Consider the following 144,179-nt stretch of genomic DNA (forward strand, 5'->3'; position numbering starts at 1 on the left):
TAATGATTGCCTTTACTTTGTTGGGATTGTAAACAAAAACTTGTCACTTTTTTTTTTTTTTTTTTTTGTAAGTTCTGAGCAATCAGATTTGACAGCAAAATTTTTTGTCTCTTTATCCGAATAAACTCGAGGACTCACATATCTAGTTTATTGGTCGCTCCTCCCGGGAGAAGAGAGTGGTTCCGCCGAAACAGAGATGTTCACTAAGGAAACATCCTTGCCATCCTTTCCAAAGTAATCCTTACTTTGTCTAACTGCCTAATTCACTTAAGCTGCTACACTGTTTTTGCAACTCATTGCAGATTCCATCACCTGCTCCTGGCAAACAGCAATAGAAATGTTTAGGTTAGGAAATTAGCAAGAGAGGGTTCAGGGGACTGGAGAACATAATCAAGCAAGGATCCTGTACCTGACCCTTAAGCAAGAGTTGGATTAGTGAGAGTTCAGGACTGATTTGGCCAACTGGGCCATTGGGAGGACACTTGAGACCAAAGAGAAAGGTTGGTATTTGTATTAGGAAGCTTCCTTGACCTTGCCAGATCTGAACAAATTCAGCAAATGGTGAAGGAGGCCCATTATACCTTGCAAGATTTCGGCTCTAAGAGACCAAACAAAAACTGGAGAGAGGGAATTACAACAGGACATAAATAGAAAGTTTATAGAGAGAAATTAGTGACAAGGATCCTCTGTTAATGTCCATTAAGGCAAACACAGCAAAAACTAGGTTAAAACGATCCAACTCTCTTACCGAGGTTAGGCCTTTAAAACCCTGAGTCACTTCAGTTCCAAGGCCTCAAGAGAAATCACAGGGATATTTCCATGTGTCTATTGAATTGTAGTTGGGGTTAGTACTTACTTTTTCCTCATTCTGTAAACTATCCTGTAATGAAATTAGAAAATGAAAGCCCAAATGGGACTCTCCTAATCCACTTAGATTTTCTGGCCTTTAAGCATGTACTAAAGACATTTTTTCCCCCCTTTTAAGTCCAAGTTCTACAGTCAAAAATATAGTTGGCAGTACCTAGTAAGACACAGGTAAAATTTATAAATATCCCTATTCCATGTGAGAAATGTCTCAGTAATTTAAAAAAATACAAAACAATTGAGAACAACTAAAAAGTAAGTTGAAGAGCATCTTTTAGGAAACTTTAAAAAAATAATTTCTCAGTTACTATTATCTCACTCAAAAGTACATATTAATGACACAGTACCATCTCAAACCCTATAGCTTGATAAGATTAAGTGGGAAATTAGGAGGAAGATGACATTTAGAATATTCCCTGTGGTGAAGTTTGACTTCTGAAATCACTGTAACCTCTGTTTAAGAAGGAATATGATCTTCCTCCCAATTCCCTCTTTGTTAAATTTTGAATGGAAATGTTTTCCTCTTCCTTTAGCTCTTATGTGATAATTTCTGTTCTTCTATTTGGGGAAGGGGACAGAGATAGTCCTTCTGGATTGGTTTCAGTTTTATTATCATTTCAGTACTTCAGAAGCTCTCTTGTGAGAAAGTTGGACACCTATTATATGTATGAATTTGCAACATGAGATGAACTTTTTGACTGCTGTGGTGGAAAAACAACAGAATGACTTAGTAATTAGATGTCCAAAGACCTTTTTTTCCCTTTAGAGAAATATCCCATTTATTAAATGCCAGATGATATAGATGAATTTATATGTCCTTTCTTAAGATAACATGAAATAAAAATGTTCTAAAATAAGCTGAATGATCTTTATAGGTAAAGTAACATCTAATTAATCTCATGTTTTATCCTGAAAGCAAATAGTGGTGAAGCATTGAAATTTTACTTTCTTTTGACGATAGTTTAAAAACTTTTATGATTTTGTCAGTGTGTGTACTTTCTTCACAGATATGGAGAGCATCCCTTCTCCTCCTTATGAGTTTCTGTGGCTGAAATTTTCATTCATTACATGGTAGGAATATTTCTCTTCACTCAAAGTTAAGTTAGTAGGTCCTTGGAAAACAGATGCACAGAATTATATCCAGACTTGAAATCTTTTCAATTTAGTAAACCTTATTGGAATTTGTATTCTCCTCCTCTAATCACTTCTATGTCAATGCAAAGAGGAATTCTTTAGTGGAGTCCTACAATCTTCAGATAAATAAAAGTTGTTCCATGGAGAGAAAAGGGCTTATTTATTCAGGAATAATTTAGAGCTGGTCCAAACGGCTCATTTTATAGGTAATGAAACTAATGTCAGCAATGATTCACTTAAGGTCACCCAGATAGTAAATACCAGATGAAGCTGAGGTCCAAACCCAAGTCCTCTGATTTCAAATTTTCCTCTTTTTCTAAGGTAGAAAGCCAGCTAATGCAGTGGGTAGAACACTGATCCTAGAATAAGGAGGAAAAATTTTACCTTAGACACCATTTGTGTGACCTTGAGCAAATCACTCAACTTATTTGCCTCAGTTTCTTCAACTGAAAATGGAAATAATAATAGCACCTACTTCTCAAGATTGTTTTAAAGATCGAATGAGATAACATTTGTAAACTGCCTTAGCACAAGTGAAGACATTCCCTTGTGATGACATTGGTCCTCTTAAAAAATGAAGGACATATAACAATAAGAAGTTATATACAAAATGCTATATTAATGTTAGCTATTATTATTTACTATTATAGCACAGTATTGCTTTTCAAGTTAATAACATTGCTTCAAATGCAATTCTTGGTTACACATTGGAAAAATACTAAATAAAAGTAAATACTTGCTAAGCATCTAGTCCTTTCTACAACAAGAAATTACTAATCCTTCCACCAGCAATTTGTCTCCACCCCACTATTCCCAGATTCAGGACTGAATATCTTTGACTTAGATTATTATATAACAATAACTACAGAAACAACTCCATAGTTCCACTTTTTTTTTTTTTTTTTTTTACATTTATATGGATATTCCTTCTATTGGTGCAGATCTCAAACTCATCATGTCCATGTAATTTTTGCCCACTTCGTTGTCATTCCTGGCTTGAGAAACATCAATAATTCCAATTGCCTCTAAGATAAAATTCTTCTACTTGGCATTTAAAACCCTCTACAAGGTTGGCGTCAACCAATTTTTCCAAATTGATTTTCCTTTCTTTCCTCTGTTCTGCTATACATTCCAAATAGGCAGGCTATTTGCTGTGTCCTGTGAGCATGGTTCTCCTTTTGTAACCCAGGCTTTTTCATTCTTTGCTTTTTTCTTTTGTCCCTTGAAACACTGGCTTCTTTTCAGATCTCAATCTCATGTACAGATTTCTGTCTGAAGGGTAGTGGTCAGTTCTATTCCCCTTACCTGTAAATTATATTAAATTTACTTAATATTTACATCTTCACGACTATATTTTTTTCCACAATGGAATATAAGGTTTTTGGAGCAGGGCTCCTTTTGTTTTTGTTCCCTTCCCCCCAGCCTAGCAGTAAGGATAAAGGTAGGGACTAGACCTGTAATTTCATTGGCATAAATAACTCCCATGTGGCAGAATTCCTTCAGCCAATGTAGACTGGCAATTTCTCTAAAAGTTTTAATCTGAGAGAGATATTTTGATAGGTTAAGTTCACTACCCAGAGCCAGATAGGCATATGTGTTGGTGGCAGGACTTGAACTCAGGTCTTTCTGGCTCCAAAGCTGGCTCTTTATCCACTGTGCCACATTGTCTCTCAGATACTATATATTTAATAAATGTTTGTTGGATTGAATTCTATAAATCTTTTGTAGATGATCTACCCAAATTTCTGGAAGGCTTTTCCTATGATTTTGCTTATTACATAGATTCTATCATCACTCCAGGGTTGTTGATATGTGCATAATCAGCCCACATCCTTTTCTGGTCATATATATTTAAAGGAGAAGATCTCCAGGGCTACATACTAGGAAGTATCTTCTGACTACTTGTGGTCTCTTTTTTTAATCAATTAATTATTTTTAAAGGTCATATAGGTATATCCATTTTTTTTACATATTGCCATATGATTCACATTGAGAGAAAAATCTGAAGAAAAGGGAAAAAACATGAGAAAAAATAAAGGGAAAAAAGGTGAAAACAGTATGCTTTGATCTGCATTCAATATGAATGCTCTCTCTGGATTGGGAATAGCATTTTCTAACCAGAATTTATTGTAATTGTCACTGAATTGTTGAGAAAAGGTAAGACTTTTATAGTTGATCATCACACAATCTTATCATTGCTGTATACAATGTTTTCCTGGTTCTGCTCACTTCACTCAGCATCAGTTCATGTAAGTCTAGGCTTTTCTGAAATCAAGTTCTCGTCATTTCTTATAGAACATTACTTTCATATAACATAATTTATTCAGCCGTTCCCCAATTGATGGGCATCTACTCATTTTCAAATTCTTTGCCACCATAAATAAAGCTGCTACAAACATTTTCGTATGTGAATCCTTTTTCCTTTTTTATGATCTCTTTGGGATACAGCCCCAGTCCAACTTGTGCCCTTTACATGGATGCTTCACTACCATTGTACTTTGTATATACTTTCAAGGAACCTTAAGGAGAGCAAAATCCTGGTTTGTGTGGGGAGGGGACATTTTTGAAATATTAGAAACCCCAACACCCTCAATGTTACCCTTAGTACTCTGAAGGGAGTTGTAGTACTCTGACACTCTACTTGTAATTGGAAGTGGATTTTAGAAGGTCAGTCAGGAGAAATGCTATTTATATATCTATCCCAATTATACCTTTTGTGCATCATGATTTTTTAGATCATTTTTACTTTGAATTCTAATAGCTTTCACTCACTTAACATTTGTTATCTCATTCTACCCCCTTCCCCAAATCTTGTGAGGTAGATAGTACAGGTATCATTACTCCTTTTTACAGACAATACCAGTGAACGTTTATGTAGCATTTACATTATTTCTGTGTTTTCCAACCTATAACCTCTGTGAGGTTATTACATAAATATTACATAAGGGCTATTTCTTTCCCATTTTACAGATGAAGAAACTGAAGCACAAAGAAGGTTAAGGATTTTTTGCATTGTCACACAGCTAACAAGTGATGGAAAGAGGGATTCAATTTCAGGCCTTCAGAATTCAAAACCAGGACCTTTCCACTATATTGAATCTGCCTTAGTGAGAAGTGGAACAAAATAACTTTCATACTGAGTAAAATCCATGGTTCATTTTTTAAAAAATACCAAAGGTCTTTATATGTTAAAATCTTTATAAACTTAACATATTTATACCTTATCTCTATAGCTGTCAGTTGTAGAAAACTTGTTAACTTGCATTAATGGAGGAGATTTCCACATACTGGAATTCCCTATATTAAAAATAACAGATCTAATTTTTAGTCCTGTTTTGTTCAAATCAAAACAGCTCAGTACATTTTTATTAAGAACTTACTATGGAACAGGTAGCATGCTAAACACTGGGAAAAGGCCAGGTAAGTTTCAGAACTCTCTATTGGTTCCCCTTTGCCACTAGGATACAAATAAAAGCAGAATAATGGTCCTAGCTCTCTAGGAACTTGAGTTGAAAAAGGTTAGGGAAAGGAAGAGCTGAAGATAGCCATTGAAATATTAGTATATAGAAAGTCTGGGAAGATCAGGAGTGTAATCTAAAAAGAAATGCACACATGATTGACTTGGACCTCCTCCTTAAAATGGAGGTTCTGATATGAACCAACCAGAGGGAGAGGACATAGGAATGGAGGCAGTCAGTCACTCAGTTAGTCAACAAGCATTTAAGTACATACTTACTATGTGCAGGGCACTGTGCTAAGTGTTGGAATATAAATACAAGCAGAAAGGAAGAAAGTCCTGTTCTCCAGGAACTTTCCTTCTAATAATAGAGATGACACCTAAAAGGAACATATATATTTCATTACCCAGAGTAGCTTTGTATCCTGCAAACCTGAAATGTTGACAATGTTATTTCTTTTCCCAAATTATTTATAAAAATGTTATATTATGTAAGACTAGTAATCAAATTTTAAGAAAACTCACTGTTTAAATTCCTCTATCTCAAAAGATATCTCTTCATTTTCCCCTTTGTCTTTAATTCCTTTTCCTATTGGTGAAAAAAATCATTCTAACTCTTGGTGAGTGTTTTTTAAAATGACCTTTCACTTGAAATCTTGTAGAAAACATCTTGAAAAGTCATATATATTTAGTTGTTTAGTCATCCTACCACTGACTAGATTTTCTCAGGTTTTCTAGCAGACAAAGGAATGAGATTAACTAGGCTTTAATCCTCAGAGTTACCTCCTGAATCTTTCTTATTCCTGAAAGTTATGCTGGCTATCTGCCAGTTTTCTGCCATGATGACTATATATAATATTAGGTTACTCATTTTGACTAATAGTTCCATAACTTAATTTTCAAATTCCTTCAAACCTATCTGATAGATGACACCTCTGGGCCATAGTGTATTATCTACATTTGATTGGTCTGCTATACTAGATCTAGAGTATTCTGGATTTTTATCACCTGCTTTGAAAGATGATTTAAGAATGTATATTTGTTAGATGTGAATTTGGACAATAGGACTCTATTATTCTGCTTCGAGGCTTTGCAATAATGGTCCCTAGATTTGTGATTAACATTAGTTACTTATCCTAACTTAGAATTTACCATCTTTTTAACCTTGTCCTGTGTGAATTCAAAATTGTGAAGGAGGTCTCAGCATTGCCAGATTAAGCTATATTACAAAGCTTGAATGGAACAAAATTCTTTTTAAAAAAGATACAAAATATTTTGTTTTGTTTTGCTTTTTATAAGCAAAAACCCCTCTAAGGTTGAAATTGCCTCAATTATACTGATCCACTGTAGGTCATGTTAAGAGGTTTCCTTATTTGCTATTTTTAAAGCCTCTTTTGGTCATAAAATACTCCTCCAGAACCACTCACACCGTTGCCTTCACCACCTGTCAATTGGAGTCTATCTTTGGTTGTGAATTGGCTCAGGAACCTTTTTCAGTATTTCAGATTACTTGTGTGGAGGCTGAAAGTAGTCAGTTCACCACATTTGTGATTTGAGTAACATCAGAATATATGTTTGGCAGAGTGAAAGTTAGTTTTCAGCTGAATTGCAGTAATGTTAATAGCAGGAGCATAATGTGGCTATCAGCATGACACCATGCAGTATATATCTTCTGTTCTCTCTCCAAACTCTCCAACTCTGCTTATGGTCCTTAAATTGACACTTTCTTTTGTTCTATTTACAAAAGATATTCATATGGGTGTGAGGAGATGTATTGCGTGTGTGTAGACACACACTTATGTGAAATTTTGAAAAGAACCTCATACATTTTTGAATTACCCAGAGGTGAAAAAATATACTTTACCCAGTTAGGAAAAACACATTAGTTTTTCTTTTTGCTTGCATAAGTGAAAAAAAATTGGCTATCTTTGCAAACTTTAAACTTGGCAGCTTTGTAGTCTGTATACAGGGAAGAAAAGCAAGCCAATTTTAAAGAAAATTGGTTAAGAATCTTCAGAGTTACAGACATTTAAAATCACATGGTCAAACATGTATGCTAGAACATTTTCTGCTTGATTTTTCAGGCCTCATCACTCAGAGATGCCAGAATTAAAAGACTCCACCCTATGAAGGTTATATTGGAAGGGGAAAAAGTATCGTGATTAAGGACTAAGGTCAGTTACAGTTAATACCATTCCTTCCATGATATGATAGTTTAAAATAGTCAATATTTTAACAGGTTAATGAAGTATTTTTAGGAATATGAAATATTCCTTAAAATATTTTTTACTGCTGCTTTTTGTCTTTACATCATAATAATTTCCTACCCCATTAGATTAAATTTACCCAAGAGAAAGGAAAACCATTAAAGATACTATAGTACAGTTCAGAGAGACCTCCCTTGTAGTCAGGAAGATCTGAGTTCAAGATTCTGAGTCTTGCATGATCTCTAAGGACTCTCTAAAACTATAATTTGTAGAGAAGGCATAATTCTGCATTGAGAAAAAAGCTCCTTCAAACAAAAATTTCCTATACTAATGAAATCCTAGATTAAAGAAGAAAACCCTTAGGAAAAAAGATCAGATGCAGAGATGATATGCTAGTATATTCAACATTGTTTTATTAGTACCCTACCTTTCCTTGATAAGGTAGGAGAGATCCTTTCTTACTGATTCTCTAAGACTTTTACAGATTTTTTTTTCCATTCCTCAGAATAGTTTGATGGCTTAATGGAGAAGGAAGTAAAGGGGAAAGACTTGAAGCAAGCTGGTTATTGCAATAGTCTAGATGTAAGGAGATGAGATCCTATATTAGAGTAGTGTCAATGTCCGTGAAAAAGAGGGCATATTCCAGAGATGTTGCAAAGGTGAAATAATCTGTATTGTCAGGTTTCAACAGACTGGATATGGGTACAGAGAGGAATACCCCAAGTATGAGAATAGGAGTGGAGGAAGAGAGACAAATTTTGAGCTATGTACTGAACTCCTTGAAGAAGGAAGAGGAGAGAGACTTGGAAGTCTATGGAAAACAGCTACCAAGCCACCAAGACTTTGTTTGAGTGGTGGATATGAATTTCATGACCCTTAAAGTAAGAGAGGTCAGTGAGTGATGGAGGAAGGGGGAAAACCTGGAAGAAGCAATGGGAAACAAAAAATATTCCCATCTCTTTACTTTGATCAGTGAGGGGAAGGGAATGAGGGAAGATGTAGCATAGCCAGTAGTAGAAAGAGTGACCAGGCAGGCTATGTTATCAGTGGGGATATAGATCTCAGTTATAGCTAGAAGACTGAAGGAATGGAAAAGAAAAAGACATATGATGAAGAGAAGAGATTTATGATATCCAATTGACAATTCTATGAGCAATAGATTTAACGTGCCTATTCTCCCAAAGCTCTTCCAATGAGACTGTCCATCTTTTACCATTTTTTGCTAATTTAATAGTTATGAGGTAATGTCTCAGGGTAGTTGCATTTTTAGTCTTAGTTCATGTTATTCCTCTTACCATATTCTTTGGTCGTGATTTTATGGAGGTCTAAGCTTCTCAAATTATTTCTTAATATATTTTCCAGGTCATTTATTTTGGATGGTAGATATCCTATGTTGTCTACTTTTTTTTTCAATATTTTAGCTTTAATATTTCTTCATATCTTTTTTAAGCTATTGAGTTTGTTTTGCTCCATTATTAATTTTCAGGGTTTCTAATTCATGGTTATGATTTTCCTGTATCTCTTCTAAGCCATTTATTTTCCCTCAATTCTCCTTACCCCATACCAAAATATCCTGTTTTACTCATCCTTTCTTTTGTTATCTCTTGTTTAATTTATTCCAGCTACTGTTAGAATCCTTGTGGTTAAACCAATTACTCCTTAGCTTCTAACTTGTATTTATTGGGAACTCATCTTTTTTTCCTAAGTGTTCTCCTTGGACTTTTCTTAATCCATAGTATTTCTTCATTACATTTTCTTCTCTATACTCATATCTCCAGCCTCAGTTCTTGATTTGGTACTTTATATGGAAGGCAGGATTTATCTCCCCTCACAGTCTCAAATAGAGTAAGCTGGCCCTGTTTAATTCTGTCTCTGACTTCTGTGAATCCTGTCTTTGGCTTCCACCTTCTCTGGAGTGTCTGTGTTTAGAAGACCAGCAGGCTTTAAGTAGTATTGGAGTAACATTGGTAGGAGAACTATTGGCTTCGGGCTTTGTAGAGCATCTCTGAGACTGTATTGTCAGGGTTCAGGCCTATTTACTTAACTCACACTGACTTTCTTGGCAGGGCCCCTTTTCAAGCAGTCCGTGGCTGGATCTTGGAGTTCACTTTTGTTTTTCTTCTAATTTCTTGATCATTATTTGATCTGGTACTTAAAAAATCTTTACTGGAGTATATGTGTGAGAGTTGGGCTCTTCTATAGCTTTTACATTGCCATCTCAACTGGAAGTGATCCCTCAGCATACATACCTTGCTGAAAAATGTAATATCACCCCTAGAAACTCCCTTCTCCCTTCCTCACCCCTTGACTCTATCCCCCACCATTTTCTCTTCTGTATAGAGTTCTCTTGAAGAGATGGCCAATCCCTCTGCATGTACCTTTAATTCCATCCCCTTTCTTCTTCTTCTAAAGATTAGGTTCACTATTGTTCTTTTTTTTTTTTTTTTTTCTATCTCCTGGTTTCTTCCCTGTTGCTTTCAAATATACCCAGTCCTTCTATCCTTACAAACACCCTTGCTAGGTCCTACCACTTCTGCTAACTTTATCTTACATCTTACCTCCCTTTTTCCAGCAAATGCCTTGAAATAAGTGACATTGAGACAGAGAGGTTGAGGCAGAGAGATTCACAAGAGATAGAGAGGTAGAGGAAGGAAGAGAGACAGAAAGGCATGCAGAGGATTGATAGAGGAGAAAGACAGAGGGAGACAGAGATACACAGAGAGACAGATACACAGAAATATATAGAAGAAGGAAATAGGATACAACAGATCTCTGATGTATTCTGTCACCATTTTTGCATACTTCTGTGTGGACTTATTATTTTTCCTAACCTTTTCTTCTTTTTGTTTGTTGTTTTGTTTGCAAGGCTATTAGGGTTAAGTGACATGCCTAGGGTCACACAGCTAGTAAGCATCTGAGACTGGATTTGAGCTCAGGTCCTCCTGACCCCAAGGCTGCTGCTCTATCCACTGTGCCACCTCGCTGCCCCTTCTGCTTCTTCTTACTACTTAGGTAGCTTGTAGCATATGCTATAATGACAACATTACTTTTGTTTCTTCTGCGTGGATATTTACCCAAAGAGTTTCCCCTATGATATTCTGCTCTAGTTCCAGCATTTCTTTAAATGTACATATCTTTTCATGTACTGTTTGACTCTGCCTTTCATTTTTTCTGTCCTGTTCCTTTGAATGAATTATACCTTTCCAAAGCCATATTTCAATCATCTACATAATATAGTGGATAGAGTGTGGACCTGTAGGAAGATCTAAGTGCAATTCTGACCTTGTACAACCTTGGGCAAGCCACTTAAAAAACACACCATAATTTGCCTCAGTTTTCATATCTGTAAAATGGGAATAATGATGGCACCAACCTTCTTGCATTGTTGTGAGGATCAAATGAGATAATAATTATAAAGTGTCTTAAATATAGTAAAAGCTGTATATGTTAGCCAAAAAAAGTCTCAGTGATACTTATAAGGTCAGATTGGCCTCTTTGCATTCATATTTCTAATTAGAGTCCAATTCATCTTATTTGTGATTCATACTCTGTGTACTACTGTGTGTCTAAGTATCTTAAGCCCGGGTTTTATTATTATTTCCTTTCTTGTATTTTGTATCCATTAAATTTGACAGTGTATGAATGATTCAGGACAGAATGTCATAACTGTTTCTTCACTTTAATTCTGTTCCCTATCTCTAAACTCTTCTCCTTCCCTAGTCCCTAAATCCCAAGTTATAAGGATGTGTAGTGCATATAGAAGGTGGGAAGTAGGAGAAAATATATTGGTTCCTTTGTTACTCATGTCAAACTCTGCATTTAGACATCTGGAAGATGAGGGTTCCTATGTAATATAGGAATCCATCATTGTTTTTAATTTCTGTACACATTTCAAATATAATTGGTGACACTTGATTTACTTAGTATTATAGTACTATATCCTATTTCTAATTTCCCAAGGGCAAGAAGAATCTCTTAGTTAAAAAAATGCATCTCCTATAATATCTAGCAGAGTATTCTGCAAACAGTAAGCTCTTAATATTTTTTAATTGCTTGATAGCTTTTTCTTTAGTTTCTCCTCCTCTCCCCTTCCTGCTTGGTTCTTCTCCTCTCCTCTTCTATTCTTCCCCTCCCCCCCCCACTAACTCCCTTCCTCTCCTTTTTTTCCTTCTTTTATTTTTATTAATAGAGTTTCCAAAAGAGTCACTTCCCATCAATTCAAACTAGATCCCATTGCCTTAAAGTATAAACATTTTAGTCTTTCATTTAAAACCTGCCACAATCTGGCTTCATTTATTCATTTGATTACCATTTATTATTAACTATTATAATAGTTTATTATTGACTAACATCTGTTGTGGACAGATTAGTCTGCTAAGTACTGAGAGAGATTCAGAGAAACACAATCCCTACTCTACAGGGCCTATAATCTAGAACAGGGCTAATATATAAACAGAAACAACAATAATAAAAATAACAGTTACAATAATAATTTGGAAGTTTGGAGATGGTTGAGGAATTGAGGAAGAGAATGTAGTGATATGTGAGATGCAGTTTACATTAAATACATTAAATTAAATTACTTGTTTATCCTGTGTGACTGATTCTGTTCCACCTAAAATGAAGGGGAGGTAGGACTAAATAAAGTATTTTAACAGAAACCAATTTAATATTAACAAAACACAATGCCATCCTCTTAATGCAGCTTTAGAAAAATTATCCTTTCCTTGCCAAAAGTGTGGAAAAGGATTGGCATTCTCAGACCACATAATAAACTGGTTAATAAACCAACAGAAATACTTTAGGAACTAGCAGACATCGCTTTACTGAGCAATAATAAAGGCCGATAACAGGTAGACATCACTGAATTTGTTGAATGTAACAAAAAATGGATTAGCTCCAGATGGAGCCTTCCAAATAGCCAGGATCCAAGAATGAAATCAAAAGACCCTCTGTGGGTGACATCTGCATGAACTCCACCAAAAATATGTAGACAATGAAGAGCCAAACCAATGACTGAGTCATGTGGATTTGTTTGTGGAAATGAAAGGGTTTATGTTGGCAATTCATAACCAGGTCATTGCCATCAGAAATTATATAAGGATCATCTGTAAGGAGACCAGATTGTGCAAGGAGTCATTGTAGAAACTGCCACACATTGCTGCAGACTGCAAAAACTTAACACTTACTGTATATCTAAGAAGATATGACCTGGTGAGTTATATATTTACATCAAAAGCTTGCTATCTTGATTTAGACTTACAGACAGCAAAACTTTTTATTACGCATGGAGACCATAAAATATCTTAGAGAATTTAACCGATAAACTACTGAAACTGGATTGTAATCACTGAATGAATGGTACTCACAATAGTTCAGAAAACACTTGAACCCATAAAAAATTAGGAACAGTACTTTTAAAAATAGATGTTGATGTGTTAAATACTCACAATCCCTATGCTACATGGAATAAAATGTTTTCAATTTAGAGACCCAGCAGAGGAAAGAACCATTCAGTGGAAATAGGATGGGGGACATATCATTCCCATTATCCTGTCTGCTACTACCACAGGAGATAATGTTTGCAATAATATGTGCAATATTTAGCACAACAAGTTGTTGCTTAATAAATGCTTTTGTTCTCCCTTCCTTTTCCCCTTCCTAATAGAGTTGTATCAAAAATGTTTTCAATGAATCTAAAAAAAATAAAGTTATATCCTAATACTCTTATTCACTTGCAAAAAGCAGTCATTTTATTCTTTTGCACAACAGTCTGTAGAATATTTACAGAATAATTATATAGAATAATATTAGGATAACAACTTGTCCTTGAAACAATTCTATATAAATTTTATTAAAATAAAATGAAAATGAGATGGCAGTGATATGATGGATAATAATAGATAGAACTTTCATAGTGTTTTAATATTTATAAAAACACTATATATTCTCATTTGATCATGTAACATTACAATTTCTTGTATAATATAAATACAACAGAGAGGGACTGTCTCATGCTTTATGACAGATATATAAAATCAAGGGTCAACGGGATGGAAGTAGATTGGTAAAAGACTATGATTGGAGGAGCAAGGATGGTCAGCAAATCTTGGAAGAAATCATCTTCACACTAGAAACACTTAGTTTAGCTGAGCTTTTCACCTTTCCTCCTAATTAGTTTGAAGTATCTGGATCACAGTCACCTTCATACTAAAACAATTTATTGGATGGAGACTGCCAATGATCATGGGTTTTATGAGAAAAGCCAAACTCTCACTCAAGTACATTGGGTTAGTTTCCCATTGGTGAGGTTCCAGAAAAGACTATATTGGTTAATGCAAGAAGTCCTTAATAAACAAGATAAGGAATGCAAGCATGGGTTTTTGAAAGCTTCCAAAAAATGAAATATCATGAGTGTGAGGCAAGAAGATAAAGTATGCCTAGTATTCAGGTTTTTTGATGTATCACAGTGCAAAATTAGATAAATAGATAAAAGTTATTACTGAAGGAAGACTATAGCTTCAAAGAAGAGGTAATATTCTAGATGGACAGATTTGTAAGAATTCAAAAGATGGAAAAAAGGAAAGGAAGAAATTCAAGGCATAAAGAATACATGAGCCACATTTATGAACTACATAGAGAATGGAATAAAATTTATAGGAATACACATCATTCTCTGATTAATGCTCAAAGAATATGAGAAGGCAGTTTATAGATGAAGTTAAAGCTATCTATAGTTATATGAAAAATTGCTTTAAATCACTATTGATTAGAAAAATACAAATTAAACCAACTCTGAGGTATTACCTCACATCTATCAGATAAACTTAGATCTTCTCAATAATGCAATGATCCAAGACAATTCCAAGGGACTCTTGATGGAAAATGCTCATCACATCTAGAGAAACACTATGGAGTCTGAATACAGATCAAAACACACTACTTTTACTTTTCTGTTTTTTAAAAAATTTCTCATGCTTTTCCCTTTTTATTCTAATTCTTTTTTTACAACATGACTAATGTGAAAATATGTTTAATATACTTTACATGTATAATCTATATTAGATTGTTTGCTGTCTGAGGGAGGGGAGAAGAAAGGAAGGGGAGGAGAAAAATTTGGAGTTAAAAATCTAAAAATGAATGTTGAAAATGATTTTTTACATGTAATTGGAAAAAAATAAGATACTATTAAATAAAAAAAAGTTGCTTTAAGGATGCAAAAAATTTGGAAAAAAGAATACATAAGTCCAAGCATTGAAATGAGAGAGCATAAAGCAATTTCAAGAGATAGTATAGTCTACATTATTTAAAGCTTAGAGAATATGGAATGGGGATGTAAAAGATATTGCATAAGTGGAGTTGATATATTTAAATTTATAGTTATTATGTAGTTATTATAAATGATATAAATAATTTGATAAATGATTGTATATGAGAGATTAGGGAAAGGAAAGAATTAAGAGAAGTCCAATGTTATGGACACAGAAGAGGGTAAATAATAGCGCCACAAGCAGAAATCATAAAATGTTAGGAAGAGCAAGTTTAAGAAGGGAAGATAAAAAGTATGCTTTTATAAATTGAGATTGAGGTGTTGATGGTATTCCTGTAGGGATCTATTGATGCACATGTGGGGTTTAGATAAAAGATCAGGGCTAGAAATATGGGTTAGGTCTCATTTACATAGAAATAGTACTTGAAATTATAGAAATAAAGATTACCAAAGAAGAAAGTCTAGAGAAGAAAAGAGGGCCAAAGACAGATCATTGGAGGATATCCATATTAAAGTGGTGAGAAGAGGCTGCAAACCAGGGGAGCCTAGTATCTAGGAAAGAAGAAATTGTTATTGAGAGATCAGCAGCAAGATTTATTTAATTATTTATTTTAGATTATTTTCAAAATATATGCATAGTTTTCAATATTTACCCTTGCAAAACCTTGTATTCCAATTTTCTCCCTCCCTTCCCCCACCTCTCCCTTAAACAGCAAGTATTCCAACATATGTTAAACATGTGCAATTCTTCTATTCATATTTCTACATTTGCCATACTGCACAAGAAAAATCAGATGAAAAAGGAAAGAAAATGAGAAAGAAAACCAAAAGCAAGCAAACAACAATGATAAAGGTGAAAATACTATGTTGTGATCCACGTTCAGTTCCCACAATCGTCTCTCTGAATCAGAGAGCTAGACTATCCTTTGTTCTTCTAATTTGTCTATGGTATCACTCTTTATGTCTAAATCATGACCCCATTTCAACCTTATCTTGGTATAAAGTGTTAGATGTTGGTGAATGCCTAGTTTTTGTCATATTATTTTGCAATTTTCCCAGCAATTTTTGTCAAATAGTGAGAGTTCTTATCCCAGAATCTGGGGTATTTGGATTCATTAAACGCTAGATTACTATAGTCAATGATTATTGTGTCTTGTGAACCTAATCTATTTCTCTAATCAACTACTCTATTTCTTAGCCAATACCAAATAGTTTTGATGATTGCTGCTTTATAGTATAGTTTTAGATCTGGTACAGTTAGACCACCTTCATTTGCATTTTTTCATTAATTCCCTTGAAATTCTTGACATTTTGTTCTTCCAGATGAACTTTGTTATTATTTTTTCTAGCTCTGTAAAGTAATTTCTTGGCAGTTTGAGTGATATGGCACTGAATAAATAGATTAATTTAGGTAGAATGCCATTTTTATTATTTTAGCTCAGCAGATCCATGAGCACTTGCTATTCTTCCAATTGTTTAGATCTGACTTTATTTATATGGAAAGTGTTTTGTCATTTTGTTCATATAGTTCCTGACTTTGTCTTGGCAGATATACTCCAAAATATTTTATATTATCTACAGTTATTTTTAAATGAGATTTCTCTTTGTATTTCTAGCAGCAAGATTTTTTTAATTGTTTTGTTTTTTTAAAAACTTTTTTTATTTTCAAAACATATGCCTAGATGATTTTCAGCATTCATCCTTGCAAAAACTCATGTTCCAATTTTTTTTCTCCCTTCCTTCCCCCCACCCCCTCCTCTAGATGGCAAGTAATCCAATATATGTTAAACACATATTTCCACAATGATCATAGCAGCAAGATTTTTTTAAAAGACTGGTAGCTCTCATTCAGAAATTGGATTTCAACTTACATCAAACATCCTTGGAAAGAGAGAGTTTCCAGCGGTTGGTGGGAGCATCCAACAACATAAGAACAGGGTTGATCACAGGTACTTATAAGAACTAATATTAAATTTGGCAAATGTATTCTTTACCAGAATAAATTATGAAAAACAGAAATGGGAAAACAGAAAAACAGGTAAAGCTGGAACAGGTTACATTCCTGCCTATTCATCCCCCTCTTGACTGGCTTGTTTCTCTCTGTGCTTTTGCAATAGGAGTGAATATCTGTGATAAAAAGCAGTCATACAGGCTTCCTAACTTGCCTATTTAGATGGAAGTCATTCCTCATGATCTTCTAGAAGTAAACTACAGACATACCGTAGCTACTGTCCTGATCATGTAGCTGCCATGGGATGACTGCTACCTCTTCTTTTCTTTCCTATTTTTCTTTGAGAGTCTCTCTTCCATCTCATATCATCCCCTATCTTGTCTGAGGGTTGATTTCCCCTTTAGTGAACTATAAATCCTAGAGGTTTTTGTGTTCAGCTGGCTGATTGCCTGAAGTTGTTACACAATGAATATTAAAGACAACCAAAATTTATGTACATATGTACACACATATATTTAAAAACAAAACTGTTTTGAGTACAAAAGGGAGATTAAAGAAAGGGTGGGATGACTGCTTGGGATGGTTAGTATAGTGATAATGAATATTAGTAAGAAGACTGAACTATTCCTCTGATTATTTTTCTATTCTTTTTTCTTCTTAGGAAAATGGTCTTTTGACTGGGAAGGATAAAACAAAAATTATTAGCAAAGAAGAAACTCATAATAAATGGGAAGAAAATCATCTAACTATCCTCAATGTGTCCAAGTCATTAGTTTTCAATAAACTATGCATTAAGAGTACTGGAAAATTGGCAGATGTGATTGCTGAACCATTATCACTAATCTTTGAAAGCTCTTAGAGAATGGGAGGGGTATTACAGGACAGGAAGAAGGAACACTTGACTTGATTTTCATAAAAAAGGGAGAAGAATTAAATCTTCATAACAGTGAGCTTGATTTCTAACCCTGGAAAAATTCAAGAGCACATTATTAAAGGGAATGGTTTGTTAGTACATAAAAAGGAAAGCAGTGATCACTAAAAGTCAACATAGTCTTAATAACTCCTCCTCTTTCTCCTTCTCTTTTCTCTCTTCTTCTTTTTCTTCCTCCTCCCTTTTCTTCTTCTATTTCTTCTTGTTAGATTGAAAAATATTATAGAAATAACATGCTTAGATTTCAGCAAAAGACTTTCTGACTTTCTGTTAGCTAGCTGTGAGACGAAATGGAGGAAATGGCCTATGTGATAATGCAGTCAGGTAGCTTTTGAATTAGTTGAACAGCTGGACCCAAAGGGTATTCTTTAATTGGTCCACAGAAACTTGGAGGAAATTTCTAGTAGATTCATCTTGGCATCTATCTTTGGCCTTATGCCATTCAACATATTTAAACTTTATTTAGCTGAAGGTATGTGATATATTCTTCAAAGTTGCAGATAATATGAAACTTAAAGAAGTAGGTGACATGATGGATGACAGAATCAGGATTCCAAAAATATCACCAATACTAGAATTATTCCTTGCATTGAGTGAAATGAAACTTAATAGGGATAAATATAAAGTTATTGTTTTTTGTATTTGGTTTTTGTAAAAACCAATTCCATAAGTACAGGGTGGAGAGGATGTAGCTTGTTGTGAGCAGTTAATTAACAGATCTGGTGGGAGTTAGTAAACTCTACGATCAAAATGAGTCAAAAATATGACATGGTAACCAAAAAAGCTAATATCCTAGAAGAGACAGGGTCCGGGAGGAAGGATGTCACACTTTACAATATCCTTCACAGGTCAGACCACATCTGAAAGATTGTATTTAGTTTAGTACAAATAGAGGTAAGATGGAATACATCTTGATAAGGATGACAGTTCTGGGGTTCAGGCTTAAACCTGGCAGATAATATCATATAGGTTTGGTTGGAGGATTTAGAAATGTTTAAAATGGAGAAAAAATTTAGGAATATGATACTAGTGTTCAAAACTTTACAATACTGATACATGGATTAGTCTTGCTCTGTTTAGTGCAGAAAGCAAAACTAGGAACAATGTACTTAAGTTGCTTGGAGGGTTAATGTAAGGGAAAACTGCCTCAAATGAGAATTGTCCAACTAATTGAATGTGGTATTTCGGAAGCAAGTGGGTTCTTTCTCATCAAAGCTATTCACGTGGAAGCTGGATGACTATTTGTTGGAGATGTAGAAAGAATTCTTGGACAACTTGCAGTGCTTCTATTGTCATCTGTTGCCTAGACTATGACAAATTTCCTCCAAATTAATTTCTTAGGCTTCAGTCTCTGTTCTTTAATTCATCTTTGAAAAACTGCAGTTAGGTGGTGCAGTGGATAGAGTTCTGGACTAGAAGTCAGGAAGAATGGAATTTAAATCCTGCCTCAGCTTTGTGGCATTGGACAACTTTAAATCAGCCACCAGCCTCAGTTTCCTCATCTGTAAAATAGGAACATGTAGATCACTTTTCATATAAAGCACTACAGAAATGCTAGTTTTTGTGGTTCATTGTTTAAAATTTGATGGTGTTGAATGAATGTAAATAGCAATTGTTTTCTGTTCTGGCCAGAAACAGAGAATTTGGTTGATATCTTTGTGATGATAGGTTGAACCTCAACTCTTATTTTGCCTTTAGTCAATGAATAGTCATGGCTTTAGACAAACAGAAATCTGAGAAAGGCCTTAATTTAGAAAGACCAAAATCACCTACTGCATCCTGGACCATGGCCAGTCACCTTGACCTTTGTCTTGCCACTTTGATGTCTCTGGAAGAGTAATGATTTTGTGCCACTCTGCCTCACTTATAACCAATTCATGAAGCCATTGGTCCTCTCTGAGAATGAAAAATGAAAATTATAGTGGCAGCTTTTATTATAATGGACTACCAAGATAATAAACCTAATACACAGATCTTCATATTTTCCACTTCAAAATTCTTTAGTGATTTCCCATTGTCTCTAGGATAAGATACAGAATACTTATCCTGGCATTTAAAGCTTTCATAATCTAACTTCCTCCTATTTTTAGAGTCATATTTGATATAATTCCCCTATATACTCACTGTTTCAGTCAAAGTAGCCTGCTAGTTACCTGCTCTCTGTTTGCATTATTCTTTCTCTGGTCTTGCCTTTTGCCCAAGTGATCTCCCATGTCTAGAATATGCTCCTTCCTTACCATCCTTCTACTTCTACTTCTATTCCTTCCTTACCTTTATCTTGTAGAATCCCTAGCTTTCTTTAAAACAAAGCTTAGTTGATTCCTCTTCCTATATAAGGATTTTCCCGAGTTACTCCCCTTCCTTCTCACTACCATTCATTAGTACCATTTGTACTTTCTCCTTTTTAAAGTTACTTTGTATCATTTTCTATATATCCTCTTTATTTGTTTTCAAATTGCATCTTTCAGTAGAAAATAAACTCCCTGAAAACAAGGACTATTTCATCTTTGTCTTTGCACTTCCAGTGATTGTCACAATGCTTTTTTGTTGAATTATTTAGGTTTGAGTTAGACTCTATGCTCTTTGAGCATCTTTGAGGTCCTTTTCAACTCTTAGATTTGGAGGATTCTATAAAAGTGTGGTGACAGTTTCAGGGCCATGAGAGAAGAAAATATAGAGGAAGAGGTGATCAACAAGGTCAAAAGTGAGAGAAATCAAAAAGAATAAGGATTGAAAAAAACCTTTGGATTTTGTGATTAGAAAGCTACTGGTGACTTTGGATAGAGCAATTTCAGTTGAGGATTGGTTCAGAAACCAGATTTCAAGAGACAGAGAGAGTAGATAGTAATGAAGTGGAGTTCAGACCACTTTTCTTTTGATATGGCAGCATTGGGTTAGATCTTGATATTCATTTATTTCAGTTCTGTGACTGCATCAGGAATTGCTGTGGGTCCTGCCATCCACTCTCTACTTGTTGGAAATCTTAATGTGGCCTCTTCCATTTAGCTTTTGCTAAAATTGGAATTTTTCCTTTTGCTGGTTCCTCCAGATGGAAATAATCTTACCCCTGATCAAATCTCTAAAAGGATTTGATTCAAGTTTTATATTTTAATGGTGCAGTTGTGGATAGAATATTGGACTTGGAGACCTGAGTTCAAATCTTGCCTTGTATACTTAATAGCTTTTTGATACTATGTAAATCAGCTAACCTATCTGTAGAATGGGCATATTAAGAAGACCTACCATACAGGATTGTTGTAAGGCTCAACTAGGGTAAATGTATGGAATCCTAATGAATGCAACTCTAAAGCAGTAAGTTAATGCTAGATATTATCATTATTGTTTTTACTGTTAATCAGTATGTTAGCTTTTTGTGTACTTTGTTACTAGGTTGTAAGGTCCTTCAGCTTTTGTCTTTTTTCACTATATTCCCAGTGCCTAACATTGTATCTTTTCTAAAGGAGGGTTTTTAAAATGATTATTTGTTAAATTTAGCTAAATTGAAATCATTGTATGTTCAGTTTAACTGGATATTCTGCCTTGTTTAGTTATCATATGTGTCACTCAGTACCATATCAAGTTTTTAAAGAATTAAGACACAATAAGATAAAACTAGACTCACCAAAAAAAATTTGCCTTTTGCTGATGATTCATGTCTGTTAGTGCCTGCAATAACACAGCTGTGGCTCAGGAGCAGAATAGGGAAGCTTGGCTAGGGCTGAGTGCTCCCGATCATGGGGGCAAGCCGAATGAAATGTATTGTCAGAGACTACTGAGCTCAGTAATTCCTGCCTTTGATCCTGTACTCTGCATTTATTTTCTTTGTTGACCTGTTTCTTTGGATCTAGTTCCTCATTTAGCTTTAGCCCCAGTGACTGAACTGTCTGTTATAGATGGCAGACAAGCCCTTCTCTCCTTCTCTTTTGCATATTGGTTGATCTCTGGCTTTTTGACCCAGAACACAAATATCTGTTTGGTCAGATATTTGCCTCTGTCCCTCTAGTATTGTTGAAGGATCTTTGGCTTTCTTCTTCACACCCTGAGTAGATTCCTATTTTGGAATCATGGTAAAGCCAGGTGGATCAGAACAATATAGAGGACACTTTAATTATTTGAATTTATTATAAATATAAGTTGCAATGTGAAATTCTATAGATGAGGGAAATGCATGTTTATCATAACTTAGAATTTTTAAAATTAAAGCTGCATAGCAATGTGTTTTATTGTTATTTTTTTCCTGAATCACAAAAACAAAGTTCAGGATATATAAATATATGTCCATATATGTTTCTGATTATTTTGATTTTAAAAATGTTTTAAATTAAAGCTGTATAGCAATGTGTTTTGTTGGGGTTTTTTTTTTGAATCACAAAAACAAAGTTCAGGAGAGAGAAATATATGTGCATATATATTTCTGGTTATTTTGATTCCTCATAAAATCAGAAGTTCCCTTTATCATAGATCATAGGATCATAGATTTAGAACCAGAAAGAGTTTTATACATCATGGACACCAACTCCCTTCTAAAACTGAGTCAGAGAGGTTAAATGACTTACTAGGAGCACACAACTACCAAGAGTCTGAGACAGAATTTAAACCCAAGTTCAAACTAGGACTTTCCTTTCCAGTTAGTCAATAAATATTTTTAAAGTGCCTACTATGTGACAGCCACTGTAATAAACTTTGAGGACCCTAAAATAGGGGAGAAAGATAATTCCTGCTTTCAAAGAGTTCATAGGCTAATAGGGAGACAACACACAAAGTATTAGCTACAAACAAATTATATGCAGAATAACTTTGAAATAGTCGTTAGAGGGAAGGCACTGGAATTAAGCAGTATTGGGAAAGATTTCATGTAGAAGGTGGAACTTGAAGGAATCTAGGAAAACCAGGTAGTGGAAATGAAGAGGGGGAACAGAGAACCATAGGCAGGCCAATGACAGTGGGGTGATAAATATGGGGTAGGGGAGAGGAGGGATTGAAAAGGTAGGAGGAGGGACAGGTTATAAAAGACTTTGAAGACAAACTAGGAATTTTATATTTAATCAAGAAGATGAGAGGAAGCCACTGCTTTAGGTGTGAGGGCACTAGGGCAGGGACAGAGTCAGAGGAGAGAACCAGAATATGTCAGAGAGAAGTCAGGAAAGTAAAACTGATCAGCCTTGGTGATAGAGTGGAGGTAAATCTGTAGCTACTGCACTACCTGGCTGCCTAACTCTTAATTCTTATTGAGGTCAATTTAGAAATTAGCTATTAATTAATTTCTGAAATGAGATTGCGACACTGATATTGTGGGAAACAATATAGGAAAACAATCTTCCATATAACATTGGATGCAGAGAATAACAGAATGATATAGTTCCTACCAGGTGCGCTGTCCTCTCACTATTCTGTTTGGAATATTTTATTTATATAGAAATATCAGTTTTATTTCTAGAACTGGTCAAGAATAAACAGTGAGAAGGGGAAAAAAGGAGATAAATCAATCAAAAGATGCAGACTGACATACACTGTTACATGAGTTTTGACTAAGTATGGTGGTAAATGCATGGAACTTAAATTTATAACCCTCTCATGGAATGTCAAGATATCTCCTGGGAAAGAATAATACTGGGCTATGAGCAAAAGAAGTTTGAGAACCATTGATCTACAAAATGAACTAAGAACCAGCAACTGGCTTCTTCCATTTATATGCAGCTATTGTCATTCCCTGGGTAAATGAGATCTTTTTAGGCTAGACAATATTCTGTCACTGCTTATGGAAACTCATCCTGTGGGAATGACCCAAGAAGTGGTTAGCAACTTGTGGTTACCATTGAAGGCTTTATTTTATTCCTGCTGTTGTTATGTTCAACATATTACTTTTTTTTAAAGCTTAGGTAGTTTGTAGGAGGATTACAATTCTATCAGGGAGAGGATAAATATAATAAAATGTATTTTAAAATATTAGATTTATTTAAATATTTTAACTCTGCACTTTATTTTCATATCCAATGTGACAGATCCTGTCCGCAATAATGTCATAAGATCATGACTAAAATTGCTCAGTAAGAGTAAAACCAATGCATTTTTTTCCCTGAGGCAATTGGGGTTAAGTGACTTACCCAGGGTCACACAGCTAAAATGAGTTAGATGTTTGAGGTCAGATTTGAACTCAGATCTTCCTGACTTTAGAGCTGGTGCTCTATCCACTGCACCAATTAGCTATCCCCAATGTTTTTTTTTTAATCCATGAAATATACAACTATCAAAATAAATCAAATTTCTGTGTCTTTATAGACAACATAAAGCTTTTACTTATTAACAGATTCATTCAACAGACATTTAGTATCTATTAAGTATAAGCACTATTCTAAGTGCTATGGGGAATAGAGAGGAAGAAAATTTTGTTCTTGCCTTCTAGACCATTATAGTTGAATAGGAAAACTAAATCATGTACAGAAATGCCTATAATGCAAAGACTTAGGAGAAGTATCAAATTTAATGAACAGTAGGAGACAAGTACATTGAATAAGCAGCTTCCTGTACAGAGTAATTCAGGTTTGTGGGGGAGGGAAGTGCTTGGAAAACTTTAAAGTGATGTAAGGATCTTGGCTGTTGCATCTATTTCAGGAGAATAATGAAAATTTCCTTGTTTCCTGAGATAGGCTCTTGTCACTTTTGATGGATGCCAATCATAGATTCATTCCATTTCTTTAAGGTATTTCCCTACTGAAATGATAGCAGCATTAGGCTCTATCTTTTATATTGTAGTACAAATGAGTGAGCCTTATGTGAGGGCAGATTTTGATAGGAAAAAGGAATTGACATAGCATTAGGTTATTGGGAGGCTAGAAAGGAATACAAAGGAGTTCTTGAGATTTTAGGAAATAATCTTTTCCCCAGTTTTATGGGGGTTTAGCTCTACAAAACACCATATAGCAGAACTATGACCAGTACCACCAAGACTAAAACTGTTAAAATTCAAAAGTGCAAACAGCAGCAGCAATATCAGTTCTGATAAAATTTTATACTATTGATTAATAGAACATAGCACTTTTATTCCTATTTATAGTTAAATGCAGCTGCTAAAAGAAAATTTTATTTTATTCTGATCTTCAGTAAAAAGGTGATTAATTTTAGTTAATGAGCTTTTTGAGTATTGTGGATCTGGTGATATAAAAAAAATTTTTCATAGAGATATATATATAGACACAATATATGTGTGTGTATATGTTTGCACACACATATCTATATATTTATAACCAATTATCTTAATCTTTTCTCTATGACCTTGGGGTAAATTAAAGCTAATAGGCCACAAGGAAAAAGAATCCCTGATTTGGTGGAGAGAACACATAATAACTGATAGGAGGTCTAGGTTCTATTCCTGATGACAGGTAGAACTAGATTACTTTGGGAAATTAATTTAAGCTAATTTTGTATATACAGCCAAGCAAATGGATTGCAGTTTGGTGGACTGATTCAAATGAAGCTCTGAAGGTTCTTTTTGGTTCTTTCATGCTTAGTTTGTATACAGTGATCATAGAAAGCCAGAGAAAATCGATAGCAATGAATTGAATTCTAACTCTGCGTCTGGTTTTGGTTAGAGGGAATTGCCCTTTATTGCTCCCTGTCTTAGTTTTTCTCTTTATAATAACACGTAAGTATTGATAAAGTACAGTTTCCAGTGATGAGTTAGAACTTGAAAAAGTTTACATCCCCACCAGAGTGGGATTGGGACTAAGAGGCAGGGCTGGAGAACCCACACAAAATGATTCATCCGTGGACTATGGGGCCCTGAATTCAGTGTTCTACCCAAATGTGGAGGCTGCAGGATGTCTGAAACCTCATTGTTTCTTGCCGACCACATAACAGTGAATAATAAAGGCAAAACTATACCATTATTGTTAGCCTAAAGAACACTTTGTTTTTCTTAGATGAAAACTCTTTATTAAAACCTCACAAACTTGTGTTATGTATTTTGTTTGGATACTAAACATTTTCCACAAGTTGATCTCAACACTTTGCTGTATTGCAAATAATCTTTAAGCCATTTATCTTATAGCTAGCAGCACATTTTTCCTAACATCTTTTTTTTTTTTTTTAAATCGATATCTTTTGTTTTTTTATTGTTGGCAAAGGTTTCTAATGAGAATTCTAGTTTCTTTTAGGTTATCATCCAAAGAAACTAAATGATTCACAAATCAAAATAAGAAGCCATATAGGACTTGTGTTAAGTATACCCACACACACTCATATATGTACATGTCTATCTATCTATCTATACATGTATATATGTGTGTATGTGTTTACATACACATATACATACATATATGAATGTTTGTATATGCATACTATATATGAATAAGTAAATAAATCATCTTTTTCAACAGAATACCAGGGACAGTTGGGATATCTATGAATTTGCAACTATGTAAGTATACCATCCCCTCTACTCCTACTCAAGGTGGTAAAATTATCCTTAGGCAACCATTTCTATTTCTTTTTTTTTTCAAAATTTCTATTTCTTTCAAGAATTATCTCTGAATTACACCTCTGAAGAGGCTAAGGGTTTCTCTAGTATAGTTACTCATAAATACTCAGCTAATGTGCTAATCTAATATTGTTAATCAGCTGATATGGTCTTAATATCAATTTATTAATTAATATCAAATCAGTTGAGGAAATGAATATTTACTGAGAAGGTATAGCAAGAATCAATGTACAAAATCCCTTCTCTCCCCCCCCCCCCAATTAAAGGTGTACTTACTTCTCTACAAACCCATTCAATCCCTGGGGAGAGAAGACTTGAAGTGGTTGCTGCAAGAAACTTCCTCTTCCAAAGCATGAGTGGGAGGAGGAGAAATATTTTCTAGTTCAGGGAATGCTTTTCTATCTTAATGGAATTATCACCAAATTTACTTTTGAATGTTTAAAGGATGAGCTTTTCTCTCACCCAAGGGGGCTGTCTTCTTTCTAGGCTAAGTTAAGCAGTTTAAATAGGGTCCTAACAGAGAAATTCTCTACTTGAGACTTTAGCTATTAGATATCTTAGTTTTTGGAATCTAAAAAAGAAGATAAGCATTTTTTCCTTTTTTTTTTCTTTAAGACTTCTATAGTATAATAGTTTTCCTGTTTGTTTTCTTAAAATCAGACCATTTTCTTTCAGATAATTTTTGCTCATACAAATGCATACAAACTTGTTGTAATGATATATCCAGTATGAGTATTACAGGCAATATGACTATAGATTTTATATATCTAAATTTTTGATGCCTAATTCATAAATGCTCTTTTCTTTCCTTCTTTTTTTTTTACTTTTCTTTTTTCTTCCTTCCTCCTTCTTCCCTTCCTTCCCTTTTATTCCTTCTTTCCTTTTTCTTTCTCCCTCCTTCCCTCCCTACCTCCTTCCCATCCCTTCCTTCCTTCCTTCCTTCCTTCCTTCCTTCCTTCCTTCCTTCCTTCCTTCCTTCCTTCCTTCCTTCCTTCCTTCCTTCCTTCCTTCTTTCCTTCCTTTTAAAAAGTAGTTCTGGATTGCTTGTCTTATTTGTGACATGATCTCTTTTTTGTAATCTTTGTGGCCCATAGGGATAAAATTTGCCTGCTGACTTAGAAACCCTGAATAATCAAACCTAAATGGGAATTCTTGGGAATTTTCCTTGGGAATTCTATACCTCTTTGAAAGTTTTGTGTGTGTGTGTGTGTGTGTGTGTGTGTGTGTGTGTGTCCTTTTAAATTAGCCTGCTTGTTCTAGAAAGAGGTGAATTAGAAACTCTTTTTAGATTGTTCTTGCAGTGGCAGAAATCTACTGAGAAAATTTTGGGTGTCATATAGAAGAAATTTGGACTTTCAAGGAATTTGCCTAAAATAAGAACCCTTTGAGAAATTTTGATATGTCTTATGTAAAAAGGGATATGTAGCAACTTTTTCTGACCTACAGTTGAATGGCTTTATATCTTCAGGGAATCATGGAATGACTTTACCTAAGACAATTTGGTTTCTCACTTAAGAATGAAGGGATGACTTTCAGTTGGTTCCACATCCTAAAACCCTGTAAGGAGAATTTAATGTGCTCTGGGAAGCCTTGCAGAGACTAGGCTTTCACTTTGAGGAAAAAGACTTGTCTATCTTTTTCTTATATTTGTGGTTTTAGGATAGAAAAGGCCTTTTGCAACTAGTAATAAAGTGATTTTATAAAATAATATGTTTGTTAAATTTTTTAGCATGTATTTGGAAGTATATAAATTTTCAGATTTGATTATGAATTGTCATAGAAACGTTTCCTAAAATTCTTTAGTACGAGGCATTGGAGAAGGTATTTTTTTAAAAATATGTTGAATCTACCTAAATCACCAGCCTATTCCAGGTATGGAGCTATATATTTTGCCACAGTTCTCTGGTAGTTCTACTAAGAACAAAAAATGTGGAAAAAGCAGAGGTATGGGATGGGGAAAAGAAATATAAGAGGATAAATTTCACTATTATTTTGTATAGCACTCTAGAATAATTAGTTTAGTTGATAAGGAATTGAAAAAAAGCAAATTAATTTAGATAGTATTGCCATTTTTAGAATTTTTGGCACAATCTACTCATGAACAAGTATTATTTCTCCACTTAACTAGATCCGTTTCTGCAAAGCTTGGCTTATAGTTGTATTTGTGTGGTTCCTCTTATATCTTATATACTTGTCTATTATTTTGAATGGATTTTTTCTTTCTATCTCTTCTCACTAGATTTTGTTAATAATGTATAAAAATTTGGATGATTTTTATTATAATGCTTTTACATTCTCCAACTTTGCTTGTTATTGTTTTAATTATTTTTCAAATGATTCTTTAGGATTCTCTAATCATCATGTCATTTGCAAAAATATGATAATTTTGTTTCCTTTTTTTCTTATACTTATTCCCTGAATTTCTTTTACTTATGTTATTATTAGAACTAGCATTTCTAATACAATGTTATTTAGCAGAAATGATAATGACTTTTCCCCTGACCCATGTGAAAGTTCTCTAGCCTTTCTCCAATAAATATAGTGGTGGTTTTTGGTATTAGATATTACTTACCATATTAAGGAAAGGTCCATTTATTTCTATGCTTTTTAGCCTTTTATTATGATCATTATTATTATTATTATTATTATTATTTTTGCTGAGGCAATTGGGGTTAAGTGATTTGTCCAGGGTCACATAACTAGGAAGTGTTAAGTATCTGAGGCTACATTTGAACTCAGGTCCTCCTGACTTCAGGGCTAATGCTCTATCCACTGTGCAACTAGCTGCAAAAAGGTATTGGCTCTTGGCCTTAAAAACAAAAGCTTTCCCAACATCTATTGATATAAATCATGTGGTTTTATTTTTGCTATTAATGTAGCTTATATGCTTATTAAACTGATTCTAAATTCCTTGTATGAATATAATCTATTATGTATATATAATATTTTAAATACCTTACTGTAGCCTCTTTGCGGCTTTTTTTTGATGCTGATATTCTTTGGGGTATCAGTTTAATTATTTTCTTTCTGTGCTTCATCTTTCCCTGGTTTAGTTTTCAAGATCTTATGTTTATCATATAAGGAGTTTGAAAAGATCCCTTATTTTCTTATTTTTGTAAGCAGTTGTCTATTTTCTATTTGTCTATTATTGTCTATTTCCCCTGCAATTAGATTAACTTTCTTTAAAGTATTAGATATTGTGCATTACAATGTAACATATTAATTATTCACATTGATTCATCATCTACAATGTCTTTAAGCATAACCACAAATATATTTGTATGTATGTATATTTAATGCATAAAAATGTACTTTTTTGGCACAGACATATGATTTTATTGATGTAGAGTATTTCTGGTGAAGAAATATTGAAATTTAATCTACCAATGAAGATCTATAACTTGTTTATAACTTAAAAAGTTATTTATAACTATAGATAGATAGGTTATAAATAACATACAATGTTATAGAGGCATTGAGAAATATGTCCAGTGTCACACAGCTAGTATGTATTAGAATTGAGACTTGAATACAGGTTTATCTGACTCTGAGACATACTCTCTATTATGCCATATTGTGTCTCATATGACTGACTTACTGAGTTGTCCTTCAGTATTTCATAATAATGATAACTGTAATCCTATCAGCTCATATTTATATAGTGCTTTAAGATTTGCAGAAGTATCTTAGATTATTTTATCTGATTTTCATAAAAATTGTGTAGAGGTAGGTACCTTTAGTTTTATTCTCTTAAAAAAGTGAAATTCAGAGAAGATAAGGCATTTTACCAGGGCTACACAGCTAGTAAGTGTCTGACTAGAATTTGATGTATAAAATGGGTGCTGAAAAGTATGTGAAATCCTTTCTATTTTCATTCACTAAGCACTTATATTAAAAAAATACAAATTGTTCCCTGAAATATGTTCCATAAAATACAATGTCAATTTTTGGTGGCAGAACTATAGTTCTTTAATAAAAGAGACCTTGTAAAATACTATACTCTAGCTTTTTCTATATGAATATAATATAGATGACATTTTGCAGTTTAGTGGGCTGTTTTACCAATTTTTAACCTTGACACAAATTAGGGAAAATCCCTCATCTTTTATCATTCATGAGCCATTTTCCTTTCCTTGGCACTCTGTTATCCTGCATACTGAAAAGAATATATTTTAACATGCTATGGTAAGCTTGAACTCAATTATTCTTAGGATACTTATTTGGTTTAAAAATCTGTTTTATATTAGTCTGGTAAAAAAAATTGCCTTTGTAGATTATATATGGGTGGGAAGTACTTTGGTTCATATAAGCATGAGGTGATTTAAGAAACTTCCACTTTTTATGATACTCATTAGTACTGGATTTGAATCAAAATGACTGATCACCTTATGAAAAAGGGTGTTCTTTACATTCACTGATAATATTTCCCCTGAGAAATATTAAGGGTAGTTGGGATTTCTGTGAATGTGCAATAGACTGACTATAACTTTTATTATTTGTTTCTAGCTTTACTAAATTACTGATGAGTTACAAGATTCAGACAGCTTCCTGACTCTCCTCCAAGTCACAGAGTGTCACATATCCGTTAGTCTCCTGTCTCATATTGCACCAAAAGTGCCTTGGAGGATGTACTTTCCAAGAACTGGAAAAGACTAAAATTCCATTTCTACCTGATGAATGTTTGCCCTTAAGCCAAACTATTCCCTGAACCCTGTGCTTTGCTTTATTCCATGAGATAATACATCTGTCTCATAGCAAGCCCTGATGTTGGAGTCCCCCAGGCCCACATCAGATTTGTCATATGAAGTAGATAGACTCTGAACATCTTGAGATCAGATTTTTTTGGATCCTTTCTTGTATCCCCCACATTTAGCACAATGCCTGGTACACAGTATATGTTCAATAAATGCTAGCTGACTGACAAAATCAATAAACATGCTTTATTGCTGCATCACCTGATTTGCCACTCTGATACCATTTTGTTTCTATATTATACTTCAGCCCTTCTCAGGATTCTCTTAAAGCTTCCACAGCTCAGGTTTGACTCTCAGTTGTACAAGACTATTGTATGATTGTGAGTATAAAACTGAGAGGAACATGCCCTATTTTATATAGCATCAGTTGCATTTTTCTGCTATAGCACAATATCTGATTTTGGACATGACAATTGTGGACTAATGTAGCTTAAAAATGGAGATAACACAGAGCAAAAAAACAAAAATCAACCAAAGGAAAATTGGCCTTATGAGGAAAGTTGGAAAGAACTGTGATATTTTAGGCATTATTATTATCTCATTTTACAGTTGAAGAGCTTGGGGTGGTCAGAAGTTGACTTTTTAGGGTCACATAGTTATTACATTTCTGAGTTTAGATTTGACTCACTTCTTCCTGATTCTAGGCCCATGCCTCTATTGGCAGTGCAATTTAGCTGTTTCTAACAGGTTGTCACCTTGGGGTTAGGTGTTATTTGTTTAATATGATATAGAATCATGACTAGAGAATAAGGGAAGGAAGAGCTAAAAGAATACAGTGATAAAATAGAATTGATAGTCTTAGATCTTGCTTCAAAGATTGCTTAGTAGGTGGGAAGGTAAAATCTTTTAAGGTTTCAAGGGAAAAACTTTTGATATCTTGTTTTGTCTATTTACTGGGGGCAGGTGTTTTAGTGTTAGTGGTTTTCTTCTCTTTGAGTTTCCCCTTAAATTTTTTCCCTTTGAAGTTGTATAGTTCTTTGTTGCAGGATTTTCTAAGATTTTTTGGAGGGGTGATCCACAGACTATTTGCAGGCCTATGTGGACATATGAAGAATAATTTATGTCTTGCCTAAATCAAAATGGTAATATATTCTGATCACTTTAGGCAAAATAGTTTTTTAAAATTATATCTTTGCAAGCACAGAATAGTTTCTCATAGTTCGTTGTGTTTTTTTAAATCGACTTCTTTGAGTTATAGATCAATGAATTTGGATTTATGTCTCAAAAAAAGGAACACATATTTTCCATTAGAATCACATTATAGAATTAGAGCTGGAAGGGGACTTGGGTTAGGATTATCTGATTGAACATAAACATAATGATTGATTCAATTGAATTTAACAAACATTTATTGAGTCTATTCAAAGTATTGAAAAAGACTTTGGAGATATAAAGAGACAAATGAAAAAACAGTCCCTATTCTCAAAGTGTTTAGAATCTATTAAGAAGAAACAATAAGTATTTGATTAAGTACTATATAAGAAAAATATATAGAGAGAACATATACTGACACATGGAAGTGAGGGAGAGGGATTATAGGCTTCACTGGGGAGGAGACATTGGAGAACTTTAATATAGACAAATTCTGAGTGTGGATAGTAAGGTGGGAATATAGGAATCTAGGTATGAAGAATGGAAAGAAATATAGTTCCTTATTTAGGGAATAGCTACTAGTTCAGTTTATTTGGAATATAGAGTTGTAAGGGAGGTAGCATGAAATTAGTCTAGAAGGTAGTTGGGGAGTCAAAATAGCAGAAGCTGGGGACTTTGAAATAGTGTACAATTAGCCTGTGAAGGAAATAAAAAATGCAGAAGCTGGGGACTTTGAAATAGTGTACAATTAGCCTGTGAAGGAAATAAAAAATGCAGGAGGACAAAAATAGAGGGATTAGGAATTCTATGTAATGGTTCATAATCATCGCCCAGAGTTCTTTTGCTGGGTGCAGTTAGTTCAATTCATTACTGCTCTATTGGAATTGATTTGGTTCATCTCATTGTTGAAGAGGGCCACATCCATCAGAAATGATCATCATATAGAACTGTTGTTGAAGTATATAATGATCTCCTGGTCCTGGTCATTTCACTCAGCATCAGTTCATGTAAGTCTCTTCAGGCCTTTCTGAAATCATCCTGCTGGTCATTTCTTACAGAATGTTAATACTCATATATCACAATTTATTCAGCCATTCTCCAATTGATGGGCATCCACTCAATTTTCAGTTTCTGGCCACTACAAAGAGGGCTGTCATAAACATTCCTGCACATATAGGGAATGTAAAGATTTCATCAAAAATTTAAAATTTTTTTTGCATATATCATTTATTGGTTACAATGCAATATAATTACATTAAATGAGGACCTTTGAAGAAAGAATAAAAATTATTTGAAAACCAAATGACTTAATTTTCAATAACTGATGAAAATAAATAAATTATAAGAACAAAAGAAAACTTAACAAAAAATGATAAGATAATATACTAAAACCTGTGAGATGAAGCTAAAGTAGTTCTTGTAGAAAATGCATATCTTTAAACTTTTTAATCAATGAATTGGGCACACAATTGGAAAAAAGATCCTAGCACAATAACAAATAATCCCCCAATTAAAAACAAAGCAGAAAATTTGAGTATCAAAGAAGAAATTAAGTTGAAAAAAATCACTAAGTTGATTAATAAAAATTATAGCTATACTTTAAATAAAAATAAACTAAACTAATTTGATTTCTAAAAGAAATTTTGTTTGCAATAAATTGTAGTAAAAATAAAAAAAATAATTGAAATTATCAGAAACTATTTTGCCCAATTATAGACTTAAAATATGATATATATTATAAAAAATATAAAATTCCCATATTAACAAAACAAGAAATAGAATACTTAAATAACTCAATAAAAACTGAACAAACTAGAATGAATTCCCACATAAGAAGATCTTTAGGACCATATGGACATACATTCTATTAAACATTCAAAGCATGATTATTTCTAATAATATAACCTTTTCAAAAATAGGAAATGATGGGGCCTTTGAAACTCTTTATATGACATGATTGGTTTTGATTCCAAAACCAGGGAGAAACAAAGCAAATAAGTAAACAAGTAGATCAATATTTCTAGTGAACATTGACCAAAAAAAGTTAAAATAGAGATGTCATATCTGAGACATATAAAGAATTAAATAAAAATTATAAGAATAGAGCTGTCTTCCAGTAGATCAATGATCAAAAGATATAAACAGAAATTTCTCAAAGGAAGAAAACCAAACTATCAACAATCATATGAAAAAAATCTCCAAATTTCTAATAATTAGAGAAAAGCCAATAAAAGCTTCTTCAAGATAATTCCTTACACTTATCAGATTGCAAAAGAAAATAAAAGAGGAAAATGGAAAATGTTTGAATCGCTGTGGTAAAACAAACCACTTATGCACTATTGGTGGGAATGTGAAATGGTCTAGATATTTTGGAAAGCAGTTTGAAATCATGCCTGAAATGTCACTAAAATGGCTATGTATTTTGATCTAACATATCATTATTTGGCCTATACCTCAAGGAAATGAGAGAGAGGGGAAGGGGAAGATGTACTTAAAATGTAGAATTCAACATATATTTTTGGATGTGGCCAATTTGGAAATTTGTTTTATGGGTCTATGTATCTACAGGAAAAGTTTTATTTTCATTTTAAAAAATTTAATAGGGTAAGAGGGGAAATAGGAGGGACAGATAATAAAATATATAAAAAGTATAAAAAAGAAATAGATTTTGTTAGAGTGAGGAAGAGAGAGATGAAATAATAAAAAACTGTTTAAAGAGGGGGACTTTTAAATTCAAAATTGTGGAGGTTTCACAGTTATAAGCAATACTGAAAAATCAGGTATGTGAATGATTAAGGAAGAGTGAGATTGTAGGCCATGGGATTGAGGAAGAAAATGAATTAGACAACCTAGAGATCTACACACATACATACACACACACACACACACACAGATACACACGTATATATGCTGATATGTGTATATATGTGTGCACAAATATATGTGTATATATACACATTCATATATATGTATATATATGTATACACACACGTGTGTGTGTGTGTGTGTCTGTCTGTCTCTCTCTTTTTTTCTCTCTCTCCAAGTACCAAATATGAGAGGAGATGAAGGGTTGGTTTGCAAAGAAAAACTGTGAGCTGGATTCTACGAACTTTGAGAAAGGAGAAATGACTTCAGGTCCATTGATCATGATGATACAAAGAGTTGGAGTTAACCTTAAAGGAGGAAAGATTGCTAGTGATGGTGTCAAAGGAAGTGTCTGAAGGAGGAAGCAGGGACCAAGAAATATGCCTTTTCTCTTCCCCTCCCAGCAATCTGTTAGAGTGAAAAATTGGATTTGTGATGCAATGTCTTCCAGAGGAAGCTAAGAAGGCAGGAAGACAGAAAAAAATGGCAGAGTTCAAACCAGATGTCTGGATTCCCAGGGACTTGAATGAAATAATAATAATAATAATATATGCCTGGTATCGTGCTAAGCACTTTACAGTTATTATCTCATTTGATCCTTATAACATATAATTCTGAAAGGTAGTTGATATTATATTATTATCCCCATTTTACAGATTAGAAAATTGAAGTTAAGTGACTTACCCAATACATGTCTGGGACTGGAATTTATTCTCTGAATCCAGGCTCAGCACTATCCATTGAACTATCTAGCTGTCTCTTATGTGGCACAATCTTAGTAATTATATCCAAGAGGGTGGGGGATGAAATACAAGCAGAATACATCTCACATTTGATGCACGCATCCCTCTTTATTCCAGATTTGGTCTCTGAGCCCTTAGCTTTTTTGGCATTCATTCTGATATGTGATGCTAGAGATGGATGACCTTTAGGCTTTTGCTGAAAGTCCTGGTTGTTTGAGTTGCAGGTGTGGTACCTGAGGTCTGTTAGGCAACTTTGTCTAAATTCACAAGAGAAGTCTGAATCCTGATCTTCAGGTAAGGTCCCACCTGGCCTCAGAAACCTGAGTTGAATGAGTTTGCCCTTAGAATGTTTGGTAATAGTAACACTGAATTAACATAATTGCATGGAATGGATCTATCAGAAGAGATCATGATTTCGATTCTGCTAGCTGTGTAACCAGGATTAAGTCACTTAAGTTCTCAGAACCTAAAATAGAAATAACAATCTCTATTGTACTTCCCAGGGGTGTTGTAAGGTTCAAAGGAAACACTGTAAGGTGGAGGGAAAAGAAGGTGGAATTTGGGTTGGAGTTATCTAGGTTCCAATTATGACTTTTCCACTTACTGTGCAACTTTAAACAAATTCATTAACCTCATTAGGTTGTCAGTTTACTTCCCTGAAAAAGAGGAGGTTTGAAAAGAGGCAGCAGCGTGGTGTTTTGGAGAGGGCTGGCCTTGGAATTAGGAAGACAAGTTGACATCCTGTCTTGGATATTAGCTTTGTAATCCTGTCCAAGTCACTTAACTTTTGTCAGCCTCACTTTCCTCATTTGTAAAATGGGGATATTAGTAATACTTGTCCCATAGCATTGTTGTAAAAATTCAATGAGATAATATATGAAAAGTACTTTGTAAACTTTAAAGGACTATGTAGATGCTTGCTATTATATAACTGCTAAGGTCTTTTCCAAATAGAAATCTCTTATCCTAGGACTAATCTAGTCTAAAATGATTTTGGAATCTTGGAGTATGAATACCACTTATTGTTTTGAGGTCAGGGCATGAAATTTCAGAATATAAAGGACTGGTAACAGAAACAATGAGGTTTTAAGGATCTCCCCTTCCTGATTTATAGTAATCATATTGTATTTTGTAAAGGATATGAAACCTTGAGTACCTTATAGTCTGAGGGCTCTATTCTAAGATTTGTAAAAAAAATGTGAATCTTGTAATGGTCTAAATACAGTAAAGAAATATGTCTATATGTATGGGGGGGATTTTTGGAGAGATATATGACTTGTGATTGCACGTGGATGGGAGAGGAATGGGAAAACTCTTGGAGGAGTGAGTGAAGTTGGGGAGAAAAGTAAGGTAACAGGGATAAGGATAAAATGAAAGGCTGAAAAAAAGAAATAGTAAAAATAAAATGGAAGGAAATTCACAAATAGTAATTGTAATTTTGAATGTAAATGGGATGTTTATAGCAGCTCTCTTTATGGTGGGAAAAAACTGGAAATTGCATAGAATCCCATCAACTGGGAAATGACTGAATAAGTTATGGTATATGGTTGTGATGGAATTATACTGTGCCATAAGAAATGATGAGCTCAATGATCTTAGAAAGGCATGGAAAGATTTGCATGAAATAATAAAGAGCAAACTGAACAGAATCAAGAGAACCTTGTATACAGTTATTAAGAATTTAAGAATGACTGAGTTACTAAGTCATTTTGACTATTATAAGTTATAGAGGGCCACAGACAGTGGGGGAACTCTGGGTGAGGTATAAAACTCTTCAGTCCAGAGAGAACTGGCTAAAATGTCTGGTTCAGCTCCCCATCTCCCCTAAGGGCTCTCTGCCTTCCTGAGAAGTCAAGGGGCGGTGACAACCTATGTTGTAATTGAAGCAGAATGACAACAGATGGAAGAGGGATACCAAGTGGCAAAGAGTCATCTACACACAGTAGCAAGTTGTTTATGTGGTCCTGCATGTGCAGTATATAGCTAACTCATGTGCAGTATTGCTTTGGTGATATAAGGGTATGAGAGTATGTAAGGGGAAGAGAACTTGGAATAAACGGACTCCAACTTTGACCATCCTTGGGGCTCTCACCTCATCACGCCTCTTCTAAGACCAATGATTTGGACTGGTCCAGAGAGCTAGTTTGGACACAATAAGTACACAAATTAAAAACAAAGGACATAGGAAGACATATGTCATCTACATCCAGAGAAAGAATAAATAAAGAAGTATTTCTAGAACAATTTCACATTTTTATATATCTATTACTGTTTAATAGTAGTTTTTCTGAGGGGGAATTTAAAAAATTACACAATCACTTTGTTGTCTAGTTGTACACAGTAGATTTGCAGTTTCATATTCATCTTTTTTGTTGTATTGTTATCAGAATGCTTATTTTGTTATACAACTTAATAATAAAAATAAATAATAAAAAAGAAATATTTATACTTCTTTATATTTTTTGAGGTAGAATTTCTTCAATCAACTTGAAAGAATTATTTCTGCCATATTCTTCAGACTCAGCTAGATGGTCCAGTAGATAGTGAACCTGAAGTTGGGAAGATCTGAAGTCAATCATACCCTCAAGCACTAGCTATAATGTTCCTGGGCAATTCACTTGAGTTTTGCTTCACTTTCCTCATCTATAAAATGAGGTTAATAATAACACCTTCCTCCTAGGATTCTCAGGAGGATCAAATGAGATAAAAATTGTAAAACACTTAACATATTTCTGGGTACATAGTAAATGCTGTATGTTTGCCATTCTTATTACTAGCTTTGTGACTCTGGGCAAATCACTTAATTTCTATCTACCTCAGTTTTTTCAATTGTGGAACAGGGGATAATAGTAGCACTTATCTCTCAGAGATGTGAGGATCTAATGAGGTGATATTTATATAGAGTTTAGAATAGTACTTTGTCATCATTAGTCATCATTATATAAATGCTTCCCCCCCACCTTTCTCTTTCTTTTAAAAATGAAGGCAGTTGGTGTTAATAACTTGTCCAAGGTCACACAACTGGCAAGTAGTAAGTGTCTGAGTTTGCATCTGAACTCAGATCCTTCTGACTACAGGATTGGTGCTTTATACGCTATCTAGCTATCTTTCTTTCCTTTCTTTAAAAATCAAGGACAAGCCTGAATTGACTCTGTAAGGACTCATCCTAGTCAGTCTAAGGAGATATCTTTGGGAGTTAAGAAGAGAACCAGTTATGGAGCTCTAGCTCCTGAGAAGACATCACTTTAGAATTTTTGCTTTGAATTTGAATCTCTTCTGAAGTTTGGCAGGAGATAGGGGCACTTCTTTCTCCTTATCTCCACCTCCACTTCTATTAGCCAGTGCATCTTACAACAGAGTAATACCCCACAGAGAGCAGACCTATTGAGTCCAGCTGTGGGAATCAAGTTAAGCTGGAGAGAGGGGTAGCCTCAAGGACCCCAGAGGAAAGATGTGACCAGAAGAGAGTCTACATCTCAGGAGAAAGGCAGAAGGCCTTCCCAAGAAAAGAGAAAACATCAGAAATCTATAGTGCTAGAAGTGTGACTTGCTGTGGCCCATGTGTTTCCCATATGGGTGCATTTCTCTTAATATATGGTACGTGTATGCCCACTCTTCCCACTGGCATGGATCTATTTGTGGGAGAGTGGGTACACATGTACAATATACTTACCAAGTTTATGGGGAGGATGATTTATGACTACTATTGTTACTAGCACCACTGCAACAAATAACTTTGCCTTGAGCTAACTTGTGCCGGTCCTCTGGCTGACTAATAAAAGTAAATACATTGGTTTGCGAACTATAATTCTAGGAGTGTGAACTCACAAAGTATATTGAAATTAAGGTAATCATTTTCCAGAGGACTCAACCTGTGAGTATTAATTGGAAGGAGGGAGAGCTCTAGAGTAGATACTACATTATTACATAAATGGGGAACATTCATAGTGGAAAAAGAAAGTGCTGGATCTGAAAGCAAAGGATCTGTGTTAGAATCCATCTCTATTACTTACTTCCTATGACCTTGGGCAAGGGTCTTTTTTCCCTCATGTATAAAATTAATAAATTGGACTATATAACCTTTTAGGTCCCTACCATTTTAAAATCTTTGATTGTGATTTCTTGGAAAATTAGTAAATACAATAAAAATACTAAACCAATTTACCAACTCAAAAATTTAGTTAATTTACTAAAAGAAAAAAATCTGTTATGCTTTTTTTTTCTCCTTCACTGACTTGATTAGTTGTTAGGCTGAATTCACTGTCTAGACACTGCCTAATAACTTAGCAAAATAATTGCTTTGATTGAAGGCCGTAGAACTCAGTATTCAAAGTTACAAAGCATTCTTGGTTACTTTACATGCAATCACTAAAAAAGAATCACTGAAAATGAGGTTAATTCAAGACAAATAATGGTGAAGCTACATAAAAAATAGGGAATCAAATAAAATGTGAATGCTTTGTTCTTTAACAGTGAAGATGAAAGATTAACCGTTCTTCAGGTCCTAGCCTAGTGATTTTTCTCCTCCAAATGACTTTGAAAAGGCCAAAGATTAAAACTGTGTTTTAAAGTCTGCTTCTGACATCATTCTACAAAAATGTCATTAAAGAAAATGAAAATGACCTTTTCCTATGCTGCAGCAGACTTTTGAACAGGGTGTTTTCTTTCTCTTTTACTCATTTCCTTAATAGTCACTTCACAAAAGACAAGATGAAATGAATTCAACAGAAATGTGTTTTGACAGGTAATATAGTAACTTCTGCTCTTTCTCCCTGCCAAAGGATGAATTTTGACTTCTTTATGCAAAGCATGGCAATCTGAACATATTTTTTTCATCCATAGGAGAGAAAGTGAAATTAGAATATGCCAAACTCACTCTATTAGTCCAAGGTGAATTAAATTTCTGGATCCCAGTGAAGTATCTAGGGTAAAAACAAACAAACAAAAACAAAAAAACAAAAAACCAAACTGTTGTAGTCAAGTAAAATCATATGAAAAAAACAGTTATTAAATACATGCAATGGGTAATATATTGTGATAAGCACTGAGGATACAAAGAAAGGCACAGTCTAATCAGGAAGATCACATGAAAGTAACTACATGCAAACAAGATACATGCAGGATAAACTGGGAATACTCTTGGGGAAGGCACTAAGATTAAGGAAGACTGGGAAAGAACTGAAGAAAATAGGACCTTAGCTAACACATGAAAAAAGCCAGGGGATCTAGGAGGCAAATGAAGAGGAAGAGGGAGGTCCAGGATGGGGAAGAGCCATCAGAGATTCCTTGGAGTTGAAAGATAGTTGAGTAGTCTTGTAGATTATTCAAGGTTGTAATATAATAGCTGGATCACAGATTTAGAGATAGAAAAGACTTTACAAGCCATTAAATCCAATCCCTTTAAAAAAGAAGATAATTTAAAGCCCAGAGGAGTTGAATGAGGTACTCCTCATACAAGTAGTAAGTTAATGATGGGATTTGAGTTCAAGTCTTCTCTACCCACTGTATCACCTAGCTGCCTAACTATCATGGAGCTCATACAGCAAAGTATTCCAGCTGTGAAGGACAATCGACAGATATTTATCAAGTGCTTTCTATTTGCTGATAACTGTGCTAAGTGTTGGGTTTGCAAAAGAGTTTAAAATATTTCCTTCCCACAAGCATTTTACAATCTGATGGGAGAAACAAAACACAAATATAAACAAAGCAAACTAGGATAAATAGTATATAATGGGAAATAATAGAGGGAATGCACTGGGATTAAGAGGGCTTGGAGAAAGCTTCTCATAGAATGTGAAATTTTAGTCAGAACATAAAGGAAGCCAAAGAGATCAAAAGTCAGAGCAGAAGAGGAAGACATTCCAGGCATGGGAGACAGCTAAAGAGAATGCCTGGAGCTGAATGTCTCATTCGAAGAACAACCAGGAAGGAAGCTACTGTTGGCATACCTCTGAGAATTCATTGTCACCTTCACTCAGTGAAGCATTGATGTAATTGCATATCTGAAAAAAAAAGATTTTGTTTTTTTTTTCTTAGAGCACATTACCAAAAACACAAAAATAAGGGCTTTTATCTTACCCATCCTGAACAGCAATAACTTGGTGGGACTTTGGTATGGATGATAAAATTAATAACTAAGGCATGGGTTTAGTGAGCATTCTATTTAAATGTCAATTGTCATCAGAATTGTTACTAAGTTCAGAACTTCTTTCATCATAGCTTTTTAAGTCTAGGTTATATAGATTAAAAATAAACAGCTTTTTTTTTTTTTTTTTTTTTTTTTTTTTTTTTTTTTAAAGGAGAAAAACTAGGGATTGGATACATTTCATGGATCCAAATTAGAGATCTATATATAGACAGTTCTTGTGGTCAACAAACTTGCAAGAGAACTTGTTCAGAATTCAAAGTTGGACTAATAAAAGACATCAGACTACAATGCTCACTTTGTTTGCCCTGTTTAGCTGAACCAGAATGTCTTCAAGTTTCATTTTTAATTTTTTAATAGTTAAAAAAATTTGTCAACATAAAAACAACAGTAAAAGTGAGGTGTTTGCTGACCTGCTAGGATTTGAGTCCATCTTAAAAACCGTGAATGAAGGTGGTATACAGATTTCATAATGCTGCCAATTTTGTATAGTTTATACAGTGCAAGACAGGAAAAAATGAAGTTACAGTGTCTGGGAATTTTCTCTTGATGTATGAAGTAGCTTAAATCCCTGCTACTCTGTTCCTCCTAGCACAAAGCATGTGAACAAATAAATAAAAGGTCTGATGTGTTTCTAAGTTTTTTTTTCTTATTCTCAATATCTAGTTTGATGTTAGCATATCTCTCTCTCTCTCTCTCTCTCTCTCTCTCTCTCTCTCTCTCTCTCTCTCTCTCTTTTTCTCTCTCTCTCTTTCTTGTCTCTTTCTGTCTCTGTTTTTTTCCTTATCACTTTCTCTCTCTTCTTCCTTTATTGCTTACCCTCACTTTCTCCATCTCTTCCCCTCTTACTGCTCTCTCTTTCTTGTCCCTCTCCTCTGTATATGTTACCTCCCTTTCTGTATAAATATATCTATACATATGTAATACCTATCACACACACATAACACATGTGTACGTATGTGTGGATGTATATGTATATATATATATATATTTATGTATTACTGTTGAAGGAAGGAATGTGTACTCTTGGCTCTCATTAAAATTTTTATTATATACATCCTGTTGACTATTCTGAACTTATGGCAGAAAAGGGAAATATCAGTGGATTAAGATAGTGCTATTAACATAGGTTTGAAACTTTAGCTTAGGTAATTATAAATCAGGTAAAGCAAAGAACACGTTAGTATTTATTATAATGTTGATAATATTTGTAAGTAGGCCTTTTAGCACAGTGCCTGGCACATAGTGCCAAGAAGTACTTATATTAACTCAGCACCTGCTCTGGTGGCAAATTGTCACCAGGGGTGGGGGGAAATGCTTGGGATAAATGGTCCTTTTTTAAGGACTGAAGGGGGAAAATTGGATTAAAGAAATACAAACTGCCAGAGGACCAACTTTTCAACACAAAATCCAAGTTGTATAGAAACCATGTGTCTGATATGTTTATTGTTATTAGTTTTTCGGCCCCACAGTCTTTAAGAGGCTTGACTGGCTCACTTATGTAATTCAGCAAGATAGATACAGCTGCTTTATGCATTTGTGCTCTATGGGACTGCTATACTTCATCTCTTACTTACCTCATCTTTGTGGGCAAGGGTCTGCTCTGGCATCTTACTTCATAGAGTTGCAGCTGGAGTTCTGTGGCTGTCTGGTACTCTTCTCCCTGCACATTAATATGCTTTAATTGTACCAGTGGTTTTCTCTTGAAAGTAATAGCAGGAATCATATTTTTGTCTAGGTGGAGTCATTCTGTCTTGTTATCCTAAAATTTAGTTTGAGAAGGGAAAAGAAAATTTTTCTCTTTTATGTACTTGAGCCAAAGACAATTCCCCTTCATAATTTGAAAGAGAGAGAAGGTAGATATGGAAAGCCTATTCAATTTCATTAATTATAGTATCTTTTAGCTCAAGACTAGCTGTGGAAATTTAAAGTTTTTTTTTTTTTTTTTTTTTTTTTTTAAATAACACACTAATGGCTAATTCTTTCTTAAAAATGGATAATTGTTCTTCACCAGAGTTCTGGCTAGGAGTGAAGATGATCACTTTGATCACTTTGAATCTATGTAGCCTCCAACAACTAGTTAAAAATGTGAAAGTCTGGCTAATTAGTCAAATTTCCTCCCAAATATGGGGGGCATCATAAAGACCAAATATTCAAATGACAAACTGACTTAAAAAAAAACACCTTTTCATCTGTTTTCCCCAGTTTCCCTTTAGACATAGACACTGTTATAATGACACAAGTTTGTGGAGGTATGAAGACTTTATTTAAGCCATAGTCATAATCTTCCAAATTGGAATAAAGATAGAATTCCAAAATCTTAATTTTGCCACATCAAAGACAATGAAATTATTATTTTGTTATGATTGGTAATGGTCTCTAATCATGTAGATTTAAATTGTTTCTCTAAGTTAGAATTATAGAAAAGATTCCTTTCTCCTTGGATTGCTACAAAACACACACAATTTCAACATAAAGAAGCCTCCATGTTTTGTACCTTTTCCCCATCTTCTCACTTCTAAATGCAATTCTTCTAGGGTAGTATTTTGCCAATGGCTGTATCCTCAAGCAGAGAAATTGGACTACCAAAATTGTGATGATTTTGGAACTGACTTGGGATATTAGACTGACAAAAATTTAAAAAGGAAAGAAGCATCTTGTACAATTTCTTACTTAAGTAATTCAATCAGTCACAGTGCTACCCTAAGGAATTTAAAGATTAATTCCTTAAGTGAGACAATGTAATCACTTTGCTCCCCAAAGATTTATAGTACAGTACAAATAGTGGGCAATCAATAAATGTGTGCTAAAATGAATGAATGTAATTCATTGCATAATTCAGACTAATCCCATTCTTTGTTAAGGAATTAGACAACACAGTTTTAACTGTGGTTGCTAATATGTTGCTAGTTGGCATAAACTGTATCAAAAGGGATTTAGGCTAGAAATAGGAACAATTTCTTGACTCTTAAGATTTTTAACATTTGAAAGATATTTTTTGGGTAGTTATGGAGTGTGGGGGAATGATCAGAAAAGGATAAATTAAGCTTTGCTCTAGGATGGGAGTAATTTAAAAGACCAGTGCAGATGATTACAGCCCTCTAAGAAAGCAGACTGGGAGGCAAAGGAGCTGTAGTGAAGAGGAGAGGATGAAAGGGTGGTGAGATTAGGTATATTTCATTTAAGACAGTGGTTGGAGTTCAATTCTAGCCAGTAGGTTAATTGGGTGAGAAAGACCTGAGCTCTGGCCCTGCCAAGGGATCAGTAGAAGATTTTGGCCCAATTTACTGCTTGTCTCAGTAACCACAGCTATAGTACACTTCAGGACTTACCTGAGATAGGGGCCAACACAAGCAAAGCAGAGATCAGTAGTTGGCAATAGAATGAACCCTTCTCATCTGCTCCCTGGATCTCATTTGGTCCAAGGCTAGTGAAGGGAGTCAGTGTCAAAGCTGGGGGCAGCTAGAGAGCTACATGGGGTCCTTCTTGTAAACTAAATCAAGGCTTTTTAAGACTTTCATTTTTTGAGAAGAAAATGAACCAGGATATTTCCAGGAGAGAAAAATGGCTTCCCTAAATTTAAGAATTTCTAGCTGTTTCTGGGCATGGTCTGCCCTATGGAAGGAGGTCCTTCAGACAAGGAAAGGTTTAGAGAAGGAATCAGCCAGTCAAGCATGGGGATCTTTCCTTCTTTCCTTTTTTCCCCTTTAAATGTGACCTCCCTGGAATCTAAAGCTTCTCCATCTAATACTAACTTCCTGGTTTCCTTTAAGTTCTAAACAAAATCTTATCATTAACATGGAGTTTTTCCCATTTTAATTTTAGTGCTTTCCTTCTATTAATTATTTCCTATTTGACCTGTATTTTACTTACTTTTTATGCTTGCATTTTATTTCTTTTAGAAACTTCTTTTGCCTCCTTTGTATTCTCAGCATTTAGCACAGTACCTAGCATATAATAAGAACTTAATATATACTTATTGATTGATGTCTGCCTCTTCAGACAGGAGTGGATTATAGAATTAAGTTGTTCCTAGAAAATGAGTGCCCGATTCCTTGTTCAGTTGCTTATCCTGAGTCCATAGGCCAGGGAGTGCTATTCAAAAAATGCTGGCATGTAGGGCAAGGCAAATATCAACACCTCAGTGGGAGAGCCCACTGGTCCCTGTTTTTTCCTTACTAGAATGAGGAGGTTGGATAAAATGGTTTCTAAAGGCTCTTCCAGCTCAGATAGTCTGTAAATCTATGAGAAGTGGTCTCCGAAGCACAGCCTTAATTTCAGATTGAACTGAATGAGTCTTTGATGAATAAGTCATTTTGTCTCTGTGGAGGCTGTTTCCTCCTCTATCAAAGGAAGGAGTTGGAGCAAATGATTCTTAAGGTACCTTCCAGCCTTAACATTACACATTAAGGACTTAGTCAAGGGAACAAGGTGGAGTAGATTGGTTTCAAGCTAGAAAATGAGATGATATTGTAGAACACTTTGCTATATAAAGTTTGGTGATGGTGGTTGTTCCTGTCATTCTTTTTTCAATAATTGCTCCAAAAATATTTGTTTGCTGTAAGCGTTACTACTTTATCCCATCTCTAAGGCTTCTTAGATGCCAAATATAAAGAAAAAAAAATACATTTAAAACATTTTTTAAAATTTTAAATTAAATTTTTAAAAAGATGAAAATTTTCTTAAAAGGACGAAAAACAAAGGATAAATCCATGAGCAAACAAATATTACTTCCAAAAATATATATAGCATCCTTTCTGGGGATTACACCCCAAAATGTGTATTTGTTGGCATCTTTAGAAGGGGGGCATTACTCCTTTCTCCTAGAGTCCAGGAAGGGGATAACCTTGAGGAGTTGTGGCTTTATATTCTCTAGCTCCTGATCTCTCACTGCCACCTCAGAAATTATTAGCTTTTAAGACAGGGATTTGAAAGAGTAAAAAGAGTTCACATGCAGCCAGAAACTTCTAGCTATGTGACCCTGAGCATGATCATATTAAAATACTACTGGTTTTTGTGGCACTGATACTAGTTCCAATGGGCTATGCTACCTATCCTGGCCCTGGTGAGATCTCTGATAAGACCCCAGGATCTCTAGAATCCAGATAGTCTTCTTTTGCTTACTTATCTAAGTAAGAAAAAAAAAAAAAAAGAAAAATCCAGAGTTACTTCATGTGAAAGGTGTTATAAGTATCAGGGTCACAGTTCCTTAATGTAGTAATATGACCAGCTTTTCCACTCCCATTCAGTAGTTCAGCTGTCCTGCCTTTCACAACCAGCAAAGAAAGGAATCAGAGATGGTCATGTAGTCTTATATATCTGTGCAAACTCAACACCTTCTGAATTATTGGTTCTTTGAGTTCCATAGTGAAGTAGAAGACTTTTCAGCATCATATAGTACCAATTTCTTGGTTACTCAGGTTTGGAAGTAGGCTCATTGAACTTTCCACATGTTGTTTTGGAACCAGGAAGATGTCTTTTCATGCTTCAAAGACTGGGCCTCATAAGCCAATCTATCCATGCTACAGATCTATAAAGCTTGGCCATTTAGTTACTCTTCCTTAGCAGCTTTGTGTTGTCTTAGCCTCTTGGGTATTTATCTTCTTTGATAGAGCACCTATAGGGGTGCATGTGCAAATGTCTCTATCTGATTTTTGTGCTTTTTGTGCTTTTTCCAGATGAAATAAATTCTGATTATATTTCTGAAGAGATTTCTTTTCTTGAGTTTTAAGAATATCTGGCAAAGCTTAGATGCAGATAACTTTATGATCTTTCAGAGCCTTATAACTATTTCTTCAAAAGATACTTTATTTCATTTATGTGGATTTTTCTCTCTCAAAATAATTTATTAGATATTAAAGTATATAGAAGCTTATTGTTTTTTAATTTTTGACCTCAATGTCTGACATGTTTGGCCTTGTTAGTGATTAGGACTATCTAAAGAGGCAGGGGAGGGGAAACAGGCCCCAAAGTTACTATGGGAAATCCACAAAACAGATAATTTGCCTTATATGATAACAGAATTAACTGCAGATACAGCTGCTTATCCCCTTTGATTTCAAACAATTTCAAGTCCAATATTCAGTTTTAGAATATAATAAAATCCATGGAATTTTAGAGCTGTGAAGAATAATCTATTCCAAATCTTTCATTTAAAAAAAGAAAATGAGTCTCAAGAAGTCTGTGATTTGCCTTGCATAATTATAGGAGCTAATTAGTGGCAGACTAGTAGGAACTTGAAAATGGGTCTTCAAATGGCCTGAATCACAACATCTAAGAATGCCTTAGTTAGTATTATTTAACAATGGCTCTGACCAAAATAATTCATCACTCTGGAGAATATAGATAGACATAGTGACTGACCAATCAGCTAGCTATAAATCTTCCTAAACTTGGCTGCTTGGATGATAGACATGCATTCTGGTTCTAGACCCAACCCTGAAGCCATATCATTTGAACAGGACCTGCGAGAACTTGTGTGACCCTGATAGAGATTTTGAGAATCAAGGGTCATGTTCAGATGATGACCATTTTAATAGGTCTTTTGAATATGATTGTACATATTCTTAAAACATATTTTTGTTCCATAGTTCCAAATAGCTATTATATCTTTATTTTAAAATATCTAATATTTATTTTATTTTTTATTATAACTTTTTATTTACAAGATATAGGTATGGGTATTTTTTCAGCATTGACAATTCCAAAACCTTTTGTTCCAACTTTTCCCCTTCTTCCCCCGACCCCTTCCCCCGGTGGCATCTGGATCAATACATGTTAAATATGTTGAAGTATAAGTTAAATACAATATATGTATACAAAATTATATTACATTGTTATATTAAAGATACACCCTAATCACTAAAAACTTTTTACTCCTTCCTTCCTCTCCAAACTCCATATATTCACAAAACTATAGGAATATGCAAAATAATCCCCACAAATCCTGATATAAATCCCTGTGCAGAAAACTTCAAAATAACTTACAAATTAAAAAAAAAACCCACAACTAAACAAAACTCAGTTGGCTACCCTATTCAAAGAAGAGTACCAAAGGAAAGACCAAACTTGATTCTGTTGAGTCCATATGTGGGATAGTCTCATTAACTTTAATGGTGAATTAAATGCATGAAAGGATTTCAGTATTGAAAAGTTAGCTCCACAGGCAGCTGTTTCTGACTCTAGCAATCAATTCACCTTCCCCGCCCCACTCATTGACAGTGAAAATGTTCTATAATCCCCTTCTCACCTCTACCCCAGAAGATTTCTCAAACTTTCCAAAACAAAGATATACAATTCACTTTTTGTGAAAAGGAGAAAAAAAAACACCTAAGTCATTCCTAGAGGAGATATGGCAAGGACCCACAGGGAGTAAAAAGTTCCCAAATCACAGTGACATTGGGAAAATTTATTATTTTGAAATGTTAAAATACATAGCATTTTGTGTTTTTTTTTTTTTTTTTTTTTTTTTTTAAAGAGATGGAAATTTGCTGAAAGGGGTATCATTGAGTGCCTGTATAGACAGAGCACTGAGATGGATGAAACTATAAATTAAGTCTGTGGATTTTTTGCAACTAATGATTCCGTCTTGAAGGTTTACTCTCGTCATGTTTCCCTTTGGTGAGAGTAATCTCTAATGCTCTTTTCTGTGTACATGCCCAACCAATATTGTCTGATGGGTCATGGAATAATTATTTCGAAATCCATCAAAAGAGAAATTGTCTTACAAAGAATAATAAACTTCTGAGTAGAGCTTTAAATGTGAGAAAAACATTTCCTGGTTTCTCTTTTGAACATCAGAAGTAGTTTTGCAAATGAGTTTTGAAACTTTTATTTGGTCTCTCCTAAGAATTTATCTGTTAAAAAAAGTAGCTGATAAGCTTCAAGACTTTTCAAAATACCATCCCTTTCTGGGAATGATAGGCCTGGGAAATGAGGAATATGGGGTGTTTTCCTATCTTGAAGAGCAAGTCACTAGCTTGCCTATAGTACTGGGAGTTTGCTCTATCAATTTAACCTGAAACCTGGCAGTTTTGATTAGGCAAGTAGCTTGTAGTGACATCTTATTAGTTATTCTGTTATATATCGCAGATTACACACAATTGTTCATGATCATATTAACCAATCAGGTGCAGCTTATTTTATAATCAGAAAGCTGATTTTAATAGTGTCATTTGGGGTTTTGATTTTAAACATCTCTTATTGTATGGCTTAGGGCTTAGTGAGCAAGCTGTCTTTACCATTCTCTTGTATTTTCCTATGATTGGTCTTAACAGAGTTCTTGGAATGAGACAAAGTAGCTGCAGGCCATGGTATAAATGTTTTCACTTAAGGACCATTGAATTGTATTAGCAACTTTCCACTATGCTATTATAATCCTATAAGTCATTTTCTTGATGCGTTATTGAAAGTGAATGATAATGTACCACAAGAAAATATTACTCATGCAGTTAAAGCTTTTTCATATTAGTTTTAGAAACAACCAGTCCACAGAGATTGGTGCTCCTAAGTCATTCACAAGCAGTGAAAGAAAATTAAACCCACCCCTCCCCCGCTCCTTTCTTATTGTCTGGGCCTATTATTCAAGTCTGGTGAAAGCATTAGTCATTTAACTAATCTTCAGTGTTGTTTTGCTAATTACTTAAGCTTCTGCAAGGTGCTAGGTTGGTGCAGTAGCAGGCTGTTTGTCTTTATTTACTTGCAGAACCAGCCTGCTCTGCAAATTAGCATGAGTCCACATGCCCAGGAAAAACAGAAATCAGGTGGTGAAAAGTTATGGGTCAGGCTTTGCTTCCCCATGAGAACTGTTAGTTCTTTATGGGAGAACTCAAGAGTATATTCAGGTTGGCACTGATTAAAAATACTAAGATGCAGGGGGTTGCACTGAACAGGTCCACCTGTAATGGAAAGATTGTTGCTTAGAGAAAATCCCTAGAGATGGGAAGGGATCAGTATCCATTACTAAGTGCCTATTGTAGTCCAGATTCTCTTCTAATTGCTGGGTAGACAAAGACAAAATAGAGCAATTTACCCTCAAAGAGTTCACAGTTTTATGAGGTAAACATCGTGCGAACTGTGTACAAGCAAGGTATATACAGAAGTATTTCTGGGTTCATTTCTCTGTCTGTCCTAGGCTCATATGGTTATTTTTGTCAACTCTTCCCATTCCCACTTTTTTCAAAGCAAAATTCTTTTTTTTTTTTTTTTTTAAACTATAGTCTTCTCTATGATTGCCTAGTCTCTATATCTCTTGGTAATAGACCAGTCCTCCCTTGTTCTACTGGATTATATCTTCCCATCACACACAAATTTGTAAAAGGCTATATCTTTTGCCAATCCGTCCTTTCCTAAAGTGGAGATTTGATCATGTTATTCCCCAACTCAAGAAGCTTCAAGAACTCCCTATTAAATATAAATTAAATTAAATTAAATTTCTTTGACTTTTAAAGCTCTTGTATTTTGGCTCCAGCCGATCTTTCCAGAGTGATCACACATTAATCCACCTCAAGTACTCTTTGCTTTAGTTAACCTTGCTATTTTCCTCATATATAACATAGGAAGCATTTGTGAAATGCTTGTTGACTGATCAACTGCAGTGTGAAGACTGACTTTGAGAGGAGAGAGACTATATAGTCAGGAAATCAGTTAGGAGGTAATAACCATGTTAACAAATAATGAGACCTTGAACCAGGGTAGTTACAATTGGAATTTAAAGCAGGGGATTAGTGTGAGCAAGATTACAGATATATATGTAATAGGACTTGTCCATTTATGAGATATTAAATGTACATGAGTGGTAGAAGAGTGATGCTATCAATAGAAATAGAGAAGTAGGTTGAGGAAGGTGGTATTCTAAAACTAGGGATACTATTCCTTCCCTATAAATATTCAGAGCAGATTCAGGGATGCAGTGGGCAGAAGTAAAACAGACTTTTCAGGACAGAGGGAGAGAGTGAGAAGGAGAGAGGAAGAAAGGGAGAAGGAGAGAGGGAAAAGGAAAGGGAGAGGAAGAGGGAGAAGGAAAATGAAAGAGACTAATAGAAATGAGAAGGAAGAAAAAACACAGTAATTATAACTGTGAATATGAATAGGAAGCTCACAGAAAAAAACAAAGTGAGTGACAGAAGGGATTAGAAATTAAATTAGAAATTAACAACAATATGTCATTTACAAGAGACACAAAAAGAGAGACACACATAGAGTTAAAATAAATGGCTGCAGCAGAATCTAATATACTTTAGCTGACTTGAAAAAGCCAGGGATAGCAATCATGATCTCAGAGCAAACCAAAAATAGATCTAATTAAAAGAGATAATCAGGGAAACTACGTTTTGCTAAAAGGTACCAAAGAATATGAAGCATTATCAAATTTTTTTACATCCTGATAAAGGTCTTATTTCTCAATTATATAAAGAATAAAGTCAAATTTATAAGACTACAAGGTTTTCCCCAAATGATAAATGGTCAAAGGAGATGAACAGGCAATTTTTAGAAGATAAAATAAAAGCTATTTCTAGTCATATAAAAAGTGCTCTAAATCACTATTGATTAGAGAAATGAGAATTAGAATAACTCCGAGGTACCATCTCCCACCTTAGAAATGACAAATGCTTGAGTGGATGAGGGTACATCAGTACATCAGCTATCGTTGATAGAGTTGTGAATTGCTCCAATCATTCTGAATAACATTTATATAACTGTGTATAACCTTTAGTCCAGCAATACCATTACTAGTTCTATACCCCAAAGAGAGCAAAGAAAAAAGAAAAAAAGATCTATTTGTATAATTTTTTTTTTGTGGTGACAAAAAATTGGAAATTGAGGTAGAGTTCATCAGTTGGGAATGGTTAAACAAGTTGTGATATATGATTAAGATGAAGTACTATTATGCTATAAGAAATTATGAGGGGATATTTCAGAAAAAAAACGTGGAAAGACTTATATGAACTAATACAAAGTGAAGTGAGAACTAGGAGATCATTGTACACAGTAACAGTGATGTAATGATGATCAACTGTGAAAGACTTGGATATTCTGATTAATACAATGATCCAAAACACTTCTAGAGGTCTCATAATGAAAAAAAATGCTATCCACCTTCAGAGAGAAAATGAATGAACTCTCAGAGTAAATTGAAGTATAATTTTCTCACTTTCTTGAATTTTTTTTGCTTTTTTTGGCAATATGGTTAATATAGAAAATACATTTCATGATTTCACATATATAATTGATATAGTATTTACCTTCTCAGTGGGTGGGAGAGGATGGAGAGGGAGAGGATTTGGAACAAAAATTTAAAAAGAAAAGAATGTTAAAGTGAAGAAATAGTAAATTTAAAAACCATCATATGGAAAAAAAGTTTGACATTGGATTGGATCTGTGACTTCATTGATGTAATAAAAATAATAGCTAACATTTATATAGTACCTTAAGGTTTGCCAACATCTATTATTACAATTGTATGGAATTCTCAATAAGGAAACTTCCTCTATCCATGCAGATTGATTGGCACCCCTTCTCTGAAACTTATACTTTAAGTGAGTTGCTTAAGGCACAGAGACATTAAGTGATTTGGCCAGGGTCAGATAGACAGTAAATGTCAGAGATGGAATTTGAAAATAGATCTTCCTCTCTTAGACCAGCTTTTTATGCATTATGCCACCTTTGGGGAAAAAAAGGTTATAACAAAAAAAAAGTTCAGCTTGAGAGATGAGCAGAGAATGAATTGGAATGGGGAAGGGACTTGAGGTAGGAAGACCAACCAGAAGACTATTGCAATAGTCTAGGTATGAGATAATGAGAGCCTAGATTAAAGTAGTGGTTGAGTTAGAGGAAAGAAGGAGGTTTATATACAAGAAGAGTTACTGAGGTAGAATCTACAGGATTTGCCAATAGGTTAGATATGGAGGGGGAAGGAGGTGAAAGAGAAGAATTAAAGATATCTAGGTTGCAAGTTCACTTTACTAAGAAGGTGATACTGTCCTTGATGTGAGAGAAAAGTTAGGTTGGGGGAGGTTTGGGAGAGATGATAATGAGTTCAATTTTGGACATATTTAGTTTATATAGTAAACTTTATATATAAATATTTAATATATGTAATATATAAAAATACATGTTATATGTAAACATATAAATATTCAATATATAATATATAAAATATGTTATATATACATATTTAATATGTAATGCATAAATATATATTTAATATATCTTGTACATATATATTATATAAAGTATATAAATATATAATATATATATATATATAAAGTTTATATATAAAATGTCAATCTAGTTTGGGATGTCTACTAGGCAGCTGGAGGTCAGAAGAGAGATTAGGGCTGGAAAAATAGATGTGACAATCATCTATAGAGAACTGATAGGGACATGGGCGTTGATGAGATCATCAAGTAGCATAGAAGGAGAATGGAAGGCCTAGGACAGAGTCTTGGGAGATACCCAACAATTGTGGGCCTGATCTAAATACAGTGCTGGACCTAGAGTCAGGGAAACCTGAGTTCAAATTCAGCTGCAAACAGTTACTAGCCGTGTGACTCTGGATAAGTTACTTATCTCTATTTGCCTCAGTTATCTCTACTGTAACATGGAAATATTAACAGCATTTACCTTCCAGGGTTGTTGTGAAGACCAAATGGAATATCTGTAAATCATCAAATATAGTAGTTAGCCCATAAATGTTTCTATATAAAAGAAATGATAATGATGGTGATGATGATGATGACCTGGATGAACATCCAGCAAAAGAGACTGGAAAGTACTGAATGGTTTGTTCTTCATGTGTATTTGTTTGGGGGTTTTGGAAAGATGGGGCCAAAATAGATTGCTTAGGAGTGACAGATTTGCTGAAGAAAAATGTTACCTGGTAACATCCTTGACTGGTAGGATAATTTAGGGTGGGACAGGGCCCCTAGGATTGTTGGCTTTAGACCCTATGGTGATAGACCATTGAAAGGTCATTAAGTCCACGTGTCTCATTTTATAGATGAGGAAATTGGGGCTAAGTGACTTGTTTAGGATCACATAGCTATTAAGTATCTGGGTCAAGATTTGAACTGAAACTATCTTTACATGTATTTGGAAAAATGAAATACTATCGAAAAAAAAAGATTTGAATTGAAGTTTTCCCAATACTGTAACTCTACTCACTAGTTGCCTCTGAAGTCAGGAAAGGCAATTCCTTGATTCCCTTTCATGTTTTCTATTCTTCCTGGATAAAAATATTTTCTTTCTCCTTACATTTTCCTCTACTGGAATCTCTTCTTTCCCTCTACTTAATCCACAGTGCCTATCCGACACATAGTAGACATTTATTAAATGTTTATTGGATGACTCACCTTCTTGCTTGAATTATACGCATTTGCTATTTCTCCCCATGAGAATGTAAGCCCCTTGAAAGTAGGAACAATATCATTAAAAAAAATCTTTGTGCGTCTTTGTATCTCCTAGGAGAGTACTTTTCTGACAGCTGCTGCTTAATGAATAGTTATTGAATGGATAAATGAATAACTTGTAAAGGCAATGCCTTGATTACCAAATCTGTCCCTTTGTCTTTGTAGTTCAATGTAGGAAGAATTTGGGAGTTTGTGTTGGAGAAATTTGCAGAGAGACTGTATATAATTTTATTATCCTACTTCTCCCTCCTTTCTTTACTTAATCTCTAGCTTAGAGGAGCTGCTTTTGGAGCAGAGTATAATTCTATCTCTAGCATGTGCAAAGCTTTAGAACTTTCTGCTAAGATAAATTGCTGTTGTGGCTCCTTGGCGCTTTACAACTTAATTTTTGCTAATGTGAGTATTGACCATAGTATATTGGCAGCTGAATGTATTTCTGTGTGTGTGTGTGGAAACTTATTCCATTATTCAGAAGAGAGGCTCTGTAGTTTCATGGCCTTTGACAAGCAATTTTAGCTTTTGCTGCTCGTGGATTTCTCTTTAATATGAGGACACCAAAACTGCCATCTTTGATAGGGATTAATTAAGAATAAATTACAACCACAATTTTCAATGAAAAATATTTGTTAAATAGTTCTAATGTACAATAATGACTCTGTAATTAATTAAAATGATAGTCATTTCCCAGAAGAGTATATAATACAATTGGAAATGTTTCTAGAGGTCATTTAATCTAATCCTTTTATTTTATAGCTGAGGGAACTGTAGCCCACAGAAATGAGGAAACTTGCTCGTAACATCATGGATAGTAAGTGTCAAAACCAGAATTTTAATATATTCAAAATTCAATTTGGGGGAGGGAGGAGAAGGAATAAGCATTTATAATTGCACCTACTACATTCCAAGAACTGTTGTAAGCATATTTTATAAATACCTAGGAGATGGGTGCTGCTATTATCCCAACTTTACAGTTGAGAAAATTGAAACTGAAAAGGGTTAAGTGATTTGCTTAGGATCACAACTAGTGAAAATCTGATATAGGATGGGACTCAAGTCTTTCTGATTCCCAATTCCACTGCACCCCATGGCAATGTGGTGGATGTAAGTTTGAACATTTCACTAATGAACAATTACGTAGGAAAATTGGCATCTAGGATGCTGACAGATATCTAAGCAGGAAAGAAAGAAGGTGGGCTGATTTTATGGAAAGAGAAAGGAAAAAATCATGGACACCTAAATATACAGATTCTTAGATGTGAGCTTGATGGAGGATTTCTGGTATGACTTAAGTTCTGCAGTCAGTCAGTGAAGAAGCATTTATTGCAAGCGCCTATTATGTGCCAGGCACTGTGCTAAACTTTGGGATACAAAAAAAGACAAAAGTCTGTTCCTGCCCTCCAGGAACTCACAATCTAATGGGGGGAGACAACATGCAACCAATTATATATTAACAAGCTATGTAAATTAGAATTAATAAAATTAATTGAGAGAAGATACTATCAGGGGCAATTGAGAAAGCTGGAATTTTATCTGAGACCTGAAAGAAGCCAGAAGGTAGAGATGAGGAGGGAGAACATATAGACATGGGGAAGAGTCAGCAAAAATGGCCAGAGTCTGGAGATGGAGAATCTTGTGGGAGGAACTGAAAATAGGCTAATACCACAGGATCAGAGAAGAGGAGGAGGAGGAGGAAGATGTAAGAAGATTGGAAAGGGAGTGGGGGATGGATTATGAAAGGATCTGAATGTCCAACAGAGGATTTTATATTTGATTCTGGAGATAAAAGAAAGTCATTGGAGTTTATAAACTAAAGAGAGTGTGGGTGTATATGTGACATAGTCAGATGTGTTCTTTAGAGAGACCAATGGAAAGGATAGTCACATACCTAAAATACATTAAAATCAAAATAGTGGGGGTAGTATGGCTGATAATTGGACACAGGTCTTCAACCTTTGCTTAAAAAAATCCACCTTGAAATAGCAACATTAATATAGAGTTGGAAGATAGCTCAGAGGCCAGTTAGTCTTACCTCCTGAGAAAATGGAGTCCCAAAAAAGTCATGTACCCCTCCAACACATAAGTATTATTTGAAGGTCTGCTTAACTAGACTCTTTTCATTATATCATACTATCTCTTATTAGGGGGAGGCATGCTCTTGTAGTATGACCTTAACATATACATTTTTCATAAGCTGTCAATGAATGAAACACAGCTTGACATAATGGATAGAGGACCAAGGGACCTGAGTTCAAGTCCTACCTTTTTAAAAAAATTATAGCTTTTTATTGACAGTACATATGCATTGGTAATTTTTTACAACATTATCCCTTGCACTGACTTCTGTTCTGACTTTTCCCTTCCCTCCCTCCATCCCTTCCCCTAGATGGCAAGCAGTTTTATACATGTTAAATATATTATAATATATCTTAGATACAATATATGTGTTTAGAACCATACAGTTCTCTTGTTGCACAAGAAAAATCAGATTCAGAAGGTAAAAATAACCTGGGAAGAAAAACAAAAATGCAAGTACTCCACATTTATTTCCCATTGTTCCTTCTCTGGGTGTAGCTGCTTCTGTCCATCACTGATCAATTGGAACTGAATTGGATCTTCTCTTTGTTGAAGATATTCACTTCCATCAGAATACATCCTTATACAGTATTGTTGTTGAAGTGTATAATGATCTCCTGATTCTGCTCATTTCACTCAGCATCAATTCATGTAAGTCTCTCCAAGTCTCTCTATATTCATCCTGCTGGTCATTTCTTACAGAACAATAATACTCCATAACATTCATATACCACAATTTACCCAACCATTTTCCAACTGGACATCTATTCATTTTCCAGTTTCTAGACACTATAAAAAGGGCTGCCACAAACATTTTGGCACATACAGGTCCTTTTCCCTTCTTTAATATCTCTTTGGGGGATATAAGCTCAGTGGAGACACTGCTGGATCAAAGGGTATGCACAGTTTGATAATTTTTGGGCATAATTCCAAATTGCTCTCCAGAATAGTTGCATGGTTGAATTTGTTCACAACTCCACCAACAAAACAGTGTTCCAGTTTTCCCACATCCCCTCCAACATTAATCATTATCTTTTCTTGTCATTTTAGCCAATTTGACAGGTGTGTAGTGGTATCTCAGAGTTGTCTTACTTTGCATTTCTCTGATCAATAGTGATTTGGAACACCCTTTCATATGAGTAGAAATAGTTTCAATTTCATCATCTGAAAATTGTCTGTTCATATCCTTTGTAAGTCCTACCTTTGACATAGAGTAGCTGTGACCTTAGATAAGTCACTTAACCACTCAGTGCCCTAGCCAAGACCCTAATTTCCAGATCAGTGACCAGATTTTCATTTTTTGGTGGAGTGTAATACTAGGAATTTCTTATGCTGGTGAAATTTTAGGTTATCCTCCTCTCCCCCAATTTCCTGGATACTTAACTACTGACCTCAATTCTCAATTTCTGGACTACCTGGGTGAGCACTAGACAAATGGCAGTTTAAGAAGCAATGAACTGCAAGTTGTAGACCTCTATGTTTTGATTCTATAAGACGTTTTCTAATTCCCTCTTCACCTAATCTTGTCTAAGATCCTTTTCTAGTTCTTCCCCCTAACGCGTTCTTTATCTTTTTTCATGTTTCTTTCCCTTCTTCCTGTTTCTTTGTCCCTTCTCCTTTCTAACTTTTTATGTAGTTCCTTGCATACTCTTGTCTCCTTCTGACTACAGAAAAGCAGTGAGAAAAGAAAGCATTTCAAATATTGGAAAACAACATCTCTTCCTTCCTTTTGTATTTGGAAGCACAGCTATTTGTCATCTCCTTTGGGAATACAAACTTCTTGAGGAGAGGAAGAGAATCTTTTCAGATATTTTGTACACAGCCCAGAATGCCATAGATGCTTTCAGAAATATTTAATAATAAAAATAATAGCAGTCTCTTATGGATGTGTGTCCTATGTTACATAACCAATTTAATATGCAAATCCTGGTCCTGAGACTACCTGGAATTATCTCATTCAAAGAGATCTAATATGTATATGGTGCTTTAAGTTTTGTCAAGTATTTTACATATTATCACATTTGATAAGTTGCTATGAGTTGGCAATCTATGTTTGAATATAAATTGACATAATTATTTTGGTTTAAAAAAGTATTTCATTTAAAGGGCAGTGTTATATATTTCCCTCTTAATCAATCAGTCAACCAATCCACCAATCAAAGAATAAATCAATAAGCATTTATTAAATATCTATCATATTGCCAGGCAGTGTGCTATTCACTGGTATTTAAAAATCAAAAAATGAAACATTTTTCCCTTAAGGAACTTACATTCTATTTAGGAAAGACAATACATATACATATAAGTATTTACCAAATATTGACAACATAAATAGAGAATATGGCTTGAAACCTGCCAATCAATGGACCCATTTCTTATGATCTTTGAGGCTAAAATTAATGTCGGTTTCTACTGTGGAGGATAAGCTTTGCAGGTAATCTGCAATAAAATGAGGTAAAAAATTCTTCTCTCTGTTACTGTATCTCTCTGTCTCTGTCTCTTTGTCACTGCCTATCTCTCTGTCTCTGCCTGTCCTTTTCTCTCTGTCTGTCTCTGACTCTGTTTCTGTCTCTGTGTGTCTGTCTTTGACTCTGTTTCCATCTTTATCTCCCTGTTTCTCTTTTCTACCCTCCATTTCTCTCTCTTCTGCCTTCTCTCTCTCTCTCTCTCTCTCTCTCTCTCTCTCTCTCTCTCTCTCTCTCTCTCTCCCCCCTCTCTCTCCCCCCCCCCCTCCCTCCCTCCCCCCCCTCTCCCCCCCTCCTCCCCCCCCCCCCCCCCCCCCGTGTGTGTGTGTGTGTGTGTGTGTGTGTGTGTGTGTGTGTGTTTGTTGAATTGTATCTTATTTCAATCCGTAATGAGAACTAATTTGCTTTCACTGAAATGAGACATTTAAGCTTTGAGGAGCTGCAAGGAAAAAAAAAATCCCTTCCAAGTTAGACAGCCTACTTATGCTCTTAGAAATGATGCATGGAGTGATTACATTGTTAGATTTTTTTTTAATCTTTTAAACAAAACAGTATTTGAAGCACATGACAGGAAAGAACCAGGCCAGGACGAATAAAACAATACAGTAGGCTTGGTTCCAAGTAGCCTATCTTAATTGCTGAATTGCATTGTATTCTGGAAAAGGTTTCCAGAAATGAGTTTTAGAATTATGTAAAGAAACAGTCTAGGCAGGAAGAGGTTTGAGAAATACCCTGAGCAGAAAGAGGGCCAGAAAGCCAAGTTAAACCTCTGCTTGAGGTGTTTTTTTCTTTTGATTATTATTAATGGACCCTTTCTCTTCCACTGTTGGGGCTTGTGGACCTTTTCTTTGTTTTGACCACTGATTCTGGCTTGGCCTCTGAGATACTCCAATCTATTACTGTGGCCCTCCCCCCAAACTCTTTACCCCTTTAGAACTCAGTTTTTACATCTGTGAAATGAGGGATTTGATGCTCTCTAAAGTCCTTTTTGGCTTAAATCTATGATTATTATCTCATATACAAAGCATGTTTTTGTCCCCTCAAAGAAGGTTGTTCTTATATATTCCCTCCAGTGAGATTTGATTAGTAGTGTTGTGTCTCTGCCTTAACAAGGTAGTTTTGGATTCAAAGTTCTGTATACAATTCCTATATACCCAGGACTTTTGGCAAACAGGAATGAAATAAGAAAACAAAAAAAATTTTTAAGTGCTAGGTACTTTACAAATACTATCACAATTGATTCTTAAAACATATTACTTTAGGTACTTATAGGGATACTCCTTTATCCCCATTTTACAGTTGAGGAAACTGAGGCAAATTGACATGCCCCAGGTTACAGCTAATGAATCTGAGGAAGGATTTAAATTCTGATCCACTTTGCTCCAAATTTAGAACTCTATCCATTGTACCACCTTGCTGCCTACCATCTTGTATGATCAAATCATCAGTGTGTGTACTTGGGCCAAGTCTGCCCAGAGAAGTTTGTAAGTTTCTTATAATTTTCACCATTTTCTCCCCAGCTATAATCGAATAACACTGGACTTCCTCCTATCTTAAGGATATATATTAGGCTCTCTGGCTGAGGGATTTTGTTTTTTCTCCTATTCTAATCTTTTCATCATCTCTAAAACTTCTGTCTTTGAATTAATTTTTTCAGTTTCAGTCTCCCCTCTCCAGTTACCACAAATTAAAAAAAAAATTAGGGAGATGATGCCATTTGTCATTTCTGGTCTGTACTCCTTTCTTTAATTTTTTTTTTTTATTAAAACCTTTTATTTACCAAAAAAAATGCATGGGTAATTTTTCAGTGTTGACCCTTGCAAAGCCTTCTGTACCAAATTATCACCTCCTTCCCTTCACCCCCTCACCTAAATGGCAAGTAGTCCGATACATGTTAAATATGTTAAAATATATGTTAAATCCAACATATAAACATACATATTTATACAGTTATCTTGCTTCACAAGAAAAATTGGATCAAGAGGGAAGGAAAAAAAACTGGGAAAGAAAACAAAATGCAAGTAAACAACAACAGAAAGAGTGAGAATGCTATGTTGTGTTCCACACCCAGTTCCCACCATCCTTTCTCTGGGTGTAGATGGCTCTCTTCATTACTGAACAATTGGAATTGGTTTGAATCATCTCATTATTGAAGAGAGCCTGGTCTGGACTCCTTTCAAAAATTTACTTATTTATTTATAAGGTTAAAGTTTTTTCCTTTAAATCTGAGTTCTGAATTCTCCTTTTTCCTCTCTTTTTGCCTGCTCTATTGAGAAGGCAAGTAAGATGATACCCATTATACATGTGAAGTCATACATTTTCGTATTATTAAGTTGCAAAAAATAGCAAGAAAAGCAAAAAAAATGAAGAAATGCTTCAATCTATACTCAAAGTTCATCAGTTTTGTTTCTGGAGATAGAAAGCATTTTTCATCATGAGTCCTTTGTAATTGTTTTGGACCATTGTATTGATCAAAGTAACTCTTTTATAGTTGATTACTGTACAATATTGTCCTTATATATAATGTTCTCCTCATTAATGCTCTCTTCACTTTTCATCAGTTCATATGTCTTTCCATGTTTTCTCAAAATCATCCCCCCTGTCATGTCTTAGCACAACATTATTCCATCACAATCATATATCATTTGCTTTTCTGTCATGCTAATCAATTTGATAGGTGTAGGTAGTATCTCAAAGTTTTCATCATCATACCTGTAGGAACCTTTATGAATGAATAAATAAATGAAAAAGTATTTACTAGAGGCTTACACTGTAACAGACATTATACTAAGTTTTGAGGATACAAATTTAAAATGTGATACAAATTCAAAATGTTAAACAAACCCTGCCCTTAAGGCACTTTCATTTGAATAGGGAAAGACAGCACACATAGTGAGGGGGGTGGTATTTGGAGATCTGAAGAAAATCACAGGGATGGCGAGTGGAGCTATGAGGATTTATAGTTTTAATCTGATGATTGCGCCTAGAGTTAGAGGCATGGTATGTACATGAACTGTTATGTGTAGCAGATTGGGTCCAGTAGTCCATCTGGAATTCACAGCTCAACAAATCTTCCCAGGAGCTAGAAAACAGGATAAGGAATCTCTTCCCTATTGCTGATGTGGTAAGTCTTGTGGCCTATCAGTTAAAATCACTTTCCTCCTTTATGCATTCTACATGCTACCTTTCCTCATCTTGACCTTGATATACACCCACTGAATTCTTATCTTTTCTCATTAATTGTGGATGAATTCCTGGAGGCATAGGGGCCATCTCTAGAGCCAAATGGACTGGCAGGATTACAGGTATAAGAAAGATAATATGTAATGAATAAGTGTAGAAGTTGGTAAGCATTTTCCATCAATTCTTTTTCATCCAATCCATGACCTTATGCTTTGGATGGAATTGTATGAGAGATAGAGAGGAAGATATTCATACCCAAAGTCAATGATCCTGGTGTGGTAAGGAGGAGTTATGGCAAGCTTCCTATTATCTGTGAAGTATATGTGCTGAGGGGAGGGGCTGTATGAGACCCTTTGTATGAGACCAGTTACTATAATCTTGATAATATCCTTTGCTTGCCATTGTAGCATAATCTCTTGGATCTACTCAGTGCTAACTATGATTTTGGAATAATTTCTACAAAATCCTTTTCTACCTTCTGGATTCTATTTCCTGGAAAGAGATTCTCTTGGATTTCTTTTATAAGGCTTGGCTAATGGTCTTCCCTCCTCAGCCTCTGACATAAATCCTTTTCAATCCCTGACATAGTACCACCCCCTCCTTTTTCTCTTATAATCTAAGATCACCTAGATTTCATGATCTTCCTGTGTCCTAACTTTGATAGGTTCAGTTTGTTCCTGTCATTCTTTCAGAATCTCTGATGTGCACACGGGTTACTTGCTCCCTTGGCTTCCACAAAACTATTCATTCTTATTTCTCCTCCTGTTGAACTGATCTTTTTCAGTTCCCTCTATTTGTTTTTCATCTTCCTTTTGGTTTGTTCTTCACATTAGACTCCATTTCTGGACTCCAGGAATTTTTATCTGCTGTTCCCTATACCTGGAAAGTTCTCCCTCCCATCTTTTGCAAAAACTTTTGGTTTCTCTTGATGTGAATTCCTTCCCTCTATTGATTATCTCCAAGTTTTCCTAACGTGTCTTGTTTGTACATAATGGTTTGCATGTTGTTTCCCCACCTTACACTGTGAACTCCTTGAGAGTAGAGACTCTTAAATCTTTCTTTACGTATTCAACACTCAGCACAGTATTCAGCACCATTGCAGACACTTAGTAAAGGCTTGACTTGACTGGTTGACCTATGGGATGTCCTCTTATAAGACTCTTTTTTTTGCTGATTTCATCACCCAAGGTTTTAATTGTCAAATTTATGAAGACCATTCCAAAATCTTTATATATTCAGCTATAATCTTGCTCCACTGAACTCTAGTCTTGCATAATTAACTGCTTGATGTGTGTGTATGTATATATACATACATATCCATCTGAGTTGCCTTCAGGCATTTCTCAATATTGTCCAGAAAAAATAAATCATTAATTCCTGTCCACTATCCATCCACAAAATCAGGCCCTCTCTCCCACTTCCCTGTTTCAGCTGATGGTATTACCACTAGCTTTTCAGACTCTCAGGCTTAAAAATCTAAAAATTATCTTTGACTCCTAATTCTCCTTTGTCATCCATATCTGATCAATTGACAAGTCCTCTGGCTTCTGCTTCCACAACATCTTTTGTATCTCTTCCTTTTTTTCTATTCACCCTGCCACTACTTTAGGTCAGGACCTCCAGTTCTGTTCTCATCTCCCTCTAATCCATCTTTTGCATAGCATCCAAAATAATTTTCCTAATGTATGGACCCTTATTCAACAAAACAAAACAAAACAAAAAACCAACCCTTTGGTTCTGTGTTACCTGTAAGATATGCAAACTCCTTCCTCTGTGAGTTCAGGCCTTCCACAATCTGGCTCCCACCTCTCTTTTCAGACTTCACTCATTCATATCACTCCCTCTCACACACTTCCTACTCATCTCTGGCTGTTAGAAGCCCTTGCTGTCTTCAAGGTTCAGTTTCCCAGCCAAGCTTGTTGAAATGAATTGCAATGGAAATTTTCCTTCACATCAAGCAGACTCTATATCTTTGTAGCTTTTATTGCTTCTGTCTCTGCCCTTTAGGGCCAAGAAAAATAAGCCTCTTCCACAGGATAGTGCCTTTAATATTTGAAGATAGCTAATAGACCTCCCCTAGATCTTCTCTTCTTCAGGTTCAGTTCCTTTAATAAGTTCTTGAATGACAAGATTTCTGGTCTCTTCGTCATTCTGTTTATTTTCTTCTGGATTCTTAGTCAATGTTCTTAGAACTGAATAAGAGCCCAGATGTGGTCTTTTTTTTTTAGTCAATGGTTCTCAGCAGCCAGATGAAGCTGACTGCAGCTTACCTGTGGCTGAGATGATCTCTTCTTAGTTTCTTGGCTCCCCAGTATTCCTGCAAGCAGCTTTTCTGGGTTCTAGCCATGGCAAGTGACTTTTTTCTGAGTCCCTTCCATGTCCTCCATGTGCACCTAATATGAGCATCATTATCTGCATTTTGTTTCTCCCACTACAACTTCTTGAAGGTAGGGACTTCCTGTTCTTGCCTTTCTTTGTATCCCCAATCCTTAACCCTGGCACATACCTTCAATGCTTAATAAATGCTTGTTGAGTAACTGGCTGAATTCAAGCAGATACCTGTTCATTCTCTAGCACATTCTCTAAATAACAAAGGTAACCTCAACAATTGCAATTCTCCAATAATGTGTATAGTGTGTTGCTTAAAAACCAAAAACATTTGTCATAGACAGCTGGAATATTCAGTTGTACTTTAGATGGAAGGATAGAACTGATGGAACCATTTAATATTTCTTTGGTGGTGGGAAGTAGGCAGCAGGTAGTTATAAGTGTTGAATTTAATACTCCTTGCTTCTCATTTTATAGCCTAGGAAACTCAGAGCTACAGAGGGGAAAGTGACTTTACCAACTAACAAGTATCAGAGTAACAAGATTTCAAACATAAGACTTATTTCTGTAAAAAAAGTCCTCTTTCTGCCCCATCATATAGATATCAACAAAAGTATTATAAAGTTCTTTACTAAGGCTCTGTGCTTTAGAAGAGGAATAAAGGAGTACCGACTATTGTGCAATAGAGTACAGGGAGAAAGCTCATCAGAATAGGTCAAAGTTGAAGGACAAACTCAGATCCAAGTGGGTAAACAGAAAATTGGTCTGGGGTCAAAACCCATTTTTCACCAGATGATTAGGCAGGAAGTTGTGACTTGAGTTTGAGAGCAAAATCAGAATCAAGTGTGGGTCACAAGGAAAAAAGTCAGGAAAATATGGAAGGGGAAAAGCATGGAATACTGGCAACATTTTGTTTCACACAAAGAATCAGCCCAAAATATTTTTCTTTTAAGGGGGTGATATGCTAGCAATGTGCTCTCTTCACTGTGACTCTGAACACTATACTTCCCCTTAGAATAGAATTCATGAGCCTGAGCCTGTAGTGAAATATTATGGATTTAAGGTCTCCATCAAATCTTGGACATTCAAATTGCACCCTGGTTTTCAGCTTTCAGTGTCTTCTCAGATATTTGGGGGAGACCTATCATCTTCTGAGGATTGAGTCGCTGGAACTTCTTGTCTATCCATGATTAGTAGGGTTAAGTGGAAAAATGGTGGTCCTACATTGGAGTTTAGGTAGGTCCAATGCAACAAGGAGTGGTCAAAGTTGGAGTAGATGCATAGAGAAAAGGTAATCCTAGACAAGAGATCATTCATAACCTGTGTAATTAGGAAAGGACCTATTCAATCCAATAGTTTCCTAAAGGGTCTATTGTTGTGTGGTTTACTGCAGCCAGCCCTACTTGTTCTCCTGTACACCGAAGAGCTCCTCAGGGGTGTAATTTTGGCTGGTGTCCTATTTATACACAATTTTGGCTGCTTATGGGGTACATTGAAAATCTGCTTAGGTAGTTTTTCACACATAGTCACTGATGACAGAAGCCTCAGTTCATGAGGTGAATAGAGGTAGAAATCAGTTTACAAACTGATTAATAGGGTGTGTTTTGGAATGAAGAAAGATTTGCCTTTGTTGTTATATAGAGTTCAGCTAAGAGTAAAGGGCAATTCCATTAACATATTGGTAGACAAGGCAGTGAAACATTGCTATAGAATCTAGTGGATATATTATCTGTTGGACTGGGGTGAAATGCCAAGGAAAGGTAAATTTTTGTATGAATAATTTAACCTAGAAATGAGAGAAAAACTAAATGAAGGTGATATGTAAGGTGTCTATAGATCCAGAAAAGTTCTTTTAAAAGTTGGAGGGTGGCTTTAGAGAAGTCTAGTAGGGGAATGAAAATGAACTGTTCTTCATAAATGACATTCCACAAGAATGGAGTAATATCCCGAGGATGCTAGCAGGTTTATGACAAAGCCTCAGGAGTGGTGAGGAGTTTACAAGGGTTGCAGTAAGACTGCTGACTTCCTTATGGGAAGCCATATTTTGCAAGTCTAGACACCTTTGTCTTTACTATACCGAATCTCTTCCAAGATTCCTGAAGTTGGGAAGGGGTATGGCTTGGAGTATGATGGGAGCCACAGCTGGAGTCAGTGTACATCTAACTGCTTCAGCCATGCTTTTGTCAATATAATATCATCTTACTTTCTCTTCCTAAGCCTGGAAGGCCATAAATAGGCAGGAGCTGAGTTTTATTCCCCCAGAAACTCAATGGAAAACTGTAGCAGTTTAGCCCCTGAAGCTCTATTTTTGACTTTCTGGACTTTAGCACTATGTTTTGTGTATAGTCTCATCATCCATCAGTAGATCATCCATCAGTCCCTGAAGCCTTCTCACCTTTGTACATCTCTCTGCTCTGCTGATTCCTTTCTTCCATTGGTAACTTCCTCTTGGGACTGCCATTTTGTGAAGGTTATCCAACCTTCATTTCCCCTCTTTAATTGTCATTTTCACTTATCAATTCATCATTTTCTGAGAAGTTGAACCATTTGACATTGCCAAGGACAGTGTCAAAAGCATTCATTTCTAGGTCTTTAGTAGCTGTGACTGCAGTTCCCATAGAAGCTGTTGCCAGGCCATATTTCCATATATTCCATGGGTAATGGGGACAGGGGATGCTGCTATTCCCAAGACTCTGGAGTTTATCTGCTGGTGTACAGCACTTGGTTTAGAAGTATTGGTGGTGAGAGAAGTGGGTCTCTTCTCCACATTCCCTTTGATGGTAGTCCTGGGCTATCTCCATTAGTATCTAAGGAGAGGTAATGATCAAGATGGGGGTTTGATTTGCCTAGCACAAAACCACCTCTATCTCCCTCAGGATACCTGGCTGCTTCCAGAAAAAGGAACAAATGATATTCAGGTTTGGTAATTTTCAGTGACTCTACACTTGGACCCATATGGACTTGGTCCTATGAGTCACTTGACTCATAAATGATTTTGACTACAGTCAAAAAGGCATTAGGTTTCTGCATGCTATGACATTTTGCTCTAACTGGTTCTCTATCTCTCTCCTTGCAGCGTTATACTCCTAATTAGTGATAGTCTCTATAACCAGTTACTTAGCCCACCATGACTATGTTCTTCAACTACATCCATGCTGTACCTTTTTACTTCTGACCTGGTTTTCCAGCTCCTTCCCTGGAGACTTGTGTTCTTCATTGGAGAGAGTTCTCTATAATTAGACTAACCCAAACCATCTACTACTGATATCTAGCTATTTTATTCTATTCTACTTTTGCTGTACCCCCCTTTTACTCTATCAGACTAGAAAGGTTTGACTTATAATTTTGGCAACATAATGCTATCCAAACACCAGCTTAGCCAAATATGGGGCAGTTCTTTCCTGGTAGGTTGACCACTTGGTTGTGAATCTATGCCATGGCAACTCTGAGAACAAAGAAGAATGCAAAATGATTTCTATTCTATGCAGCCCCTTTCCTCATTTTTATTAATGGTAGAAGAGTAGATTTAAAAGAAGATAGAAGACAATGAGTGACTAGTTTTTGACTATCTGTAAACATTAGCTTTTATGATGGTAGAGTTCATTTAAACTGTAAGATCGTTATCAAACACTTAGTGAGTTGATGTACTACTGGGGGAACAGAGCTATATTAATATCGTCGTGAGAACGACGATATTACACTGAGAAGTGTAAATGAAATCAGAAAACATTAGGAAATTGGACCTCCATGCAATGATAACTCACAAGTTCACCTTGAATGGACAAATAAAGGAATTGACAGAACTGCTTTCACTATGTGTCCCAAAACAATAATAAATAAATAAATAATGAATACAAATATAAATAAATATAAAACTAAAAACTAAAAACATGTTTTAATGGGAAACTCAGGCATAATACTCATAGACTCATGATGAGTTTAAGTAAAAAAGATCACTTTGAAGATGACTGTGACTTATGTACCAACATCTGATGTAAAGGACAAATAACTTAAAAAATTCTATGAATAACTTGATGACATTCTCTGAACTAAATCAAAAATATACCTTGATATTCAGTGACTTTGGCAAATGGTGAAAAAAGTGCTGAGAATATAGTTTGGGCTTAAGAATGAGAGAGGAACTATGATCATGGGCAAGTCATTTAGCTTCCCATTTGTTAAATCCTACCAAAGCTTATAGATCATTCAAAAGATTCATGCTTGACTATAATAAATACTTTTTTCCTCCAGAAGAGAGTCAGATACTCTTGAATTTGGTGATTCTTAAACACCATCATATAAAATGAAATTGATTATCTCTTAATAAATAGGGAATTATTACTTTTTGATGTGTCTCTTGCTTTTGTGTGTGGACTGATAAGAGATCAAAGGTAAAAAAAAATCAATAACAAATTATAAGAAAAGTTAGGGATGAGAGGAATGCATTGTATGTAATTGCAACATCTTCAACTTGACTTCTTCAATGTTGATACTGTTAATGTTGAAAAAATGGGTAATACATAAAAGTACATAATATAATATGTGCTATATTGCATGTAATATATTTGTGTAGATCCAGATTATTACATTTAAAAAGCAGATTGATCCAGATTATAAATTTTTAGAAAAACAGATGTTCAATTTATATAAAGAAATCACCACATCACCAGAAACTTTAGGATCAATTTTAGCTGGAGTATGCTTACTCTTTTTGTGAAGTGTAGAGATATGGGTTACTGAGGGCAATATCAGCTTGGGATAAAAACTCATTTGCAAAGGGGAAATATAGAAAATGGTAAATCTCAAAAAACAGTTAAAAGAATAGAGGGTCAAAATGTGTCTTTATAAAGCTTGTTGTGAAGTCCAACTAGTTTATTTTTAGGACACTTATAAATGAAATTGGAAGTAAGACAATAAATATAAAAAGATGGACTAAATTTGTCAGGATTTCTATGGCAATCTTTTAAGATCAGTGATAACAATAGAACTATCTTTATATTTGGATTTTACTATCTTGTTGCTCAAGAAAGAAATGGAAATGTCACATAAAAAGCTGAAAACAGGAAGTTTAGCTATATTAGACCAAGAATACATGGAAAAAAATCTAGATCGCAGACTGCATAATTTATGTCTTAAATAGCTCAGAAAGGGGAAATTACTTAACATTTACCATGAATGATATTGTTTTTAAATAATAGCTTTTTATATTTCAAAATATATGCAAGATAGTTTTCAATAGTCAAAGGTGAAAATACCATGTTGTGATCCACATTCAGTCCCCATAGTCTTCTTTCTGGAAGCAGATGGATCTTTCCATCAGAACTCTATTGAAATCGGCCTGAATTATCTTATTATTGAAAAGAGTCATGTACATCACAGTTGCTCATCATGTAATCTTGTTATTTCTGTATACAGTGTTCTCCTCATTCTCCTCTCACTCAGCATCAGTTCATGTAAGTCTCTCCAGGCCTTTCTGAAATCATTCTGCTGATCATTTCTTATGGAAAAATAATATTCTATAACATTCATACACCATAACTTATTTAGCCATTCCCCAACTCATGGACATCAACTCAGATTCCACTTCCTTGTCAATACAAAAAGGGCTGCTACAAACATTTTTACACATGTAGGTCCTTTTTCTTTTTTTTTATGATCTCTTTGGGATACAGACCCAATAGAGACATAGCTCAATCAAAGGATAAGCAGTTTGATAGCCCTTTGGGCATCTAAATTGCTCTATGAATAATATCCTTACCCAGAAAAGGTGATCAAGAAAATATTAGCAATGACTGACCCATATTTTCTCCTTTAGAAAACTATTTATAAAAATTATATTAATAAATATTGAGGGTCTGCATGATGAAAATATTGAAAAGTGAATAGTCAAATTTTGGAGATGATTTTCTATAGCTGGCATTAGCTTCACAGTCATACATTTGACTAACAGGTACATAGAATATACAATCTTGCTGAGTATATCTTTTGTAAAAAGCTATTTCATTTTATAGAGTAAAATTCTGTGTTGAAACTTCTTTAACAAGATATCTTATGCATCTGTTAAGATGCATGAATTTTCAAAAAGTCAGAATTCTGGGGCAACTCAGAGGGCAATGTATGTGGGTCTGTACATATGGATACATAACATACATACACGCACATATATGTTTACACACATATAAGGAGGAAGGGATATAAAAGATATTATCCAGGAAATTTATGTTCTATGAAGAAAGATGGGACCACTCATGTAGTAAAAGTGGACATCCTGAGTGTTGCACTAATGATCATGTAATTTTAAAAGACCTGGGGGAAAGATCTCAAGGACTGGGTTAATCCTATTTCTAGGATTTATGGACAGAAACTGCACAGGATAAGTTGGATTGTGTTTTGCACTGCTGGGAAGAATACCTACATATGTGAAGTGAATGATAGTATAAAATATTAACACATTGAATAAGGAGAGAAAACTCCTCCAAGGAATATCTCCTGGAGCTCTCATAGTCAATAGGCTCTCTAATGAGATATGGCTGGAACTGGGTGACAAGTGTCATGGTGGATGCTGAAGGGCCCTTGTTAAACATTAGTTTGAAATGGGACATTGACAGCATTAAAGTCTCTTGAATGTAGTAGTGCCATGGCAAGACTTAAATACCTGCCTGTATCTCCAAAGATTATACTTCCAGATGGCTGAACTATTCTCATGTATCTTCCAAGGAAATTGAAGCTAATTTCTTCATGGAGGCACCAATGACTTTTAGGAGCAGCCTTCTATAACAGCTGCTTTTCTAGAGGGAGGAAAATATCTTAGTATGTGCTTACATAGCCATATTTGCATACTTCTCATCCTTGGAGATTTCAGTCTTCATTTCCTGTTTTAAATTCTTTTTTCCTTGGAATGGAAATCCTTTTTCCTCAAATGGAGAGGTAAGGTTGAAATTCTAGCTAGATGGGTCCAGGTAACTCAGAAATTGTGCCTTCTAGTAATGGTTAGATTATCAGGATGTTAGGGTAAAATTCTTCTGCTTTGTAATTGGACAATTCTATAGGTTATAAGGCTTTTGTATTTTTCCATCTTTCCCTTAGCTGCTGTTAAAATTTTTGAAATAAGGGGAAAAAAAGAGATGTCCAGGAGAATTTGAGGTTGAGGAAGAGTAGCTGGATTCCCTAGAAGTATTGATTGTGATACAGTAATGATAGAAAATAAAAAGTTATCAGCAGATTCAGTTATAGATAGTAAATATTAATTAAGAAAAAAGAAAGAAAAAAACTCAAGTGGAACTAGTTAACATTCTTCCCTAAGATCAAGAAGGTCTAACACCTCTGGTGTGAAGGCTTGTTGAGCCCTTTTCATAGCTCCTGATCTACCTTTGGTATCTATTTGGCACTCAACACTCACCTGTGGTTCTAAGAAAATATAGTATGTTGAGTGGTCACATTCTGAAAAACCCTCTTGGCAGGAGCGCTAAACCTTAAGGGTATAACCAACAAGTATCAAACCCATTGGTGAGCCAGTGAGGTATCTACTCAAGATATGAAGTCTTCTCCCTGTGGAAGGGCAGATAAAAATAATTTGTTCCAACAGGCAGAAGGTGATTGAAGCAGGCACGGCAGAGCAATTAAAGCTGAAGATGCCTTGTTATTCACTGTATCCTGAGCCATGCAGAAATCTTGACTTTTGTCCTGCCACTGGACAGTGAGGCTGATTATTTTGTGTAATTCTGCCTCTCTTTAAATTCAATTCACACAAGGCAAGACATCACCCTTTTGTCACTGATCCTTTTTGAAAATGAACAAGTTGTATCATATAGGAGTCTAGATAAAAGAATACTGAAAACTTTTCTAGTGATTACTTTTTAATCTAGGTTGGATAATTTTAGGTTGGAGATTAAGCCATTAGGATGAGTTTTTTTCCATCTTTGTAGCCAACTCTGCTGAAAGTCTAAATGTTCTGGTTAAACACACATATATACATGCATACACATACACAAATCTGCCATCAAAAGATTGGGTTCTTTGATCCACTGCAGTATGTCTATATGGCCTCAATGATCAGTCATTTGATCAACAAATACTATGTTTCAAATACTATGTATTATAGCCCCGTTGACCAGCTGGGACTTAGAAATAACAGTTCTATTGCTTATGATGCTACCCTAGAATTAACCTTAGCAAATCAGACGAATAGATCCTTTTAATCTTATTTGATTTAATTTGACTACATTATTTTGTGTGTGATTGTATTTTCAAATCTGTCATTCTGTTTCTAGATTGAGCTATCTATCTATCTATCTATCTACCTACCTACGTACCTATCTACTTATCTACCTACCTATCTTTATCTATCAATCAATTTATCTATTTGTTTGTCTGTCTGTTTATCTCAATAGCCTGACTGTGATCAAAGGAGTGGTAGAAATACAACTTGTTTTCCTCTCTATTTGAATACATTGCAAGCAAAAACTTTCATTTTTTATCTATATATCCTCAGCAACTAGCAGAGTGTTTGGAAACAAGATCATATCTCACTGGTGGGGTGACAGTCACACAATTATGTGGGCAAATTCCCATGATGCTTAGTTCTTAGATAGCATTTCCAGAGGCTAAATTCAGTAATTCTGCCTTTCTTTTTTACAGTATTATCCTGCAGGGATAAATCAGCCTAACTTATTGATATAGTCAAATTTGAGTACAATAACCCAAAGTCATGTTTTTAAGGATGAAAACATTTCAGAATCTATGTATAACATATGTAACAAGAGCTCCCCAAAGGGATATTATTTAGTGCAAAGGAAATAGCCTTTTGGTGATCTTTGATCTAGACATTCATTTGCAAAAATCAAGATTGATCTTAGTGGGAGACTTGGTGTCAGGACTGTTCCTTTAGAAAAGGATATTGAAACCTAGTGCCTTGCCTTGCCTTGCCTTCCCAATTGTTCTCCATATTTTGCCCAAGCTGGAAGTATAGTGGCCACTTACAGCCTGATTCCACTTCCATTTGGAAGTTTTAACCTGTTATATTTCTTAACTGGGCCAATTTGGCCCTCCTTAGGTTCCTGGTCAGCCTAAAAATACTCCCCACACCTAGTGCTTCACCATATTGGTGATGGACCCCTAAGGGTCCACAATATTTAATCTTCTCATATATAATTTGATTTAATCTTCTCATATGGAGGAACATTATCTTTATCAGGGCATGTCCTTGTCTCAGATTAGATTGTGTGGTTGTAACTGATCATGTAAAATTCCTGCAGTTCATCCATTCTTCTCCACCAGCAGGTGTCATTATGGAAATATAAAAATACTGTGAATTTCTACATTGTCAAAACTAGTTGTGACCAAGAAAAATTGTACATTTAGTGGAAAACCAGGAAAAATAAAGCCAATCAACCAAGAGGTATATATTAATTCTTCATTTGGCAAGGTTATTTAATATACAGTAATGGATACATTCCTTCAGGGTACAAACTTTTTAAAGTTCAGTGACTTTAAAAAGTATTTATCAAGCAATTATTATAGGTTCAGTACTCTTCCAGAGACTATTTTCTTCTTTGATTATTTTTTTTTTGTTTTATTTTTTCCTGGTTATACATATACTAAAATTTTTTTAAATAAACATTTGTGAATTATGTTGGGAGAGAAAAATCAGAACAAAAGGGAAAAACCATGAGAAAAAAAAACAGAAAAAAAAGAAAATAGTATGTGTTGATTTACATTCCAGAGACTATATATTCTACAGCAAATGTGTTTCCTGTCTTCAAGAAGCCTACAATCCACCCAGAGAATTGTGAATTGATTGAATAATGAAATGAGAAATTCTATAATTGAGTATCCAAAAAGTTGTAAAGACAGAAAGTACTGTAGGAATTCCAGAAGGAGAGAGTAGTGGAAACTGAAGTAGATTGGGTCTAATCAAGGAGTCATTTTATTTCATCCATTAATTCAGAGGCTTAATTGACTTAGTAGTCTATCATTTATTTCTAAGGGAAGTCCAACCCTTCTCCACAATTCACATGTGCTTTCATAATATATAATAATTACATTACGATTTTGTTAGGTCTTTATTTTTCAAACAACAAATACCTTCCATAATAAAAATATAACATTTCAAAGGCTTGATATTGGTTGAAGGGCAAGGGTGCACACTATGAATTGAGAAGAAGGATGCTACATTTATAATGTGAATTAGGATGAGGAAGACAAAGATTGCAGTGTTGAGTCAGAATAAGCTTCCATCTACTATAATTCCCAGTCTGTGCAGGGAATGCCTGAAAGATATTTTGGGAGTGGTTTCCTGTAAAATATATTATAGTTTTAAGCCATATCATATCATCTCTGTGCCTTTGTGAGAATGGCACCTACCCTATGTATGGGTAAATTATTTAATTTGAAAAAGCCTAGTGAAGTGGAGGGAGAATTGGTGGGAAACTTTTTGTTCACAAATGACTGTGCACTCAATGTAATCTCTGAGGCTGAGTTGCAATAAAATACTGATCTCTGTTGCTTGTGCTAATTTTGGTCTAACAACACTAAGAAAACAGAGGTTTTCCATTAGCTAGTACCACATTATTCATATGTGAAACTATTGGTTACAACAAATAGAGAAATTTTGAATGCTGTGGATAAGTTCACTTACCTTGGCAATATACTTTCCAGTAATGTACATATACATAATAAGGCTAATGTACACACTGCGAGAGCTAGCTCAGTTTTTGGGAGGCTCTAAAGGAAAGTGTGGGAGAGAAGAGGTATTAGACTATCAAAATGAAGGTCTACAGAGCTGTTGGACACCTGTGAAATCCCAACAGTATACTAGCACCATACTAAGAAATGGAATCTTTCCATTTGAATTATCTTAGGAGTATTCTGTAGATCACCTGGTAGGATAAGGGAGCAGATACTGAAGTCCCTTCTTGAGCTGAACTGCCAAGCATTCAAACTCTGCTGCAGAGAGAGAGACATAGCAGCTCCAATGGACCAGTCACATTATTCAAATGCCCAAAGTGCATTTGTAAGCCACAATTTTATAAGGAACTCACACAAAGCAAGTACTCATAGGGGGGTCAGAAGAAGCCATACTTTCAAGGTCTCTCTGAAGGACTTTGGAATTGGTTGTGAGACATAGCAGACACTGGCACAGGACTGCCCAGTATAGCATGCTCCCATCAAAGAAAGCATAGTGCTCTATGAGCAAAGCAGGATTTCAGTAGCTCAAATGAAATGTGAGATGTGCAAATTCAGACATCTCCTCAGCAAATGTTATCTCTAGATTATAGTCTGTATATAGACAAATATTTATATAGACTATTTATGCCCAATTTGCATTAGACCTTCTGAACTCCTATTGGGTTTGATCAACCATAGCCGGACATACCTCAACATAGGGATGATATTTTGGTTCTCTTTGAGAAGGAATGACAACAACCATCTCTAGCACCTTTCCCAGTGACTTGTACATAATAGGTGCTTAACCCCCCCCCCAAAGTTTAGTATTTCACCTTAGCTGGGGCTACTCTAGTCTGACCCACTACTGACTGGTATAGGAGCATTGATCCAATTCCAATTTGGACTACTTTGCCCTTCCTCAGATGACCTGGTCGTCCATGATACTGATGTCAGACTTAGGGTGAATACCTGATCTGCTTAGTTTACTGCTGTTCAAAACTCTTAAGTTCAAGGAAATCTTCCAGCCTCAGTGTACCCAGAAGCTTTGATTACACACATGCGCCACCACATATGGCTATAGTTGGTGTTTAGTAAATGTTTGTTGAATTAAATTTTTGTACAAATTATATAACAGACAGCAGAGTAAGTTCTAAGCCTGTACTTAGGTGACAGTACCACCTCAGGAATCAAGGGATAGATGAATAGACATTAAAAAAAATCCTACAATCATAAATACAAGGCCGAAATTGTTCTTGTACAAACATCTGTATTTCTGTCCTGAAAGACAGTTTGTGTGTGTGTGTGTGTGTTTGTGTGTGAAGGAGTGTAAGGAGGGGTGGGAGTGTGAGGCTGTGGGTGTGGGTGTGATGAGGAGTAATAGGTGAACAGAAGTCCTCCTTCAAAGGGAGGGGGGGCGCAGTTCTAGAAGAGTCAAAGTAAATGGAGACTATCCCAGGCCATCTATTCCACAAGGAAGAAATGTGGAAAAAAAAAGGATGTGGGAGTAAAACTAGTAATTTTTCCTCTGGCTTTTAAAATGCTTCCAGACTGTACCAACATTTAAAAATGTCAGCAGGGGAGGCTTCCTGAAAATGGCTTGAGACTGTTTCAGAATGTTGAGTTTAGTTCTTTCCAGGATGGGCCATCTTGCTGACTTACTCTTTGTCTGCTTCTTTTTGAATCAGCTATTAGATTAGTTCCTACTAAGAGCTCCCTGTGAGTTGTGGAATAATTCTCTGTGTCCCTTCATTTTGAAGTTTGCATTCCAAATCCCATTTGGCTAAACAGCTACATCCTATGCCCTACATGCTCATGTGGCTAAAGGTAATTTTTCCTGATCAGATTTAAGACACTAGATCAGTAGGATTCAGAAATTTATTCAGCAACAGTAAGATTATGTAGTTTTGAGTCAAAATCATTTGTGGAGGCAGCTTTTTCTCTCCCTCACCCAGGTATATTATTTTATTGGAATAGGGAGTTGCTGGTAAAGAAACTCAGTTTATTGATAGAATTTGGCCACTCTTATGCAATATATAATTTTAGAGAGTTTCCAGGGGCACTGAAAATTAAGTGGCTTGTTTAGGGTCACTAGGTAGTATACATCTGAAGAGATCTTTTTGACCATTCTGGTAGGTACCAACTCTATCCACTATGGTCTTCTAGTTTAGCCGGGGGCTAAAAATGATATAACCTATGTAAAAAATAGTGGAAAGAGTGTTTTAGACCCAGGGTTCAGCTGTACCACTTATGGTACCTTGAAAAAGTAATTTAATTTTGCTGTGGCTCAGCTCTTCATTTATAAAGCAAAGGGGTCAGTCAGTTGATGAAATATTTTTAGGAGGCAATTAGAATTAAGTGATTTACCTGGGGTCACATAAATTAGTAAGTATCTAAGAGTGGATTTGAACTCAAGTTTTCTGGATTCTAGGGCCTGTTCTCTATCCACTGTGCCCCCTAGCCACCCCCAAAATATTTATTAAAACGAAATATGTACCACATCCTATGCTAAGCACATGTATATGTATGTGTGTTTGTATTGTGTGTCTCTCATTAACTTGTCAAAATCATCTTCTGTAGTCACAAGCAAGACCAGAATATCAATTAGCTTTGACTCTTCAAGCCAAAGAGTTATACTTATTATTGCTTTCATTTTGATCAGAAATAGTTGATGAACAATGTAGAGAAGAGTCAACTAAGAAGGTTATTCCCCAACTGGGAAAACAGATAGGGCTTTCTGAAAACAGTGGGTCTAATTTCCTTGTCTAGTAACTTGTTTTATAAATGTCTAAATCTGCATTGTCACAGATGAGTAAATTTTTTGCTATATCAGGAAAAAAAGATGAATTTCATGGCCTTTGAAACAGCACTCTTCTTGTTTTGCTTAACCACAGGTGGAATAAGATCTTTTTGTGAAATGGAAATTGGATTGTGGGCATCTTTCTTCCATCAGGAGATGAAATGGAGCCTCAATCAACCTTACCACATTCAGCTCTTGCTCTGCATTAACTTGAGTAGAAATCCCATAGATTCTGTCCTCAGTCTCTGAACTCAGTAATCTCTTGTAATACTGTAAATTACCCACATTTGGCTCAGTCCTGTTCAGCCCTAGCCAGCAATCGAAAGCTCTTAAGTTTCTGCTCTTCAAGTGGTCCTCTGGGGGTGTTCATTGAAAATGAAGTGGTGTTCTATCACTGAATGCTGCCTGAACCTGGACCATGGCTCTTGTCTTGGAGCCAGATGATATTGGGGCAGCCAGTCTGGTCCTTTGCACAGCTAAAGCCTCCTCCACCATTGTCTCTGAAGATCTGAGAGCCTCTTTATTGTATAGTGCCTGAGTTAAAGGAAGGCTATTGTATGGGTATACTTGAAGGAAAGCCTGCATTTGTTCAGTGGGGATAGACTGGCTTGACACTTTATGGGAAAGGGGAGAGAGCAATTTAGGGCATATCTGTTGTAAGACTGAATAGATCCTCAGAGTTGGGGTCCTGTAAGTATAGGAGGGAATGGAGCTGTCATGCTGATTGGTAACAGCCTTCTGTTGTTCTTCCCTTTTTTCTCCTTCCCCAATTCCCTCCCCCACCTCCTTCAATCCTCTTTTCCCTCTCATTTCTTGACCTTAATCAATAATGCTTTGTTTTTCTTAGCTACAATCAAGGGTGAAAATTTAAGGTCCAGCTGGATACCACATTGTCCCTGCCAGTTCCAGCCTATATGAGAATGGTGATAAGAATAATAGCTTATATTTATTCAGTATTTATTTGCATGTGAATTGAAATATGGAATTGGGATGATTACCTGTGACAGTATGAAAGAATGGGGGGGGGGAGCATTTATCAAGTGCTTCCTATGTGTTAAGCACAGGGAATACAACTAGAAAACATGTTATATGTAAATTTAATAAATTAATCAACTAGCATTTATTAAGTGCCTACATGTTGCAGCATAAGGTTACTTTTGATACTGTTAGTGGGGTACATAAATTGTGATAATTTATCAATCAATAATCAAAAACCATAGGCTTTGTAGTTGAAAGGATTCTAAGCGGTTATTCATATACCTAATTTTATAGATGAGGAAACTGAGTCCCAAAGAATTGAAGAGACCTGTCCAATGTGACACAGGTGACAGGAGGTCCCAAAAGTCTTAGTGCAGTTTGAAGATTATATAGTTTAGGACTGTACAAAGACTTTGGGGCTACTCTTTAGAAGGTTCAGATCCCCCAAAACTATAATCCTATAGTTATAGAAGTAACTATTGCTTTATTACAACATACTATTTACTTCATTTTCTGTTTGTTCTCTTCTTTGATACTATTTATGACATGCTACTGGGGTTAAGAATCATAAACTTTCTCATCTTAGAATCCAACTGGAAGAAAAATCTCTTGATAAAAAGAGCCGGTAGAGAAGATGGAGGTCAGTGATTCCTAGTGAGAATATTTTCTTCTTTATATGTCTTCTAAGGAGACATCTACTGTGTGGGAAACTTTTTCCCCCACAGGAAATAGTGGAAGGCAGCAGGCAAAGCAAAGAACCTTCTGTTTTACATGTGTGTATATGTATATAACACACATATACCTCCCAAATCCTTTCCCCCCTTTTTCAATTACTGAAAAGTGAGCCTCAAAGTGTTGAGTTGGCTTTGTGCCAATTGGTTGACAAAGATATTACAGAAACTGTTAGATGCAATCACTTATTAATAACAACTTTCATTTCATCCTCATAACTTGTGATATGACTGCTCTTATTATCACTGTTTTATAGGTAAGGAAACTGAGGCTCGGTAACTTATAGAGGATCACATTGCTAATTAATACCTGAGGCAAGATTCAAACCCAAATATTTCTGACTCCACATTTAGGTTCTTAATCAATACTTCACTCTTGCCTCTCTATGTTCTTTTGCCCAAAGGAATTTGTCTAAAAGTTCTTAGGAGCCAGATTGGAGAAACATTTGGCTGGGAGTCTTATGATAATTTTGTTGCCCTCCTGCTTAAAAGTTAATTGTTTAAAAAAAGTCATTAATTTGCCATAGCTCAGGACTAAAGCAGCAAGCTCTCCTTTAAATGATTTAAAAAATGATATTTCATTTTCTTAAGCAGTCTTGTTTTCTTGAATCAGAATTTGGTTCTCTTTGACCCATGGTGAATTTTTAAGGAAATGCAAATTTGATAATAATTTTTTAAAAAAGGCCTCTGAATAAGTAATTAACCAATAGGCATTTATTAAGTGCCTATTATGCCAGGCATTTGCTAAACTCTGGAGATACAAAAGGAGACAAAAGACAGGCTCTGCCTTTAAGGAGCTTTCAATCTATTGAAGGAAACAAGAAACAAATATATAGGTATAAAAATAAGCTACATTCAGAATAAATAGGAAATAGGGAAAATACTAGAAGTAAGAGAGGTTGTGAAAGACTTGCAAAAAAAGTCAAGATTCAAATTGAAGATAAAGAAAATGGGAAAATTGAGAAATAAAAATAACATTTTTTGGTAGTTGTTATTTCTTAAATTATATTTCTTTTTTTATTATAGCCAACTTTCACACAACCAACTTTCACAATACATATATTGAACAAATGGAACTGATTTAGTTCATCTCATTGTTGAAGAGAGCCACGTCTATCAGAACTGATCATCATATAGTAATGTTGTTGAAGTATATAATGATCTCCTGGTCCTGCTCATTTTACTCAGCATCAGTTCGTGTAAGTCTCTCCAGGCCTTTCTGAAATCAATCTGCTGGTCATTTCTTACAGAGCAATAAGATTTCATAACATTCATATACCACAATTTATTCAGCCATTCTCCAATTGATGAGCATCCACTCAGTTTCAAGTTTCTGATCACTACAAAGAGGTCTGCCACAAACATTCTTGTACATACAAGTCCCTTTCCCTTCTTTAGTATTTCTTTGGGATATAAGCCCAGTAGTAACATTGCTGGATCAAAGGGTATGCACAATTTGATAACTTTTTGAGCATAGTTTCAAATTACTCTCCAAAATGGCTGGATGTATTCACAATTCCACCAACAATGTATCAGTGACCCAGTTTTCCCACATCCCCTCCAACATTCAGCATTATCTTTTCCTGACATCCTAGCCAATCTGAGAAGTGTGTAATGGTATCTCAGAGTTGTCTTAATTTGTATTTCTCTGATTAATAATGATTTGGAACATCTTTTCATATGGCTAGAAACAGTTTCAATTTCTTCATCTGAAAATTGTCTGTTCATATCCTTTGACCATTTATCAATTGGAGAATGACTTGACTTCTTATAAATTAGAGTCAATTCTCTATATATTTTGGAAATGAGGCCTTTATCAGAATCTTTGACTGTATTTTCCCATTTTATTGTTTCCCTTCTAATCTTGTCTGTATTAGTTTTGTTTGTATAAAAGCTTTTCAATTTGGTATAATCAAATTTTGTGATCAATAATGATCTCTAGTTCTTCTTTGGTCACCAATTTCTTCCTCCTTCACAGGTCTGAGAGATAAACTATTCTATGTTCTTCTAATTTATTTATAATCTCATTCTTCATACCTAGATCATGAACCTATTTTGACCTTATATTGGTGTATAGTGTTGTGTGGGTCACTGCCTAGTTTCTGCCATACTAATTTACAATTTTCCCAGCAGTTTTTGTCAAATAATGAATTCTTATCCCCAAAGCTGGGGTCTTTAGGTTTGTCAAATACTAGGATTATTAAAGTTATTGACTATTTTGTCCTATGAACCTAACATATTCCACTGATCAACTAGTCTATTTCTTAGCCAATACCAAAAGATTTTAGACCTGGTAGAGCTAGGCCACCTTCATTTGATTTTTTTTTCATTAGTTCCCTTGAAAGTCTTGACCTTTTGTTCTTCCAGATGAATTTTGTTGTTATTTTTTTTAGATCATTAAAATAGTTTTTCGGGAATCTGATTTATATAGCACTATATAAATAGATTAGTTTAGGTAGTATTGTCATCTTTCTTATATTCGCTCGACCTGTCCAAGAGCCCTTAATATTTTTCCAGTTGGTTAGATCTGACTTTATTTGTGTGGAAAGTGTTTTGTAGTTTTTGCTCATATAGTTTCTGACTTTCCCTTGGCAGATAGATTCCCAAATATTTTATACTATCGACAGTTACTTTAAATGAAATTTCTCTTTGTAACTCTAACTGCTGGATTTTGTTAGTGATATATAAGAATGCTAATGATTTATGTGGGTTTATTTTGTATCCTGCAACTTAAAGTTGCTAAACTTTGTTTAGCTAAAGTTGTGGATTTCTTCTAAAATTTTTTTAGTATACCATATCATCTGCAAAGAGTGATAATTTGGTTTCCTCATTACCTACTCTATTAAATTATATTTCTAATGTACTTACTAAAACTTGAATAACAAATAATCTTTCTTTCTTTTTTTAAAACAAAATATTAAGTTATCAAAATCTTTAGAGGCGTTGGCTCTTAATAATGAATCCTAATAGTCAGCAGTGTTCACACTCAAGTCATATCATTTACTGAGTAATCCAAGCAAGAATTTAGATTATTTCTATCCAAATCTTGTTTCAAAATGAGAAAATATTCTGTTAGAATAAAGTGAAAATTTTCTATTTCAAGAGAACACTTCCTCACAAGGAATTATAAAATTAATTATCTTCATCTGTTTGAACAAGATATTTTGGTAATTCAATAAAAATGTCATTCAACTACTACTTTTCATTGCTTTTAACCTGAGACCAACACACTATTGTCATTAATGGATATAAAGCACTATAAAAAGAAGTCCAATTTGTAAAGTTTATTTTGACAAGAAAACATAAAGATAGAGCATGGTTTTCATAGTGTTGACATCATAGCACTTGGATTATGATTTCTATATAAAGAAAAATGTTCAAGCATGCATAACTTGCTAGTTGATTGCCAGTAAGAGGCTTAATTGAAAACAGTTTCTGTCATTTTAAAAGTAATTTATTTTAAATATGCTTAAGAAAAAAAACATTCTGATTGATAACAACTTTAGGTATATAATATTATCTCAATGTGGGATTTAAGTAAAAGGTCAGATCTTGTAGGAGTATTTTCAGTATGACTCAATTCTGATCATAGATAAACTTTATCAAGGAAATGAAATTAGTTAACCTTTTCAAGTCTGAACATCTGTTTAAAGAAGCAACAGCTGTACTTTTCATAAATATGGAAGTTCAAAGAGAGAACTTTGGTTCATACACATAAAGAGGAGATTAAAAATGTTGCTATGTTGTTTTTCTTTGAGGACCAGGAACTGGCTGTTAACCTGCAATGCAAAACTGGATTGCTACCAGCATAATGGACTTCCCCATGATACTGTACAGCAAACTACCGCTCAGGGCAACTACTATTTTCATTAGGTCTTTGCCAGGAACCTTCTAATTGATGATCAAATGCAGCTGGGCATGTGAGGAAGTATTTCATAGTCTAAGAATAAAGACAGCAAGGTCTCCTGCAGATAGTTTTATTCAAACTATCCCAGCCTTAGCTACCAGAAAACAAGTAGAGCAAACAGATAGTTTAAAAGGATAATTAACCACAAGAGTTACCTACAAGACTGATAGAAAACTGAGTATCTTATTTCCAGTAACTATGGAGGAATAGGGAAGTTTCTGAATGGTCTATTGAGAGTGCTATGTTTGTTTTACAGCCAGTGTCAAATAATGCCAGTGTTTACACTGTATACAGGTTGGTTTCCCTATTAGAAAAATAAGTAAAAATCTGAAGAAACATCAAAGAAAAAGAAAAGAATGGAAGAATACAAAAGGAAAGCAAAGAAGAAAAACAAGATGTAAAGACAGAGAGGAATTATATTTGTACCAGTGGGTTGGAATGTGTGACAAAGGGAAGGAAGGAATGAAAGATCTGTGAATCACTGGGGCTGAGTTTTCTCATAGAGAGAGAGCTAGAATTTATGAATTGGACTCAGTTCTGCCTCAAGAAATAATATTGAGGATCCACAAGGATTACCAGGAGAGAGAAGAGATGAGTGAGTCATGATAATAGGTAACTCCATGATGGGAAGCACAGATATGGCCATATACCCAATTGAAATGAATGGTACGAAAGTATATTACCTTTCTGTAGAGAGCCTGTTGAGTCTAGGCAAGCCTAACTGACTTATCCACTTCTGGGGAATGATATAAGAACAGATGATTTCGCCAGAAGGAATCTGGAAAGCATTGCTAATTCTAAGCCAAAAAAAAAAAAATAGACATTTGTTGTAAACATAGTGTTTTTTTTTTTTAAATCACTAGTATTAATCACAGGTCATGATTTCAGGAAAGAGAGTTGGATTTGGGAATCAAATATCTAGTTAAGAAGATGGTGTCTGAGAACGGGATTTATTTTTATGGACCATAATGAGAATATAGAAACTATGGGCTGTGGGGGAGGGATAGACTATATCTAATCATGCTCAGCAAAATTATATTTTCCTAGAGACATAGAGCTTTTATCAAGAACATTTCAAATGGAAAGTGGAGGGCAGAAAACTTCTGATATTTAATTAAGTTGGATACTACAGAGACAATATGTCACAAGAAGAAGAATCATCAGTGGAAAGAACTAGTTATTCACAGAAGACAATATCTAAGAAGCAAGCATTAATAAACTGCATGACTTCAGATGTCAACGTATAAATGTGCAGAATAATGACAATAATTAAAACAAACAAGTAGTCAATGTAAATGCTAACTCAGTCCAAAAAGGCATAACAAATATTTGATGCCTCAAAAATAAAGTAAATTTTCAGAATATGTGGAAGAAGTGGTTACCCTGGGCCCAATTATGAATAACGAGGAGGGACTGTTGAAGTAGAATTGATGTGCTTTGGAAGATGTTACCATGCTAAGTTAGAATACATGATCAAAAAGGAAGAAAAAGTCAACCATAGTTTTGATGGAGTTTTAGTGGCAGTCAGAGAGTTGTAGAAATCCCTCTTTGGTCGGCACTGGTCCTTTGTGAAAGAATTCACAGAGTTTTTTTAAGTTTTTAAAGAGTTTTAAGTGGCAAAAATGGAAGTTTATTGTTGGATGAGAAGTTAGCTTTGCTAGAAAAACTGACTTCTTCAGTGTCAAAGTCCTATTAGGGAAATAACAAAAAGTTTTTCACTGCGAAGAGAATCTCTTCATAGCAGGTAGGGTTCTGGCAGCTATTGCCAAAGAGGCAAAACATGCTACTTTGGACATTCTGCAAAGAAGTAAGTTTAGAAATCTCCTTTATAGAAAATCTGAAGCTCAGGTTTCAGGTTGAAAAGAAAGCCAGAGCCCCCAGGCTTAGATCTCCAATTGAATGGAAATCACTTTTTGAAGGCTTCTGGAATTTGGAATTTCCTGAAAAGGGTCTGCATCAATGGGATGATTTGCCTTAGAAAAGACCCAGTCAGGAGGATATTCTCTCATAGACTCTCTGGAGTTTGGGGTGGGGGGAAGGTCAGGAATCAAAGGGGACAGAATTTCAGAGTGATAATTTTACAGATCAAAGGGGAACACAGTTTCACACCTCTGGCAGTTTCAGGTACACATTAGATTTGGGAAAGCAGATATCACAGAATTTAGAGCAAAGGTAGTCAAGATTTCACAACCTAAAACTTCTACAGGGGAAGTTGGCTAGAAAGGTATGGGGATGCTCTCAAAAAGGACATCAACAAAATCACAAATGATACCGATAGTTAACATTCATGTAACACTAAGTGCCAGGCACTGTGCTAAGTGATGAGGTCATTCCCGGTCAGGGAACCAAATGACGCAGTAGGGAACCAAATTATGCGATTAGTGGCAGTGCAGAGAGTTGTGGGAGCCCCTCTTTGGTCAGCACAGGTCCTTTGTGAAAGAATTCATGAACCTGAAGAGTTTTAGGTGGCAAAAAGGGAAGTTTATTGTTGGATGAGAAGCCAATTTTTGCTAGGAGACTGACTTCTTCAGTGGAAAGATCCTGGCAGAGAGGCAAAGGTCCTGTCAGAGAAATCTTGGCAGAGAGATAAAGAGGGGTTAATGCTGAGAAGAGAATGTCTTCACAGCGGGCAGGGGTCTTGGCAGGCAGCTGTGCCAAAGAGAGGTCCCTTGGCATGGCATGATTCCTGCTTTTAGGCCTGCAAAGAAATGATGCCCCAAATTGTCCTTTAAATGGGAAATCTGAGATTGGTTTCAATCGAATGCAATGTTGTCACTGCCTCCAAGCCTAGATTTCCAATTGAATAAGACTACTTAAGTTTGAGCTAAGTAGGAGTGGTCCTGTAATTCAATAGAGGATGCAGCTACTCAGGAGAAATATCAGGTTCAGATCTTCAGCTAAATGAAATCACTTAAGTTCCAGCTAAGTAGGGGATGGTCCTTGGCCAATCTTAATGAAACCACTTAACTGCCCCAAAGGGTGGGTCCCTGTCAGAGGGGAGTTTCAGCGCTCACCCCCAAAGTCAAGAAGGACAGTTTCAAGGAGGACAGTTCCAGGGTCCCTCCCCCATCATTAGGCACTTTATAATTCTTACCTTGCTTGATCTTCATAACTCTGCGAGGTAGATGCTGTTATTATCCCCATTTTACAGAAAACTCTCAAAATGAATTTAAAAAAAAACATTTATAGATAATGGAAGCAAGAGCAGATAATGTAGGATGAATGTTTTTTTAGTCATTTCAGTTGTGTGTCCAGCTCTTCATGATTCTGTTTTGGGGTTTTCTTGACAAAGATGCTAGAATAGTTTGCCATTTCCTTCTCCAGTTCATTTTACAGATGAGGAACTAAAGCAAATGAGATTAAATGACTTGGCCAAGGTCAGTAAATATATGAGGCTGGGTAGAATTTGGGAAGATCTAGATGGTACAAATCTCTAGCCAATGTTCTCTTTTCCTTTTAAGTGTAATTATTGTCTTTATCTTGTCAGAGTTTTATTCTTCCTAACACCCACTTTGAGCCAACTTGCCCCTTAGAATTTTAAACACAGCATAAGGTGGTAGTATTCCAATCCTTTAATCAAAAATCCTTCCCCTACCAATAACTGTGAAAGCCATCATTAATGATACAACTTTTTTATATATAGGCCTCATCTCTATTTAGATATTATATATAGTGAGAAATGTTGGTCTAAATAGAGTTTCTGCCAGATTGACTATTAGCTTTCCCAGCAGCTTAAAAAAACCCAGAGTGAGTCCTTAATCTAGTAGTTGATATCTTTGAGTTTATTGAACAGATAATGTATTCTATTATCCTCATTCCACAAATGAGGAAACTGAAGGCCAGTGGAATTAGGTCAGTCGATCAATCCACATTTATTAAATTCCTACTATATGCTATGTTCTTCATTAAGAAAGGTAGAAAAGAAAGACAAAGAAAGGCAAAGACAATACTTGCTCTCAAATATGTGACTTGTTCATGGTCACAGAGGCAACAAAAGGCTTGGGAATGACAGGTAATACAATCAAGGATCATTTTTTCATACTGTGGTTGTAAAAGAAATATTGCATCTCTGACACAAAAAACTTGGTTCAAGCCCTGACCACAGTAACGATAACAATAAAGGCTCTTTATGACATCTGACCTCATTACATCTTCTCTATTTTCTGCTTTGTAATGGTTGAAGTAGAATGACTTATTCTTAAAGGATATATTTCTTTTAAATCATATGTAGAATGATGGGACCAGGTCTTCCAGGAACTACACTGCTCTTTAGTCATTCCTCTTGTTTCTATTCCTGTCCTTGCATGCCATCTGGGAGGTAACCAGGTATAGCAGAAAGAATTCTGAACTTGGAGACAAAAATGGGTTCAAATTCTTCCTCAGCTGGTAACTTTGGATGTAATTTTCTTCACAGCTGATATATTGTAAATAATAAATTTTTGTCTCTGTTGTATTGTTAAATTGTTTAACTAGTAGACTTGACATTTATTCAAGCCTAGGGGGTTTGATATATCTAAATAACTATATTCATATCTTAAGCATATCTATAGATAATTATAACAATCATAATCAATAATCACTTATTAAGCACTTTCTGGGTTCCAAGCATTGTGTTCTGTGCGTAAGAGACAGAATGTATACATATGTGTATATTGTTATGTGTCTATATGCATATATATATACGCACAGAACAGAAACATGGAAAAATTAATTTCTACAGTTTAATCAACAACAATAAATAAACTAGAATGGGAGCTCACAGCTAACAGATCAATTGAGAGATATTGCAATTGTTAAAAGGAGTCATATGACTGAATAAGTTGCTTTAGTTTCCTTATTTGTAACATGAGATATGATACTTGCAGTACTTTCTATATGAGACTGTTGTGAAAGAACTGTTTTATAGCTTAAAGTACGATATTATTATCATTATTAATCATTTTCTAGTTCCCTGTTCTTTTATTTGAAGACGAATTCCATTCTGAGCTCTTTTCTCATGGAAAGGGTCTCTTCATTTTTATTTTCTTTTCCTGCAGAGGATTTCAATACTATCTTTTGGGCCTTGGGACTATATTAATATACTTAGGACTTCAGTACTTAAATATTCAATAGACGTGTTTTCACTCATTTGAAAATCCTCTTTAAAGATGCAGATCATCCATTCTTACTCATCCTAAGTGAATCTTGTCCTTTCATAAGTTCACTAAAAGGGAGTCCATCCAATGTATTAAAGAACTTCCTTGTGAGAAAGGAGGACTTTAACACATCCCTGAACACAGGTGTAAGTAATCAGGACTCTGACCAATTTCCTGGCAGAGACTTGAGAGTACTGAAACGGTGTTATGTCCTTAATTGCTGCCATTTTGAGCATCATTACCCACACAGATCACTACTTAACATACACAAATGGGAATACTCTAATTAACAACATGATTTTTTTTTTTAGAAATTAAAAATGTATCCATTGCTTCAGGAATATCTTTGGACAAATTATGAAGTCAGAAAAGTTTATCTATACTTCACTCTCCCCTCTCTTATTTGTATTTCCCAATTTTTGGCTCACTTTGGTCTCAACTGGCTGCCAACTTGTTGATAATTGCATACTGTATTACCTTTTCTGAAAGAAGTGAACATTTTATCATGAGGTGCCCCAAGAAAGGAACTGACTTCAAAACACTAATAGGAAGATTTGACTACCCTTGACAGACCCTGGGCTGATATTTTGGGCAGGAAGGGCTTCTCAGAATTTCTTTAAGTATTCCATGTTTTTGCTCAAGTCTTTTCTTCCCCATAAAATGTCCTTTTCTTCTCTGTCTGTTTCTCTGTCTCTCTCTTTCTGTCTCTCTGTCTCTGTCTCTGTCTCTCTCTGTTTCTGTCTCTGTTTCTTTGTCTGTCTGTCTATCTCTGTCTCTGTCTCTCTCCTTTAGGGCCCACCTCTTTCACAAAGCCTCCAACTCCCCCAGGTCCAGACTCTCATTGCCTCTCTTTCTGAGCTTCTCATTTTCTGAGCCTTTCATTTCATATTTCATCACAAACTTATTGCCTTCCATTTTCCTGAAACAATTGTTCCAGTTTTTTTAAGTCTTGTCTGCCCAGCTTTATTGTGGCCTGCTTGGTTTTAATACCTCTTTTGTATTCTCCAAATCACAGAATCCTGCTCACTAAATATTTGCTAAATGAATGAATAAAATCAGACTGTATAAATAGTCTGTTCTTGGTAAAAGTCTGATGCTGCCCTGAGAATTAAACTGATGTAAAAGGAATATGGGACCACGGGAATCATCTATTCATTAACCACAGACATCTAGACAACAATTGTAACAACTCCAGTTTACATGCTACTGTGTTCCAAAATAGTAAAGAATGGAAGCTATACTCATGTGTAGAGAGCAATACAATCGAAGGAATGCTCTATTTGGGAGTCTGAGGACATGGGTTCAAATAATGCCAACTTAGTGCTGCCATAATCTTGTTTCTCAATTTCCTGAACTATAAAATAAAGAGGTTGAAGTAGAAGATTTTTAAGTTTCTTTTATATCTGTGGTCCTGTGAAATCCATTTCACTTCTGTTTCAGCTTGCATACTTATTTACTTTCTTTTCTTGTGCTTTTGTGCACATATTATATCAGGAGAATTAAAAAATAAAATTTGTTTATTTTTGAAAGTAAATGTAAAAAATAATAGTAGCTAATACTTATATAGTACTTTAAGATTTGCAAATTGTTCACATATATTATCTCATTTTATTCTTACAACAACTCTGGGAGGTAATTCTTATTATTTCCATTCTACAGATGAGAAAACAGAGGCAGATAGAAATTAAGTGACTTGCTTACCCACACAGCTAATGAGTATCTTTAAGCCAGATTTGAATTTGGATCTTTTTGATTGCAAGCCTAGCGCTCTATACATCACACCACGAAGCTGCCTTAGAAAACCACAACTCAAGAGTTATATATAAAATCATAGTCTATCTGAGAGACAAATTTCTTAGGTTCAAATGCATTGTCTTTTTTGTACTATAGTACAATGGAAAGGGGACTGAATTTGGAGTCAGGAAGTTGGGTTCAGATCCTGATTTGGCATTGACATGGTATTATGTTCAGTGGATGCAGCTCTGAGCTTGAAGTCAGGAAGCCCTGAGTTCAAATCCAGCCTCAGACTCTTGCTGGCTGTGTGATCCTGGGCAAGTCACTGTTTGCCTCAGTTTCTTCAAGTGTAAAATGGCCATAATAATGGAGCTTTCCTTCTAGAAGTTTTATAAGGATCAAATGAGATAATAATTGTAAAATTCTTATTAGTGCCTGGTATAAAGTAAGTACTATATTAATCTGTTAAAAAAGAGAGTATTACAATGATCCAAGACTACTCTTAGGATGAAAAATAGTATCCGTACCCAAAGAACGTACTGATTGTGGCTGAATGCAAATTGAAACATACTTTTTTTTAAACTTTATTTTTCTGGATTTTTTTTTGCAGGGAAAAAAATCTATGTTTTCTTTTGCAATATGACTTTTATGGAAATGTTTCACACAGCTTCACATGTAACTTCTCAATGGGGGGAGGAAGATGGTAAGGAAGGGAGAGAATCTAGAACCCCCAAAAATTAAATGTAAAAAATTGTTTTAATGTAACTAGGGAAAATAAAAATATTAAATAAAAAACAAAAACAAAATAAAGTTCTGAATGGATTGGGGGGGGGAATAGTATTGGACATAAACCCAAAAAAAAACAAAAACAAAAACAAAAAACAAAACCCCTCTTTTCAACTAACAATCCTATGGCTTTGAAATTCGTTACTGCTAAAATTTCTACTTAAACAAAATATTTTACTTAATTTTCATGGGTTCCTGTTGAGATAAGTTAGAAAATTTATAGACTGGATGTAGGCAGAGAAGAAAAGGAGAAGGTGGTACACATTAGGTCTGAAATCAGAGGACTGGAATTCAAGTTCAGCCTCAGCCTTTTCTTGATTGTGTGACATTGGACAAGTCATTTAACTTCATTGGACCTCAGTTTGCTCTTTTGAAAAATGACGAGGTTAAATTAGCCTCTCATGTACTTTCTAGCTCTAAATCTATGATTCCATGTCTTTCTTTCATAGTTGGAATTATTGAAGGAATGAAATTCCCTTGTATAAATCTTTCTCTTTGCATCAGGCCTTTTATATGAATAGAACAATAATAGTCACAAGAATTATTTTTTCCAGTTCTGTTTAGATTTTTAAAAGTTCTGTTTAGAATTAAATTTCCCTTAGTATGAGGGCTCAACAAAGTGGTTTGGACCGCCACTGTGGGAATATTCCACATGTGGGCAAAGAGGATGCCTCTTCATTCTATGTTTGTGAGGGATGACTTCATCAGAAGCTGGGCTAAGTCATCCTCAGAGAATGAAACAAAAAAGCAAATTTGCTGCTCATACAACACATGGGAATATTTTGCTTCTACCGGGCCAGAGGATGACTTTCAGACTTATTCAGGTCTCCAAATTTAGCTTCTATTGTCAGAGCTCCTGGCAGCCAATCCTTGTGTTCCTCAAGTGAGAATTCAGTAGGTGAGCTCAGCAAGTGTGGGTGGTGGGTCTGGAGTGCTGGCCAGTTATAATTACTGTGTCTGCTTTGGGCAGAGATGTGATATAAGTGGAAACATTTACTCTGTCTTAAATGAAGCAATAGATGCTTCAATTTGTCAGCGAACATAGGTTACTTTGCTGAAATAATGTTATTTGAAATTATATTGCATTTTCCTCTATAGACCTAAAAGCCTTCAGAGACTGACATCTTATTAAATCCTTCTGATATCCTTTCTATTCAAGCCTATGCTTGTGAATTTCCAGGTAGATCTAGGAAAACATGCTGAGTCCCTTCAGATAGGAGAAAGAACTGCAATGTAGAGTCGGAGCACCTAATTCAAATCCTATCTCTGAATCTTTCTGTGCTTGAGGGAAGTCACAACATTTCTCAGCTTTAGTTTTTCATCTGGGAAAGGAGCTGTTCCAATGACCCCCAAGGTTCTTCTTAGCTCTAAATATATGATCTTATCTCTTTTCTCCTTCAATAGAACTCTTTCCCATTCTAACTAAATTCCCAGTGTCTTCATACTTTATTCCTGCTCCCTGCTATCAAAATCTTTTTCTCTGGAAATTATCCAAGTTTATTCATAATGCAGTAAATTGTTTTCTGGGGTAGAAAAGCTTCTCTGGGTCTTGGGGTCCATTGTACTGTATCTATTCTTGAAGTATGGCTATAGATGATCTCTTTCTATATTATCTATCTATTCATCTATCCATCTCCCTATCTATCCATTCATTTATCTATGCATCTATCTATCTATCCATCTCTATCCATCTATGTATCTATTCATCTATCCATATCTATTGATCTTTCCTATTTTCTTTGATCCTATTGTATAATGATAGAAAAGGGTCATAGACTCTTAGTTAGAAGGGGAACTGAGGAATATTTTGATCTAACTCATAGATAGGAGAGCAGGTATTCCCTCTATAACATTTCAAACAGTAGTTATCCATTCTCTATCTAAAGTGCTTCAGAAATGAAGAATTCTTTCTTTTATTTTTTAAATATTTAATTGATTTAAAAATATAATATTATGGCTCCCATTCTAGCTGCATGTAGAATTCAACATTGTTACAAATGAATACAGTTAAATAAAATAATAAAAACTTGGTCATGTCTGAATATATTCCTCATTCTTCATATACTGACCACCACCTCTCTGTTGAGAGGTGGGAGAAACGTTTCATTGTCATTTCTATGAAGTCATGATTGGTCACGACAATATCAGTGCCCTTAAGAACAAGTCATAATTCTTCCCTATTGAAAACTAGACAGAACTGTTCTTTTAATGAGAGGAATTATAGTATAGTAGATAGGAGGCAGACTTCTTTTGATTTTATTCTAACATTTCATGTTTTCTCATGGAGTCATTAAATTCTATTATTTCATTCTATTTTTCAAAGAATCTGTTATTTTATTAAGTTTTTACTTCCTTTTCTAAGCTATTTATTCTCCTTTTATCCCTTCTGAATTCACATTTCATTTACAATTTTCTATTAAAAATCTTTTCTTCATTGTTTCCAGTCATTCTTGGAGCCTGTGTGGCAACAAAATTTTTTTCCTCTGAGGGACTGCTTTTCGTTTTTCTTCTGGCTTTACTACTTGGGTTTCTTTTAACCCATAACATTTCTTTATTGTCTTTGGTGTTTTCTTCTATTTTGTCAGATTTTCAGCCTCAGTCCTTGGTTTGAGACTATGTGTTCAGACTAGTCCTCTCCAAGACTCTTGAATGGTTTGGGTAGGTCTTGTTTGAACCTGTCCCCTCTGTAGTTTGCATGCTGATGCCAACTTAGATAAGATGGCTGGCATAAGGTTCCACCCTCTTCCTTTATTCATTGCTTTTGTTTTTATCTGTTGATTTCAGAAATTTTCACTGGTTATCCTTCATGCCTGGAATGCTCTCGCTTTTCTTCACCACTTTTTGGATTTCTTAATTTCCTTTAAGATTTTGTTTAAATGCTATCTTCTATATGCTGCTATTTTGGGATCTTTTGCAGATATTTACTGGGAATTATATGAGATGGCTGAGCTTCTCTATGAAATCTTACATTGATATATTAACTAGAATTCCTGATCATATATGATTTGTCATTGTCCTCTGTATTATCTTATAATAAGCTTACTTTTTAAAAGACCAAATAGTCTTTTCTGATTCCCTTTAATTCTACGGTTTTCTTTCTATTGATTATTTACTATTTATCCTATGCATAACTTATTTATACATAGTTGTTTGCTTTTCTCTTCTTCATGTTATGTACTTGAGAGCAGGGAGTCTTATATTTTTTGTGGTATTCCCTTAGTGCTTAGCACAATGCCTTGCAGATATTGGCACTTAATAAATACCTTCTTCTTTCCCACCTGAATGCATTTCTTTTGAACTTCTCCATCATGAACCCAAGAATCTCATTATGTGGAATTTCATCATCTGGCAAGATCAAATAAGTCTTGGTACTCAACCTCATCAGAACTTTCTAGCCCTCCAATTGGAGAGTGGACCCAGGAGCTCCAAAACTAAGGATTTCTTTCAGGTAGTGATTAGTGGATCCTCTATATTTTCACTTGACCTTCTGGTTCTAATATATCTGAGCACTTTTCTCTCATGATTTCTTGAATGCTGAATTCAGGTTTTTGTTTTGTTTTGTTTTGGCCATAGCTTTAAGGAAATATTATGGTTTTTTGGTGGTAAAAAGCACGAGAAAAGAAAAAAAAAACCAAGCAAACAAATAAGAACATCAAAAAAGAGGTGAAAATACTGTGCTTTAATCCACATTCAGTCTCCAGAGTCCTCTTTCTGGATGCAGATGGCTCTCTATATCACAAATTTATTGGAATTGGCTTGAATCACCTTGTTATTGAAAATAGCCAAGTCCATCATAGTTGATCATCATATAATCTTTTTGTTGCTGTGTACAATTGGTTAGACTCACTTTCCTTAAGATCAGAATATGTAAATCTCTCTAGCCATTTCTGAAATCATCCTGCTGACCATTTCTTATAGAACAATATAATATTCCATTATATTTATATGCCATAACTTATTCAGACATTCCCCAATTAATGGGCATCCATTCAATTTCCAGGTCCTTGCCATTACAAAAAGGGCTGCTACAAACATTTTGTACATATGGGTCCTTTTCCCTTTTTTATGATGTCTTTGGGATACAGACCCCATAGAGACACTGCAGAATCAAAGGTTATATACACATATCTCTATATAGCTCTTTGGACATAGTTCCAAATTGCTCTCCACAATGGCTGGATCATTTCACAACTCCACCAACAATGTATTAGTGTCCCACTTTTCCCACATCCCCTCCAACATTTATCATTATCCTTTCCTATCATCTTAGCCAATCTGAGGGGTGTGAAGTAACCTTAATGTTGTCTTAATTTGCATCTCTGTAATAAGTAGTAATTTAAAGCATTTTTTTCATATGACTAGAAATGACTTTAATTTTTCATCTGAAGATTATCTGTGCATATCTTTTAACCACTTATCAATTGGGGAATGGCGTATATTCTTATAAATTCGAGTCAATTCTTTATTTTAGAAATGAGGCTTTTATCAGAAAGACTGGATGTAAAATTTTTTCCCAGCTTTCTTGGCTGCATTGGTTATGTAAAACCTTTTTAATTTAATGTAATCAAAATTATCCATTTTGTATTTCATAATGTTCTCTAGTTCTCTTTTGGTCACAATTTCCTCCTTTTTCCACAGATCTGAGAGGCAGACTATACCTTGTTCTCTTAATTTGCTTATAGTATAACCCTTTATGTATAAATCATGAAGCCATTTTGACCTTATCTTGGTATAGGTTGTTAGGTGTGGATCAATGCCCAGTTCCTGCCATACTATTTTCTAGTTTTCCTAGAAATTGTCAGAGAGTGAGTTCTTATCTCAGAAGATGAAGTCTTTGTGTTTATCAAGCACTAGATTATTATAGTCATTTATATATAGTCATATATATATATATATATATATATATATATATATATATATAGTCATAGAGGCTTATCAACCTAACCTTTTTCATTGATCCACTAGTCTATTTCTTAGTCAGTATCAAATGGTTTTGATGACTACTGTTTCATAATATAATTTTATAACCTTTTTCATTGATCCACTAGTCTATTTCTTAGTCAGTATCAAATGGTTTTGATGACTACTGTTTCATAATATAATTTTATGTTTGGTACAGCTAGATCACCTTCATTTACATTTTTCATTAATTCCCTTGAAATTCTTGATCTTTTGTTCTTCCCAAAGGATTTTGTTATTATTTTTCTAGCTCTATAAAGTAATTTCTTGGCAATTTGACTGATATAGCACTGAATAAGTATGTTAATTTAAATAAAATTGTGAAATATAGTGATTCACAATTATCTTGATTTGTTTTCAAATTCAAGTTTTAGAAATCTGAAATGTCTTCTATTTTTCAGTCATTTTATTTATTAATGCCTCAGGGAGTCATTTGAAATTTGGAGTCATTTGAAAATGTTGTTTAGATAGACTTTTGTATTTCTTATAGTAAGCTGTTAATTCTCCTTGATTCTCCCTCCATTTCTCTTTTCCCTGAAGCTCATTTCTTTTCATGTTCTTTTTTTTTTGCATGAGCTATTTAATTTATAAAACCATTTTAAACTCTTGCTTTATTTCTTACAGAAATTTCAGTTGACATTATATCCAAAATGTGGACATAATTCCCTCTGGAGGGAATATATGGACCTGTTTGTCCCTAATTTGTTTTCTATAGCTCCTTCACATATGAAGGATTATAGAACTAATTTAGGCTAGAGACCTGCCAGCTTTCAGTGGACTCACACTGTTTTGATCCAGGGGAAATATTTTTATTTTTGTCTAACCTTTCTAAGTTTTCTACTCTATTTTGGATCTGGGTAACACAAGTATGGGCATTTTCCTGGGTGTAACTCCTGCAGATTGGTGTTAGCCCAATGCCCTTTCAGGTACCCATAAGGCTCTATGGATTCATAGTGACAGAACTGCAGGTTGCCTTTGTACTTGTTCCTTACACATCATTAGGCCTGTCCCTAATAAATCTGGGACAACTTTTTTTTTTCCTGAAACAGAGTTGCAGAACCTAGTTTTAGTGTCCAAGTTGGAAGGTTGTGAGCAATGTTTTTTTTTTTTTTTTGGCTAGATATTATTCTTGTTGTTCACAGGCTTTTGTCAATTTGCCTTTGCTAATCTGAGCTGGAAAAATGACTCACTGTGATTTTTTTCTCTACAGTTTCTGACTACTCTGGTTATTTTAAATGGAGTATTTGTTGGGGAGAATTGAACTTTATTATTTCTTCCACTTCCATCATCTTTGTTGGTCCTTCCCTCTATTGGCTCTCAGGCTATTGGAATTTGGCATCATTTTTCTTTCTGACTACACACACACACACATTTGTGTAGTCCTGAAGTCCTGATTTGGAACTTATTGGTGTGGAGAACTTCTGTTCTTTAGTTTTATTGGTTTATTTTAGGGTCCTTTGCAGATATTTACTGGGAATTATATGGGAGAGCTGAGCTTCTCTATGAACTTTTACATTGACATGCCAGCTAGAAGTCCTGATCATAATCTGTGATCATCCTCTATAATGTTTTACAAATGAGCTTGCGTTCTAAACAAATGTTTCCCTTCTCTGCTATATCTCTTTACTTCACAAGGAGATCAAATGTTTGCTGGCTATACTGACTTCTGAGCTTTTCTGCCTTCACTTTATGGCAGGAATAATGTATTGCTTAAATATCTTTAAGAAACCATTACTTTTGAAATATTTTTGAGTTTTGGCAGCTTGTTTTAGTGGGTCACCTTTGAGTTCCTGTGATCATATGTGACATTTCTTCCCTCATATTTATCCTTTTAAGTAATGATATTAGTTTCAACCCTACTTCTGGTTAAAAAAAGTTGATGATTTGATTTCACACAGATAGCAGATTCTGAAAGAACTCCCACATTGGTAACTAGTTATTTCCTGTGTACTGATATTAATCAATTTCATTTTTTTTTTCTGATGTTACTTGGTGCTTGCCATGTCCAGCATTTTCTAAGGCTCTTTTTGAAGAAAAAAGTCTTCATGAAATATACATGCATAGTATTTCAAAAAGCCTTTGGATTTTTTCAGTTCTTGACACCAAACTATTTTCCAGCTGAATAGCTGACATCTTTCTCCATGTCCCCCATTGTAATGAAATTACAAAGTATGACTGTGTTTTGCCCTAAATGAGAACATCTATTTTTAAATAATATCTTTTTATTTTCAAAATATATGCAAAATAGTTTTCACCATTCATCCTTGCAAAACCTTGTGTTTCAATTTTTTTCTTCCTTACTTCTCCCTATCCCTTCCCTTAGACAGCAAATAATCCAATATATGTAAACATGTGCAATTTTTCTATACATATGTTCATAATTACCATGATGTACAAGAAAAATCAGATCAGAAAGAAAAGAAAATAAGAAAGAAAACAAGAAACAAGCAAACAACAAAAAGGTAAAAATATTATGTTGTGATCTACATTCAGTCCCCATAGTCCTCTTTTTGGCATAGATGGTGCTCTCCATCACAAATCTACTAGTATCAGCCTGAATTACCTCATTGGTGAAAAGACCCATGCCCATTAGAATTTATTGTTGCATAATTTTGTTGTTGCTGTGTACAATGTTCTCTTGGTTCTACTTATTTCACTTTCCATCAGTTCATATAAGTCTCTCCAGGTCTTTGAAATCAACCTGCTGATCGATCATTTCTTTTAGAACAATAATATTCCACAACATTCATATAACATAACTTATTTAGACATTCCCCAACTGATGGGCATTCACTCACTTTCTAATTCCTTGCCACTACAAAAAGGTCTGCCACAAACTTTTTTGCACATGTGGGTCCTTTCCCCTTTTTTATGATCTCTTTGGGATACAGGACCAGTAGAGACACTGCTGGATTAAAGGATATGCACAGTTTGATATTTGGGCATAGTTTCAAATTGCTCTCCAGAATGGCTGGATCAGTTCACAACTCCACCAACAATATATTAGTGTCCCAGTTTTCTTACAACCCTTCCAGCATTTATCATTATCTTTTCCTGTAATCTTAGACAATCTGAGAGGTACATAGTGGTACCTCAGAGTTGTCTTAATTTGCATTTCTCTGATCAATAGTGATCTAGAGCATTTTCCCACGTGACTAGAAATGATTTCAATTTTTTCATCTGAAAACTGTCTATATCCTTTCACCATTTATCAATTGGAGAATGGCTTGTATTCTTATAAATATGAATCAATTCTCTATATATTTTAGAAATGAGGCATTTATCAGAACCATTGGGAATAAAATATTTACCTGTTTTCTGCTTTCCTTCTAATTTTGTCTACATTGGTTTTGTTTGTACAAAATCTTTCTAGCTTAATATAATTAAAATTATCCTAAATGAGAAATTCTTGCAAGAAAAGAACATCCAAGAAATACTTAAAATGATGCACGGGAGATTGAGAAGGATTCACAAATAAGCAGGAAAACTTTGAAGCTAATGTGTTGAATTCATTGTATATTTTTAAAGAAAGACTCCCATGTGATTGTCACAGGACAATCTACTTCCTTTACAATAGAGGCATCCTTGAAGATTTTAGTCAGCTTTTGTATGAACATGTAATAAATCTCAGTTGGAATAGAATCAGCACCAGGTGCTTTGGCACAGAAGAGGAGACAAATGACATTCAAAACCTCTTCTTCAGTTGGAAATTTGTATAAAGAGAGCTTGTTTTGAATCTGAAGTAAATGGTCACTGGCTTCAGTCTTGATTAATGAAGGTCTGTTGACAACTGTATAAGTGTTCAGCCCATCTCTCTAGGATCATGTCTTTATCACTAATCAAAGTACATCTCCATTTACACTGAGTAGTTGAGAAACACTTCCATTTGAATTGTCTTAGAAAGATTCTGAAAATCACCTGGCAGGATAAAATACCAGACACTGAAGTCCTTTTTATAAAAAAAAAGTTACTAAAAAAACAGAATAAGAAAAAAAGAAAAAAGGAAAGGAATACAAAATAAAATGAAACAAAACAAAAGAGATCATTGTTATGTGCCTACAGAACATCAGGGAGGATTCAAAATATATAACAATAAATTACCAGTTCAAGAGAGTATATATATTAGTAGAAGAAATTATATTCATGAGTATCCATCTTTTCTTTATTTCTTTGTAAATTGTTCTTTTGTTCTCTGCTGTACACTATTTTTACTTTATTCTTTTCCCCCCCTTTCATCCTCTCTATACCCCCATGCAGGCAATAGTTAAGAAAGGATATATATATATACATATACACATACATACATATGTAGTTATATACATACACACACATGCCCCCACACATATCTTTCCTATCCTTTACTGACTCTTTGCTTTAATACTACTCTTAACTTGCCCTTAACCTACCTCCAACCCCCATCCAAGGGCCCTTCCCTTGTTTTCTTCCCTCACACTCTGCTTCCCTTTCCGCCCATCCCTCTCCCCCTTATTTCTTTATGGATTTTGGAGAGTGATATACCTACTTCATGGTATACATGTATTGTTTATTTAACCCATTCCGGAAGTGAATAGGTTTTCAGAACTATGAGCCCTCCTCCTCCCTCTAATGCCTCCTCTGCCCCTCATTTATATGACATAAATTTTTTTCCCTTAACTTTGCCCCAGTCTTTTTTTTGAGCTGCGCTATTGTTGATGTCAATCTTAAACATATGCTATACATTTCCTATGTAAAAAATAATTTGTCCATGTTGAGTTCCTTGAAATTGATTTTTGATATTGGTTCTTATATGTTAAATTTTCTATTAAGTTCAGGTTTGGTTGGTAGAAAAATCTGAAAATCTGCAAGTTCATTGAATATCCATTTTTTCTTGTTCAATATTATAGATAATTTTGCTGGATATGATATTTTTGGTTGCAGGCCTAGTTCTTTTGATTGTTAGTAGATATGATCCCAGGACCTGCAGTCTTTTCTTGTGACTGCTGATAAGTCCTGTACAATTCTATTTGTAGCTCTAACATAATTGAATTGTTTTTTTCTTGTTTCCTGCAAAATTTTCTCTTTGATCTGGGGGTTTTGAAATTTGGAAATAATCTTCCTATGTGTTTTCCACAAAGGATCTCATTGAGGTGGTGATTGGTGGGTTTTTTCCATTTCTACTTTTCCCTCATGTTCTATCACTCTAAGACAATTTTCTTGGATTGTTTCATGCATTATTGTGTGAAGGTCCATTTTTTAGGTCACAACTTTCAGGCAGTTCAATTATTTTTATAGTTTCTTTTTTAAATTTTTCTCCAGATCTATCATTTTTCTTATAAAATGTTTCTTATTATGCCCTATTTTTTCATTCTTTATAATGTTTTGTTATTTCTTGGTCTCTTTTAGCTTCACTGGCTTCCCCTTGCCCAATTCTAATTTTCAAAGAATTATTTTCATCTTTGAGACTCTATCTCCTTTTCTAGTTGATTAACTTTAAAAAAATCTTCTTGTTTTTCTTGGATGGTTTTTATTTTTATTTTTTCCTTAATGTCTCTCATTTGATTTTAAAATTCTTTTTTTGAGTTCTATATATTTTCTCTGGGTGGGGAGCCATTTCACATTGCTCTTTGGTGTAGAGGTTTTTTTATTTATTTATTTATTTTTATTCCAGTGACCGCCTCCAAAAGTGGAGTCTTCCCTGTTCCCATAGTATGTTTCTATAGTAGGGTTCTTTTTTTGCCCATTCATTTTTTTTTTTATTTTATTTAATAGCCTTTTATTTACAGGATATATACATGGGTAACTTTACAGCATTAACAATTGCCAAACCTCTTGTTCCAATTTTTCACCTCTTACCCCCCCCTCACCCCCTCCCCTAAATGGCAGGATGACCAGTAGATGTTAAATATATTAAAATATAACTTAGATACATAATAAGTATACATGACCAAAACATTATTTTGCTGTACAAAAAGAATCAGACTCTGAATTATTGTACAATTAGCTTGTGAAGGAAATAAAAAATGCAGGTGTACATAAATATAGGGATTGGGAATTCAATGTAATGGTTTTTAGTCATCTCCCAGAGTTCTTTTTCTGGGTATAGCTAGTTCAGTTCATTACTGCCCCATTAGAAATGATTTGGTTGATCTCGTTGCTGAGGATGGCCTGATCCATCAGAACTGGTCATCATCTAGTATTGTTGTTGAAGTATATAATGATCTCCTGGTCCTGCTCATTTCACTCAGCATCAGTTCGTGTAAGTCTCTCCAGGCCTTTCTGAAATTATCCTGTTGGTCATTTCTTACAGAACAGTAATCCATAATTTTCATATACCACAATTTATTCAACCATTCTCCAACTGATGGACATCCATTCAGTTTCAGTTTCTTACTCAGTACAAAGGGCTTCACGAAACATTCCTGTTCCACATACAGGTCCCTGGTAATCTCTTGTAATCCTCTTGGGCTCAAACCCAGTATGTACACTGTGATCAAGGGTCATGCACAGTTTGATAACTTTTTGGTAGTTCAAATACTCTGCCAAAATGGTTTGGATTCAAGATTCAACTCCACCAACAATGAATCAGGAGCCCAGTTTTCCATCCCCCAACAATCATCATTATTTTTCACTGTCATTTAGCCAATCTGAGGTGTAGCAATGTATCTTAGAGTTGTCTTAATTTGCATTTCCTGATTAATAATGACTTGGAGCATTTTCATTGACTAAAATAGTTCTTCCAATTTCCTTATCTGAGAATTCTTTCATATACTTGACCATTTTCAATTGAGAATGGCTTGATTTTCAAGATTAGAGTTAATTCTCTAATGATATTCTTGAAATAGGCCTTTATCAAGAACCTTGACTGTAAAAATTTTTGGAGCTCACACAGTTTATCATTCCTCTAATCTTGTCTGCAATTAGTTTTGTTTGTAAAAACTTTTCAGTTGTATAATAGAATTTTCTATTTTGATGATCAGTGAATGATCTGCTAGTTCTGCTTTGGTCATAAAGACCTCACTTCCAAGGTCTAGAGGTAACTATCCATGTTCCTCTAATTTTTAATAATTTCATTCTTTATCTAGGTCAATGAACCCATTTTGACCTTATAACTTGGTACGCACTAAGTATGGATCAATGCCTAGTTTCTGCCATATAGTTTCCAATTTTCCAGCAATTTTTATCAAACAGTAAGTTCTTATCCAAAAGCTGGGATCTTTATAGGTTTAACTCAAAACTAGTGTATATTTTTGACTGTTTTATCTTGGAACCCACATTCCACTGATCAACTAATCTATTCCTTAGCCAATACCAGGAATAGTTTTGGTAACTGCTGCCTATAATATAATTTTAGATCTGGTACAGCTAAGCCACCATCATTTGATTTTTTTTTGATTATTTTTTAAAAAATAAAAGGTATAGGTGGAAGCATCTGTAATTGTGGGGTGGAGAATGGGGCCTCTAGCTTTACTTGAGCTCTCTCCTCTGATCTGGAACCCCAAATCAAAAGCTCCACCCTCTTGCAATTGCTCACAGCCAGCAGTACCTCTGCCCCTTTGCCCCTGCCCTCAAGGGTGCTGGTTCCTTCTTGCCTAGGACTGGATCTCAGCAGCACAGCTGGGCTTGGCCGTTGCTAATCAGCCAAGGTTCTTCTCTCAGCTTTCCTGGATTCATACCTGATTCCACAATCAGTCCTGGAGATGAAAGTCTCTGTGGTTCCTGCTGAGGCTCCAGCCATATTCAGCTAGCCCCAGGGCTCCCCACTTGGTATTTCTGTGGAGCTAGCTTGGAAGTGTTTGCACTTCACAAGAGTTAATCCCCAGCCCTTCAGGGAGGACCCCTGTTCTGTCCCCAGTCTCTTTAATTTTTCACCAGTCTATGTTTGCCCTGAGGAGCAAATTTGTTCAATTTGTGGGGGGAATTGATAGAACTTGAAATTTATTAACCTACTTAGTCATCTTCCCAGAATCTTCCCTTTCTGAAATCCTTTTTCAAACTGAACTGCCAAACATTCAAATTCTATTGCAGGAAGCAGAACTCTAATGGGCTGGTCATGTCGTTCAAATGCCAAAGGTACCCATACCTAAAATGTTTATGGAGAACTCACACAGAACAAGCGCTCACAGGGTGGCCAGAAAAAGTGATGCGAGGATACTGTCAAGATCTCTTTAAAGAACTTTGCAATTGATTGAATGACATGAGAGACACTGGCACAGGACTGCTTGGCATGGTGTGCCCTCAGCAGAGAAGGTGCTGTATTCCATGACTAAAGCAGAATCAACATAGTTCAAAAGAAAGGTGAGTTGCATAAATTTAGAGAATCCACCTCAAATGGTCATATGGACTATTTTGTCTGGCCTGTGGTGTAGCATTCTGTGGTTATATTGTTAACCAGCCATTGTTATTAGTTAACTCTAACTTAGTGGTATCATTTTGATTTTTGTTGGGAACAAAGGACAACTATAATACTTTTTTCAAAAAAGGAAACCTGCTGGACAAAGTGGAAATTGATGATTTCATACACAATCGTCTTTTTCTGATTTTCTTTTTTGTGTCAAATTCAAATAAAAAAAGACAGCAAGAGGTAGAAAGACACACACACACACAGAAAGAGAGACAGAGGGAAAATGATTGACCAAAGTTCTGGAATAGAGGGGAGAGAAAGGAATAGGAAACTAGAATGGAGAGGAAGCTAGAATGTTTAGCTTTCACTTGCATCTGCTAAATGAGCAACAAAGGTGAAGAGTTTTATGAGGATTTGAAAGAATTTAAGGGTTGGAGAATGAATTATGAAAGAATTTGTGAGTATAAGCTCAGAGAAAAGTCCTCTTTTAAGAAGGAACTTGAAAGGAGAAATGGAGAAGATTTGGAATTACTATTGCAGGGAGTATGTTAGAATGTTAATCAAAGATGACTACTGATAAGGATTGAGTTGAAATGAGAGAGTTTGAAGTGTACTGGGCCAAGTCAACATGATTTCATGACTTTTTTCATGTTACAGATGTTATGCGTTGGTTGGTGTTTTAAAAAAAGGAGTCAATGGATATATATATAGTCACTAAATGGAAAAGATAAAATTCTATTCCCTCATATTTAAGGGAAATATAAATCTAGGTATTAATTATTTTACAATATATTTGTACAATATAATTAACAATGAAATTATGTTAATATATAAGTGGCCTCAAAATATAATTATGCAATAATTATACATACTATCATATTAATTTAAATATAATATACAATTATATAAACATGTAATATTCCTTTAAATATGAGAGAATATAAGATCTTTTTTTAAGTTGAAAAGAAATATACATTCCCATTTAAAATATCCTTTATTAGAAATAAGGATTTTTGTTTTTGCTAATAGTGTGGTGATCACATATAGAGATTGGTGAGCTTTTTTTTTTTCTGACCTGAGGCATCTTGTACTATGAGTGGCTTCTCTCCAACACTGAAAAGACTTCCATTTCCAGCGCAGCTGAATGTACACACTGGCTTATTATACTCATGATGGTGCCTCTTTTCCCAGGAGAAAAGACCCAGTGTGGATTGACAACACATACCAATCAAGATTAGTTGCAACAGGAATATTTTTCAGTGGGATCAGTAACTTTTCACTTTTGTTCTATTTTCTAAATTTCTACAATGCACAGTAATAATTCAAGATATCCTTTGTGCTCATAAATGCCTGTCTATCTGTCTGTCTATCTATCTATCATCTATCTTTCTGATAATAGAGGTCCATTCCTCATATTATACATCCCCAAATCTTCATTCTAACAGCTCTATTTTCCTCTTCATTACAAAACAAACCAAAAAAATTATGGACAAAAACAATAAAAAAAACCCCTGTTTCTAATTATTTGCTTTCTGGAGGAAAAATTTATGTTTTAACAAAAGCTGCTTCACTATAATGATGAGAAAGGGCTTTTAAAATGTTATATAGCATGTTCCTGTAAAAGGATGTTCCCTTTTCTGTTTTGTGAGGGTAACCTATATTTTATGTTCAATCACCTTTATATTTACGATGCCATATTCTGATATGGTAAATTTCAGGAGAATGCCTTTTTTTCCATCTCTTTATGAAAGTACTCCAGCTGTAGTGTTAACTATTTCCCATGTACTTTTTTTTATTATTTTGACTATACCACGATTCATCCATTTCCTCTCCTCCTGCTTAGGTACACTACCATATTCAAAAGTTTCTGTTCATCAGAGATTGTGATCATACAGTAGAAAGAAAAATGACCAGAGAATCTGGGTTTAAATGTTACCTTTGATGTCATCTATGTGACCTTGAAGAAGTTACTCTTTAGACTTCAGTGTTCTCAGATGTAAAATGAAAAGGAAGGTCTCTGTGGCCTTCTATCTATATACTATAATCCTGAGAACAAGGTAGGGTATTGTTTCTAACTATGGAACTTATGAGGGGAGATTGTGTCAGAGGAAAAAGGGAAATATGGATTAGCACTTTGACAAAATCAAAGGGGACTATCCCCTTTTGTAAGTAGATTTTACAGATAAAAGGTGCAAAGGGAAAAAGCAGATGTGCAATTGTTTCTCTGGAAACATTTAATACTGTCCATTGGTTCTGGTGTGGTCTCAGAGCAGTTCTTCCTAAGCTCAAGTCCCTTGCAGAAAATTTTCTTTTCTGCTAAAAGTATTCTACAAGGTTGGTCATAGCACAAATTTAAATTTACTTTTCCAATAACTAGGTAGGATAATGAAAGTTAGATGATAGGTCAGACCTCATTAGAAAAACATATTTGCTACCTTTTAGATCAGGGAATCTATAAATTTTAGGCTTGTTAATTTTCATCTTGATATATATATATATGTGTGTGTGTGTGTGTGTGTGTGTATGTGTGTGTGTGTGTATACATGCACATATGTATATATAAAACATATATGTATAGAAATACTAATATATAAATATATGCATGTATATATACATATATGTGATGATTGCGTATTTTAAAATCAGCCGGAGTCAGAAATTCAGGTTAAGGGAAAATCTTCAATCTTTATTCTCAGTAGAGGTGAAGAAGGATCGGAGGTGAAGGGGGATCGGAGGTGAAGGGGGGATCGCGATAGCAATGTGAACAGCTGCAACATTCTTGTTGCAGCCAGCAGTCTCTCCCCACCTCTTTTCCTGCCCTTCTGCCTCCACCCACCAAAATCATCATTTCCTATACAACACATCAGGACTTGCACAAAGAGTGGGTGGGGGCCATTCTTTCTCCAAGCATATATATTAATAGAGTATGGTCCAATTACTATTTAGCCTTACGTGCTTGGGACCTCAGTGCATCAACTCAAGTCTCAGCCCATTACACACACACACACACACACACACACACACACACATATACACACACACATATATAAAATGCATGTGTATTTATTCATATAAATGTAAACATATATATGCATATATACATGTTTTTTGTCCTTCCTTTCTCGCCAGTGGCAAGATATAGATCAAGATGACTGGAAATGACCCTGGATGAGGTGAGAGACCTTGGCCTTTTTAAGCTGAAGTCTTCAGCAAGTTTCAGTTTGAGTGAGACCATACCCATTCTGTGATTAAGGCTAGGTAGCAATTGAGGCAGAGGATCTCTTTTTTTTATTTAGTCCCCCCTCCCCAAAAAAAATCAAAATAAATACATAAATAAATGAAGCTGGGGTGGGAAGAACCTCAGGGTTTTGGGGTAAAACAGATAGGATTGTTACTTAGATTCAATCTGAGTCAATTAGAATGCAAACAATGACCAAATGGATGGACATATAAATATAAATATATGCATGTACATATATAAATATATGTGCAATGTACAAATATAAATATACGCACATATAAACATACATGTATATAGGTACATATGCATATATAAATATGCATGCATAAATATTCATGTGTATAAATATAGCTATATGTATATAAATATAAGTACATATGTATGTATATGTAAATATATATGTTTATTATGTATGAATATATAAATGCATATACATGTATGTATATATATATGTATGTATTTGAATATATATGAAACTCAGGTACAAGCAAAAAACAGATAAACAAAATAGTTCATTTTTTTATCTGGATGAAGGAACATACTTAGCCTATATAATCCAAAACAATAGTCTGTTCTGCTCCTGATATTTTCCATAAAAAGTCATAGGCTATCTGTTTTAATCCAGGATCCTCCACAGAATTGTTCTTGTGCATTTAAAATTCCTGACGCTACTATAGTTTAAACCATCTTTAAGGTCTCCCTTCAGTGGATTTGGTGGCAAGCTAGGCCCCATTCTTCATGTACTAAAGGGATTTTGAAGCCCTCATACTAGTCTAATAGAAAGCTGGGGGTGGGGTGCTGAGGTCAGGTAATTTGGGGATAATGAAACTTCAAATTCCTATTTCCTAAGTTTGTTATAATGTCAAATATGTAAATATTTATGAATGTTAGTCATTATTTCTAATGGCCTGCATATTTTAAAAATTAAGGTTTCAAGGGCCCCAAATTTGTTGACAGGGATTAATCATTTTATGGAGAATCTGGCTCTTTCTCTTCACCAAGGTCACTGTGACCTAGGAGTGCTTGCTCTAGCATTTGAGACTCTCAAGGGATAACAAAGATAAAAAAAGGTCAGGAATTGTTCACAAAAAGTTTGAAGGTGGAGGCAGAGAATAACCTTGAGCTTTACACACAGGAAGATAGACACTTATTGTCCAGGAAATTCTAAATCTTCAAGTTGCAGGCAAATAATTGATCTGTATCAGTAAAGGGAATTTCCACACTAGAAGTTCCTTATATTGATGAAAACACAGTCCAGACCAAAAAATATAAAGAACCATTTTTAATAGGTAGTAGTCCTTATAGAATACATACAAATGAAATAAAAAGACTGGACTTGCTCTTAAATGTGGTTCCTGAAGAACAATATGGCTAGAATATTATTTAGCAGGGAATAAGCATTTACACAGCACCCATTATGTGCCAGATATTTTGATAAGTGCGTATTTTGATCCTCACAATAACTCTGTGAAGTAGCTGTTATTATCCACATTTTTTGGTTGAGAAAACTGAGGTAGAGGTTAAATGACAAAGTTCAGGGCCACATAGCTAGTGTGAATTTAGATCTGAATTTAGGTCTTCCCAGCTCCAGGCTCAGCACTCTTGTGTACCGTGGCTCCTAATTGCCATCTCTTATTTAGGTGTAAGGTTATGAGTTGATTGAATCAATCAATCATTGAACCCTACTTAAGGAACCATCAAAATATCCTACTCCTGAGATCTTTTCAAACATTTGTATTGAATCAATAAATCAATCAACTAAGTGTAGACAACTTAGTTAATCAAGTTGGGAAAATTTTAGAATGCTTTCACATCTGGATGAAATGAAAAGAGCTACACAAGAAATATCTGAGAATTGACTAAGAAGTCTCCAGATGTATAAAATAGCAAGCCAGTTTGCAGACCCTGGCCAGCTCAACCAGGAGAACTCTTCTAGACATGATCCTGTGAAGGAATCTCTGGGGATGGGGTGGGAGAGAAGAGGAGAGATAGTAGGAAGATAGGGAAGGAAGAACAGAGTATAAGAACCTTAGGCTTCCTCCCCTTCCTACTCCTCACTTAACTTCAGGAATTTTAAAGGGTTAAAAGATTGGGAAGTCTTTCTTATCAGCAATTTATCAAATGTCTCTAGAACAATAGGAGCTCATTGCAATCTTTATATTGAGAACTAGGGGCAAACTAGATGCATTGGGGAAAAAAAAGACAGATTCAGGACTCCACAAAGGGTCAGCAGAAGGGAAAACCATTCTGAAAGGGGACTTCATGAGGATTCCATGAAGGATAAAGAAAGGTCTCCAGGGTGAGTTATGTCCTTTGTTACACTGTCTCAATTATTATTAAAATACCTTCCAGTTGAGAGGAAATTTGGATGGATGGTGCCAAACCCCACTTTAGGTTGCCAAACGGGCAATAAAACTCTGAGAAGAAGCCAACATGAAAGGAACTAGCACTTTCCATGATGTCTCCAATTCCAGTTTGTTATACCAGAAATTTCTGGGAATTTTCACTTGTGTATAATTTAATCTCTCCTCTCCTCCCCTCCCCTCCCCTTCCTTCCCCTCCCCTCCTCCCCTCCCTTCCCCTTTTCTTTCCTCTCCTCCTCCCCTCTCCTCCCCTCCTCTCCTCCCCCCCTCTCCTCCCCTCCTTTCCTCCCCTCCTCCCTTCCCCTCTCCTCTCCTCTCCTTCTTCTTTTTCTTCCTTCTTCTTCTGCTTTTTCTGCTTTTTCTTTTTTCTTTCTTCTTTTTTTCTTCCTTCTCTCTCAGCTCTTCACTTTGTCTAATATGTATTCTCTTATGTATACTTTCTCTGATTTCTGTTTTCCTACCAACTTGAATTAATGAATTTATTTACTAAAAACAAACAAAAAAATCCTAGGAAGTTCAAGTTTCTGAAAGTTAATTAATAAGTTTGACTATATAATTGGTGTTAATTCAGACATCGAAGAAGCGTAGTGGGAAGGGATGGCTCATGAGCTACTAGAAAACTATATTCTAACCCAATAGTGTCAAATGCAAATAGCACTATATAAATTAAAAAATCCCACAAATTGGCATTATTGATGTTTTATTTATTTTGTATAGCACTTACCAATTATGTTTTAATCTAGTTCCTAGCAGCATTCAGGAATATCATAAAGATCTAATAAGCTGTTTTAGAGAATTTATTTTGTTGATTATTCCTCCAAACTAGAAATGATATCATGTTTTACCAGGATTTTCCACCACTGCATACTTACCTATAAATTGTTTTTTAAGTTTTCCCTTGCTGTTAAGTTTGCTGCTCTGATTAATAGAATTATAATTTCTTTAAAAAATACATCATGTATAGATTGCTGTGAGTATACCATAGAAACTGTAAAACATTCTGAAAGGTATAGTTTGTAATTTCTGACAGCCTTTTTAAAGTCAAGTCTTTGGATGGCAAAGGACAAGTATCACAGTGATAGTAGCAAGTTTTTGAGGAGGTAGAAACTGGAAACTTTTGAAACTCAGGAAATTGCTCTGACAAAGTTCTGCATGCTCTAGGTTTATCAAAGTGACCACAAAAATATGGTATGCTGTTTCCCAATATGCTTTTCATTGAATATGGTTCTTGTGCATTAACACATCTATTTTGCTTTGTGATGGGGGTGAAACAGAATAACTACTGTACTGTGGCTAAATATGTGGTGAACAAAATGAACCTAAATGTTTGCATGATATAAGGGGCAAGTCCAGAAACACATTTAGTGTCTTAAAGTCTTTTTATGACCTCATGTTTGATGCCAAGTTTTATTTTTATTGTGCTGTAAGAAATGAGTTGGTTGATTTTTGGAAAAAATAATGGAAAGAGTTGCATGAAATAATGAAAAGGGAAGTGAGCAGAACCAAAAGATTATTGTATATAGTAATAGCAATATTGTTCCAAGAATAATTGTGAGGAAACAGGTTATTCTAAGAACTATAAACACTCAAATCAATTAAAAAGGACCTATGAAGGAAGATGCTATCTACCTTCAGAGAAAGAACTGACAAATAGAAATAAAAATAGTTTGGTTTTACATATATTTATAAATCTGTGTCAAATGGTGGCCTTCTCTAATGTAGGATAGGAGGAAGGCAGGGAATTTAAAATGAAAAAAAAATTAAATTAAAAAAAATGAACTTTGGATTCTGTATCAAGCAATCAGCCTGTTAATGGTGAGTAGTGGAAATAACAGAAAATTATCATTAAAATATAGCTTTGCAGCTAAGATTATTAAGAGGAGTTCATTTGGAAACACATTTAATTTTTCAGACAGGATATAAGAAACTACCATAGAAGAAAATGTAATTTTTTTCAGTAACTGTAATTTTTTATTGAAAGACTTTAAAAATAATCTTCCTTTCAAAATGTCTGTTGAAGAGAATTTTCAAATTATATTCTAAATTAATAAAGTACTTTACCATAAAAAATGGGCAACTGAGGGACACTAAACAGTCTTGGTGGAGTTGTGAAGTGATCCAACCATTCTGGAGAACAATTTGGAATTGTACTCAAAGGTTTATAAAACTGTACACATCCTTTAATACAGCAGTACCACTACTAGAGGACCCCAAAAAGATGAAAAAAAGGGAAAGATACCTATAGTATCTGTATAAAATTATCTATAGCAGTTCTTTTTGCAGTAGCAAAGAACTGAAAATTCAGTCTGAATGACTGAACAAGTTGGGGTATATGATTGTTGGGGAATACTATTGTGCAGTAAGAAATGACAAGCAAAAATGCTTTCAGAAAGACCTGGAAAGACTTTAATGAAATGATGCAAAGTGAAGTGAGTAGAACTAGGAGAAGAGTCTACATAGTATCAGAAATATTGTATGATGATCATCTATGAATGACATAGCTATTCTCGGCAACATAATGATACAAGACAATTTCAAATGACTCATGATAAAAAATGCTATGCATGTTCAGAGAAATAACTGATAGAGTCTGAATACAGATCAAAACATACTTTAAAATTATTTTTAATATTCTGTTATAATCTGAATATGTATTACATTACTGCACATGTATAACCTGGATCAAATTGCTTGCCTTTTCAAGGAAGGGAAGGAGAGAGAGGGAGGGATGAAGGGAGAGAATTTGGAACTCATATTAAAAAATAAAGAATGTTAAAATTGTTTTTACATGCAATTGAAAAAATGAAATATTAGCCTTAATAAAAAATGAAAATTTAGAAAATGCATATAAAAGCACTTAAAAACATTAAATATTTTATAAGGAGAGAGTACAGGTAGCAATTAAGGAACTGTTCTTGGAGTAGAAAGACCTAAATTCAGATTTTGCTTCTGAAGCTTATTGTCTCTGTGCTCCTGGGAGACTTCACAGAAGTGCCTCTGACAATTCTCAAAAAGATATTACAAGTTGTATAAGTTAAAGGTCTACAGAAATAGATAGAATCTTTTTATATGACTTTATTTCTTTATTTCCCTACACCAATGAATGAAAGAGTATATCTAAACTAGAAATATGTTAAACACTCAATCTGGCCGGAACCTGATTAAAATGTAATTGGGAAGTATTACACAAAATAAATAAAAAATTATAAAACATAGATAATGTTGCTGTGTGGTTTTCTAAGTTGATATGACATACAAAGGGATCTTTCCATACTCAATACCTTGTCAGTACCTTCAGTTACTCCTTTCCTCTGATTGGAATGCTGGAAGGTAAAACCGAAATAAAACAAAACAATACAAAACTCCTCCCAAAGCATTCCTTACATAAAGTTCATGATTTCCAGATCTTCATTTCCTACCAGTTGGTTTGCTTGGTTTCAACTCCAGGAACATCAGTCTCCTGTACCAGGTACCCTCTGGCAGCTTCCTCTTTTCCCCCCTTTGCTCAGCTTTTTCTGTTTTATCTTTTCCTAGACTGTAAACTCCTCGAGGGAAGGGATTATATTTTGTCTCTTTTTATATCCCCAAAGCTTAGCACAATGTCTGGCATGATTGGAGCTTAATAAATGTTTATTGACTGACTGATGATCAGATTTGCAAATGATACAAAGGAAGGACTGAGAACTAACATGTCTGATGATGAATCATGATCCAAAAGAGATATTAATGGGCTGAAATAATGGTTTGAAATTTAAAGAGTGAAATTAAATAGAAGTTAAAAAACTTAACCATGAATATAATGGATAAGAATGATCTGGTTTAATTAATAATTCCTGAAAAAGACTTAGTGTTTTAATTGACCAGAAGCTCAATATAAGCCAACAGTGTGATGTGTGACATAGCAGCACTATCCCTTCCCCCAAAGGCTAATACAACCTTAGACTGCATCAATAGGAGTAAAAGATCCAGAATCAGGGAAGTAATAGTTCCCCTGAGCTCTGTCCTGGTCAGGTCACATTGAGAATATTGTGTTCAGTTCTTTGAGCCACATTTTATGGGAGATACTTACAAACTGGAGCATGTCCAGAAGATGGAAAATAGCATGGTGAAGGGTCAGGAAATGATGTCATTTGAGAAATGGTAGAAGGGCTGGCGATATTTAGCAGGATTAAATTTTTAAATAGTTGAAGGTCTGTCAAGTGAAAGAGTGATTAGATTTAGTTTTTGTAGTTCTAGAGCAAAGGTTCTCAAAGTGTGGACTGTGGACCCCTAGGGAACTCCATCCTCTTTCAGGGGATCTATGAGGTCAAAATTATTTTCATAATTCTAATATATTATTTGTCTACTCAGGTACTCCTTTTCTTAACTACTTATCTGTGTGAGCACAAATTTTCTTCCTACAGCTCAATCAGTACAACATATTGCAACAGTGAATGCAGAAGCAGATATGAGAATTTAGCTGTCATCAATTAAGCCAGACATTAAAGAGATATTCAAAAATATGTAAAACAATGTTACTCTTTTCTGTACTTTTTGTTTTGGAAGTTGTAACTTTTTTCTCATAAAATGTATTATGTTAACATGTAATAAGTTTCTTCTTATGATTTTAAGTGGATAAATACATATTTTAAAAATCTATCAGCTTTAATTTCTAAGAGATATAGATACATAAATGCAATCCATAAAAACAAAAATTCTTTGACAGTCTTCATAATTTTTACCAGAGTGAATATATCTGTGAACAAAAAGTTTGAGAGCTGCTGTTCTAGATCAGTGGCTCTCAAAGTGTGGTTAAAAGAATTGTGGGATCCTCTGAAACTCTTTCAGAGGGCTTATAAATTCAAAATTAGCTTTTCTTTCTAATATGGTAACAATCTATAAACATAAGCCACACAAACAAAAACTCTTCGGGCAATTCTCAATAATTTTTAATAGAATAAAGACCCTGAAAACCAAAGTTTAAGAACCACTGGTTCAGAGGACAGACCTAAGACCACTGGGATAAAGTTACAGGAGTGGACAGGAAGCAAGGCTTAATATGAAAAAAATTTTCATAGTTATCCCTAAGTGGAATAAGCTACCTTGTGAAGTCCAGCACTGAAGAGATGGATGAAGGGAGGGAATCCCCTACTCGATAGAGAAAAATCACAAGATCACAGATTTAGAGCAGTAAAAGACTTTAAAGGTCATTGAGTCTAACCTCATTTTGCAGATAGGAAACAGAAGCTCAGAAACTTGTCAAGTAAGGTTCTGAATCTGGATTTGAATCAGCTCGTCTTCTTTCCCCTCCAATGTTTTATTTAATTTATTTTAAATTTATGGAATAAAACAAGCATTTCCATAACATAGTATAATAAAAAAGATTGCACATGAAGCTGCAAATCTATTATAACTTGTTATTCCTTTTAAATAGATAATAAAATTACCATATATTTTCTTTTTTTCTTCCTCCCCCATGCCATAGAGATGGCTGCCATTAGATTCACATATTATATGTGTATATATACATATATATATATAAAATTATTCGATACCTACTTATATTTATCCAATTCTTTCTCTGGATGCAGATTGTGTCTTTCTTCACATGTCCTTTATAGTTAATATGGGCATTTATAATAGTCAAAATGACTTATTTGCTCAGAGTTGTTCTTAAAACAATATTACTTTTAATTATACACAATGTTCTTTTGGTTTTTCTCATTTTCCTCTTTGTTCAACTCTGTCCATATTTTTCTAAGATCATTGAGCTCATCTTTTTTATTATAGCTCAGTAGTATTCTATCACAATCATGTACTATAACTAGTTCAGTCATTTCCCAATTGATGCTTCTTGACCTGATGTCCAATGCCTAATCCATGATGCTGTGTATCATCAGATGGTTTGTAAAGTTTTTTTCCAACTGGGTGATTTAGTTACTTTTCTGTTCTGGTGTTCCCTTCTCCTCTGAACACCTCTAGCATTTAGTATTTACCTGTACCTCTCTTGGAAAATATTTTTCTTACATTATTGAACTTTTTACATGTTTATAATGTATTTTCACCGAGGTTACTATTACTAGTAGGGAGAAAAGGAGCAGCATCAGGATAGACAGCAAAATGGTCCTAAGGAGGACAGCTGAATGAGATATGAAGCATGATGTGGATTATAATGTAATCTAAAAATTACTTTTACTTGCTGGAAGTATTATAGGATACTTCATGGAATAATCATGACAAAATTTACTTAGAATACAAATATACCTTTAATTGAAATAATATTAACATGGAATTTGTACTAATAAGTAAAAACAAGATTAAGTAAAAACAATACTCAGGTCTGATTTAAAAAGGAGTTTGGAGGGAAACCCCCATCTAACAATTGAATACCAGGGCTTAAAAAATTATAGCTTTCCCACAAAATAGTTGGTTTCTGTAGTCATTTTTCAAATATTTGGCTGTATAACACTATTAAATTATTCAATTGCAAATGTTACACATGTTTTTGTGTCTGCACTCTCCTTTTTAACAAGATTGTGGGAATGAAGTTCTAGGCCCCATGGAAGAGAATGCCTTAAGAGTAATGTCATTCTAAAAGGAGTCCTTTAAAATGTGGGCCAATCTATTGGTCTTGCACACATTGAGACCCTTTTTGAGCTACTTTCTTGGAGAGGCTGTTCTGTCTAGGACAATAACTCAGGCCAGTGGCAGGGACAGCTGCTGAGTGAGCAGACGGACAAACACCCACAGAGTCTGCAATGCACACAGCTGCTGCCTGGCGGCATGACAAAGGTGCCTTACTGGTTCCTATGAGCAGCATTTAGACTCTGGTTTATAAGTTAGTGCTTCCTAATGCTTTGCAAGCACAGGCAAGCTCTCCTGGAATCTAGAACATTTATGCTTCTGACGTAAACTACAGCACATTGCTTATTAGACAACACATTTCCAGATTTAGAGTAAAAAAAAAAAACACCAAGTGGCAAGATCAGTTGGAGGTCAATGGGTCCATTATACCAGAATTCCTTCCTTGAGCCCTGGAGTGCATTTATTCCATTGGGACCAATACCATAAACTGTGCTCAACAGAGATGGTCGAAGGTGTTTGCTTTTATAGCTGTTAGCTGTGAGAACAGAGGGGATATGTTGTTATCACATTGTAAACATCCTTTCCAATGTCAGAAAGAAATCATTTAAGATGGGAGAGTGGCAAGAGTTGGCATTTCAGTGCTTAGCATAGCCCAATGTATTTCTTATTTTTGTTTAAGCATTAATGCTGGGGAGGAGGTGAAGCTACAAAAATGGTTAAAAAAAAAAAGAGAAAGAAAAAACCCCATAACCCATTGCATTTATGTGCTCAAATGTGTCACTCCCTGTAACAGGCTCATAGGTCATGTATCCTGTATGTGTGAGACTCTTGGGAATGGGGGGGTAAAGAGTGAAGTTGAATGATGGCTGCTAATGTGTGCTATTTTGAGAAAGTCTCTCTGTTTATTCTATATACATGTTGTAATGTTCAACATGTCACCTAAAACACTAAAGTCCAATATTAAGCATTTAGATTTCAGTCTTGAAGACCAGAAAAAAAATTAGAAGAGTAATAGCAATATGTCTCCTCTATTCCTTTCACAAGCCACTCAATGTGTTCTGGCCCTCATTATCTTTTTCCTAGAAAATACAATGGCCTCCTTTTGCTATCATTGCTCCAAGACTATCCCCATAGTCAGTCAATCATCTTCCACTGGACTGAGATGGTTTTGCCTAGGGCCTGGCTTGATAATATCCCCTTTTCTCTCCTAAATCAACTAACTCAAGTTACTTCCCATTGCCTCAAAAGTCAAGTATAAATCCTTCTTTTTGACATTCAGAGATCCTTACAATCTAGAATACTTTTTCAGTCTTCTTACACTATACTCCTCACCTGGAGTATATCCACTTCCACAATCCAATCCAGCCACACTTGCTTGCTTGCTGTCTTATCCATACAACAATCTCTCATTGTTGTGCTTTTCTTTAGCTCTTTCCCATACCTGCAGTTAATTTTTTTTCCCTCATCTCCACCACTTGGAACTCTAGGTCTCCTTCCAATCTCATTTCTAGTTCCACTTTCTTCATTAAGCTTTCCCTATTGCCCCATCCCAAACCTGTGTATATTCTGCATATGTGCAAATGTTGCTTCCCATATTTGGGTATAAGCTTCTTGAGGAAAGGAACTGTTTTATTTTTATCTTTTGTTACTGGTAATCAGCATTGTCCTTGACAAATAAGGCATGCTTGTTGATTGATTGAATTTGTTTGTCCTTTGTTCTTGAAAAGGACCACAATATCAGGGAAGTGATGTCATGATGTGCAAGTGAATTGGATTTAAGTTAGAGAGGGCCATGCAAGATTATCTGCCTCACTTTCCCCTCCAGAGCCATTTGAATCCAGTGGCTAGATATAAATCAGGACGATTGGACATGGCCCTCGATGCAATGAGAGATCTAGACCTTTTTAAGCTTAGGTCTCAATTTGATTGAGGCTGCACTCATTCAGTGACTAAGGCTAGGTAACCTGTAAGGCAAAAAAGAAAAGACCTCTTTCACAAAGTCAGAAAAAAAATCTAAGCAAATAAATAAATCTGTGGTCTTATTGTCATTGAGTTGGGTATGAACGTAAATGAAGAACACAGTAAACTTCTCAGGGAAATTTCCCATTTTGGCTAACAAGTGGTTAATGAGATGTGGGTGGAAAAATCCATTTATGGATCAAGTTCCAAAATCCAGTTCCAAAAAAGTATAAGATTTCTAAATTATCATTGCCTTCTGAAGCCTTAAAGTAGCCTTTGAATGGGACCACAGCCTCTCTTTCTACCACAGATATATCCACGAGTGTGCAAACCTGAAATTAGCACGTTTAGTTTCATTTATAGTGAGCTATATCATTATTAGAGAATAAAACTGCTTACTCTTTGGTGGTCGCAAATAAAAGAGTACTAATCATTATCAGTGCTCTCTGTGGTTGGATTGAAAAAAAAGTAGAGGTTTGGGAAACTAAGCGGAGGCTGTGACCATGAGTCTGCTGACTAAAATCGAACCCATTTAGGAGTTAGTCAGTAACAACACACCCGTAGTCTCAATTCAAATTGCCTGCAAACCCTTATGCTCTTAAAAAAATTAAATAATATTTTGAATGTCAGAGTGCAGAGAGCCGTTAACAAGGGCTGGGCTAAATTTGACTCTGTGGGAGAAGGAACCTAGAATTCCAAATGTGGTGATCCCAACAGAATCTGTGATGCAACACCAATTTTCCACTTGTGCAGCAGCGTGGGTTTGTTCAAATCTCACTCTGAAAGGAGAGATGCCAGACTTGGGTGTTGACTCACCCCAGACATAAGGTAGTAATTTAGGTTTTATTTTAAATACCCTGTAGAGTCCGGGTAACCCAAAATTGAGTTTAAGGAGATGAAGAGTATGGTAGTAGGGAGAACATGGATAGCCCAGTTAGTGTCGGCTGAGTGGGGTTAGGAGGAGGAGATTGAAAATGTTTCTCACTAGTTCCTAAAGAGTTATGTTCATGTGTACTGAGCACACATTTACTAGTATACTAAATTCAAATGATTAAAACTCTGATAGGGGAGATAACAGGAAGACCCATATGTTCCATCCTGAAGTAATGCTTTCTCTTTTCAAGCTGAATGGGTGACTCTTATGAATAAAACTCAGCTGTTGCCAGCTTTAAAATTGACCTAGTTTTTAATACTAACATCATCAGGGTTAGACGGGGACAAGGGGTGCAAAGGATTTTCTACCAAATCTACATTTTGGTAGAAATTCAAGGAGAGAAAGGGAGGGAGCGTCCTGCAGAATGGACTGAGAATGGATATTGGAGTGAGAAAGATTTGGATTCAAATCCTACCACTGACAATTACTAGATGTGTTACTCTGAATAATTTTTACTTTCTGTAAAATGAGAGGATTGGACTAGATAGCCTCTGAGGTGTGTTCTAGCTCCAAATCAATGATTCTATGATCCCACTTGTAGAAAAGTCCATATCCTTTGACTCTAAATCCAGCATTCTTTCCATTCTTTTCTGAGAGAGAACTTGAAGGCAGCCAATTTCTAGGGGATTAAGTGAGATTTATTAAGACTAATAAATAATCTTATTTGACATTTCTATAGTATTTTAAGTTTTGTAGACCAGTTTACATAGATTATCTCATATGATCCTCAAACCACATTATAAAGTAGAGGCTCTTTTTGTTCCCATTGTTGAGAAGCTAAATGACTTGTTTTAGGTTACACAGTGAGTTGCTAAAATGGGATCTGAATCCAAATCTTACTGATGCTAATACTTTCCAAGATTAATGTTCTACCCACTGCTTCTCACAACTCCCAGCCTTTAGTCTTTCATCCATGAGGTAGGACACATTGATACTAACAGAAAACCTCTTTTGGCTTCTGCTTTATTGAAGCATCGATCACCATACTTATGTACTAACATTTCTATTTGGGGTGTCAGAGTGTTTCATTGGTTAAACTATATCACAGAATATTAGAGATGGGAGATCTAATCCAGGCTTCATTCAGCTCAGTTGTCCTGTCTGATCCTACCCAAGTCTTCTCATCCCTTACTTCTCTAGTTTCCTCCCCTCTAGTTTCCTCATCGAGTGGGAAAGGTGAAGCAGTAAGCTTTAAACAAAAAGCTGTTGTGATAGTCATCAGTTTTGCACAAAGGGATGCACATGCTTCTGGAAAGCCTAAAGTGTTTTATGGACAGCAGATGACAAAGAATTGGTTATCACTTTGTCTATGTACCAGCCTCCTGATTGCAATCTTTACCTGCAAGAATTTCTCTTTTGGTATGCTCAGATGCAACTCATGCCATTCAAAAGAAGAAGTCACATCTACTTTGTTCATACCAGATGCATCTGGTTTTAATGGCCTGGAGAAAATGGGTACATGTTCCCTTTATGGAACAGAAACAGTATTGGAAAAGGATCTAAGATTGTAGATGAAAATGCTCTCATTGTGTCTCCTGGTAATTCATTTATTGCTTTCTTGACCCAGCGTCTTCCAGGGAGGGCCACAAACCACATGATGCTTCTAGGCCCTACATTTCTCATTTAGGTCTCAGATTTAGCTGACAGATGTGAAAACACATGCATAGCCAGATAACTCCCTACTGAGGACACAGATGCAGAAGCTCAAAAGTGCAACTTCATCCAGCTCAGGGCGGAATTAAATTTATGCTCAAATTTTTCCCTACAGATATTCCTTTCCCTAATTTTTCCAATGGCCTAATAGGGCTGAGGATTGCGGGAGCTGACTTTATTTGCTTTTGGTTAATCCATATCCCCATTCAGATGACCTCAAGAAAATATGTGAATTTAGAGCAAAGGAGAGTATGGGAACAACCACAAAATGAGTCTAAAATGAGTATTTTTTTTTTAGTCAGGAGAGAATTTAATTTGTAAGCTCTTGGGCAGAAAGAAAAAAAAAAGAATGATACAGTTTTGGAGGATGATACAGGACATCTATTTCAACTTCCTGTTTTATAAATGAGGAAACTAAAGCCCAGAAAGAGAAAGGCACTTGTTAAAAGTAACACAGAGGTGGCAGAAAGATATTACCACTCAGATCTATTGACTCAGTGCTTTTTCTACTGAATAAGCTAATCGATATGCATTTATTAAATATTTATTTTATGCCAGATGTTGTGTTGGGTGCTAGGGAAACAAATGTGAAAGAGTCATAGTTACTGATTTCAAAGAATTTTCATTCTGTTGAGTTCTTAACATGTTCATAGAAGTGTAAAATCAATACACAGTAATATGGATAGGGATGCCAACAGTTGGGAAGATCAAGAAAGATGCTGGGAAAGAGATTACATTAGAACTAAATCTTAAAGAGCACTAGATAATAATGAAGTTTCCCCCTCTTACAGTGTATTCTTCAATGTCCCTCCTGTGCTAATATTTTCAATTTTCATCAGTCCCTTTCTGGAAGCACTTGTTGGTAGAAACACCTTTTTAGAATTCTGTATGGATATGTTCTCTGCCTAATTGTGGTTCTCCTTGCCTTACCCTGCGCCACATTGCCTTTAGAGTCAAATGTACTCCATGTTATGTAGAAATTGCATATATGAGATGTTTATCCTGTGGAGATACATAGACAAATGTTTATTATATATTTATATAAATGTAGACATATAGGATGTATATAAATATAAAATTTTTGTCTGGGAGGAAAGAAGGAGTTATAAAACTAGAGGGAATAGTTCTTGGGTAGCTCCTCATTTCATGTATGGAGAAGATAGTCTCCTTCTGATTTTGAATAGTATGTTGTTATCTTGATTATGCTTATTCTATTTTATTTTGAACTATTTTAATCATTGCATATGTTTCACATTCTTTTCTATGTATTATATATCTCTCCTTGTAGAAGAGTGATTCTTGGCCTTTTTTGCCTGTCACAAACTCCTGTAGCAGTCTAGTAAGCCTATAATCCCTACTCATAAAATTTTTTTAAATGCAGAAAATAAAATACATAACTTACAATATAAATCATTTATATCAAAAGAAAATTACGAAAATCTTAAAATTAAACAAATTTATAGATTTCAATTAAGAAGCTCCATGCTAGATTCTAAATGGCATATGAGTATCACTGCAATGCCTATCATACAGCATGCTTTCCATGTAGCAAATACTTAAACATAGCTATTTAATGAATATTTGGATTTAATATTTTGTATATCTTTTATTTAATGTTCTCCTGATACTTTACTGATCCTAGGTAAATATTTGGAGATAGGAATGAGATTCAGGGAAGGCACAAAATTGCCCTTCCATCAATAGAACTCTATATCTTGCTGGGATGAAATTTCTGTGACATAATTAGAATATTTCAAATTTTGCATAATAATGGATACCATAAATGCTCATTAATAATAATAATAATAACAGCTATAATTTTTATACTGCTTTAAAATTTTCAAAGCACTCCATTTCTATTTTTATCATCTTATCCTCACAACCAACTAACCTGAAGTAGATACTATTATTATTTATTCTGAATAGAGAGAGGTTGAATAACTTACTCAAAGTTACATAGATAAATGTCTGAAGCAAGATTGAATTCAAGTCTTCCTGATTTTAAGACCAGCATGCTAATGATTCTGTACCAAGTAACCTCTAAATTCTAGCATAAATCTAGGTCAGGGTATATAGAGATGCAGCATTCTGCCATCACAGGCTCATTGTCTTTGTATGAATTGACTTATTGAGTCCATTCAATCTAATTTCAAATCCTAATTATGAAATTAAAATTTAAAAATATTTCTCAATCATTTATTATTTTACCTTCCCTTCTCAAACCTCCTCCCCCCAAATGTAACAAATAAATATAGTCAAGCAAAACAAATTCCCACAGTAATCATGTTCTCAAAAATGGGTACTTCATCTGTTAGTTAGTGGCTAGCATTCTTAGCATGAGACCTTTGGAATGGATCAGAATTTGTATTTCAAAATTGTCTTTTCTTCCTTCTTCCCTTTCTCCGTTCCTTTCTCTTTCCTTCTTCTTTCCTTCCTCTCTTCTTATTTTTCCCTTCCTCCCCTCCCTCCCTCCCTCCCTCCCTTCCTTCCTTCCTTTCTTCCCCCGCCCATTCCTTTCTTCCTCCCTCCTTTACTTTCTTCCTCCCTCCATCCTTCCCCCCACCCCCCACAATGTTGATGTTAGGATGTAAATTATTCTCCTGTTTCTGATCACTTTACTTTGAATTGGTTCAAAAAAGTTTTTCTAGGTTTCTCTGAAATGTTCCATTTCATCATTTTTTTTTTTTTACTGCAAAATAATCTTTATTTTATGTTCATACACCATAATTTGTTTAGGAATCCTCTAATTGTTGGGCACTTCCTCAGTTTCCAATTCTTTTTGACCACAAAAGAAATGCTACAAACACTTTTGAATTCATAGGGCTTTTTCCTCTTTCTTTGATCTCTTTGGGGGATAGTGATAATAATGTTATTGCTGGGTCAAAAAAAGACACACAGTTTAATAACTTTTGGGAGCATAGTTTCAAATCCTTTTCCAGAATAGCTGGACTAATTAACAATTCCACAATACTGTATTAATGTGCTTGTTTTCTTGGAGTTCCTCCAATTTTGTCATTTTTCTTTTTTTGTCAGTTTTGCCATTCTGATAGGTCTGAGGTGAACTCTCAAGAGTTGCTTTATATTTCTGTAAATAATGGAGGTTTGAAACATTTTTTTAAAATGTGGTTATTGCTAGCTTGGATTTCTTCTTTTGAGAATAGTCTATTCATATCTTTTGACTATATTATCAATTGGTAAATAGCTCTAATTTTTATAAATTTGAATCTGTTCATTGGATATATTAGAAATGAAACCTTTATCAGAGAAATTTGCTGTGAAGATTTTTTTCCTATTAATTCTAATCTTACCTATAAAATTTATGTAAAAACTCAAATTTTATGCAATCAAAATTGTTTGTCTTCTGTGATCCTCTCTATTCCTTGTTTACTCATGAACTTTTTCCTGTTTTATAGATCTGAAAGATAATTTCTTTCTTGTTTTTCTAATTTGTTTATGGTGTCACCCATTATGTTTGAGTCATTTTCTGTTTGGAAGTTATGTTGGCATAAGGTGTGAAAGGTCCTAACTTCTGCAATATTGCTTCCCAATTTTCCCAGCAGTTTTTGTCATATAGTGAGTTCTTACCCCAATAGCTGGATTATTTGGATTTATTAAACACTAGACTACTTTATATTGTATATTTAATTTGTTCCATTGATCAATTTATATGATTCTTAACTAATAACAATTTTTGTTATTACAAAAATTACAAAAACAAATTTCGAGATTACTGCTTAAGTGTAATTTGATATATGGAACTGGTAGACCCCCTTCCTTTTCATTTTCCCCCCTTGAGATTCTTGTCCTTTTGTTCTTCCAGGTGGATTTTTATTTTATCCTGTTCTGTAAAGCACTCCTTTAGTGCTTTGATTAATTTGGAATTTGATTAATATGGAAAGGAAAAAGTAAATTAATTCAGATAGTATTTTCATTTTTACTATATTGGCTTAGTTTATTCATGAGCAATGAATATTTCTTCAGTTATTTAGATCTTTCCTTTTTGTGTAAAGAATGTTTTGTTGTATTTATGTAGTTTCTTTGCATATCTTAGTAGGGAGATTTCCATGTGTTTTATATACTTTGTAGTTATTTAAATGGATTTTTTTCTTTCTATCTTTTCCTGATGGGCAATATATAAAAATGCTAATGATACATGTGGACTTTATTTTTACCCTGAAATGTTGCTGAAGTTATTAAATGTTTCAATTATTTTTGGCTCTCTAGGGTATTTTAATGTACCATCATGTCATCTGAAAAAAGCAATTATTTTGTTTCTTCTTTGCTTATGCTTATTCTCTCAATTTCTTCTCATCTTTTGTTACATATACCACATCTAACACTATATTAAAACAGTGATGAGAATAAACATAATTAATATATAACTTTCCATTTTATTGGGAAATATTCTAGTTTGTTCCAATTATATATTAGATCCCAATTCTAGTTACATTCTGATTGACATTGAATGTTAATGCTTAATTTTAGATATAAACTATTTCTCATATTAAGAAAAGATCCATTGGTGCCTATGCTTTCTAGTAGTTACTTAGTTTAAAAAGAAAAGGGCTTTTTTTCTGCAACTATTAATTTAATCATAAGATTTATTTTTCATCTTGTAATTAATATAGTACCATATTTATAATTTTTGTAATGATAAACCAACCCTGAATTATTGGTGTAAATTCAACTTGGTCTTAATGTATAATCATTGTAAAATGTTTCTACTGCCTTTATGTTAATATTTAATTTTTTTCATTGTTTTTATAGGACTAGAATCTGTCATTGTTGCCCTATAGCACAAGTTAGGCCTGCTCCTACTCCTTCCCTATTGCAGCTTTGATTAGTTTTCCCTTAAAGAAGACAAAGCTGTCTCAGAGACCTAGTCTTGTTTCCCCTGAATTACTTCTTCATTATCTAAGGGCATAAAAAGTCCCATCCATTTGGAGTTGGGGCCCATCCAATGTTATAAATTTCTGAAGACCATTTGATTCACCAAGTCCTTTAACATATTCTTGTCTGGGTGATCAGAATTATTTCCACATGAAGGGGGCCATATTTAGTGATGCTAAGTGCCAGTAGTCTTGCTTTATATCCTTGCAATGTTAGGGCAAAGTAAACCTCTTTTTGTTAACTCTTCAATAATTGGTGTTGGGATGATTCATTTCATCTCAGTCTCAAACCTGAACTAAGAGAGTGGAGTGTTAGAATTGCCTCCAACAAATGTTCATTAAGGATTTGAGTTGATTTCTTTCTTTCTTTTTCATTTTAGTTCTCCCTGGTTTGGGAATCAAGATCACATTTGTATCATAGAAAGAATTTGGTAGAATTCCTTCTTTTCATATTTTTACAAATAGGTTGTGCAATATTGGCTTAATTAGTTTTTGAATGTTTGTAAATCCATCTGGTTCCAGGGATTTTTTCTTTGGGAGTTCATTTATGGCTTGTTTTCTGAAATTGGGTTAAATTCTTTATTTTTTTGTTCTGTTATTCTGATTATTTTTGTAAATATTCAAGCATTTCATTTATCAGAATTATTGGCATATGGCTTGGCAAAATTATTTCTAAGAATAATAGCTTTCCCTTTTTACTTTTGATACCAGAAATTGGTTTTTCTCTCCTTTTTAATTAAATTAACTAGTGGTTTGTCTATTTTACTTTATTTTTTCCTTCCCCCAAAACTCAGCTCCTAGTTTTAGTGATTAATTTGTTTTTTAACTTTCAATTTCACAAATCTCTCTTTAATTTTCAGAATTTTATTTTGGTGCTTACTTGAGGAGTTTCAATTAGTTGCTTTTCTAGTTTGTTTTTTAATAAGTTACATGCTCAGTTCTTTGATTTGCTTTCTTTCCTTTGTTGATAACTTGTTTAGAGATTTTTAAAAATCCTAAGTATTTGTTTTTGGTTGCATCCCTTTAATTTTGGCATGCTCTCTCATTATGGTCATTATTTTTAATAGAATTATCTTTGTTTATGATGATTTTGTCTTTGACCCACCAACTCTTTTAGTATGCAATTAATTTTTAATGCTTTTTAATGATACTTAAATATAACTTTTATTGAAGTGTAGTCAGTAAAAGATGCTTTTAATATTGCACATATTCTGCATTTGTTTTTGAGGATATTATGTCCTAAAAGACAGTCAATTTTTGTAAAAGTATCATACATAGTTGAGGAATATGTATTTTTCTATTCCTATTTAATATTTCTATTCTCATATCTATCACATCTAATTTTTCCAAAATTGTGCTCAGGTGTTTACTTTATTTTATTTTTTTGTTAGATTTCTCAAGGTCTTAAAGGGACATGTTTAGGTCCTTTAATATTATAGTTTTATTGTGTATTTCTCTTTTTAACATTTTTAGTTTATTTTAAAAGAATTTAGACATATCAAAAGGTACATATGTGATAAGTATTGAAAGTCATTCATTGTCTGATACCTTTAGTGAAATGTTGTTTGACTTTCTATCTCTTTTAATTAAGTCATTTTTTTTTTTTTTTTTTTTTGCTGTTGGTCTGTCTGAGATCATAATTGCTAGCTCCTTTTTTATCTTCAATTTTTACTGACCTCTTATTTTAACACTGAGTCTTTATGTTTCAAATATGTTTCTCGTAAAAAACAAACAAACAAAAAAACCCCAAAACATTGTTCTATTCTGCTTTCCTATCTATTTTCTCTTTTTCCATTTTATGGGTGGGTTCATTCCATTCATGTTTGTGATCATTAACTGTATATTTCCCTCCATCCTATTCTCTTATATTCTTCCTTTTGTTGTTATTGTTGAGGCAATTAAGGTTAAGTGACTTGCCCAGGGTCACACAGCTAGGAAATGATAAGTGTCTGAGACCAGATTTGAATTCAGGTCCTCTTGACTTCAGGGCTGGTGTTCTATCCACTGTACCACTTGGTTGTGCCACCTCCCTGTGTCACCTAGCTGCCCCTATTCTCTTATATTCCTTTCCCTCTTTGTATGATGTCTCTTTCTATATCTCATGTTCTTAATCTTTTTTTTTCTTTCTTTTTAAACTTATTTTCTTGATTCCTCTTCTGAACTTATGATTTTGTATAATTTTTGCTTTTGACAAATCTCTCCTTGTTCTCCTTTTTATTATCTCATTCCTTCTTATTCTCCCTTTGTTCCCTTCTTTCTGCTTATTTTTGTTTTTCTGTTGAGCTGAATGTATTTCTACATGAAAATCTTTAGGTATTTATGTTCCATCCTCTTTTGACTAATTCAGATGAATGCAAGGCTCAAATGCCACTTTCTTCTTCAATTCCTTCTGTTTTTGCATAGACTACTATTTGAAATGCCAGTTAAATGAAATAAGTTCCCTTACCTTTCCTCACCTTGTTTCTGCTAATATGTCTTTTCCTCCTTCTTTCCTTCCTTTCTTTTTTTTAACATTATAAAAATATAACTAAACCACTCCTAAACCTCTGTTTTATTTGATTCTCTCTATGATCCTTGATGACATTAATGTTTTGAAGGGATCAAAGCACCAACCCTCCCATTATCATGTAAACAGTTTACCCAGTTTACCCATATAATATCCCTTCTGATCTTTCTGATTGCTCATTTGTATTTACCTTTTTATATTTCTCTTAACTCCCATATTTATATCTCAGGGTTTCTATTAGTTCTGATTTTTTCATTAGGAATGATTGAAAGTCCTATAAATTTCAATGGAGGTCCTTTTTTCACTCTGTAAGGTTATAACAGTTTTGTTGGCTAAGTTATTCTTGGTTGTAGGCCTATTGTCTTTTGCCTTTTATTTCATTACTTTATTACTTGCTTATTTATAGTGATAACTGCTAAATCTTGCTTGATACTGATAGTGGTTTCTCAGCACTTAAATTCTTTCTTTCTGGATGATTACAGTTTTGTTTTGTTTTTTATCTTGAAAACTCTGGATTTTGGTGAAAATATTCTTGTAAATTTTCATTTGGGGATTTCTTTTTAGGAGTTGATTGGTAGATTCTATTTTTTTCCTTTGCTGTCTTGTTTGGGCAATTGGTCATTTTCTTTCATGATTTCTTGAATATGATATCAGTTCCTTTTTGGTCATAACTTTGTTAGTCCAATGACTTTTAAGTTATCTCTTAAAATTATTGTTTTCCAATTTAGTTTTTGTTGTTGTTGTTGTTGTTGTTGTTAAATAAGGGATATCAAGTTATCCATTCAGGGAATGAGTCAGTAGTAGGGGGAGGGGCAAATAGGAGTAGCTGGACAATTCTGTTTGCAAACTCATCTCACCACTGCTACACATATTATAGAGAAAGTTTAGAAGTCATCTTTGTGCTGTCCAATTTCACAAACTACTCTAGGGAAATCCTTTAGTAAATATTGCTAGAACAGATACATTTTATGTGTGGGTTACCTTTTATTTCTCTGGTGTGTTAGCAAACTTACTATGTTGCTATTTTTCTAGAAAGCATGTATTACTAAATGGTGAAGGGAAAACAAGAGAGACTGAACACCTCTAAAATCTGATACATAATTTCCCTAAATAAATGCTCGCTATCATTTATATAACATCTAATATGTACTAAGAACTGGGGCAGGCACTTTAAAATATTATTTGTAATTATTTGATTGATTGTAATTATTTGATCATCATAATAACTCTAAGATGTAGATGCTATTATTACATTCATTTTACAGGTAAGGAAACTGAGAAAAACAGGATTAAATGACTTGCTTGGGGTCATACAATTTATAATTATCTGAGGTCAAATATATATATATATAAATAATTTTTTTCAGTTTCATTTGCAGGCCTTGGTGAATAATCTATGACTTCTGCAAAACTCCATTAAAAATTCCCATTTAATTTCTTATGCTGACTCGCTATATATTGAAACGATTATGGCGAAAGTTGTGATGTGGAAGGAATAACTATTCCATTACTTGAAGTCATATCTTCAGTCTTTTTGCTTTATAACAGTCCCATATAGATGTCAGCTATTTTTATCCTTTTTTCTTGTCTTCAGGACTCTTTTAACTTCTAGCTCATTTGTAGAAAAAGTGGTGACTTAGTAACAAAGATTTAACATATGTTTATATTGAACTTTTAATAATATGATTGCAAATATCTTAGTGCTTATTTAGGATATATTATATATGTATATATATTTATGTAATTTTAGGGGCTCCAAGTAATTTTCTTAGAACTCCTGTTATCCTAAGGTGGGTCAAGCTAAGATGTTTAAACATGAGTGAGTAAACGGAGGATTAAATAAACCATATGAGCTAGGGAGGTGGAAGGGAGAGATATATGGAGGTTATTGACTCATGCATTTAGTCTAGACACTTGCATAACACATGTAATGCTGTAATAGATAATGCCCAGTGAACATAATGTGAAGCAGGCTACTTCCTTCTCAGGACAATATATAATAGCTTGAGGATTATGGAAGGCCATGACAATTCCACAGAGAAGAGAATGTTCAGAGCTCTTGCTTTAAATTGATTTCAGAGTGCCTAGAAATGAAGTTGTCATTGTACTTACTGTGTAAACTGTACCCAAGGCCTCCTGGAATCAAGTTAATGAATGCTTTAGTTTCTTTAATTATAAAGTGGAGATGATAGTATTTTTACCATCTCCTTTACAACATGATTATGTGGAAAGCAATTCATGGACCTTAAAGCATTGTATACGTTTAGGCTATTATTAATAATAATTTTTATTATTATTAATGTAAATTATTCTTATCTCTCTTCAACTTGGACTCTGTTCTGCATTTTAGTAGATGAATTCTTGCCTTATCTTTTCTAGAAGGATGGAGAAAAGGAAGCAGGAAGATGAAAAAATAAATGCTTATTAATTAAAAATTATATGAATTTTTGATGGATGCTAACAGAAAATAATGTTTAATGATGTCTGAACAGGAATGATTTTTGCACAAAAAATGGATGAAGAAAACACATTGCTCAAATTATGGCATATAACTGCAAAAACTAATTGAATTACTGCCTACATATAGAGCATATATTTAACACAGGTGGTTTACATACAAGAAACATGTAATCAATGATATGTAAGTAAACATTTAATAATTGCCTCTCCAAAAAAAGTAGAAGACATACTTTCAAGTTTAATTTGCATTATTAACACTTTCTTAAATCTACAGTTTAGATAACCAACAAAACACTAAATCAAACCCTGATTTGTGTAATTTGTAATTTCCAAGGTGGAAATGTTCACACTGAAAATTTTACAATGGGTTCTCATGAATTCAAGCTGGCTCATCAAACCCTGGTATGTAGTTGATGAAAGTAGGGTACAGCATATTGCCAATGATGATTTGTGAGCAAGTAGTGGTGTAACAGAAATAATCAAGGACATATGTAACCAGAAAAGGAGGTGGGTTAATCATGTTGTAAGAACAAGCGATGGTAGATGTGGATTCCACATGTTGTATTGGGACAAATGGATGAAAAAAGAGCATTTCTTGGCCATATATACACACACAGTGACATATATAATTCATAAATTAATGTTATACACAGGCAAACTTATATACTATATTCATACATACATATGTATATATGCATGTAACACATACATGTATATATAGCAATGGATATACATATATATAATGTTATATTATTATATAATTATATATATTTATACATATAAGTATGCAATATGGATATATGTGTATGTATATATCCATAAATGCATATATGTGTATAAATGCACATTGTGTATGCATATATATAATTTGCATATACACAAATATAAAATATATATATATATATAAATAAGTAAATCTGTGAGATAGTCCCTGCTCTTTTAATAGTGGGGAGAGAACACATTTAGGAGGTTGCAATAGCAAGTCTGTTGAGTGCCATAGTGGAACAGAAGGTACTATATTCTTGTTGAGCTTATTTCCATTGATAAAACCCTCTCTGTTTCTGATGTTCAGCCATTCAACAATGCCAAGGACTTAGATGATGACTATCTTTGGTTTCTTTTCCAGATATTCAGTGGCAGTGGCTAATGAGGAGGTGAAGGCTTGCATTATCAAGAAGAAGCAGCCAGGTCCTTTCTCCACAGGATGGCTTCTCTGGATGATGACTTCAGGGTCTCAGTCTGGGAGCAAGGCCAGTGGTCTTTAGGTTCAGGGTGCTGCATTATTTCTGTTGAGTTCTGAGGGGCAGTTGAGATCAAGGTGTGGTTTTCTGACCACTGGCTTCTGAATCTTCCTAAAAGACCTTTACTACTTTAGGTAGCTTTTCTTCCCTTTTCCTTCTTCAAAGAGCTCAACCCTGGATTATGGATACAAGGTTGGGTCAGAAGCAGGATCAGTGCTCTCAGGGACTTTGCTATTCTCTGAGTTTATCTGCCAATTAGTAACAATGAGTCAGTGGGGTTGGTGAGCTCATTCTCCATAGAGGTCATTGCTTTTGGTGATGGTTATGGGGTCAGGCTAAATCCACGAAATGTGAAATATCAAAGGAATCAGAAGAAAGCCACTAGTATCTTGAGGAAGTACTTCCTGGAGGATTTATGGGAAGTCTTAGACAAGAATTTTAGAGGTTAAGAAAGCATGAATGAATTGCAATGATATTAATAATAACTAACATTTCCGTAGCATTTATTATGTATCAGGTAATGTGCAAAGCACTTTAAAACTATTATCTCATTGATCCTTACTTCTGGGAGGTTGGTAATATTAGTGGCCCCCTTTTACAGATGGGGAAACTGAGGTTAAGTGACTTGCCCATGTGAGAAATACTGAAAAGTTGGGTTTCCAGTGTTATGAGTTTGGAGGTGGTGTAGAATGGTGGATACCACTGACCAAGAGGTTTTCAGAATGTGAAAGGTTAAGGAAGGTTAAGATTCCACAGAATAATTAAATTTCAATCTCTCAGAAGCCTTGAGCAAATAAGGAATTGGGGAGCTAGAAAAGCACAGATGGATTCAGCCAATCAGAAAGAATTTTGTGGTTTTGACAAAACCACAAATTTAAGATAATAGCTAATCCAGCCCAAAAAAGTTGGGGTCAATGACCTGACATGACCAAATTACTATTGCTTTAAAAGGCTAGTTGAATATTAAACAATACACCCCAGAGGAGTTTTCCACCACTTTTGAATATGGGATGTATGATGGGGGCGGAGGGACATGATCACACACACCCCCCCCCCACTTATTTATTTATTTATTAAAGCTTTTTATTTTCAAAACATCTGCATGAATAATTTTGACCCTTCCAAAAACTTGTGTTCCAATTTTCCCCCTTCTCCCCACTCTCTCCCCTAGATGGCAAGTAATCCAATATATGTTATACATGTTAAAATATATGTTAAATCCAATATATGGATACATATTTATACAATTATCTTGTTGCACAAGAAAAACCAGATCAAAAAGGGAAAAAAAGAATGAGAAAGAAAACAAAGTAAGGAAACAATAACACAAAGAGTGAAAAAGCTATGTTGTGGTCCACACTCAGTTCTCTCTCTGGGTATAGATGGCTCTCTTCATTACTGGACAATTGGAATTGGTCTGAATCATCTCATTGTTGAAAAGAGCCATGCCCATCAGAATTGATCACTGTATAGTCTTGTTGTTGCTGTGTACAATGATCTCCTGGTTTTGCTCATTTCACTCAGCATCAGTTCATGTAAGTCTCTCCAGCCCTCTCTGAAATCATCCTGTTGTTCATTCGTATAGAACAATAATATTCCATAACATTAATATACAATAACATTCAGCCATTCTCCAACTTATGGGCATGGACTCAGTTTCCAGTTTCTTGCCACTACAAAAAGGGCTGCCACAAATGTATTTGCACATGTGGGTCCCTCTCCCTCCTTTAAGATCTCTTTTGGATATAATTCCAGTAGAAACACCACTAGGGTCAAAGGGTATGCACAATTTGATAACATTTTGAGCATAGTTCCAAATTGTTCTCCAGAATGGTTGTATCCTTTCACAACTTCAACAATGTATCAGTGTCCCAGTTTTCCCACATTCCCTCCAATATTCATCATTATCTTTTCCTGCCATTTTTAGCCACGCTGAGAGGTATGTAGTGATATCTCAGAGTTGTCTTAATTTGTGTTTCTCTGATTAATAGTAATTTAGAGCACTTTTTCTTATGAGTAGAAATGTTTTCAATTTCTTCATCTGAAAATTATCTGTTCATATCCTTTGACCATATATCTATTGGAGAATGGCTTGAATTCTTATAAATTTGAGTCAATTCTCTATATATTTTAGAAATGAGGCCTTTATCAAAACTCTTGAATATAAAAATGTTTTCCCAATTTATTGGTTCCCTTCTAATCTTGTCTGCATTGGTTTTGTTTGTACAAAACTGTTTTACTTAATATATTGATTATATATATATATATATATTTAGGGGGAAACATATAGTATGGTATCAGAAAGAAGGGAAGGGACCAATCTGTTCTCTGAAGGAGCTGTGCCAAGCTAATAAGTATAACGTTTCTCTCACTTCTCTGCTCACTTTTCTTCTCTCATTGCTCAGGGGTCCCTCTTCCTGAAGAGAAATGGGGCTCACTTCTTGCCAGAAACATTAAGATGATTCCTTAAGATTCTTTTTAAATAAAATTTCTTAGATATCTGATTTTCAGTGTCAAGAGTGTGTTTCTAACAGCCAGGATCATATAGGGTGTAAATATCTGAACTGGATTTGAGTTCTGGTATTCTTGACTCCAGTCTAGCCCTCTGACCATTGTGCTCTCCAACACCAGTGAAACAAAGAGTGATTACATTTACAAGATCCATTGAAATATTAGACTCAAATACACGATGTTTGAAGAGTCTGAGGGCAGCCATTTGTTATCAAAAGTTTTAACCACCCTAAGACTTTTTGGATCACTCTGTTTAATAATTAGAATAGTCATAAGTAAGGGTGGGAGATTGATCCAAACATTTTGAAGAGCAATCTGGAATTCTACCCAAAGAATTATCAAACTGCCCATACCCTTTGATCCAGAAATACCACTACTAGGTTTATTTCCAAAGAACTTGCTTTATTCCATATATTAAAAAGAAAATAAATTTTAAAAGAAAAAAGTAAGGAAGAACAAATAGAGAAAAAAGGGGCCATATAAAACTTTTGAAAAAGAGGGCAAATTAAAAGCATTATTTAACTGGCCATTTAGTTTTTTGGTTGAGAAATACTCTCTCTAGGATTAATTTTTAAGGCTATATTTGGCAAATGAATAGAAAAAAGCATTTCGTAGACCTTCCCTATGTGCATTTTTCTCTAAAATGAGGTGTTTGGATTCGATTAGCTCTCAGGTTCCTTCCAGTTCTAATATTCTATTAGTTTTAGATCCTCTAAGGGTCTCAAAGCTCTTGGCTCTGTCGGGGGAATCATGTGAATTATTGTTGTTTTCCAAGCAAGACGGGGAGCCAGAAAAACTGAAAGCAAAACCAACACACACGGCTAAGGCAGGGAAGCAAAAACAGCAACATGAGTAATGTTAATTTTTTTTATATAGTAATTTATCCATGTCACTTAGGCAATGGGTGGAATAGTGTGTTTCATAACAAAAAATGAGAAGTGAAATGTTTGACATTTAATATCTCCAAACTAACCAGGGTGACTATTTTCAAGTTGCTAAATGACTACTCTGAAAGCCAACACTTTGCAGTAGCCAAAGAAATAATGTATATCAGGACAAATGCCCATTGATAGCAAAATGTTTAGCTAATTGTCTCTGTATTTGACACATCTGTTATTGACCCAGTGGTTTGTTTATTTAACTTCTGACTGTTATCTTCATTAGGGGTTTTTAATATAACCAAATAGTGTTGGTTTAGTATAGCAAAAGGGATATATTATACTCATGTTTACTCTCATTTCTAAAACTAATTATTTTTAATTTTTTCCCTTGATAATGACTCTGAATAAGTACAGGAATGTTGATGGAGGTAAAATATATGAATTTGCTCATTATTAATGGACTCTGGCTTTCAGTTTCCTTATTTGAAAAAAATGTGTATGATTTCCACAGTGTCTTTCAGCTCCAAATCTGTGACATTAGTCAGTTACTGAAAATTAAAAACAGAATTAGGTCTTCTTGCAGCACAGGAAAAATGATTTGCATCTATAATAACAATAATAATAGCTAGCATTTAAATAGCACCTTAAGATTTGCAAAGTATTTTACAAATATTATCTTATTTTTATCCTAACAACAAATTTAAGAGGTACTTGCTATTACAATCTCCATTTTACAGACAGGCAAACTAAGACAGATTGTGGGTAAGTGACTTGCCCAGATTCACATAGTCAGTAAGTGTCTGAGGCTGAATTTGAACTCTAATCTTCAGTTTTACTGTTCATATGTTCTATTTACTAGGCTTCCTCCCCAAATTAATTAAAACAAATTATTATCAACAAATAGCATTTCTGAAATTTTATTCTCTGTCACAATAAAGAATTTGCCTTTAAAAAGGAGCATAAGCTTGATGAAAATAGGAAAGTAGTTTGTAGTAATATTATTCTCTTATTTTCCATAATACTTCTAAAATCATTGGTCAACATTGATATTATGAAATAGAATTATAAAGCACAAAAGGTCACTTCTCTTTTTAGTCAGTGTGAGCCTACAGATTTAGTTTTAAAAAAAATTTAGTTTTCAAACGAAGTGCTTCAAGCACAGACAGGAACAAAAATACTGAAAATATATTACCAGAAGGACCAGTTAAATGTGCTAATGATGGTACACATGTATTACATACATATGCTGCACATGTGCTTAATTTTTTTTAACTAAATAGGAAAATCTTACTCATCTCAGTAGAAAACAGGGTTGAAATTTTACAACTGCTGCCATTTGAGGACTTGATGGTATTTTGTCTCTGTGCAGTTTGTCAAGAGGCAATTTATCTAAAACTGGAAAAGGATATGGTTTTGGCTGACTAAACTGTGGAGTGATATGCAATGATAAAAGTGCTTAGGGGAATTTTGGGGGCTCTTGAGACAAACTTAGGGGGCTGTGTAGGTGTAAAGAGTCGACCAACCTCCCTTTTTTGTACATTTTTAAAAACCTGTGAATCTTGCTGACATTTTATATCTCATGCGGGAAAGAAAAACCATTGCTAGTGAGTTTGTATTGTGGAGTCCAGACTGACATTAAGACAGTTTTTTGGTCCTTGGGTAGCCAATCCTTCTCTTAATTGCAGGGCACATTTTGGTCTTAGTGCTTGGTCAAAGAGGAATTTAAATATGAGCTATGGATGAGATCTCCTAATTCTATAATTGGGTTGGTGTGTGTCTCCAGGGCCTCTACCCTGTTGATAGCAGAAGAGGATGAGGACTTTTTCTTGATCTGGGGAGAAAGTATCTGTTTTTATTACTGCATAGGTCAATTTTTTTGGAGATTTTAATATTGTAATGATAGTGTTCTGAAGCCACCTTGGGGGCAGCTGAATCGGTAAAGAAACCTGATGAACTAGGTAAAGCAGGGATTTTGAATTGGGAAGTCATGGTCATTCCCTGGGCTGAGTATGTAAGTCATTTCTTCCTTGCAAATGAGCTGAAAACTGGAAAAGTTCTGAAGACAGGGGAAAAAAGATTAACAATAAAGATTTTTATTTAGGGCTTAAAGTTCTGTAGAACATATAGATTATTTCATGTTAAAGCATATCCTATAGGGAAGTCCCATTATTCACATTTTACAGAAAAGAAAACTGAGATACCAGAGGGGTTAAATGATTTTGAATGGTCTTGCAATGAGTAAGAGTTGGAAGTAGGAGTTGATTCATCTGTCTAACTTCAAGTCACAGACTTTCTGCTACTCCATAGATTTGGAAATCTAAACAGAAAGCAATGATATTCTTTGTTAGGGAAAATTCTGTTTAAATCAGCTAGGTTCCCAGGAATAATGATATTGGCCACCAATGGAACCTGATGATTAGAGAAAGACTTGGTCATCTAGCGTAGAATAATAGGTCACAGAATCATAGAAATATAAATTTAGAGTAGAAAAGAACTTTAGAAATTATATAGTTCAACCCCCTAATTTCTTATCAGATAAGAAAAGTGAAGCTTGGGAATACTGAATGATATTCCCAAAGTCATATAGGTACTAGATAGAGGGGCAGGAATTAGCATTCATGTCTCCAAATTCAGAACTCTTTAAAATTTATTTATAATAGACCCATAGGAAGCAATAGGGGTGTGCTGGTAATGCTCAACAATTGACTTCCTGGAAAAAATGTATTCATCTCTCTCTTTTAAGTTTAATTTGCATTATTAACGTGACTTTCTTAAGTCTAGACAATCAACAAAACAATAAATCCAATTCTGCTTTGAAGTATCTACTGACTTTGAAGTATAAATACTCACTTTGAAAATTTAACCACGTGCCTTTCCATGTCTGTCCTAATTGACTCCATCACACTCTTGGAACCAAGACTTACCCAAAGAATCATTATTAACAGTAGACCAAATGAATGAAATAGACCAATGCATTCAGGCAAACTGATCCCTGAATAGAGACAAGTATAGAATTTTCAGAATCTCTGATCTTTAGATTCCTTCAGGAAGGGTGAGATAAGAAACTATTTGGGAAGTGGAACACAAGATTGGGAAGTTTAGAAGAACCATAGAGAACGTCACCTTTCCTCTTAATAGGGTAAAAGGTCTCCAGAAATAGCAATATAATTGAGCCATGATGAACCATTAACACATTAGGGTAAAATAATGCATGTATGATGAAGTAGAAAGACCAAAATATTTAAAAACTGGTTCTAGCTATACTCCTTACTGTGTGACAGAAGATAAATCACTTAGATTCTTTAAGGTTTCATTTTCTTATCTGTAAAATGACAATAAATATTTGATTGTTGTTTTTCCTGCTCAAAGAGAACTAAATTGACATCAATATGTCCAACTATATCTGATCAGGCCAATGTGAACTCAGAATGCTCTATCACAGTGCACATGGGCATTTGGAGTGGAAACGTCTCTAAATTTGAGCATCTCATGTTTCTTTTGTTATGCCATTTGCTGCTCACAAATGATAGGCGAGTTAGATTTTATTATTTCTATCACATAGAAAAGAAAATTTAGACTTGGAGAAGTTATCTATCTGTATTTCAACCTTCTTCCTCATGTACCTAACAAATAGTTATCTCTAGATGTAGCCTTTAGAACGTGCTTCCTTTTCAACCCTCCTTCAGAATTCCTCACTTCCTTTATGATGCAGTTTAAATAACTCCTTTTTCCTGAAGTCCTCAACTGTTAGTACTTTCCATCTCTACATAGCTTCTGTATATTTTGTATATATTTATTCAATATATACTTTAGTTATATGTGTATATATATATGTATATGTATATATATGATTTTGAAATGTATATATGTATGTATTATATATACATATGTACATATGTATGTGCATTGTACATATATACAAATTCAATTAATTCAAAATATATATATACATATATATTCAAAATCTCTGAGTATATACATACATGTATGTACATAGAAACATTGCATTTCCTGTTAGAATGTAAGCAGGTTTCTGATGGAAAAGAATTTTTAAATTTCTTGTTTTTGTACTAGAAGTGCTTGGCATAGCATCCAGGACATAGTGGGCTTTTAATCAGTGCTTTTGACTGCTTGATTTGAAAATCTTCAGTGATGGGGGACTCATTCCTTTGTGTAGCATTTCACTCCACCTAATTGTCTGTAGAGTACTAGACTTGGAGTTAGGAAGTACTGAGTTCAAATTTGACCTCAGACACTTACTAACTCTGTGACTCTGGGCAAGTCATTTGACTCTATCTCAGTTTCCTTGTCTGTCAAATGAACTGGAGAAGGAAATGGCAAACTACTCTAGTATCTTTATCAAGAAAATCCCAAATGTGTTCATAAAGAGTCACATATGACTGAACAACTAAAAAAGAAATTACCTGCTTTTCAGATATTTCAACCCTTTACTCTCAATTAAGCCTTTTTTCTATAAGCAAAGCATGTCTAATCTACCTTCCCTATGATAGTTCTGCAAATATTTGTGAGTTACCATCATTTTGTTCCCTAAATCTCATTTCCAGACTAAACACCCACAAAACAATACTTCAACAGTCTTCATGACTAGTTCTTTATCTATCCCAGGTATTCTCCTGAGCAAGGCTCTGATCTCTGCTTACTCACTTCCTTCTGTTGAGGTTGGGAAGGGACCTCAAAAGGTTGGGGGATCACAAACTGGTGTCCTGAGGTGTCTCAAAAGACTTTGCAGGCTTGAACCCATATCCAAATCAAGGGGCAAAGTTTATTGTAATTGTAATTCCATTTGAAGTGGGCTAAAGTCCAAGAGTTTTAGTAAGGAACCTGGAGAAAGGAGACACCTTTATCCAGTTCTTCATGTCATTGACATACTAATTTTATGCTTTAAGGTTAGAACCAAGGAGTGTTCTCAAGAATTTGGTTATCACTGATCAACAGACAGTAATGTTTGTAGGACTATTTTAAGGCCAGAAGACTTGAAATCATTGACAGACAGATTGTTAGAACAATAGTCTTCTAAGGTTAGAGAGTCTCAGGATCCCTAATATATCTTCCCTAAAGTTTAAGGGAAGAAATATTATTATATTCCTAGACCAGAAGACTTTTTACAATCATTGACAGAACAATAGCATTCTTAGATCAGAGGGCCTCAGGATCACGGATTACAAAGCCAGAAGATTTAGAATCGCTGACAGATTGTTAGAACAGAATAACCTAAAGTTTGCAAAGTGCCCAGCAAGCTTAGAGAATTCATCCTGCTTCTATCATTGCCTCAGACTTTCTTAGTCTGGTCCAGCTTTTGTAAACTATAGAAAGAAAATCCTACTAACTCAAGGAAAATCGGTGATTTTTATTTTCCTTGCTATTTTTGAAATTATGATTTTCTTGATCTAGTACCTAGAAAGAAAAGATGAGAGGAATCACCTAGATGTATGGAGACTTCCAAACTGATTTTGATCATATATGATTTAGCCTAGGAGGGACCTTAATAGTCATGTAGTTCTAAAATCTCTTATGAGTTCACAGAGAAGTGAATTTGTTTCTCTGAGGTTGCACTGAGTAAATTGTAGGATCAACAACTGAACTCAGGTTCTTTGATGCTATATCAATTATGTTTTACATTTATTACAGGCAAAATGACCTCATATATTGAAGGCAAAGTAGAGTGTGCCCAACTGTGATCCTTGAGACCAAAATAAGCTTGAAAGACTCTGCCATAGGTTGGGCACAAAGTAGTCCATATGAACATTTGGTTTGATGTCTCTAAATTTGCACATCTCACATTTCTTTATTCAGTCCTTGGGACACTATTTTATAAAATAGCTGCCCAGGTGCACAGGATTTGATGCAAACATAATTTTTATTTTAGGCATAAAGGGAAATGAAATTGAGGCATGTCAATATGTAAAACCTTTAACAGTAGTCAAATACAACCACAAGCCCATAGGATTTCAGGATTTATAGCTGAAAGAACCTCAAATATCACCCAATTAATTCATTAACAAGGATTTATTTAGTACCTACCATGTTCTGAGCACTATGTTATATACTAGGTATACAGAGAGAAAAATAAAGCAATCTCTGTCCCCAGGGTGCTTACATTCTAACTAGAGACTGCATATATACATATGAACGTAGTCCTCTTCTGGGGTATTTTACCAACCTGGCCTCTCATAGGTTACAGGATGAATCTCTAGGGAGTGACTGCTAGCTCATGTTCAATAATAATTATAACTAATTTATAAATAACCTTTTACAGCTTGCAAAGTACTTTACATATATAATATCATTGATCTTCAGTTTGAGGCAAGACAATTTTACAATTAAGGAAAGCAAGATTGTGAGGTTAAGTGAGTTGTGATATAGAGTGTGGATTTGAGGTTAGATTTAAATCCTAGTCTTCCAGATTTAATGTCCGGAGCTCTATTTACTACACTGAGCAAGCAAATCTATAGATATGTGCTTTTAAAACTCTAGCTCTTGTGCTCCAATTGCTGTTCTTATTTCAATAGATGTAATTAGGACAAAGTAAAAACTTTTTCTAAAATGTGGAAATTTCAGAATTGCATTATGATCATATATGATTTAGCCTAGAAGGTACCTTAACAGTTATATAGTTCTAAAATCTCTTATGAGGATTCAGAGAAGTGAATTTAGTAGTAAGAACAGTAGCTAACAAACATTTTTATCTCAAACCTGGCATTTGTGAAAAAAGGAGGCCCATATAAAGCGTACATTAATAATGAAGCATCCATATAGGGATGATATGTGGACAAAACAACTCATCCTTCTGTTGTAGCAAGTCTCTGATATTCTTGTTTTCTCCTGGTGCTCATTTAATATTCTCCTTTCTGAGCTAGGCTCTTTGAGCCTGTTCTTATCTGTAGTTTAACTACAAGTGATAGGGTTAATGCAACCAGAAATCCAGAATTAGCTCTTTTCTCTGCTATCTAGGGTCCCACTCCTTAGAACTGTCTCCACTGACTGTCTCTGTGGACAGTGTCTCCTCCTAGGAGTGCTACAGAAGATGGAGAAAGGAGAAATCCTTTCCTCTACTGCTGCCCTCTACAAAGGACATACAAGAGAAAAGGAAAAGAGAAATCTCTCAGGAGATGATTTCCTCCTCCATAGATGGCTAGTTTCTAGACCACTAAGGGTCCCATTGCTAGATGCTGCTTCTTCCCCCGATTCTCTTCAGGCTGGCCAGCTAGCTTTTTAAAGGCCACCTGAGGTATGTTCACTCTTATGCTAGCCAGTGTCAAATTTCCTCTTTAATTTCATCCAGGAAGAAATTCTTTATACCTCATAAAGGGGTCACAAGGAGAAAATATTTTCTACTTTATAGAATTAACACCTTGTTGTTTTTGATATCTTTTCTTTCTGTGATATTATCAACTGGGGTGGATTGTCCTAATCAAATTACCTATCACACACATATATATGCATATGCACAAAATAATTATAATTGTATATGATATATAACATATAATTGTATGTAATAATTATAAGATCATCTAGTACAGTTTCCAAATTGGTCTCTTTGTCATAAATGGCTCCTCATCTCCGGCCTCAGTGCTTTATACAATCTGTTCCCATGAAT

This window comes from Sarcophilus harrisii, chromosome 3, assembly GCF_902635505.1.
Source record: "Sarcophilus harrisii chromosome 3, mSarHar1.11, whole genome shotgun sequence".
In the NCBI taxonomy this organism is placed as follows: domain Eukaryota; kingdom Metazoa; phylum Chordata; class Mammalia; order Dasyuromorphia; family Dasyuridae; genus Sarcophilus; species Sarcophilus harrisii.